At 41.0% G+C, this 125084-nt stretch overlaps 2 protein-coding genes across 2 annotated transcripts; both read right to left on the bottom strand.

Moving 5' to 3' along the window:
- Positions 1-6313: 6313 nt before the first annotated feature.
- On the bottom strand, positions 6314-48079 carry osbpl5 (oxysterol binding protein-like 5). The gene is made up of 24 exons (XM_084363526.1): positions 48011-48079; positions 37505-37566; positions 23221-23315; positions 21563-21718; positions 21264-21337; positions 19876-19956; positions 19447-19548; positions 18885-19088; positions 18160-18244; positions 17902-18064; positions 13416-13629; positions 12989-13173; positions 12801-12882; positions 11969-12067; positions 11697-11793; positions 11424-11522; positions 10278-10375; positions 10063-10152; positions 9573-9709; positions 9270-9449; positions 9016-9145; positions 8658-8772; positions 8470-8572; positions 6314-8184 (listed from the first exon to the last, which is right to left on the bottom strand). The coding sequence occupies exons 1-24, from the start codon at positions 48062-48064 to the stop codon at positions 8049-8051; spliced, it is 2841 nt and encodes a 946-aa protein (XP_084219652.1). The 5' UTR covers positions 48065-48079; the 3' UTR covers positions 6314-8048.
- A 3285-nt stretch (positions 48080-51364) lies between these two features.
- On the bottom strand, positions 51365-109791 carry LOC311264277 (receptor-type tyrosine-protein phosphatase eta-like). Its single transcript, XM_084365016.1, has 31 exons — positions 109584-109791; positions 93314-93338; positions 92988-93179; positions 92624-92875; positions 68000-68254; positions 67633-67893; positions 66370-66627; positions 65742-66014; positions 65304-65570; positions 64928-65191; positions 61865-62125; positions 61507-61761; positions 60992-61252; positions 60588-60848; positions 60241-60498; positions 59775-60041; positions 59413-59673; positions 58883-59146; positions 58360-58515; positions 58051-58249; positions 57687-57799; positions 57474-57561; positions 57081-57125; positions 56738-56825; positions 55846-55936; positions 55616-55692; positions 55269-55403; positions 53766-53882; positions 53316-53476; positions 53052-53187; positions 51365-52957 (listed from the first exon to the last, which is right to left on the bottom strand). Exons 1-31 carry the CDS (start codon positions 109638-109640, stop codon positions 52802-52804), a joined length of 5754 nt encoding a protein of 1917 aa, XP_084221142.1. The 5' UTR covers positions 109641-109791; the 3' UTR covers positions 51365-52801.
- Positions 109792-125084: the final 15293 nt, after the last annotated feature.

Genomic DNA, 125084 nt, shown 5'->3' with positions numbered 1-125084 from the left:
CAAAAAGTTGAAATTTTGAGACAAAATCCACAGACGAGGAGAACCAAACCAGCAACCTTCAATTACACCACGCTGGCTCTACCCCTGAGCCACAGCCACCACAAACTTGCATGAAGCATTTGCCAGCATAATCAGCTGCAAATGTCTTTATCAAAGATATAGGTTGCAGTATACACTCTTCTTCATAGACTGAGGATTTGGAAGAGCCCTGCACATGTTTGAATTGTGTAATAACATCTATTTAACAGATGACTAACACTGTCATATGGCAGTGGTGGGATTTGAACCCACGCCTCCTGAGAGACTGGAGCCTTAATCCAGCGCCTTAGACCACTCGGCCACACTACCTGCACGATTGTCTATAGAGTAGTCTGGTGGAGCAGCAGCCTCTGGGCAGCAGGTAGGAAGAGACTTGATAAACTTATCAAGAAGGCCAGCTCCATCCTGAGATGAGACAAAAAGTCAGAAATTTATAAGACAAAAAGTTGAAATTATGAGACAAAAAGTCAAAACATGAGACAAAAAGTTGAAATTATGAGACAAAAATTTGAAATTATTGGACAAAAAGTTGAAATTATGGGACAAAAAGTTGAAATTATGGGACAAAAAGTGAAAACATGAGACAAAAAGTTGAAATTAGGAGACAAAAAATTGAAATTATGGGACAGAAAGTTAAAATTATGAGACAAAAAGTTGAAATTGTGAGACAAAAAGTTAAAATTATGAGACAAAAAGTTGAAATTATGGGACAAAAAGTTGAAATTATGAGACAAAAAGTTGAAATTATGGGACAGAAAGTTGAAATTATGGGACAAAAAGTGAAAACATGAGACAAAAAGTTGAAATTAGGAGACAAAAAATTGAAATTATGGGACAAAAAGTTAAAATTATGAGACAAAAAGTTGAAATTGTGAGACAAGCATTTGCCAGCATAATCAGCTGCAAATGTCTTTATCAAAGATATAGGTTGCAGTATACACTCTTCTTCATAGACTGAGGATTTGGAAGAGCCCTGCACATGTTTGAATTGTGTAATAACATCTATTTAACAGATGACTAACACTGTCATATGGCAGTGGTGGGATTTGAACCCACGCCTCCTGAGAGACTGGAGCCTTAATCCAGCGCCTTAGACCACTCGGCCACACTACCTGCACTATTGTCTATAGAGTAGTCTGGTGGAGCAGCAGCCTCTGGGCAGCAGGTAGGAAGAGACTTGATAAACTTATCAAGAAGGCCAGCTCCATCCTGAGATGAGACAAAAAGTCAGAAATTTATAAGACAAAAAGTTGAAATTGTGAGACAAAAAGTTAAAATTATGAGACAAAAAGTTGAAATTATGGGACAAAAAGTTGAAATTATGGGACAAAAAGTTGAAATTGTGAGACAAAAAGTTGAAATTATGAGACAAAAAGTCAAAACATGAGACAAAAAGTTGAAATTATGAGACAAAAAATTGAAATTATTGGACAAAAAGTTGAAATTATGGGACAAAAAGTTGAAATTATGGGACAAAAAGTTGAAATTATGGGACAAAAAGTTGAAATTATGGGACAAAAAGTGAAAACATGAGACAAAAAGTTGAAATTAGGAGACAAAAAATTGAAATTATGGGACAAAAAGTTAAAATTATGAGACAAAAAGTTGAAATTGTGAGACAAAAAGTTAAAATTATGAGACAAAAAGTTGAAATTATGGGACAAAAAGTTGAAATTATGGGACAAAAAGTTGAAATTGTGAGACAAAAAGTTAAAATTATGAGACAAAAAGTTGAAATTATGAGACAAAAAGTTGAAATTATTGGACAAAAAGTTGAAATTATGGGACAAAAAGTTGAAATTTTGAGACAAAATCCACAGACGAGGAGAACCAAACCAGCAACCTTCAATAACACCACGCTGGCTCTACCCCTGAGCCACAGCCACCACAAACTTGCATGAAGCATTTGCCAGCATAATCAGCTGCAAATGTCTTTATCAAAAATAGAGGTTGCAGTATACACTCTTCTTCATAGACTGAGGACTTGGAAGAGCCCTGCACATGTTTGAATTGTGTAATAACATCTATTTAACAGATGACTAACACTGTCATATGGCAGTGGTGGGATTTGAACCCACGCCTCCCGAGAGACTGGAGCCTTAATCCAGCGCCTTAGACCACTCGGCCACACTACCTGCACTATTGTCTATTGAGTAGTCTGGTGGAGCAGCAGCCTCTGGGCAGCAGGTAGGAAGAGACTTGATAAACTTATCAAGAAGGTCAGCTCCATCCTGAGATGAGACAAAAAGTCAGAAATTTATAAGACAAAAAGTTGAAATTATGAGACAAAAAGTCAAAACATGAGACAAAAAGTTGAAATTATGAGACAAAAAATTGAAATTATTGGACAAAAAGTTGAAATTATGGGACAAAAAGTTGAAATTATGGGACAAAAAGTTGAAATTATGGGACAAAAAGTGAAAACATGAGACAAAAAGTTGAAATTAGGAGACAAAAAATTGAAATTATGGGACAAAAAGTTAAAATTATGAGACAAAAAGTTGAAATTGTGAGACAGAAAGTAAAAATTATGAGACAAAAAGTTGAAATTATGGGACAAAAAGTTGAAATTATGAGACAAAAAATTGAAATTATTGGACAAAAAGTTGAAATTATGGGACAAAAAGTTGAAATTATGGGACAAAAAGTTGAAATTATGGGACAAAAAGTGAAAACATGAGACAAAAAGTTGAAATTATGGGACAAAAAGTTGAAATTATGGGACAAAAAGTGAAAACATGAGACAAAAAATTGAAATTATGGGACAAAAAGTTAAAATTATGAGACAAAAAGTTGAAATTGTGAGACAAAAAGTTAAAATTATGAGACAAAAAGTTGAAATTATGGGACAAAAAGTTGAAATTATGGGACAAAAAGTTGAAATTGTGAGACAAAAAGTTAAAATTATGAGACAAAAAGTTGAAATTATGAGACAAAAAGTTGAAATTATTGGACAAAAAGTTGAAATTATGGGACAAAAAGTTGAAATTTTGAGACAAAATCCACAGACGAGGAGAACCAAACCAGCAACCTTCAATAACACCACGCTGGCTCTACCCCTGAGCCACAGCCACCACAAACTTGCATGAAGCATTTGCCAGCATAATCAGCTGCAAATGTCTTTATCAAAAATAGAGGTTGCAGTATACACTCTTCTTCATAGACTGAGGACTTGGAAGAGCCCTGCACATGTTTGAATTGTGTAATAACATCTATTTAACAGATGACTAACACTGTCATATGGCAGTGGTGGGATTTGAACCCACGCCTCCCGAGAGACTGGAGCCTTAATCCAGCGCCTTAGACCACTCGGCCACACTACCTGCACTATTGTCTATTGAGTAGTCTGGTGGAGCAGCAGCCTCTGGGCAGCAGGTAGGAAGAGACTTGATAAACTTATCAAGAAGGTCAGCTCCATCCTGAGATGAGACAAAAAGTCAGAAATTTATAAGACAAAAAGTTGAAATTATGAGACAAAAAGTCAAAACATGAGACAAAAAGTTGAAATTATGAGACAAAAAATTGAAATTATTGGACAAAAAGTTGAAATTATGGGACAAAAAGTTCAAATTATGAGACAAAAAGTTCAAATTAATTTTGAGATCCACAGACGAGGAGAACCAAACCAGCAACCTTCAATAACACCACGCTGGCTCTGCCCCTGAGCCACAGCCACCACAAACTCTTGACCCAGTGCAGGAGGTGGGAGAGAGCAGGATGATGGATAAACTCTCAGAATTATGAGACAACAAGTCGGAATTATTGTATAATAATTATTTTATATACATTTTCGACAGAAAGGGCCTTCTATACTTTCCTGCTGTTTTAGCCTGCAGTTTTTGTGCTCAGCTAAGCTAACCACTGCTAAGCTAACGATTCACTGAGCGAGAAAGCGAAAACAAATATTCTCATAATGTCAGAGAGAAACATTTTGACTCGACGTTGGAGAGAAGCAAAGTTTGAGCAGATCCATTTAGTCTGTTTGAGGTCACACTCCTCCACGTCCATGTGACTCAGTGTTGTTTGTACGCTCCCCTCAGTGTGTTCATTGATGCTGGCAGCGTGTGGGCATCTGACCAGAGAGCAGTTTACACTCATTGCTCGGCCAGTGCCAGGAGAAGTAAACACACACCGACACACACACGGAGACAAAGAGGGATCCAGAGCAGGGGAACTGTTACAAACACACACATTGACAGGAATCTCCTTTGATGGAGTTCTTACAGCCTGCAAAACAAACACACACACACTCTCCTCTGGCCTAATTTGGGCAGCCGCTCCTTCCGCCCCACACATACAGTCGGGCAACACAATGGCTCAGTGTGCAACCCACTCAAACATCCAGCTAACTGGAGCTAACTGGAGAACAGAAACACGCCACGGGGGAGGAGATTACCCTTTTGATCCCTACACTGCTACCAATCTACCCACTCTGCCGCTTCAGCCCGCAAACCCGGTCCACCTCACCAGAACACAGCATGTGACTATCTGGGTCAGAGATGGAAGAAATGTGGCTTTACAGGTTTTAGATCCATGGTCAGATCTGAGGTGCTTGTTGTATCTTCACGGTGGCAGCGAGGACATTTTGAGTTCAGTCGCCTTGTTTTTTTAAAGGAAATATCTGCCCTGCTGTAGCACCTTTGAGCAAGGCACCAGATCCCTACCACCTGCATCTAATTTTTCTGGTGCTTAAACTGTAAGCTACTCTCAGAAAGATATATAAGAGCTAGTTCAAACTCATTCATGGTGACAGCAGTAACAGTACAATGGGGCACAGCTGCAGGCCGTACTGCTCAGGTATCATTATAACCCTTTTGTATCACAGGGCTGACAGTTACTAGCAACTCAATGTTTTTAAGGTTTTATGCTCCGGGTAACTACAGTGACCACTAAGCCGCACACGCGTTCCACCTGCGCAGATAAATGCGTGTTTGGATAGACCTGCCACTTAAATACGACAGGTATTCACCTCAGCACACTTCAAAGGCTCTCTCTGTGAAGCTGGTGGGAACTAGACTCATCAGTGTCGTCATCCATCATCTCACGTATGGCGGGAGAAGACGCCACAGGCTGTCGACTGTGTACGTCGGCACAATTCATCCTATAATGAAGTATGAGTAATTTAAAGGTGCATTATGTAGTTTTTTAGAAATACATTTTAATCGGAAGAGAAAGATCTTCATGGATTGATGTTTTTAATGCCTCAATAAACAAACTCTTTGTTTTCATGACTGAATTAACTGAATAAACAAACTGATCTTAAAGAACAACACAATTTCATACTGTTTGAGTGTATATGTGGCGGACCCTGCCACCTTTCCAGCTTCAAACAGAGGTCTGGGGACCTCATCTTCCTCTGAGAACAACTTGTTTATTCAGTTATGGAAAAAAATATTGTAAATATTACAATTCTGAGTTTTAATTTCTTCTCTACAGCCACGTAATGCCCCTTTAAGAGTTTTGTTTGAGCGTGTTTAAGCCAGTAATGCTGTTCTTACTTTAGATTTATTGGAGCTTTACTAGTTTCTTAAACTAAAAATGGTGTCGGCTTCCTATTGAGCGCCGTAAAACTGGACAGCTGTAGGGTCACTCACAGAGTTTATGGGGAGTTTCTCTTTTCAACTCTGGGATCTCGACTGTGTCATGTGGTAAAGATTGTAAAGCTCCTTGTGGTTTGTGATATTGGACTGTTTAACACAACTGACTTGCTATAACTGACAGTATGTCAGCAGTGTTTGAATGTCAGTCGCTCTCGAGGCCTCCTGCGTTGTGTGAAGGCTCCTGAACACAATGCAGTTCCCCCTCACAGGGGCTTAGATCTGTGTGTGGCAGAGATGTTGATCCATGTGGTGTCTGCAAAGAGATTTACACCTGCTCAGGTTCAACTCTCAGGCCCGTGAGAGGGATCAGCAGTTTAGCATCAACCACACAACTCACACTTCATGTAGTTTGCAAAACAATGTTGCCACCAGCGTCGTTCAGTCTCGTGTGTGGGCCACTGTGAGGATCTGTCGCCTGTGGTTATCCTCTAGTTTTGTCTATTCATTTGTACCCAACGCCTCCAAGAGTTTCCAGCCTGACTGCAGCAGTGTAGTTTTGTAAAAGGACATTTGCTGTAGATACTTTGGTTTGGAGTTTAGCCACAGCAACATCTCCCTCTAGTGGACAATACGTAACCACACAGGAAACACATTTCTTATGTAAAAGTTAAATATTTCTTTCCTCTGGATGCAACTTTCCATTATAAACACATTAATGAGAGTCAAAGACAGAGTCAGGGTTAAAATGTTTTTACTGTAGTGCTACAGTACGCAACAGGTATGAATGAAAACATCGGGCAACATCATGTTTTCTGTAGTTTCGTTCCATATGACAAAAGTATCTGGCATGTAGAATCCCCACAACATGGCAGTAGAGTAGAAAAAAGGAAAATAATGAAAAAAAAAACATGAACAGATTAAAGTGTAAATAAAAGCATTCAAAGAGTCGACTTCCTTCTTTGTGCTCCCCGAGTCTCTCCCATTGGGTACCGACAATGGAGACTGAAGTGCAAGGGGTTTAAAAACCGGTAAAAGCCACGATCACAGACCTGGCTTTGTATAGCACAACCAGAATGGCTTACTCGCACACATGTGCTCCCTCACACAGACACACACACACACACATACACACATACACACACACATACATACGTACACAAATATGACGAACCCACACAACCCTGGGAGAGCGATTGTCGCCCCTGGTCTCCGTCCTCCAAGCTGAATTAGATTAGGAAAGTCAAGGTTAATCACCCAATAAATACATTCTGAAATCTCTTTGTGAAACAACAGACAAATATATACAAATTGATTAAAACGAAGAAAAAAATAAACAAAACAAACAACAACTTATTACTAAGTGTTTACATCTTAAAACAGTCACTTGAACATGGTGTGGACCGAGATGCACACACAGACTCACTCTATTAGGCCAAAGTTATTTAAGTATTTTCTTGTTTTTCCTTCCCACTCGCTCCTTCTGTCCCTTCCTCCACACGCTGCCTCTCTATGTAACTGATTGTACACACTAGTGTCATGGTCTAGACCAGAGCAGTGCTATGCTATTATCCCTTCTGTTACAGCACTACAGGCACACAAATACAAAGACACTCTGTTTGGCTCTCTGCCCCTGCCTCATCCCCATTATCCCTCCTTCCTTAAAAACACACACAGTGCTCCCTGTAAACAAGTAGGCTTTGTCCTTTTTCGGATTATAAATACTGTTTTGGTAAAATCGTCATCATTAAAAGATGAGACAGAGTGTATTTGAGCGCACACCGATACAAAACACACAGAATTGCACTGTTGGAAGATATTTCCTTCTTCGTTTGTATTTGTCGTGTTTTTCTTCTTCTTCTTCTGCTTTTTTTGGCTTCAGCGTTAAGGCCCAAGAATCTGGAGTGGAAGGAGAGTAGAAGTCCAAGCGGTGATCTGCCTGCGCCCATAGGGCCTACTGTACTGTAGGTACGAACAACACACATACAGTCACACGAACAGAATAGACGGTATTGCAGGGCGATATATAAAAAGACACTAAGGAATGGTGAAACATCCTCTCTGTCATTTCTTTTTGCAAAATCATTCTTCATCATACATTTCGTCTTGTTTTATTCAAAATCTTTTTTTTTTTTTTTTCTTTTTTTGTAGCCGTGCTCGTCTCTCATCCCTCCTTTTCCTGTCCAAAGTGCGTGGGTGCCGGTGCTGTTTCAGTCTGGCTACACTAGGGGGTGCCGTTCCTCTCTGCAGATGACTGACAGGCGGTGGCTGTGGCTGTGTTTATTGCTATAATGTCCGTGCTCCTCCCCTCTTAGAGGAAACAAAAAAAAGGGGGCAAAGTGTCCCGTCGTATCACTGATCTGAGGTCTCTGCCCTCGTCTGCTGATTAGAGTCTGTGCTTTTTTAGAGGGATCGAATGACAGATCAGTGCCGGAGGGAAACTCCTCCCAGCCCCCCACAGAGGAGCAGGGCTCAGGTGAAGACGTAGTTGAGGAGGAGCTGTGAGAGAAGCAGGACACAGATGATGAGACAGTGACGGCCTGTCAACGACACGCCGTCGTCTGTCGCCCTCTGACGAACCATCTGACGACTCAGAGCCACCAGGTTCCTACAGGGAGAGAGAAGGGTCAAGGTTAACAAGTGTTAATGAAGCTGACACTGAAGGAACTAATCATGGATATTATTTTTAATACATGTACTGACTCCATTTTGTTTTCGGCCAATAGTGGATATGAATGTGTGAGTGTAATTTTGGTCTTACCCTAAATCTAAACATGACTTTTCCCATTTGTTTCTTTCCACCAGTAAGAAACTGATTACAGTCAACATATTCACTATGAAGACATTAACCCTAATTCCCTCCAAAAATGTGGGAGTGAGAGTTATTTTTCACCTCTGGATGTCCTGCTGTGTCTTCTGTATAGATGTGATGGAGGCCTCTATCAGTGCGATGTCCTTCACCTCTTTATTGCACCGCGCACACTGGTTTGAAAATCCTGCGCACATGAACGAAGAACAACATTAGACTGAAGAGAGCATTTTGTGAAAGAAATTGAGCGTGTTTGTGTGTGTGTACCTCACCTTCATTGTCAGATGACTCATGTGTTGGCTCTGGGGTGGTGCTGCTGCTCTCAGTGTTCTGGCTGCAGCTGGACGGCTGGCTGCTGGCCTTCCTGCGTTTCCCGTTGACCTCAGCCTGCGAGGAGGCAGAAGAGTCACATTGACCACGAGCTGCTAGCTGCTATATTCAACATGCTAACACTTAAATCAAGACTGGTTTTAGCGTCACTGAATAACAAGTGAGACAGAACGGGGGTGATCTTGCTCGTCAGTGACGTTGGAGCAGGTGCAGTTTGCTTCTACAGGAAGCAGTGTGCCTTCATTTTGATTAAACAGATATATCAATATAACTTGGATGTGTCTGTTTTGACTGGCTGACCTTCTGTTGGCTGGCCCAGCTGTGACTGTAGGAGAGCCCGTTGTGCTGCCTCTGGCTTTTCTCGTGCGTCTGAATCACTCCGTCCTTCTCAAACTGAACCAGACAGCGCTCTGGGTCCCATGGCTGCACACTGTCAAACAGGACAACATATCACGTTGAGGATGCGGTGTAATTTAAATAGAACATGTCATCCTGACCTAAACTCTAAATCTCAATCTGTGTTTTATCTGCCCGGTGTGAGAGTGTGTTCATACTCCATGTGCCTGTAGCTCCACTCAGAGGAGACGGGGTCCTGATGGAAAAGTCGTGGGATCCAGGGTTTGTCTCCTCGCTCCCTGGCCTCTCTCCGCTGAGCCTCCTCCAGCACAAACTTCTCCTGGGTGGCCCGCACCTGGTCCCGATCCATGATGGCACTGGTCACGTGCTGCCACAGTCTGTCAGGAGTACATTAAACTTACGTGAACGTGAGGGGCAGACATGTTATTATTAAACTTCAAATTAAGTGTATGGACATATATAGATGACGTGTGAATTCATTTAGGACACAAGCGATTTACCTTTCAGACTCAAACTCCCCCTGCTGGTCTATTTGTACCACTTGTCTCTTGAGGCGGCTGCTGCGGATCTCCTGGCTCGGGTTCCACAACGTCTCCTGTATTCCTGAGCGCTTCTCGTGAATGAACACCTCGCTGTCCTGAATACGACAAAAAAAAAAAAGCAACAAAATATTCAGTCCAAACGATCAGACCTCTTGATTATTTTGCTCTGGAAGAACTGGACAATATTTGTGGTTTCGTCAAACAATTTTCAGAAGATAAAATTAGCTAAGCTTTAATCTTTTCCTTACTTTCGTGCTTTTTCAGACCCTCCCTGCTGCTCCTAAACCTCTAATCACCACTTCTGCCCCCGATTACTACAGAGAATTACTGAATATCAAGTCGCAGCGAGTAAGTAGCAGAGAGGGATGCTAACAGATGCATTTAAGAGGGAGATTGAGGCGGAGGGAAGGGATAAAAGGATTAAAAAAAGCTGGATAAAAGCTCTCACCCAGTGTCCATCAACAGTGGCCAGTAGCTCCTCTCCTACAGAGATCTTCCCGCTGATCTGATTCACAGAGCAAGAGCCTCCAAGGAAAGGCTGCAGCAAACAAAGACAGACTGTAACGCTTGTACTGAAACTGCTGTTACCTCAGATTAATGTAAGAAATCAGCACATTTACAAACTTTACTGATGTGCACAAAATCTTAAATTTAAAAATATACCTTTAGTTTGAACTCCAGCTCTGTGAAACATTTGGTTTTCTCACACTCGATGGTGACCTTCCCACCCAGCTCTAGTGTCATAGTGCCGTACAGGATACCTTTTGAGGGACAGACACAGTTTTACAACATCAGACCAACAGAACATCAATAAACAGAATGAAGATGATTCTGCTGGAAGTCTATAAATAAATCAAACCCTTCCCTAAGTTTTTTTTTGTATGGTTCGTTTTTAAATTTATGATTTAGGGACTCACAGTGACACATTCTTTGACTGGACTGTGAGACACGATAAAGGCGATAATTTACAATTCACTCAGAGAATAAAGAGAAACTCAGCCCGACTTAGATCATCCGTCTCTAATTTCTGCCATGTGAGTTGTCATGCTCAGAGCAGAGCGCCATTTGATTTACAGTAGCTCAGACATATTGGCTCCGACAGATGGCTGCAGAACTTCACGCCCACACATGATTTGTCACAATATTTGTATCCATGGTGGATGAGTTTGTGTGTTAAACTCCTTAAGTGTGATAATGAGACAGGAAGTAGAAAGAAAAAACAAGGGGGACCAAACATGTTTCTTAATCATACTTTGCTTTCAGGCACAATACAGACTGCAGTTCACCTGAATTTTTGGCAGCGCTCAGCACCCGACAAATAATCAGTGTAGTTATTTGAGGAAAAACAGAAGAAAACGCTTGATGCATTAAAAATGTGCTTCGAGCTGTTACGCAGCCTGTGGAGACAGACGGATTGAATAAAAGACGAGCACATCCTATTTTTACATGAACTACTAAAAAATGCGACTGGAACATTTCCTGTGTAGACAAACTAAAGCCATCTTTTTCTGTATTAAATGTGAGTTAATTCATTGTGTAAGAACTTTGATTGCTCCCTGCGATCGTCTTAAGTACGGTACTTTGGTTTGCCTTTAATATAACAGGCTCTGAGGAGGACAGCGACACCAAAGTCGACCTGTTATCCCCCCTGAGAGTATCAACAATGTGTGGCAATAAAAACCTCCTCACAAAATAGATGAGGCAGCGTTATGGAGATTAAGGGAAGCTACTGCCGATACCAACGTAGCAACATGGTACATGGACAGAATAATTAATAGTCATGGTCAATATTTACTGTGGATCTATTACCTTTGCAGTGAGCGTAGGGCATGGTGATGACATACTCCTCGTCCCTGCTCAGGAACAGCAGCCTGGCTTTGCCATCCAGAATAGCTGACAGAGAGTTACCTACAACAGCAGGACAGAGAAGCACCATATTCAAGAACACAACTATCAATTTCCCTTGTAGATCCTAATTAAAAAGCTTATGCTGACAGCCGTTTGTCATGCCTCAAAGCAAGGGTGAGGATTTCTCGAGACGTACATTGACAGCTTTGAAAAACAGATTACATATTGTTGTACCATAGAACTTGGACTTTGCCAGGATGCTCCCGCTGATAGAAAAACCGTCCTTCCTGTTGCAGACATAAAAGGCAGAGATGGGCGGATGGTGGGACACCTGGCAGAGGAAGAAGAGAGAGACATTTGAGCAGACTGCAGGGAGAGAGAGAAAGATGTGTAAGCCCACAGGCACGGATTCATTTTACACTCGCTGCATTTCACAGGTGTGTGGTCTATGCAAAATATTTCACACAAGGGATGAATCATGTCCTGTGCATCGAGTCTGGTCTAACCTGTTCAGCTATGTAGAAAGTGCAGCTGTCGGTTTGAGGATGGAGCCAGCAGCAGCGAAATCTTTCCCCCAGGATTGGGTTGTAAGGCTTCTTTAGACCCTGGAAAATACAACCACGTCGAGCAGCGTCAGTATCACTGTGAGCATCTTCTGACACACAAACTGTCTTGGGTCAAATGTGGAAATAGTTGGGCAAGATTACAGTTTCTGCACACTTTCTCAACAACCGCCACTGAGGAGCAGAACATGCATGCACAACATTGCAGGCTGACATTCCTGAACATGTCCTAATAATGAGAGGTTATCAAGTTTCTACCCATCCATCACCCGTGTCCCTCTGAGTGGTAGTCAGCCCAAAAAGTGCCGAATAAGCCCAGTGTAATCTGTAAGCATTATCTGCTGGCTCATGTGGGGTGTTTTGCTGCCACTGAGGAAATATATTCCTAACGGGAAGAAAACTAATGGCAAGAGTCTCATGACGTTTTTACTGCAGAAATAGATCCAAGGCAGAGTCATTCGTCAAGCTGGCCAAGAAATACAGCGTCAGAGACTGTCATGTTAGAAGATGGTGTGCCTCTCAGGGACAGTCTGAAATATGCTAACAGAAAATCTTCCTGCTATGGAGAGAAGACTAAGCTGTAGTTTACTTTATTTTATTAATAATACTAACTCATTCATATGATTTTTTCCCTCTGTATGCTGTGATTTTTTTAACAGTACCTTGAAATTTATCATCTTTAAAAAGTCTTTATCCAAAAACAGGTGAGGCATCCAATATTTGGGCCACTATGATGACAATGAGCCATCTGGTAAAGCAGTTAAAAAAATCTTACCTTGGGCTTCTTGTAGAAGCCAGACAAGTACCATCTCAGCACCTGCTTGATCCGACCATATGCGCTCTCCTCCAGCGCAGCTCTGTGGCAGGAAACACAGTGAAGGAGACAATTATGACAAGAGAAGAAGGCGGACAATATTTCCAGTCTTCATCAGACACAGATTACTGTGATTTTAAGGTACTGACTGTGAGAGCAGATCAGCGTGGTAGTAGTAGTCTGACAGCTTGTCCAGGAAAGAGCGCGGCTCCAGGATGAAGGTGGGCAGCACCACCTTGGACAGGTCCATGCCCGGCCGCAGCTGCTTCAGCAGGCCCCAAATCAGACCCTTGTTCTCCTCTGATACAGTCTCCACCTGGGACGCCTCCCCAGCCTGAATCAAATGAGTACATTATGAGTGAGGTCAGCAGAGAGGTGGCTTTACAGTTAGAGGCCTGGGTTGAGAAAATAGCATCCAGGTATGTTTTATTACTACTGGGACAGAGCAAGTAAGAGGAAATACTGACTGAACTATGGCAGATATGTTTTGAAGATTTAAGCATACTGTTGCTGAGGGAACTGTAACTCAAACAAAACAAGGTAGAGCTCCCTCATAAATGTAATCTGTAATCTCACCTCGGCCATCTCCTCTGTGCTCTGCTCTACATAGGCTGTGGCCTGTGGCCCGGGGGACAGCTCGTCCGATTGGTCCATGTCGCTCTCCTCCGTCAGCCTTCCACCGTTCTCATTGGCCGTAGTGTCCCAGTCATCGTGAGCCTCGCGCTCGGATTTGTCTGAAAAGCCGTCATGCTCCATGTGGTGGTTGCCCAGCAGCAGGGTGTCATTTAACCTAATATGAACAGAGGAGAAGTAAACAACAACATGAGATCTATATCGAGCAGATCTAATTTTCCAACCATTTTACTGCAACAACATGATGCAGATAATGAATAATCACATGATTTAATGAGATGCTTCCGCTGTAAAAATGTGCGTAATGATCTGGTCTTTGACTTATTGTTGTATCTTAATAGATTTGAACTGGTTTAATATGCGACTCTCATAATGTCACTAAAGTGATTAAAAGGGATAATCTAACTGAGTGTGGAAGCATAAGAACTTAATGACTATGATTAAGCATTAAAGATGAATAATGCCACACGACTTTGCAACCATCTTAATTTCACTTCAGTGCTGCCAGAGCTTTGATGAATCAAACATGACGCAGAGGAAAACAATAATTAACTGCTATGAACCGTCAAAGCTCTGGATGACCTTTGAATGTGCATATGTCATGTCGTCTTGTGTCCTCAGTAAGCCCACACCACATTACCTCATCCTTATCCTCCTTAAGTCCCCACCTCCCATTCACCTGGTCTGGATGTGAGTGGCTACTATCAAGGGACACGAGGTAAAAGTATGCAAATGCATGTACTTTAGATACACGCAAAGTTGAGAGATAATCAACTCAAACTGCATCCTCTGCTGATTTGTCATTGTCTTGATGAGGAATGTTCCAATATTGGACACACCAAACTCAGACAAGGATCTGTCAGCGCTCTAACAACCAGAACAAAGCCGGAAAAAATCAGAAACACAGAGAAGAAAGTCACGCATCAGCCTATAAATGAACAAAGAAAGGAGAAGCGAGAATGAGAGAGAAGGGAGGGTGAAATCGACACTTAAAAAGGAACATCATGGTTTCAATCCTACAGCCATTTTACAACTCAGACAGTGGACGTCTGTGTGGACAGACAGATATTAATACAGCTCTTAATCATATGATTACTCCAAGTTTCACCAAATCTCCAGCCAACAAACACATACAGACATTAGAGCAGAAGAAGATAATTGCAGTGTAGTCATATGCTTTCAAAACCCCATTCAGTGATGGGATTATGGTCCCAGCTAAAAAACAAGGAAATGGCTTATTTGCCCAACAACCATGGCAGGGAGCTCAATTTTCAAAAAGCCAGAGGGCTCGACAGACCAGTAGAGTCACATTCCTGCACACTCTGTGAATCACTAACCAACCACTAATGTTATCTATTGACCCAAACACGCCCTGGAACAGAGCTAGCCTTTCTTACCTCAGAGACATGCAGCATACACACAAACTCTTCCTCAGGAATCAAAACACCCTCGATGATGTTGCCAGTAAATCCAAACACAGACGCAGTCTGTCCTCGTCTCCTCTCCTGTCTGTGTGTGCGTGTGTTTCTTTTTAATCTAGTGACTAAAAAGGTGCAGTTTTGTTTCCTCGACTGGCACGCCTGCTTCCTGAGTGTGTGTTAGTATATTTCTGTCTGTGTGCCAGTGTTGTGTGTGCATGTGTGTGTGTTTGTGTGCGGGCTCGCAACGGCTGTGCTGCTGCCGTCTCTTTCTGGGCGGTGTATGGTTCACACACTATTCCATCTTCCTGCTCCTCTGTCAGTCACATGAGCGTACGGGCTGCTGTGATTGGCCGGGAGAGGAGCAGGAGAGGAGGGAGAGCTGGGATGGATGGCCAGAGGGAGGGTTCAGCCGTCGGGGGAGGTGAGGGGAGGAGGGGGATGGGGAGGAAGGGGATGTCTAATGTTGGACGTAAACAGAACTAAAAACAGCAACGCACACTTCAAGGAAGAAACCAGAAGAATAATTATAATGGATGAAAACCAGCACGCATAAAAAGATGTTACAGACAGACACGCATGCTAACTCACAAGCAGGAGCACGCTAACAGGTTGTTAAATATTTATGATATATAATAATAAAATCACTGCAGATGCAGAGGAGGGTAGGATGTTGCATATAGAGAGCTATTATCGGATGCTCTTCAAAACCCTGGGTGGTTTGGTGTTTTATAGCTCTGTTGTTACACAACAGTTAATGGATTGCCACACTGACGCATGCACACATTCAAACATCCACATTATTAGTTTCCCCTGTTCTGCTCCTCATCACATTCAGAGATCAACACATTCACAGTCTGCTTCTGTTCCCCATCTGACAGGGCTGCAAGGATTACTTTCACTGTCGATGAATATGTCGTCAGAAAAAGGTGAATAATGTCGATCAGTGTTGAATCCATTATCACCACAGTTGGTTATTAATTTAATAGTTGACAACTGATCAATTAATTGCTTCCTTGCTTAAGGGCACATTAAAAGCAGCTGCTGAGGAGTAATTATTTAAGCATTCACTATCTCCATCAGCAGTATCACGATTTAGGCATCTATGTTTCGATTCAAAACTCTGCTCATGAGGCCGAATTTTGAATATTTTTCCAGGCAAAGTAAATGTCAACACAATATATATAAACAATGCTTTAATAACCTTTTTTGCATAACTTCCTGTTTGGAAGACATTTCCACACTTTAATAATCCATCTACAATAAACACTCTGTCCAGTAAAGCAGACTTTCAACCACTCAACCACATTTATACACTCAATTAAACAAAAGGTGAATAGCAAGGTTAAGTGACTGTAATGTTCAAATGTAAAAAAATAAAAAAATAAAAAATAAAAAACAGGATTATACGAGAGGCTGAAACTAGGGCAACATCACACTACGAACACACTGTTCCAGCATTGGACAAATGCGTCATACTGCTGCTTTGCAATAATTTACCTCATTTCATCAATGAAAAATGACACACTGCAAAAAAAAAATGCAGATAATTTATCTCTAGATACCCCTCTCACCTCTGTCTGTGTGCCACACACATACAGTAAAGCCAACACATAACATGAATGACACATATGACTCAGCTAAACTAAAAATATAACAAAATAAAACCGTGACAGACAAGTTTTAGCACACTACATTTAGATTCAATCTGCAGGGTTATGGCTTCTCAATGGTTCATTAGCTCCAACAGGTAGAGAAGCAACAGCTGCTACATCCTACATGACAACAAGATCAGCTGCAGTCACAGCCGTGCAAAAGAGGTCAAGCTGAAAATAGCGTTTTGTTTATGAGAATGTAGCTAAGTGCTGTTAAAAAGTAATTTGGTTCAGTTCTATTTTGAAGTGAGGAGTCGTGTTGTGTTGTGTTGAGTCTCTTGTTCTTCACCTCAGGCCTGTTTCACCTCTCGCATTTGGAAAAGTTTCTGCTTAACTCACTCAACCAAAGGATACAACTAATCATTTTTAAGACAGGAAAATTGTTTTTCAAGTGGAACCACACAATGAAAAGAAATGTTCGACAATGGCCAAAGCTAGTTGCCGGGGGCAACCATTAACATCAAGGCTCAAATATGACTAACGGTTGCCGGATCACCTATTTTTTCATGCTGTCTGTCTTTGTGCTGACGTCTCAACGCAGCATAAAATCATGTCTGAGCAGTCATTACACTCCTATTGTTCATCTCCACAAGTACGTGTGTGTTGCTGATGAATACCTGCATCTGACTAGACGCTGGTATGGTTTCATATTACAGTCTCAGGACAACCAGACAGAGAAATGTGTGCACTTTTTAAACATTCTACTTATAAATTCATAGCATGTGAGTGTGTCTTGAGATATCGCTATGTGCGACTGTTCATTAAGTAAACAAACGACAGCTATTTTGCTCTAGACACCAGCTGTAATGATGATCAATTGAATGTATTTCTGTGTGAAACATATTCATTCTTCTTTCTTAAGCATTTCTAACGGTTACAGTTATGATCTCCCCACGATTTCCAGGCACAACACGACTTCAGATCAGAAGCTTGAGTAATCATTTGCCAAAGACATAAAAAAAAGACAAAAATGGTGCACCTTACCACACTAGCACAGCTTAGCTTGTCTGTTGCATTGGGGGACAGTGTTCTGCAATTAGCAGAGAATATCTCTGGGAGTTTGTGTTGCTTAAGCCGTTATGCCGAGTTAATGACCAGAAACTGTAGAGTCTATATTTTAGATCTACCATCTGGGATGTCTGACTACTGCACACATAAGACAGCAACAATATGTTCGGTAAAACTGCCAACAGTCTTGTGCCTAAATGGGCAAACACAACAACTTGTGATTGTGACTTGCGACGTGATTACAGGAAACACGGATCATCCAGTAACAACAACTAATAAATGTAAGATAGATTAAGATGATATCTGAGAGGCTCTCAGTGTGTGCAGCTGTACGAGTGTATTGCTTACTGTAGCAGCTCTGTATCACTGAGTGCGGTAGACTGCAGCAGGTGGAGTATATGCGAGGACTCTGAAGACGTGCTGATATCTGCTTCTCTCCCTGCTTTGGCTGTCAGCTTGTAGAGACTGGAGCAGCTGAGAGCCAGCTCCAAGGCATCCATCCAGCACCGGCCTGGAGAGACAGACACATTATTAGAGATGGGAAGGGGAGCCTTCATTAAATTCAGTTCACAAAAAAAAAAAACAGCAACCAAACATAAACCTCACCATCAGACTCAGATGCTGCTCTGAAGATCAGGTAGTTGCTGGGTAGCGGCTGCGTGATGGAGCCAACGTTCTCTCCTTTGGGACCCTGAGCATATGGATGAAACAGTGAGTCACGCTTCATGCCATTTTAGTCATGTTGTACCAACAAAAGCAAATGGCTCTCTCTCAAGGGCTATGAGCGTAATGGAGCACTGAGCAGGATAATTGTCACTCAAAACTGAGTGTCAATATGCACGACAAAATTTACTGAAATCAAACACAATTACAGATACTCGCTTTCGTTTTAATCAAGCAGCTCAAGTAAACCCTGCATTTTCATTCAGTGGCAAGAAAATGCCTTTTATTTAAAATCTGTTGAAACAAGCTTTTTTACAGCTCCTCAGACTATATGATGCATGGCCATTAATTTCTAATTTGTAATTAATTGTATTATATGTACATTACTGTCAGCCACAGCATCTTTTTTTGATACTACCACTAGGAGGCACTAAAGTGACACATTTCCAAACCTACACACAGGGGCATTATCAGCGTTTGTATAAGCATAAAGCAGCCTGTTGCTTGTTGCAAAAAATAAATCAGACTTAATTAATGCTAATCTGTAATTATATATAGAATCTTCGTGGAACTACGTGAATAGTTTTATTTAAATCTTAGTCTGAAGTCTTCCTGATCATCTGTTATTATTAGGTTTATAAAAATGCCTGCCTACAAACATGTCTGACCTTGACAGCCCAGATGGATTTTTCCAGTGGGTGGTAGAGCTTGAAGCAGAAGCCGTCCTTCTTAGAGGGTCTTTCAATCAGCTTGCATGCGCTGAGCAGGATGGTGCCCACCCAGTGGTCTGTTTTGGGTGTCTTATAGATCAAAAGAACTCCAGGCTTCAGAGCACACCACAGCTTGGTCCAACTCTTTAAAGAGCCACGGATCTAAAGAAAGAAGAGGGGTGATGAAATAAGAGGGACTTTGAGAATCACAAACAGTGGAAACACACGAAATATGATGGGATTCTACAATTACACATAACAAGAAACTACAGGAGTGACATGCACGGTGCAGAAAAGGTTAACTTTGTGTTCAGTAAACTGATTACGAAAACATTCTTAGCTGCAGCATTGTTCCATTGTTGCACAGCAAATGTGCAAACTACAACAAGGATGATAATTAGCAAAAGGTGTAAATGACAAACCGTACAAAGTCTGAAGCATGCTGTCAGTGCGACTACAGAGATATAATTATTCTGGGAGTCGATATAATGGCTCGGTTAAATACTAAACATCCACGCACCTTTAGCCAGTTGGACATGATGACGACACTGGGATCTTTTAGTGCGCTAAACAGTTCTTTAGCTGCCCGTTTCTTTTCTTGCCTGTAATTCTGCTTTTGTACCTGTGAAACAGAAAAAAAGAAAAACAATACACATGGATGAGTCATCAGTCTCACTGGCAAGAGGACTGGACCTGGAGCATCAACACTAGGTGGAAGCAGAGTCTAACAAAAGCTTGCAATCATGCTGTCATACTGTTGTCTTTGATAATCATTAACATGATTAACTGTTGATCATTAAAAACATGCACAAGGGTTCACAATTAGCACATGTACGTTTATGCCTCTGACTGAGACACAGGACAGCTAATTGATATGGACTATGATACATCTAATTTGATAATAATTAACATTTTGAATGACAGTCTCATGCAAGGATGTGATGTGTACCTTGAGAGACTCCTTCCGGGCCAGCTTCTCTGTTGGGGAGGGGCACTCCTTCTCAACACCATTAAACATCCTGGACTCAGACTGGAGGAGAGAGGAGAGAAGACTGTCAGTGAGGACGAACAGAAGAAATATAACAACTTCTGTAGAGATTATAGTTGTAAACAAGTATCTAAAAATAAACAAAACTTTTAACAGATTAACAATGAGGACATAGTTTTAAACAGACTTTTGAGATCATACTGTGGAAGATAACGGTGCGGCCTTATTTAACAAACAAAGCACGTGATGTATTGCCACAAGAGTTAACCAACTTAACTTTGTTGCATTATGAAAACCACATTGTTTAATGTTTCCCTTTGCCGTGTAGCACAACTGATCTACCACAAGTGTGCATGCAGCAGGTGGGTGGCCCTTTCTATCAGCGAGCTCTGGTGTTGTGACCACAAACCCACTTCCTCGGTTAGGCAGCAACGGGCCCTGACTGTTTGATGGTCCCCTCTGATCACTAAGTGAGGGTTTTGAGTCTCGGTTGTAAATTGTGCTGTAATGTGTAATTACATAACTCCTTGTTCTGAATGCACTAAACCAATATGAGTCAATAATATTTGGGGAGCCCACACAAGCGCTTAGTTTTATCAATTTCTGTTGAAAGAAGCTATTCTGAAAGCGTAGGACACTGCTGCAACCCTGAATAAATGACAACGTGCAAGGACGAGCCTGTGTTCAGACTCCTATTGTCCCATAAAGGGCTTTCAGGATGGAAGAAGGGCAAAAGGTCAGAGATGCAGCTGCGCCTGTGAATTATTCCACATATAAACAGGCGAGGCGAGGCGACAAGAGGAGAGGAGACAAGACAAGATGAGGTTGCCCAGTTGCCATTGGAAACATTTACTGACCACTCCTAATTAGTATTACTGAAGGATGCAGACAGATTGTTACGACTAATACATCTAAAGCAAGAGAGGCAGCTCCAGCACCATAAAGGTCTGGATTGCCAAATAAATGGCTTGTGGTGTTATAGACACAGTTCCCACCATGGCCCTGACATATAAAATCCCACAGCTTCTATAAAACCTTACCATACTGGTGCAGTGTTATGACTTAAACAAAGTTATTAATTTCCTGGCACGTTAGGGTTGATTGACCTGGTTTCCATTTTAAAAAGGGACTGAATGTTGAAATCTGAAATCTGCTGAAATCGTATTTTTCACAACGCATTTGTAAAATTCCCTGATATAAATTTTAGGTTTTTCTACTTCAAATGTTGATGTTTCAAGCAATCAGAGGAAAATGAATCATCACAGAATACAAAAAGGCAAGCAGCTCACCTAATGAGTCAGTTAGAGTGAGCTGCCGAAGAGCTGCCCAATCAGGTACCGTGTTCTTACCTTGCTGCCTGGTGATTGGGCAGGACTAAGTTCATTACTCAGCATGGAGAGACCGTCCCTGTCTGTCTCACTGCCTGGTGGGAACCCACAACACACAGTCACATACAAATGAACTCTGCGATTAAACCTGCTGACAGACAATCAAAGCATGGCAGCCCTACAAGCAGCTAATATGCAGCAGCTGAGGTTTGTTGATTTAAATGCAGTAAGTACAGCCATCATTTCACAGACACTGGCATATCATATTTTGTCATATTCACATTTCATTTGTCACATTTGACCTCTTGGCCTCTCTTTACCTGGGCTGAGGTTGTAGAGGTCGTTGTCTCCTCCATAAGACAGGTTCCGGGTGAGGGTGCTGGGGTCGATTTTGGGTGGGGAGGTGGCATTGGGGCACAGAGAAAACCTCCGATGGAACAAATTCTCCTCCTTCATCCTGACAGCCTGCTCGTCCTCTGCGGGGGGGGAGAAGCGCAGAGGGAAGAAAGGAGGGAAGGGAAGATTTGGAAACACAGGAAGAGAGAAAATCTCAGATTAGAACAAAATGTGACCGTCAAGATTTTTGCATTTATCCATTTATTCATCTAATATTAGGATTTAAAAACAAATGAAGTGACTCATTCTGTCTTTGTAGCTCTTATTCTGTTGAATAAAATCTTACTTGTTGTTTCTCCTTGCGACACTGACTCTGAGCTCTTAAACTCTGTGTGTATATCAATCCTGCTGTATGAACCCCCACCCTTTCTCTCCTCTCCAACACTGACAAAGACCTACTGTACCACGACATGTCAGCCTGTCCACATAACAGCACTGTGCATGGCAGTGACAGTGTATGCGACAGACAGCGAGATCCACTGTCCAAGACGACCCCCGCACACCATCACCACCACGCCTCCATCCTCTGCATCTGCCTGCATCAACAGGCTATAGTCCACAAATTGCTTCACCCTCAAAAATGCTGCTTCCTTAGTCATTCCCTTAATATCCACAAGGATCCCACCGACTAATGAGATGCACGTCTCTGCACACAAATGGGGACAAATTCAGCTACTGCAGATGTGTTACAGAATCAGGCTGCGGCTCTGCAGCCTCATGCTGTCATTGTTGCTTATTTACAGCTGTGAGTGGATTAGTCATATCTTCAGGAAACAATGCCCACATAGAGGAGACAAAAACAAGCACACACATAAGAAACCTTACAGGCATTTGCATACCATTCATAAGAACTGTGTCAGGACTTCAATTCTCCTGTGTATCTGTGCTCTGTTATGACATGTTTTGGTTTTCTTTGATACCCGGAGACTTAATGACGTAGCACTTCGCCTCACATTGCCTGTTTTGTCCTCTCTCTCTCCATTATGCTTTGTTTTCTCCTCTACTGAGCTCTATCGACAGGTTGTAAACTATTCATAGCATGTTAAACAACTGCTAAGGGCAGTGAGCTGATCATAGCAAATTCGAGCTGACGGTTGAACACTGAGGTAAATGGAGCGTAGCTGTTACCACCTGGGTCTGTTTGGACGGCCACACTGTGCTCCGCTCAGATCAATATAATCCCATTCATTTTCTTTCAGTGCACAAACACATACAGTAGACGAGACCCTCTGACTCCCAGCCTACAGAGCAGTCTCGCCTACAAAGTCCTCAATTATGACATCCAAGAGCAGAGTGTTACATAAAATTCATTCATAGAGCGTTTTTCTCAGCCTGATTCATCTTTCTCCCACATCATTCAACTGTGATTACACTGGTGCAGCATGTCACTGGGTACATAACTGGTAGGTGACAAGAGGAAAACCTGTAGGTTGAAAGTGGCTTAAATTGGAAACCACATGTAGAGCTGGAGGCGTGATTAACAAACTGTAACCTGTAAAAATACACGAGCACACTCACATCCGTATACTCATCACACCACTCCCTGCTTCCCTCTGCGTTCTACCCTGCTTCTGTGACTCACTCTCCTCCTGACTCCTTTCTCGGTTCTGATCTTGCAATCTCTTCTCTGCATTCCTTCCTACTGCCCTCTGCTCCTTTGTCCTTTCAAATAGGCAGCTGTGAAAGATATGAGTGAGAAAAGGTACATTTATTCTTCCAGAAAAGGAGCCTTACTCGTCCTTGTGGGGCAGGTCTATAAATAGCATTCGGTTGCTGCAGTGCATGTGTGCATGTGTAGTACAGTCCTAAGACCTGCAGGCTGCATGGAAAAGAGCATGAAGCTTTGGTACTACAGTAAACACAATAGGCTGTCAAACTGTCCCAGGCCAGTCACACACAGAGAATTAATACCACTTACAGTGCCGGCCCGAGGGCGGGTCAAGACGTGGGCGGGCATGCAGACGGACAATACAAACCAATCACCGCTGGTTCTCGCAGCTGCAGGGCGGGATTTGTTGGGAAAAAGTGTATGAGCATATTACGCAGTCTAGACCGAGTATGGGTGTGGAATCCATGCATGCTTAATGTGTTTGTGTTGTGTGTGGTGCCTTATAGAGGCCGGTCCAACAGTGTTCGTGTGTTCGTGAATGACGTAAGGGTACAAAATGAGTGTGTGGCTGTGCATACGTGACAGTGTGTGTGTGCCCGCCTTGTAGCTGCAGACTGAAGGGAGGATTACACATGCACATGTTGTAGTGCCAAAGAAAAGAGGAGACGCTGCTCTCCAACTACACAATCCACGCAACAGTGGTGGAGCAGGCCGCATTTAGTCATGCACACACACATGCACACACACACCAGCAGTTGTCTGTGGCACAATAAAAAAAAAAAAAGACATCACAGGTGGTCTATCCATAAATTCAAACAATAGCCAATATATATTGTATTATTAGGGATGTGCGCTTTAAGTCGACAAGTTGATCAATCGTTGCTACCCTCGCTAGTCAGCACCAGCAATACTAGTCAGTTAAACTTATTACTATTTTATTAATGCAACATTTGAATTACATATCGACATAATTTGCACTTACAATGTCATGTCTTCCTTTTTCCTTGGCTGTATTAAAATTGAGCACCTGTTTCTAATGTTAACAACGCCGGTTAACTGCTGTGACTAAGATGCAGCCACCTGCTGCTTGTAATGTTTTGTAGAATAATGTGCATTGTTGCATATTCACAGTACAGGGCACAAAGTGGCACACATTTCAGCGACATTTAAAATATGATTTTTTTTTTAATTAAAAGAATGTGATTAGCAATTTTTAAAAGTTTCTCATTATATACACAATATCAATTACGACTCTTTTCAGAGTGTTTTATTGTTTTAGACAAGTTAACTATTCCAAGTTTAAACTTCTGTTATAATCAAGGAAATTAGTTGATTACAGCAAATCTAAAACTAAATGGAAACACTGTGCAAAATGTAAGATCTGGCCACTTGTCCAACTTATACTCAAAACAACTCCAAACATGGACGCTAACTGCTGCTAAATGTAGCTGCCGTTTGCTAGTAAGCTCAGTTAACTGTGCAGCTAGCGGTCATATTAACTGACTCTGCCCAGACTGGGAGCTTGGAGCCCCCGGGGAGTGTTGCTGTTTTTAGCCACAATAAACTGACATCTGACATAAAATCAAAACTGTTATTTCTTTATACAGTAGTTTGTTGGTTTTCTAATTTTTCAAACTTTCAAACTAAAATTCTTACACATTGCACCTTTAAAGAAGTAAAAGACGGTGCAGTGTGTGTAACAGAAAAGGTGCCACGGTGAGACATCAACAGATAGAGGCATTAGTGGAAAATCACTTTGACAAATAATGTGAGAGGAATCTTTCCGATGAGAGTCTGGGGAGGAATTCAAGCACCATTCTGCTGCCCCTAGACAGTCATTCTACCCTTTGACTGACCTTCTATTAATACTGAAACACAAAATGCAATCGTGCCAAACCTCAACTCACATAACTCACTCTACACAGTACCTAAAGTTTGCCAAGCTAGGCTAGCGTTAACTTTATACACCACAGTTATGCTACACAGGTGCTAGGCTAATATTTACCCTGCGATAGCAACATCTTGTGCAAAAGATAACAGCAAGGTAGCAGCGCCAGTCCAGTCAATAGCCCACATTCATGTGTCAAACATTAACCTTGAACTTTGAGAAGGACAGACTAACAACAACAACAAAAGCATGTGACCCACAGTTACCTTGTCGAGGTGAAAACACTTGACTTGCTGTCACATGGGGCATGCTCGTTTTTAGTAATCATTACACCAACCGGGAGGAGGAGGTGGGAAAAACAGAGGGAGGCGTCTGGAAGGGAACATGTTGACATGTTCCAACCTGTACAGTTTATTGTTTACATGCTTGACTGATCTAACTAGCATAAATCTTCAGTCTCAGGGAGATACGAGCAGGCTGCCTGATAGTAACCTTGGCTGAGCTAGGAAAAAGTCAGTTTGCTTTTCGTTCCACAGGTCCAGGTTTAGTGGGTAGACCAGTTCTGCAAACAGCTCACAACCTAACTTCTACTCACAGACGCTGTATTAGAATCTGCTGAGAGACTGTTGACTCAATTAATTGAGCACACATACACACATGCATAGCACACTGAAGCAGCGGGGTGACATGGTCTCATGCTGGGTTTTGGCAGTTGCACAAAGGCCGTTTCTACATTAACGCAGCTAAATTTAAAAACCCTTCTCTTCCTGTTCATACTGGTCTTTACATCCACACGATTTGCATCATAATTTTCTCACATCAAACCTTTGCTTTTCAAACACAATCCCAGTCTCGAGCTTTATTCAAAACCTTGGCATGTGTGTTCACAGACTGTCTGTGTCTGTACGGACACTCCCTGTCATTTGCTAATTTGCAATAAAAATCCAAAAGCCACACATCACATGCATATACACACACACGTCAATACCTTTTAGTTATAATGGGGTTAACAGTGTTTTTAGCTGACATCAAATCATGTTTTTTTTACTGGGACTGTCTGACAACTGAAACTGAAAAATAAATATAACAGTATAAATAGCTTGTGAAACAGAGATTTACAGCAGAAGTCTATAGTCTAATATTTTTAGTCTCACAGCATCTGACAACACTGAAACCAAGCGGAGTAACATGTTTGTGTATATCCAAAATCTTAATTTATACAATGACACCCAATCTGTCAACACTACTGCTATTTAAGGAGGGATATGTCACATTGATTTTAGGTTCCCTGATTTAGCACTCGTGTTGGCCCTCCACCCTCCATCCCTGATATCATTCTCCCCATGTCTCTCTGCAGTCACACGCACCGAGTGTCAGAACATATTCTGTGATTTTCTGTTGCTTTACAAGTATCTCATAATCCAGCAGTCGGGTGGTCACGTTTTATTTGTAATTCAAACCTCAATTCAATTGTGAGAGAAAAAGTTTAACCTGTAATATTGATCATATTCAAAATTAACAGCGCAACAGACCATTTGAAGTAGGTTCTCTTGTGATTCATCCAGGTTGCTCTAAAAATGGTGCTTTTGCATGCTCTATTGACCTTATCAATAAACTAAGCTAGTAATGTTATTTTGTTTGTTATGAAATGTAGTAGCGAGCAAAACCAGCCTGAGCCACCAATCAATACACTTATGTGTGCACTAAAACGAATTGTGTGTCATTTCTAATGTGTTTGGAAACAATGACAGCGCTACCCTGCATCTCTCTAACTAGCAAAAAACAAATGGCCTGGTGGGAGACTCTTGTAAGTGAAGTTTGAAATTAAATTAAAAAAAGAACAAAATAAAAACCACACGCTATATCAACTCCAGATTGAATCGGAGCTACGACTGTCTACAATAAACCTGGTTAAACGTTCGTGGTTACCAGTGATCTACAGCACTTGTTCCCTACCACCGGGCCGTGAAGTGGAACGGACCACACAAGATTTGCTTCCTGGCAACAAGGATATGACATTATTATGCCAAAAAGGAACAGGAATCATATTACTCAATAGACAAATATGAACTATTTTGTGGTAATCATCGTGAATTTGGCATGTTTTGTAATGAAACAACAACAAGTAAAACATAGTCATCATTTCATCATCACCTACTTGCCTGCTCAAGCTGCATCTGCTGTGGCCCTATGAATGTTGGAACCAGCTGACATGAGGAAGCTTGACAGTTTCTTCAGAAGTTGACGGGAGATAAAAGACATGACGTGTGTTGACCTACTTTTAGACCTGACCCTTATTTCCGTCGTGACCCCCTTCATGCCAACAGGTCCACAATAATTCTGTCGTTATAAAAATGGCCTGCGATAGAAAAGAGGTTGGGAAGGGTTGGATACACATCTTGAGCTAAGACACTGCAATTTACTACAGCACTGCCAGGAGCTGTATGGGACGATTTAATATAAATAATTCAAAAAAGTGCTGCTCTGACTGATGCGGTTTGCCACATTTTAAAAATGCAAATGCATCTAAGAACATACCGACACACTTTTAGTCTCCAACACTAGGCAGTAAGAACAGATATATAATAAAAATATACCTAATTATGATTGGAAAACGTATATTCTTAACACCTACCTCAAATTTTCAACCTCACTTAAGACAGTTCAACTCACAAAAGCTCGAAATTATAAGAAAAGAAAGTGGGTATTGAAGAACACCAGGCTTGACACAAGAACAAAACCCACCATCAGAATCTCAATTCTGTCTCAAAATGACTCTTCATTGAGTGTGTACACATGTGCACACTGTAGTATGTGCTCAGCCTGTGTGTGAGAGAGTGACAGCATCGCACCACTGACAGCCAGCACCAAGCCAGCTGTTGCTAATATGATGGCTCAGATTAAGTCCAGACACTCCATCCATCCTTCCATCACTCCATCTGTCCTCCTTTCAACACCCCCAACCCTGTTAACCCCCCGTCTCCAGTGACGATGGGTCTAATGGATGGCCGTATGACCTAGATATACACCAATAGGCTGTGGCCAAGTACAGTAAGTGCATCAACAATGCACACTGCAACATACTGTAAATGGTGTAATGGAGAGAGTGGGCTTACAGATACACACAAGCAGCAGACATTTCATCTTCCATTTGCTCATTTCAACTACTGCTTCTTCTACTGCTGCTGCAGGACTGCTCACAGCCATTGTTTCTATCTTCACAACATCTACATTTTTAATTGCGTCCCATTATTCACGTACAAGAAGCACCAGAAACACCATGTAGTTATGCATCTACTGCCATATCCTGTAAAATACGCAACTATTGCCAAGAAATGCAATCATAAAATGTTCTTCCCAAACACAATTTTATATTTCCAACGACAAAAATGAGAAGGAAAATTAAAACTACTGGTGTAAAAACATGTGATGGTCACAGCTCCGAGTTGTTAAGCCGTTTCTCTGATTAAGAAATGAAAGAAATGGCCTCACACTTTCATTCACAAGCTCTTAAAATCTCTAGCTGAATACAAAGAAATGAAAAATCAAAAACTGTAACTACTGTGGAAGAGGACATGAAGAAGGCAAAACTAGGTCTGCTGTTAGACAGGAGGCGCACAGGAGGCTAATTTAGTGACACACGGTGGGAGGATGTGTGGTTTAGTTGTTCTATTCTGAGTCTGGCGGGGGTTGCAGGTGTATTTTAAGGAACTCACATGGAGAAAATGCCTTCCAGCCAGACTTCCCAATTGATCTTACTTAAAATAGGAAACCGCCTTTGTTGTGTGGGGACTGCGGTGGTTCATAGCCATGGCAGACCTTCCCTACACCACTGTAACCGCAATCTCCACCCTGTTCTACCCAGCATGGCCCTCCTTGATGCTGCTGTAATGTCAACAATTGTACATCTTGCGACTTGAGTTTAGACTTCTTGCCCAGCTCTGATGGGAGGGGAAGGAGAGGGGCTGATTAAGGATATGTCATTTGGGCAGAGTGCGTCCACTGTTCCCTGTGATTCAGGTTAGACTAGCAGGAGACACAACCTCCCTTCGTACACACAGCCGGTTCCTGAGAAACAGTGGTTTCTGTCAGGGAGAAGGGAAAATGCAAAGTAAACATAGCCTGAAAGTGAGACTGAAGTTTCCCTACAAGAGGGTGGGAAATGAGCTCAGATCCTGGCCCAGGCTGAAGGTGAAACGTCAGGGTGCCAGATTAACCAACAGAGCCAGAGATATGGCTACATCAAAACACAAGAACAGATCCAAAACAAATTGTGCCTCATCTCTGCCTCTAGTGTCCATGTGTTTGAGTGTGCAATTTTGTAATCTTGAATCTACTAGGGTTTCCACAATTACAACACTTTCACACCGACTCATAAGCAACATGACAACATCGGTATTACATGGTACACCATCCTTTGATAAGACGCTCACTATCTGTAGATCGGTGTGTTTACTGCTCTTCCAAACTGAACATTTCCTACAGCAGCAAATTCACATTAAATGCTGGTGAAACACCGGGTCACAGGAAATGCAATGTGTTCGGTAAGCAATGCTATCGTTTGTCTGAAGAGCAAAAGAACCAGTCATTTTTTGAAGCAAGTCAATTTTAAATATGTCAGGGAGTAGTTTTATTCAGTCTGTTAGAGTAATGGAGCAAGAAGGAATTGTAGATGGAGAGCTGGTATGACCAACCTCAGACCTCATCTCAAACTAGTTTTATTTTTTAAATAAGATCTTTAACTGGACACATATCTAATTAAAGTTATATGACAAACATGTCTGGTGAATAGTCAAGCTGAGTTAGCTCAACCTAGAAACATTTTCATTAACTATTTTGATGAATCAGTCATGTTCTCTTTCCTTAAACCTCCATGATTCACCAATCCTTTGCTCCAAGCACTGGAACCATGTTTGACCTGGTAGACAGACCAAGCCAGCTGGCTGTCTATATGGTTGGATGGAGGCCAGCGAGGGCTGTGTGTGAGAACCAGCCTTGGGCAGGCCTAGCCAGGCTGAGCTGATGAATGCAGCGGTGCCAAGCATGGCCCATTTGTTTACATACAAATGTGTCAAACGCAGACGCACATGTACAGGCAGAGAGAGAGCGAGACACTCCCTGAGCAATCATAAGTATCAGAAGACTTTAATAATGTTCGTTGAGAGGCTGCAGCCATGACTTTGACTTGCACCGACACATCCCTCCATTGCTTTCGTTTTCAGGCTGTTCTTTCTCTTAGTACATCATTGGCACTCATTGCACAGGGCCAGTTCAACACCATTAAAGATCATTACAGCGTCAGTGGAATGAACCCGACACAGAAACAAGTCTGACAGTACATGATGCATGAAAATCAGCATCTGCACACAGATTCCCACATGCAGAACATGCCAGAGGATTGGTGTTACATTTGGGTTGGTGTCAAGAAACATGGTGAGCTGCAGCTATCATTTAAGCCTTTTACTGATTTTTCTGGTGATAAATAAAGTCATCATCATCTAAGAATTCCTCTTTGTGGTGTTTAAGTTAATATGAAATAAATTAAGTAGGCCCGGTAGTTATAAAATAAAAATTGCTGGTTATCCAAAAACATGCCATAATATTTAATGATGTTATTAAGAATTGTGTAATAAAAAACACTAAGAGCCTTCGTAACCACACACATCAGTGTTTTTGCAAGTTTTAGCTCCTTGAGTACATATTCCTCCGCTGCATTTTGCAATGCTACCTGTTTAGTGTGCTGTGATGCCTACGAACGTCACGCTGGCACTTTTATTTATACGTATGTTTACTCAACCGTTATTATACAAAGTCTGTAGGACCGGCTCAAGCACCTTAAATTCTCTTCCTATCACATGTGAGATAGAACAAAAAAAGTAGTGGACGGTGAAGACAATACTTGAAAAGCAACATAGAAAATGATAGCTCAAAGAGGCAGGACTAACTAAGGAAATTGGGTCTGATAACATCAAAGCCGATGATCAGAATCTCCTGTCTGGCTGTGAAAATCTGATTGGGAGAGGTACAGAGGTAAAGTTCTCTCCGTCCAATTTATTTTAAAGTGCCCTTCAGCATGTCACTTCAGCCCAAACCGCAAAAAGGAAGAAGCAAGACTCAACAGCAATTTATTTTGTATTTACAAGGCCAACCTCTGTTTCCATTATGTGTATGAGAGCACAGCAGCATGTTGCTATAGGAGAAGAGGTGTCGTGAGAATGCTTTCCATGGTTACATAAACAGGAAAGTAGACTATATGTCCTTGTAACACAAGATTGCGCTCATTAGGGGTGTCATGATTACCCCATTCAATCTGACTGTCAATTTTAAGGTCACGATCTGATTATATTTTTTTAAACTTATTATTTTAGCACCGAGGGCTTACCATGTTATCACATCTGTGCAGATCATTGGTTTTATGCCCTGCACAACTGTCATTTATATTGAAGATGAAGAGGAAAATAAACCCAACATCTCCATCACTGTCAGAGTTACCTCTGGTACCAGTCACTTGATTATCTCCATGCACAGAAGAGATGTAGCTGTAACTGCCACCACAGGCTACTGGTAAACTACCTGTGTCACCTTTTAAGTGTCTTTCAGTTTTTTCTTTAGTACACGTGCAAGTAGGCGGGGATGGAGAGGAAAAAAATACAAGGAGAATCGCCAATCCTGCTTTTGATTTTGATGATCGAAATTGAGAGCTCATTTCATTCAATTTTCTATTTTAAATTGAAACTGCCCACAGCACTTATGCACCAAAATAGCAGTTTATTTATGAGAAAGCTTCTCTAAAAGTTTGACAGCATCAACAAATGCTAAGGCACCTTGGTGTCATATCTACCCTCCCCTCAGTTCTAAATGCCACGCTCACATTTTCATTCCCAACACTGAAAAAGTCAAGGCGTGAAAAAGCAATGCATCGACCACTTTTAATTATCACGCTGCACTTTGAATTATATATAAGGGCGATGCAAATTACATTGTTCCTTCTGCTCTACTTCAAGTCACTGCAGCGATTTAAAAGACCCCTGTTACATTATGACAAGGTCTTTTTATAGAGCAGAAAACCTCTGTGGCAGGAAAGGGAAATAATAGGCTGCGGAGGTTGTGTAGAAAGAGAAAAGAAGCAGTAAATGAGCCTGCGTCTAATTAAGCCAGCAGAGGCTAGAGGCAGGGCGAAGTGTGGTCCTCAGGGGAGTGAGTGTAGTGAGGGCAGGGGCTCTTCTGTCTGTCTGCAGGAGAGACAGGAGGTGTGAGGAGCTGGGAGGAAGATGTCTGGCAGCAGAGACCTGGAGGCTGCCTATCGTGACTGGACAGAAGGAGGGTCATTAGGCAAGGGATGGTAGATGACAAGGTGTCGGATAAATGACTATAATTAATGATGCTTAAGCAAAGAGCAGAGGGTAGGATCCCATTACAGACTCCTCAGACTGTAAAATACCATTTAATCAATGGCAAGTTGCCAAAGACGAATAAATTACTGCCAATATATTTCCTGAAGTAACATTTTATTAGAGCGTTTTAAATGGCAACGTTAAGAACATTTGTCAGATCGTCATTACTTCTGCAACAGCAACTCTGTTTGGGGAAAAACAAACCTGCTGCCTCTACCTCCCCGTCAGCTCATGAGCTGGTTGTTAGCCCAAATGCTGACTGCATATTTTTAAAAACTGAATAGAAAACGCTGTGGCTATAAATATAAAACTGCTTTGCCAGCGAAACTGTGGTGCAAAACCTATAAGAAGTATTAAGCTTGGGCAAAAACTTTGGCCTCTCCTGAAGCTATGGAACTATATGAATGAACTAAGTGGAGGAAAGACGAGAGGTCCCACTGAGCGTTGGAATGAGTCACAATCTGAGTAATCGTACACCTACACAGGCATATTAAGCACACAAGGTTGGTGAATGCTGGCTAGATACAGCTATTGTCTGTATTTTCAGTGCATTTTCAGTCTACAGAAAATAAACGTGGATGTCAAAAACACAAGAAGTAAAGCGATGAATCAGATTAAATTGTAGAGAATGTTTTGCAGCCAGTTGACAAGCAGCCATTTTAAATGAATCCAACCGCATCAGTTGGATCCATCTATAGAGAAACTGAGATAGTGGGTGAGGCGCTTGAGCTGCTACCCTCCTCTCCCACCTCTGATCTCAGCACGGGACTCTTCCAACTCTTCTTCTTCCCAGCAAGGGGCGGTGAAAGAGGTGGATCAAGCCAACTTCACACCACCTCTCACCAAACTCCAAGCCTCTCATATCTGGGAAAAAAATAAACTCTTACAAAAAAAAAAAAAAGAGGAAAGTTGGCTGACCACTCCTGGTCTTGGCCTGCTGGGTGCTCTCACACCAGAGATGAATGGATACTGCCACAACAAGACTTGCTCATGATTTGTAAAACACTGAATGGGAAGTAATTGGGTCAACCTGCTAATTGTGCAAATTCTACCCTCTGTCCAAACAGTCACTTGATAGTCGTGTCACAAGGCAGCCAATGAGCTAAATTAACATAATGTAAAGAGGCTAGACTTCTCCTATAGATCTAATGACTGAACAACAACCAGTGCTGCTCTGAAATTATTAATGAAAATGCGTGAACTGTTTCATCAACACTAGAACTGCCAGGATTAGTACCACATGCTAACATGTCATATTATGGTGTTCCTGATTACATATCGCCAACATGTCTAGCTAAGGTTTTCAGTTTTTCCTACAGAATGGCCACTAGTTAACCAATCGCAGATGGTGTCTTTCTCTCAGACCGATAAAAAAGTATGAAATGTTAAAATTGGTTGCCAAATACACTTGGGCGGCAGTTAATATACCTGGGCGATCTGCCCATGAACAGTCTATGTGGTGAAGACTGCTATGAGCTTGTCAACAAAGGGAGGAAAAACTGCAAAAACAGACAAGGTTCAAAAGGTTAGGGTTGCAGGTTTATTATTTTTTAAGTTATTTGATTTTTTGAGTGAAATTTACACAATTGATGCCATGATGGCTGATGCCTGTTTGAGCTTATCACCTTTCCCCACTTTCACTTCTTCCTTTCCTGTTTACCTGTACTGATGAAGGTTTAGGTCAACGGATCAACACTTCCCACAGCCTTTCCATCCTCCCTCTTTCTGGTCTACCACCTGCCCTCTTTCTGTCTCTTCGTCAATCCCACAATGATGGACAGTTTTATGCTTAAAGCTGGCAGCAGCTTGCAGGCTTTTCACTGGCAGATACACAGGCTTATCCGAGCTAGAGTGCTAATCATATACTCAAGTCACTGGAGTGCATGTGCATAAAAAAGGATGCCACTTATAGCTAAGGATCATTAGCTATACCCGCTCATCCTTTGAAGGGTTGTGGGGGCTGATCCCAGCTGAAAATGGGGGAGAGTTGGCGTCTACCCCGAATAGGTTATAGGTCAATCAAAGAGCTGACACATAGTGACAACTATTCATGCTCACATTCACACCTATGAGAGACTTGGAGATATCGAGATGGCTCTAAGACCCCTGAAAAACCCCAGGGCGCACAGGGAGAACATGTAAACTCTAGACTAAAAGGCCCCTGCTGGCTTGAGGGTTCAAACCCAGAACCTTCTCGATCCCCTTTAAGGTTCAGTTCAACATAATCACGTAAAATATTTTTTACACACTGTCCCTCAGTGGTATCCAGTCATGGAAAAGGTTTCAGTTTAATTTTCCAAGGTTTGAGCTCTCAACTACATACACTTTTATTGTGGCCATAATAAAAAGGAGATTTATACTTCAATAGTAGTTTGTTACTTTTGGTGTCTGTCTCAGAGAGAATCAGAAGTCCTGATTGGTTTCCACTGTCACTTACACACAGGGTTAAAATTTCACACTGGCTCCCTCAGTGTTGAACTCATTCAATGACACTTTGCTGATCAAAAGAGACTGCTGGGTACTCCATTTTCTGAAAATACCCAGTGCAGATGCTATTCAGCATTACTAGCACAGCAGTCCCCCTAATTTATTCTGCCTGAAAACCAATTTGGACCTACTTTTCCTTTAGATTCATTCTAACAAGGCCAGGCCCTGAATGTATGACTAGTCTTTCACTGGCTCCAGGCTAACGTTAGGTAAAATATATACACCTAAGATAATTTACGTTATAAGCATAGCATTGTCCCATCCTATTCCTCTCACTGAGTCTTAAAATCATAAATGTTATAGTATGCTACATCCAGTAATTTGTTATACTATACCTAGCAGTAGCTCTTCCATTCTAAAAAACACAGAGAACGCATACAAGTTTTAAGGTGAGTTGGTGGAGAGACATTTTTCCACTTGTGTAAACCAGTTTGTGTAAGCATTACTAACTTCAAACTGTTCGTATAGGCTCAATGAAATGAACAAAGCCAGAGGTTATGGAGACTACATTGTGCGCACAAGGCAAGCCTTACTGGTGGAACACAGAATAGATAAGAGTACTATGTAGTCAGTTAGTCAGCTGACAGAAACACAAACTGTAAGGTGAAGCCAGTGGAGTGGAAGCGCTGTTGGGTCTTTATAGTGATCACATACAGGTGCTCTTTGGAAACTTCAGGCACGCTCTCTTCATCTTGTAATCCACCTTGTGAGGGGCTCATTGCTTGGGTGAAATATTGTCTTGATAAAAAATATAAAATGCAAGTCTCCTTCAAAGATAATCCAAGGCACACTGTGGAATTGGTGCAAAAACTGTATTTAAAATGACCAATGTGTTGCAACCAACATATCAAATTTTATATTTTTTATCAAGACTATATTTCACCCATTCAGTGAGCCCTTCACAAGATGGAATAAGTTATAAATTATACGGTATCTATAACCAGTGTTTAATCTATAATTGTTTTGTAGCACTGGTGGCAGGGGGTAAATTTTGTTTTGGTTAAAGTGCTATAAATGATTGGAGCACTGTTGTTTGTATTTAGTTACCTGATCATAATTAAAGGGCTACTGCTATGCACTGGGCCTTATTTCTGTTTGTGTTTTTTGCTTTTCTTCTTTCCATTTCTGTGTTACCTAGACCACAATATTCATGTTGCCATTTTATCTACTGTAGCTGTGATGGTAATGTTCCTCCTGTGGTGGACCACCACTCTTCAATGCATGTGGAGGAAACACATTACCTTAACACTGTTGTAAATCTGAAAGTCTAATTTTGTGCGTGGCTTTTAAGGCAGATGAAAAAAAACGAGGCTACAGTAGCCTGGGTGTGACCTGCAGGATACGGGAGGTTGAGACATTTTTCCTGGTTAATGTGTAATTTGCTGTTAAATCTCGTGCGCTTCGTGCTGCGAACACATGCCAAGACAAACAGCTTGGGAACGGCTGAATCCAAACGCTTCCTGTCTGATATGAGCAGGCAAGTGGTGTTTTTTCACAACTGCCACTTCACAGTCTGCTACCATCTAAGGGCTGTATGGAAAAGCAAAGTAATATATCCAAGTGACGGATACCGAAAGCAGAGACAGCATCGATGTGATTTCACTACACCAAAAGAAACTTCTTTAGAGTAAGAGGACTAAATTCATTTGAGTAAGTGGAATCAGAACACCTGGTTTCCATCTTTAAACCCAATAGACAGATGTGCTGAACAGCTGACTTCCTGTAGTTACTGTTTATACATCTAACCAACATGCATAAAGACACTGGTTAACATATGTTTCCAGGAGAGCCCAAAATACACAGTGTACTAAGGATGGGAGGCTAAAAAAGAAGCTAGTCATTAAACCTCCTTTACCACTGTATGAAAGATCACCATGTACTCCAGGCAAACTGCCTGTTTTCGGGCTTTGTGTATCTCTCTGAAGTATTATTCTGTAGCCAACTGTCCTTGTGCAACCCCAAACATTTACTCCCTCTAACCCAAATGAATCTGACACACCCTGTAAGCTGCTGATCTCAGTTCTGTCAAACAGTTTCTTTTCCTTCAATGCTGCACTGTGCTCCAGCCTCGCTACTCTGACACACAACTGCTGACTCTGAAATGCAGAAGTCGCAAAAGTGATCGAACAGCTGCAGAAAGCAAGTAGACTTAAAATGTAATAAAAATCTGGCATTTAAACAGAAACTACATCTATTTCACACCTTAAGAGACATGCCCTAATTCTCCACTCTGCTCAAAACGTGAGCTCTCCCTCCCGGCAACACTGGGTAAAAATGTACTCGCATTTGTGTCAAATTTTGAAAGTAGACTGACGCCTGAGAGAAAACAGGTTCACAAATTAACCCTTATCCTTGGACTGTAACATATGAATGGCTCACACAAACCATTTGATTAAGTGAAGCTAAAACAAGATAGCCAGCCTCTTTAACCAACATATGCATTATTAAGACATTAAAGAGCGGACCAACAGGTGAGAGCTCAGCTTACCTTTCACCTGAGCCGCAGGAGACACAGCATCCAGATGCCTTTGTTGGAGCAGCCTGTCTCACCTGCAGAGATACAAAAGTAAGAGTAAGGTTTCACTTTAAATCACTCAGTACAAACTGACTAACTGGCTCACTCATGGTGTCTCTCCTTCCCATGCTCCTCCTGGTCGCACCACTGTGAGAGGAGGGCGGAGCCCCACTTCACCCAGTCCCAACCCTGAGGGAGCTGCCAACATCCCTCCAGGCCGAATGTACATGCCTGTTTGCCATCTGCACACGCACACCACTGTCATTCAGTTGCAGGTATAGTACTCTCCAGCTCAAGCAGTTTACTGCAGATCCAATCCAATAAAAAGGTAACTGAAAGAAACAGTATAGCTCAAAGCTTTTTCATGGAGAGAAACCGGATTCCATTCAGTGTACGTGTTAACTAAGTCAATAGACACACAGCAGCAGTTAACCATACTCAAACACATATAACACACACTCTCATAAAAATGGACGACTACTAGTCTTACACTTGACAAATACACACCCTAATCGGATATCAATCCAGGAAGACTGAAGGAATCTCACTCCTGCTTCGAAGAAACCCCACTTATCGTTTTTAATTTGAACTACGACCGTCATTCTAATTAGGTGTACTTGATATACTGTAATGTTAACAGCGTAAAATGTCATTTGCAACACCCCATTCTGGGTCCGACTTTTGTTTTTCCTTGAAATGCCTCTTAATCCTGCCCGCGCAAAGAACAATGCATTCTCCAACAGCTGGGATGTGTGATAAGCCACAAATCCAAAAACCAAAACAACACACACATCAATTTAAACAGCGGCAAGCATGCGCACACACATACCGCCTAATATACAACAAATACATTAATATGATTCTGTACAGATGCAGAGTCACATGCACCATTACTGTAATCGCTCAACCCCAAACAATTTCATGTCGCACCAGAAAACACACATTTGCTCAGAAGAGGTTTGTCTGTGAAATGTCCACTATATTTTCACCAGGATCATAATAACGTGGATATTTTTGTTGGATTGTTACTATTTCACAGGTAGGAGAACTTCACCAACTAAAAAAGACAGATATCCTGACTTCACCAAGGTTTTCAGTAACTTTATAAAAGCTGCAAAAAGTAATGAGAGCAGAATAACTTAGTAATCATCAGCTCAGAAAAAGGATTTGGCATGGATCTTGGTGGATAACCCCTCAGCTAATTACTGACACTCCAACAAGTGTCGAAAGTTGGGCAACAAAGGTGGAATCTATGCCTTTAAATGCCATCGCTGAGCAACGGAGGAAGCCATAACACTTGAGCACGGTCTAACCTAAATAAGAAGTGAACTGAGAGAGAATCCCTGAGCCGACAGCGCTTGAGGGGCAAAGACAAAGGGGGTAGGCAGTGCAGAGGAGATGGGAGCCAAACATAGACAGCAACTAGAGGAAAACAGAAAGACGTGAACAAGAAGGAGGGAAGGAGTCGCTTAAAGATCGTCTCAGAGGGACACGGCATCCTCAAAATAATCAAACATCGCTAATTTCTATTCATGTATCCATTTAATTGTACACAAAAGAGGGATTTGTGAGACATGCAAATATATGGCACAAGAATAACAAAATGTACAAGGAGTGAGATGTGAAGGAAGACACTGTGACCCAGAATGTGGCATGGTTTATATGGAAGGACTCCAGAACTACACCACGTTCTAATACACACTCCGAGCTGTCCTACATTTTCTCATTCAGACCAGAAGTTTAAGTATCTGTTCTCAAGACCGACTCACAGTGAAATAAAATAAGCTACTGCCACGTTGAAGTGGTGGCTGCAAGATTATGAGTTGCATTCACCACATGACATGCACTGTGTCCAACAACGTGTGCCCACAAAAATAACATTTGAAAAATTTATTTGATAACACACAGAACCAGACATGCAGAAGCTACTCGCCACTAGCTTGTGGCTTTGCAAAAGTCTTGCACTTCCTACTCGTCACTTCAAGCAACTGGGCCAAAACACAGCAGAGGGAATAATCAGGCATACTAGCCCTGCAATTGAAAACTATATAGTTATGAATTGGTGAAATATTGCCACATGCGTATTGTGTAACCGGCGCTCTGTAAGCATTACAACTTAGTAACATTTACATAAGAACGCTGTGAGCTCGCCAACTTTCCCAGCAGAGAGCCAAGACTGACTCAGAGGAGGGGTCCAGGCCAAATCCTGCCCACTTGATTTATAGTTGTGTCTCTGGTTTAATTAAGGGAAACAATAGGAAGGGAGTGAATAATTAGTTGAGGCTAGAATTAGGTGCTCTGACTGAAATAATTGTAGCTGCTAGAAAGTGAGGCAAAACTGATATGTGATAACAACTGGCTGATATTTCTTCTGGTATTAGATTTTATTGATCCCAGATTCCTTGCACATCATCGACATCTGACCATCTACACTGTTTGAAACTCAGCACATAACTATTCAGATTGCTCCTTTAGATCATTCAGCTCCTTCAGCAGGATTAGTCAAAATGTTATTTTTTTGTCCATGTTTTACCTGTCCAACATGTTCACAGTTTTGTTTTCTTTACCTATTTTCCTACAGGGTGTGTGGTCATCACTCCTCACTTGTACCTTTTATTTGTGTGCATTTCACTCATAATCTCTAAAAGCCAATGCTCAAACACAAAAGACCTCAAACAATGAAAGCTCAATAAATTCAGTGTGTGCAATGGAAAACAAACAAGCCTTGACAGTTTGTTTTTTTTCATCAAAAGCCCATCAAAAGTCAGGCATCTTATTAGCAGCCACCCCCTCTTCCATCTCTATTAATGCATGCCCACTTGGCTTAATGTTTTCTTCAGAAAGGCTGAAGCAGGGTACACAGGTCTCCGCTGTGATGGCAGACAGTTGTCAAAAGCAAATTATGAAGTCAGTGTCTGTCTGTCTATTTTCAGTTAACTGATTATCAGGCAAAGTCCTTCATCTGCTCCCAGATCTGAGATTCTAATCCGAGTGGATAATGGAGGCTGATATTTACAAGCGCCCCTAGGTACGCTCGGATTGTTTGTCATGGTAAGCCAGGGCAAACAGACAAACAGACCATAAACTTAATCATTTTCCCTGCGTGAAGGCAGAGAAATCAGAAGCATGAGACACAGTAACACAAAGTGAGCACTCGCTGTTCTTAGCAGATTAGACTTCACAGGAATGGTACTGGGTCTAAGGACGCTTACCCTCAAGTGCACTCAAATGCCTTACCGACCAATTAGTGCTCATCACATGGCCTCCTACTCTAGGGGCCCGTTGCCTGTGCCTTTGGGTTTAGCTCTGGGTTGTCAAAATAAAACTGATAAGCAACTGATCTACGGGATCCAACAACACAGGGGAACACATGGCTGCTTGTCATACTGATGATTAACTGCTAACTGCTTGATTAGCTTAAGCTGCAAACTGCACTGTAGAAGAAAACAGCTGTCCAGTAGTGTCTTCTACATTTAACTGTGTGTGTGTTTGCCCTGTGCAGCTTCACTTCCAGTGAAGTAAAAGACATCTTTATTGTCACTCTGGTAAAATGGCTTGCTTTGGAAATATGCTTCTGAAGGTGTATGTTAATTATAGATAATGCGCCGCTGTACGCTACTTTCATAACAGCTTTTATTAGAAACGTCTGTACCTTTTTGCTCTGACAAAGCCCAATTATTAGAAATGATGTTGCTTAACTTAAGGTCTACTGATGTTAAGACATCCACTTGATAAAGAGCCCAACATTCTTCATAATAATTACCAACATATTAACTGTGAAATGGCAATTTGTCTTCATAAGTGTGGTTCTGGGTGGCCGGATTTTTAAATTAGGTGGTGATTACCAGGTTTCTCATTAAATGTTACCGACCTAAAGCACAAGTGCAAAAGAGCCTGGTAAGAGTTATGTACTGCAAGGAGTGGAGAGGGTGTCTTAATCCCTGTTTTATACAGGACACATAGGAAAAATGGAGGATATACTAAACAGATTTTAGTTTTAATTATCTCCACTCACTTGCTCTCTCATGCCCTTTTCTCTTCTTCTCTCTCCTGGGAGTCAGTTAAATAAGATTTAACATCAGTATCATTAAATTAAGTTTCCATCCCTAATATAAATGCCTTTTTGCCAAAGTCTGGAAGTGTCTGACCTGCATCGAACCCGGGGTGGGAAAAAAGCTGTGAACCCAGTCAGATCAGCCACAAGTCCAGCCACATATGGTGAGCACAGCAATGTTAGCGTATAAAAACAAACAAATGCACAGCACATATTTGAATCGGTGCATCAAAATAGGATGTAGATGAAAAACCACTGAACCAACGCTCATCGTGTCCCTGGTTTACACAAATGTTAGTGGACCAGCCATTTTAAAAATAGCCAGCTGTGTTGTGTATGTGGGCTGTGTGTGGAAATTATCGGCATGATAAGAAGAGGACACTGATCAATTACTTAAAAAAAACTGCTTCAATGTCAAAACCAGTGGATAATGTAATCAGTGCTGCAACAACAAAACCATCATCACCTGGTATTAAAGGAATTCTCTGTCACTTTAGAAAAAAAATACACACTTGTTTGCTCCCATGCTGGGAGTCCGATGGGAAGATCGATGTCAATTTCATCTCTTTGAATTCAGTATAGAGATCAAACCAAGACGTGTTTATCTAAGCACAAAAGAGCGGAAGCAGGGAGGAAATGCTAGGAGCGGATAGAAACAAACACTGACGGGAAGGAGCACAGAGAAATGAATGCTGCAGCAGTGGTTAAAGAGGTTTCAATACTGGTTTCCTGTATGGTACCTGGACACTGCTGGAAACCACTGTAACCATGGCCACTATTATTGTTAAAAGTCGAAGCAAAAACAGTATTACGGTCACCTTTGTTATCCAGGGGGTGGTGTCTGTATATACCCACATAGATTTGAGGTAGGATATCACTTTAAGACCGAGATCCCATGTCACGGAAACCATCCACGCTCTGAAACCTGAGGTCTTTCAAAAAGGTTAAGGCAAAGCTTGCTTTCTTGGAGTGGCTTGGCAAAGACAGCTAGGCCTGACTGTCACAAGTTTCCTTTTAGTGTAATCCAACACAGTGTCACTTTCTCCCCTCACCTGACCACTCCATTAGGAACCCAGAGACAACAAACAGTACACAGCCTCATAAATACAATGATGAGTTGGGTTTTGTCTAAAGCAAATCAATAGTTACTATCTGATTTGTCTGTACTAAACCAAATGCCATTACATGAAAACATCAGAGGGCAGATGCCAAAAATTAGAGCCAATCTGACAGAGTCGGCACAGAGCATCATGATGACCCTCCAAAGAGGGCTTTAACAGGCTGACGTTAAAACCATGACGTAATCAAGCCTCTCAGCATCACATCTTTCATAATAAAACACTCAATGTAACAAAACGATGTAAACCTACAACAACCCAGCTTTAAACTCAACACAGACACCACAGCTTATCCCTTGAAACTGCAGATTATCAGCATTTGACATGGGGCGGTCACAGTGCCAATCATTTTTCAGGGACTGGACCAAGTCCTTGTGCTGGGCCTGCCTCTCAGATACAGCTTTACAAACAAATGTAGATTGTGGCAAGGACATATGCGCCACTGCCTCGTACATGTACTGCAAGTTATATGCAGCACATGCAGGCATGAATACACACACACAAGCCTTAAATCAATCTTTTCTTAACATTGTATTGTTTTGTGGTGTTTGCATCGGTGTGTGATTTTCTGTGATAAGTTTTGCAACAGTACCTACAATTTCCGCTCAAAGTACAAACACTGGGTTCGGAGTAGAGTTGGCAGCATATATGCAAGCAGCAGCTCCATACATTAAGCTGGAGATGAGAGAGAGGTGGATATCGATTGCAGAGGCGCTAGCTACTGTGAGAATGCTACGGCCGCTCCTACCTCTGTGAAAAGAAGTGCAGTGGATCTATGGTGTTAAACCTGCTCTATAAATACACGCACACACCAGCTACCCAGCAGCCTAGGAACAAACGTCAAGGGGTCAGGAGGTTGGTCGCAAACTCTAAATTTGTGCCCGTGTAAATAATGAGGAACTGTGTGGTGCTATTTTGTTTCTGTCTAAAGAATAGACATGCAAAAAAGGTTGCGAGAGGAAATTCAGTGAAATGAAGATCTTGAGATTTGCATGCATCGTGGAAATAGAAAAACATCTAACAAATTATCATCAGAATATGTCTTGTACTACTGCAATAAGAAGTAGAAACACAAGTTGTCAGTATACAACAAACAAGTTGAAGAGTATACAACAAAATAACACTAAGAATATGCTGTCAAGCTAGTACGCTGATGAAAAGGTTGCAGTTTTGGGTAATCAGTAAAGAAATTGCAATGAGAAAACTTTAGAGACATGGATAATTATAAGTACTCTGAGAAGCAATATGCAAATAACATTACCAGCACTCTGCAATCTGCATGAAAATCTCTTCATGGAAAAATCTAGTTTCCACTCATATGTTAATATGTTAATATGTTGCATCTGAGTCATAAATATGGTTTCAGACGTCTTAAAAAAGTAACTGTTTGTCTTTGTCTCAGTTTTGTAATGAGAAAAGGAAAAGCTGCTTCCCCAGATTAATGTGGTACTTACACCGTCCACAGACATTACAGGGTGTTATAATGCTAAAACGCTCTAAAAAGACCAGCTAACATTATAGCAGGGATTTGTGTCTTGCAGACAGGTTTTGTGCAAAATTCACAATGATGTAATGCAGCTTTAATAGTGTGACATTTGTACAGATAATGTGTCTATTTGGTTAAAAGTTTTAAACGTCTTTCAATGCATATATGGGACCATACAGTACTGTATGTGTGTCACCTTGTGTGCTCTCTTTTTTCCCCAATTTTAATGATGCAGCTATATCATAACCTTGAAAATGTCAGCACTGCTGTATTGTGTTCACACAGATGAGTTTTCTCTGGGAAAAAAGTGACATTCTCTAAGAAAAGGGACCCGTTTTAGCCATAAAGGCCAACGCACATCTGTAAAATAACTTTGGACAAAAAAAACTCTAAAAGACCATGGGAGGGGAGGGGAATCTTGGCACAATAGAGGCTGATAAAAGTGCGTTTGCTCTCCGGGGGCAGGGAGACAGATTCAATATGGAGCAGTATTAGCCTAGATTCCCCCACTAGATGTCGGGGAAAGCAGTTACATCTCAGGGGAAATGGAAGAGTGCTGAGCCACTTATCAAACCCTAGTGAAGGAAACCATTGTTAAGAGCAGTCAGACTCAAACTAATCAAATACACTTCATTACAACTTTGATACTAAACAGGAAGCGTGATAGTTTCTGTTGCAACAAAACAAAAGTTTTGTTTTACAGGAGCAAGGTGAAGGTATAGTCGTGAAATCACTGACTGCACACCAGCTTCCTCAAGGGACAGAACCGCTGCCCACAGCTACACCTGAAGATCCAATGGGTTCAGCGTTCTGGTGGTTGAAAGATTTAAGAGGTTTACCAAGAAACGTTCAGTGTGACGTTCCAGCATAATTCTAGTCGGCTAAGTCCCCTTTTCACTCGTCATCATCCCATCTGTCTCTACTGTCATACTTTCAAATGAAGGCAAACAGAGAAAGGATCTAACTGATCATTCAAAACAATGAGCAATCCAGGCTGTGTTTAACTGAAATACCACAAAAAGGTTATTCTGACACCCTGACACAGGGTGCCTGTATTCTTATAGCGGCTATTAGAGATTAAACTGGAAATGAGGGGAGAGAGATTAGAAAATGTGTGTAACAAAAGGTCCCCAGCTGGACTTAAACCAGTGGTACTGTAATTATACAGTCAGCCTCTTAAACCCGTAGGACAGCCTTGGGTAGCTTCTCATATAGAGTCAGATCTACAGTATGTGGTCAGACATGAGTATCCCTCGCAGCACAGCAGGGAAGTTGGGACATCTGTTGCTGTGTCTTCCTGCTAGAAAAAAAAGCACTAACCACCCACAGAAACAACTCCTCATATTCTCACCACCCTTTTCTCTGTCCTTCATCCACGACTACTCTCTCCCCGTTTGTCGTTCACGGCAGAGCAAAGCCACAGTTTGAGTTGATAGGCTTAAGGACCAACACCATTAAATATCCCCACCTGATTAGTGCAAGGTAGACTGTCCGTCACATGGTGTGACTAGACTTCGAGTGTTAACAGATCAGCACACAAAACCTCTCAACATAATAAAAGCTAAACTGGAAAAACTCAAACTGGAATAGACGTTGATCTGTTTGGTTACAGAGGATTAAAACTCACTCTAATGAAGGGCATTAGACACAGAGTACTTAAAGCAACACACTTAATATTAAAACAGATATAAAAATAGAAGTAGTGTCTGTTGCTATTGATCTCGTGACCCATTTCCAATGGCCAGGCACTATTAATGACCTTCAAATACCTATATGTTACCATCCCTGCTACTGAAACCACTTGCAGTCTGACATTTTGCGGTCATTCAATATGAGATCAATTTTTGTTCAGTGTCAGTCTGACACAGACTCCAAACAACTGCCTATCAGGCCTTCATTATTCTGTATAACCCACTCTGTAAGATGGAGTGGACTGAATGTGCAGACGGCTCACAGAGACACTGAGACAACAAAGCAAATAAAGACTTTGCAGAGCTTCAACAAAAAGAGAAAGTAAAGAACGAGAGGCAGACGGTTAAACTGTCTTCTCACTCAGCTGCAATTTCCCAAATATCACCTGACATTTTCACTTCTAGCACTCTGGTAATCATTTCCTCTTGTGCTTAGACTCTCACTCTCGTGAGATTATTTTTTTTTCCAGTATTGTGAGCAACACATTCCACTAACCCTTTTAACTATTAACTAAAGTGCACTTCTGCGCTATTCTCATCTCTAGTAAAGCCCAACTCCACATAATACCACACGATTAAAGATGATGAGCTCTTCTATCTTTGTCTACACTAGGAATAGACAGAGATGGATGAGGCGAAGTGGCACTGTACAATCTCCACATTTGGTCATTATCTCATCAAGATCTAAAATCACTATAGCTCAAACCATACTTGATTTAGAACAGAATAAATTGTCTTTATTCTCATTTGCACATAGCCGTGCAATGAAATCTGCTGTGCAGTGCCTAATGATGATTTAAGTATGTCAGTTTTTCTCTGAACCTGACCGAGTCCAAGAGAAAAGTAACCGAGCCCAGCCTAAATTTGAAAGGCGCTCTTTTTGATTTACATCCAAACCCAACTTGAGCCCGACACAGTAAATGTAAGCAAAAGCACTGAGTTTGTGACACTGTCACGCAGAGTCCTACATGAATGTCTGCCGCCTGGAAAGTATCAAATAACCTCTGCGTTGTCACATAAGTAAGAAACCCCAGCACTTAACAGAACACACAACCCCAACACAGACAGTAGGCCCATCACTTATTATAAATCAGAACTTTATATCACTTATTTTTACTAAAAGAACTTGTAAGCACAATGTCAATTTTGCCTATTTTTACACTACACTTCCACTAAAAGAAGCTGAAAGCATCATGTCAACTGCTGTGACTGAACCCAACCCGAACCCCGACATCATGTGTGAGCCTTTGTCCGAACCAGCCTGGTTCAACGGGTTCAGGTCTGGTACCGATGCTCTAGTGCTCTCTGGTCGACAAGCTATTTAACGAAGACACTGTTTTAAAAATGACCAAAAACCTATTTTGCCATTTCTGTTCTGCAATTTGTTGTTATGTGTCCAATGGGAAGATGACATCATCTCATATCGATCTCAGGCCCCTGTATCGAATCAAATCAAAATCACATCGTGGCAGACTTTGTGATATCGGCAAATATCATATCGTTGTCCAAAGCATCGATAAAATATCATATCGTGATGAACCGTGCGATTTACACCCCTAATTGCTGCTTATATATCTGGACTGAACCAATATTACCCATTTATCTGTCAAGAAAGTCACATTTCTATTATACAGGCTGTGCCACAAAAAGAAAAATGATGTATACTCTATTACAGAGCTTTAAATATGCATTGAGAGGGGGTATCTGCATAGAAAAGACTGCTGACAATCTTAATGTGCTGGTAAAGTAAAGACATGTCAAAAGGTTTACAGCTTTGACATTACAGGAGAGACACTGGAGCCACGCTGAAGATGTGTTAGCACTGCACTGTGTATACGTCTGACATTTAAATGTCCACCTAGCTTCTCCTTTAAATCATCTGTAGTGCCACCCTGCATTATACATGACCGTTACATGCTGCCACAGCCATGTATACGCTTTCCTTTTGAGTAATGGAGGTTGTTTAAGTGCCATTAAACCGCTGTGGTTATTCCTCTACATGACTGGGCTACCTTATCCATTTTTTTTTTTTTAAATCGGTGCTACCACCTCCACATGAAGCAGGTGGTGGCAGACAGGTAAAACGATTAAATGGGGGGGAAAAAAGGTAATCAACACGGATGTACTTGCCCTTCGCTTGTCACCGACACCCCCAGACCCATCGGCTAGGTTCACGGTTACCATGCAAACAAGTGACAGCCCAAAGCCGCAGCCGCATGGGTCTGCTAACGTGGTGATGAGGGTTTACTTTATGGAGCTAGCTTGTCACGTTAGCCACTACCCAGCCAGACGACACACACACACACACACACACACACACACACTGAGAGACAACGCTAATACCACCACTGACCACATTCCTCCAATATATTGCGACGTTGTGATGCTCAAAACTACCGTGTACATCCTGGGAAAAAAAGCAACAACAAAAAAAAAAATCCTCCTCCTCCTCCTTCTAGAAACCAGTGAATGCTATGTGAGCTCCGCTAGCTAGCGTAAGTTACCAGTTAGCGCATCAAACAGCCGTTAGTTGAAGAAAACCAGAAGAAAACGCTCGCTAAAAATAGCAAGTTGTGTTCACGGCGTGGTGGAGTAAAAAAGACACGTAAACTTACTGTGTGTCGACCGGCGTGGCGCTCGTACAGTTGTTTCTCTGCTTCCTTCCCAGGTCCAGCGTCATAGCACGGGGCTGGGTGAGACAGCTGGGTCGTGGGGGGAACAGCGGGCGGGCTGTGGCGGACGGTGGGAGTCGGCTGGAGGAGAAGTTGCTCCCTTTCAATATGGAGAGTGTGGAGCGGACTGGATCCTCCTGCTGCGGTTCATCTGGCTGCTGGCTGCTACAAGCACAGGGGCGCACCGGCGACACCTGTGGCCGCAGAGGCGAACGACACCTGCTGCTCGGTGCTGGACTGCAGGTTGTTCTGGCTTCAAGTGGAAAGTGCAGAAGCTTTCTGAGCTGGATGTACAAAACTAAATGTTTAAAGTACTAAGTAGGCAGCAAAATGGCCCCTGACTGTGCTGTGTATCGTTTTATTGATCGATGGAGGCATTCAAATGTAAGTAGGATTTTACAGTTGTAACAGCATTTTACAAAACATGACATCTCAGAAAACACAACATTAAACAAACAAAACACAACAACATTAAACAAAACAGAACAAAACACAACATTTCACAAAAACATTACATTTCGGAAACCCCACAACACACAATTTCTAAATACACAACGACATTTCACAAAACACAACAACATTTCGCAAAATACAACATTTAACAAAACACAACGACATTAAAGATAACGACATTTCACAAAACACAACATTTCACAAAAAACATTTAACAAAACACAGCATTTCACAAAAAACATTTAACAAAACACAACATTTCACAAAAAACATTTAACAAAACACAGCATTTCACAAAAAACATTTCACAATACACAACATTTCACAAAACACAACATTTCACAATACACAACATTTCACAAAAAACATTTAACAAAACACATTTCACAAAAACATTTAACAAAACACAACATTTCACAATACACAACATTTCACAAAACACAACGACATTTCACAAAACACATTTCACAAAAAACATTTAACAAAACACAACATTTCACAAAAAACATTTAACAAAACACAACATTTCACAATACACAACATTTCACAGAACACAACATTGCACAAAAAACATTTCACAATACACAACATTTCAAAAAAAACATTTCACAATACACAACATTTCACAAAAAACATTTAACAATACACAACATTTCACAAAACACAACATTTCACAATACACAACATTTAACACAAAACAAATCGATTTAGACACACAACATTTGAGAAAACACAACTTTTACAAAACACACAGACACTTCAGAAAACACGGCCCTCAAGATTGACCCTCAGGGCCACCGTAGTTTAACCTATAACAATGCATCTCGTGAATAAGATGATCACACAGCGTGTTTCATATGAAAGTGATTTGTGTTACGGTGGATTGAGAGGACAGTATTTTTTCTGAAGTGTAGAGAAACTGAAGTATAAGGTGGAAAAAAATGATATATTTCTAGAAGCGAGTGCCTCAAAATGATATTGTAATAACTGTACTCAGCTATTTCCCTCCACTGCCTACATGAGCAACTATGATCATACATTTGTCATCATCAGAAAATATATTCTGAAGTATTTCTCAGAAAGTATTAACAGAGCAAGAACCTCATAACTCTTCTAAAGAACAGTACATGAGTGAATCTACTTACCTCTGACCTCTGGTATTTCCTTGTTTTTGCTCGACTTCAGCACACTCCCTCTGTTGTTTGCAATTTATGAGTGTTCATCCTTATCTTTCTGTTACAATTTACTGGGTGAGTGTGCAGGTATTGTGTCTTGTTACGAGCTCAATGTCCATCATAGCTTCACTGACAATAAAAAACAAAGGTGAGAGGTCACAAGCATGTTAATATTACACCGCTGGCCAGACGTCAACAGCTACATGTGCAGTCGAGTGTAAACTTTGTGGGTTTTAACCTAACAAAGGTCAAGGCAAGACCCTTACATAGCTGTGTGTTTGTTTTTCCACTTCCTGTAATAGGGCACAAATCCACATTTGAGACTGTTTTTAATGCTTTTAAAGACAGAAAATAAAAAACCTATTATCGCCACAATCAGGAGCTGATAAACCCCGGTGTAATCCATTACGGTGGATTTACTGGCACATAAGCATCTGAGCTCATCATTAAATTTGGATCACCCAGTTATCTTTTGTCCTAGTTTACTTTAATGTTTGCAGGTTGGATTGCTGTCATTATGGCTCCAGCTCCCTGCACGCTCTTTATTTTCAAACTAACAGACACAGAAAAACTAGAAAGAGGCATTCAAATGCCAGATCTATATTTAGATCCAACGTTTGGCACTGAGAGACGTGGACCATGTGGAGGAGTGGAGGGGAGAGACGGGGAAAATGGGGGAGAAAAAGAGGGGCCTTACCGTCTAAGATATCAGGCTTATTGAAGTCGACATGCTGACAAAGTCTTATTATTACCACCATGCTGGGAGCGCCCTGCACTGTGTAAGTGTGACACCTCCATATTGTACAGAAGCTCCAGAGTGGAGGCCTGATGTAAGCTGTACAATTAGACATTTTGAAGTTTCAGCGTAAAAAAAAAAGCATTTTTCTCGTTGAGTACGAGACAGAACTGGTATTATTTATTCATTCTTCGAGGGTGCACTTAGATACTTGCGACCTGGAAGTTGCTCTGAATAATGCAGAGGTGTGGCAGCCCGGTCCTCCTCTGCAGCATGATTGTTTGTTTCTTTTCATCTTTCCACTTGAAACAATTTTATTAGCCTGTGAAATGTTACACAACACAAAAACTAGCTCTAAAATCCTGATTGTGCACAAAGGAGAGGATGGGCACTGCACTCACTCACACACTGATTCAAACACACCACATAGCCAAATACAAATGTGAGGTAAAATCTCATAACATCTTTAATCATATTTTGTTGTACAGATCGAAGGATACACAAATATTAAACGTTCCTCACTCCTTTTTTTACATCATGGCGTTGTACCAGCAAGCATCTCATAAAGCATTTTCAAAAACATCCTAAAACTGTGTGACTATGTGCTACTGTGGTTGTCATTACAACACAAGTGCTTTCAATCAATAAGTACATTATGATACAATAATAATAATAAAACATAGCCCTAAAAATATCTACAGCCGACTATGCACATGAATTGTCTTTTATAAACGTACCTGCCCTAATGGAAGATTGTGCCCTTTAAAAAGCTGAAAATAAAGGTGATTTTAACATCACAGGAAATATCCATATGTGCAGCAGGAAGGGACATAACATCCTTGTTTCTTTGAGGAATGTCAAGGTAGAGAAGAAAGACATTAACAATAAAATAAAACAATAGAAGTAACCTACACACTGGTGCCGTATGGGTTTTCTGACACCACACCGCCTGTTAAAATGTTCATTTTCATTATCTGAGTTCCTGAGCTTTTGTTTAACCTGGCCCATCTCTTTAACCCTAAGAAAAATAATCAAAGTAAAACTGCAACAATCAAATGTGGGGTGAGTAGCAAAAATGTCTTCAACAGTTTCACAAAGCACTGGCCAAAATAAAGTCAATGATACGGATAAAATAGTTTTATAAAATAAGGAGGACAGTGTAGAAAGACAAATGCATCCAGTGCATTATTCACTACAGTGCAATCAAATATAAAAGTCTCTACAACAAACCACAAAAATCCTTCATTAAAAGACATTGCACAGTTCAAACGGGCTTAAGAGGTGCAAAAAATAAAAGGACTGGCCGGAATATGTGCCGATAAAAGATGACGGACTGAGAAATTTCCTCTTAAGGTTCCTATAACAAGGTAATGTAAGGAGTGAGGAGTGCCACCTATTGGTATTAAAGCATATAGGTTTTGAAAAAAGGCACACAGTATTTATACCAGCATGTTGTTTTGTACAATAGCAATTTCAAGGGTTCAATTAATTACAGATTTATCTTCGTGTCTGTAATAATACCTATACAGCATCATCAACATATTACCTGAGAAAAACATGTATCATCAGTAAGTCAAATACAGTAGTAAACGAGCAGAAATATAAGCTGAGCAATACAAAAAAAATCTGCATTAATAAGAAAGAATCCAAATATTTTTGGTCAGTGATTACTAGTCTCCTGTTGTATTTCCATATACAGCCTCCTCCTTTAACAAACATTCATTTTTTTTAACAAATAAATACCACAAAATAGAAAAAGCTACAAGATTCTTAAGAAAAAGCGTGACAGGAATAAAAAAATAAATACAGCACAATCTGATAAAGGCGTTCCCTTTACGAGTGTCTGCGCAGTTTTCATGTTAAGAGTGAGGATGAAGAGGCCGGCCTATGCGTTGTTGTACCCGTTTTTGCCATAAGGCTTCGGTTCTACGTTGTCGTAAATAGAGAGCGCAGCTGTGTTCTGGTAGATTAGATCCACGTTGGTTCCAGTTCTTGATCTGATGATGTCCATGGCGCACTGGTTCAGGAACACGTACTGATCCTGCCGGGACGTAAAATAGAAAGAGTCCACTGAGCTGCATTTCAAATAACAATGTGCAGTAAAAAAAAAAACAGTGTGTGTGACTGTGTCCTACCTCTGTCTGCACCATGAGGGGCCGGTGCATGCGCAGATCGTGCACGATGCCGTACACGTCCACTATGTTTTCCCTTTCGATCTGGAAGAGCAAACGGTCGATGGCGATGAAGGTACCTGTACGTCCAACACCGGCACTGAGCGTAGACAACGTAGACACACAGACAGAGGAGGGAGCAGACAGAGGGACAGAATATCAGATGAAACAGCTCAGAACTGAAGGTGAAAGTGTGTGTTCCCGTTGTGTTTTCGTGTTTTGTCGGACCTGCAGTGGACCACAGTTGGAGAGTGTCTGGAGTACTGGTTCATGTGTTCTCTGACCAGATGCCTGAAGCTGATGAGGAGCTCGGTGGTCTCTGGTACCCCGTGATCCGGCCAGGCTGTGAAGTGGAAGTGACGCACCGAACGGGTCTCTGCTGTTTTCACCTGAAGGACGAACACGAACACACACATGAGCTCAAAATAGTTGCGACTGATGAGATCTTGTTTCGAGGACATTCAACGGTTTCAAGGATTCATATTTGAATGTCATTTCATCAGACTCTGACTCACAGCGCTGTGTGATTGCTGCACATTCATTAGACCGATGACAAATGTTGAGCAGGGTGTTGTTTGTTCACTCATTAAGATGATTTTGATGTAGGTCAAGTATTACACACTAAGGGTGTTAAATAAGCACTTGATTCTGACCCTCCTGCAGTGTCCGGCCACTTACATTTTTAATGTCAAAGTCCCTGATGGTCCAGTCTTCAAGTGGTATTTCAGAGGTCGTTGTCACAGTGATGTCTCCATAGATCTTAGTGCCAGAATCCCAGTATTGCTCACATTTTACCTGGAAAAAGAAAAGCAATCATTCTGCGAGTGTTCAGAATTCAAATTCAGGATACAGAAAAGATCCCTTTTCAACAATACGTAACATATAGAAACTCCAGCATCTCTACTCTTCTATTATTTATTTATTTTTGGGTACATTTTATGAGCTATTTTCAAACCAGCGACGCTACACCTCCTCCAGGTGAACAACACATAGCTGTAGAGTGCAGCAGGAAGCTGAGTAATAGATGAACCATACACTGTACATACATTCAGTTGGTTTGAACACACTCTGCAGAGTTGGCTGCCTTCAGACCACGGAGATGTTGAAAACTTAAATATAAATCGTGTACTGGGAAGTGGTTTATATGTAATATAAAGCAGCGTGGGTCAGCAGCTGCACTGTTTGTTTGGGTTTTTATTTAAAAGGTACAATATGTAAAAAGAAATGTGTTTAAAACATTCAAAAGTGAAATTAAATTATCAACAGAATTTTAATATGGAGTCTTGACGTCTATCTACTGTGTTACAAAGTTAGCACCTGATATTAGCATGCTAACCAATACCACTCTGAGCTCCCAGTCCTATCTGCGTGGCTAACTGAGCTAACTGAGCTAACTGAGCTGATGGCAGTGACAGTTAGCAGCTGTTAGCAGTTACTCCGGTGAGATGCTGCCCCCTGTTTGTTTTTGGAGTATGAATTCTTACATATTGCACCTTTAAAAGGACAAATTTTAATATTTTTCTGTGAATGTTTGCAGGCAAATTCTCCTTCTTAGGTATTGACTTGACTATTTTTTTGCCTCAACCCATATGAAATGTTTAAGAATACACTGTGTTATATGTGATCACTTGTCTCTCTTCTTATCTGGTTTAGATTTTCAGTGGTCTTCATGATTCTTACATGTTGTTTATTCCACAACGACACCACAACATCTGTTGTTTTATGGTGGAGGATCATGGATCAGGATCACTTTTAGAATGAGATATTCAATGTTCAGGCTGGGGATGTTGCATTACACCATGATATTGACAAATCAAATATTGATATGATGTTAATAAAACACATGCCCCTGATCATTTCCTTTTTTCCTCCCCGTCCTCGCATTGTCAAAGTAAGCAACAGTTGTGCTAACGCTGGTTACCACCCACCATAAAATGGAGTGTAATTGCTCTTTTTTGTACAGTCATGGTTACAGTCTCTCTCTCTCCACCTCCCTATACTTACATTTTGAGTGAAATTACCATAAAAAGAGACAAAACATACAATAAACAAAGTTAAAAGTAGTTTTTCTATTGATATTGCTAGTTCTGGTACAACAGTAGTGTGGCAAAGGACATAGTGTTCCCTTATATGCACCCACGTTGCTGCTAGGCGTGTGTGTGCGTGTGTGTTGTTACTCACCCGTCCCTGCTCATTACAGCGTGTCAGCATGACCAAAGTCTGTACATTCTTCTCCCAGACCATCCTCCAGAACTCGTCGACCGTGGTGGGCAAAGGACCCTGAGCTGCAATAAACTCCTTCCTGGAGTTGTAACCCTGCCGAATGAAGCGTCAGCACACAGCCACAGAAACACAAACATCCATCCTGTTCAGTTTTCCCGGAGATTCTCAAGTGTGTTTAAAACATGGTTGTGAATGACGTGGATCGTTGAAAATTACATTAAGGGAAAGAATGAGCAGTTAATGTTTACTGATACTGAAGCAATGACTGAGGCAGGGAGCCGCTTTTCAAGAGTGTCAGTACGCACCGGCATGTAGTTAGCATTGATGTAGTCATCATAAGGACTTCCATGGACAATAGAGAGTTTCACCCTAGAAGAGTCATCTAGGAGGCGAGAAAAGTATGATAATTTTGATTTAATGACCGATTAAAATGGGATATAGTAGAAGATACAGTATGAGAGGCGATGACAAAGTTTAAGGAGTGAGGAGGGTTACTGTTGAAAGCAGGAGAGGTGGATTTGTTAAGGTGACTCACAGGGAAGCACGTTGTTGTAGCGGTTCTTGGGCTTGTTCTCCAAAGTCAGGGCGTTTGTTTTCGCCTGACCTGTACCAACGAGCTTCAGGTCCTTCAGAAGAAAGGAAAAAAAAGTGTGATTGATGATTGGATGGCTCACTCTGTGCCCCAAATCTGGTGCAGTTCCTCTCTCTCAGTGTGTTATACAGGTTTGTGTGCATGTAAAAGGTCTTGAAAGTTAAAAATCCTAAGGTCTGCACCAACGGGAGCTTCTCTCTCCCACAGAAAACGCTGCTCCTGAAGTGCCTGAAACGCCTCGTCAGTAGTCTCGCTTTTAATTATGTGACTTCTTGTCTTTGCATCATTTTTGCCTATATTCACACTAGAAGTGACGCTAACTGGAAGCTGTAAACAGGAAAAAAAACGACCAGAGACACTGTGAGCGGTGCTGGGTCAGGCATGTGTGAGCTGACCAATCAGAGCAGACGAGAGGAGGGGCCTTGAAGAGACAGGAGCTAAAACAGAGCGTTTCATACAGAGGGGGAATACAGTGCTGCTGCACTGGACCGAGAGGACTGATGTGTTTTATTTTTATCATTAAAGTGTAAAAAACCTTTTCTAGGTGTAACTCAAAAATTAAAATTATGAACCTGAAAATGAGCATATGTCTCATTTCAGTATATCAGGAACACTGTAAAACTGATGTTTGCAGCAAATGTCTTCCTCATATTTTCCGGGGGTTTATTTCTTATCATTATATTACTGATATTTGATATGAGACATTTACATTGAATTATAGAAGTTTTGATGTTGGTCCTACCGTAAAGAGGATTAAATATTTATTTCGCATTAATTGCCTGCTATGAATAACTCATTTATCCACCAGCCCTTAAATATTAAGCTTATGTCTCACCTCAAACTCCTCAGCAAAGCCACAGTTGGAGTCAGCCTTCTGCCTCCTGTAGTAAGCCTCATAGTCCTCCACCCTCACAGCCACACTTCTGCTCAAATGGACACCAGAGGTCAGACAAGAGTCACGAGTTTTGTCGCTACAGTTCAGTCGGTTCATGTTGTGCAACATGTGATAGATCTGATTGAAGAATTATAATACTTACACTTTAGCTCTGGAAAAAGAAAGGGGGAAAAAAACAATGTTCAGCCACAGTTGCAAAAACAATTCTTCTCCATGTATTTTAAAATTAAAATAATGAAATTATTATTATTATTACTATTATTATTATTAATGAAAACCTCACCTTATGGCATTAATCTGGATGTCTGATGATTCTTTGTTGTTTAACCTGCAGTACATGAACAGTGAGTCTAGAGTTTAGTCCAAGGTGCAAATGTGTAAGAACTACCTGTCAAACTTATACTGTAGCTGCTAACAGTAGCTGCCTTAGCTAGTTAGCTCAGTTAGCTGTGCAGTTAGCGGTTCGGATTGGGAGCTGTTGCCCGGGACAGCCTAGGGCTACCTGGTTAGCATGCTAACTTCAGTAGATATATAATATAACATAGACGTCATTATGTCACAACTGCTATTTATTCACATTCTGTTGATAATTTAAGTAAATTTCTGAATGTTTCCGACTGAAATTCTTAAATCTTGCCCCTTTTAATCACAATCAATCACAATGACAACGACAAACCTTCTCCAGTAGATAATGAAGCCGATGAGGATGATGAAGAGAACACAGAAAATTCCCAATGTCACTCCAATAGCAATGGCAGTGACAGCTAAAGTGTGACAAAGATTAAGACAGGATCAGGACAACGAGAACGAGCATTTCCTCCCATTAGAGGAGCATTTTATTGCACCAAAACACACGTTAAAGAAACAGCTGTGGTTGTGAATGTGGTACCTGGGTTGCTGGGGAGTTCAACAGTAAAGAAGTGTGTTGCTGAGACCAGGGACTGTGTGCCATTTACGAGCATAGAGTTGTCTTGCAGATTGGTAAACAACACAATAGCATATCTGCAGGATTAAACAAATCAGATATTTAAAAAATCTTACTTCATATGAACACATCTCATATTTGATGGAGTAATAGTTAACTTTAGTTAGCAGTTAATTTACCAATGATTTTACATACTGCAGCTACAACCCATAAAGAAGATAATCTTAATATATTTCAGAATACAAGTTATTCTATCATTGAGAGGTTACTTATGCATATGATCTGCTGCAGCACACCTATTGCTACACAAACAGGTTTCTGTTCTTACTGGTATTTCCCGTTGGCAGACAGGGCACCATTAGTGTAGTCCAGGAATTTGGATCCATCTCCTATTTCTATGGTCAGGTGCGTCCCTACACTGCGTGAGAGGATGTTATCTGTGACTGTTGCCAAGTACACCGGAGTACTCCCTGCCTTCCACTGATTGTAAGTTTTCTCCAAATAGTTCCTCCAATTTGAAGTGTTGCCTGAAAAGACAGGGATTACAGAAAAACCATTACTGACAGTCCTGACAGCAACAATGGGATTTACGACAGCGCGACATCGTTTCAACACTGTCTAAAAGAAAAACACCTACCAGGGAGGTTATTTGTCACCAGCACCCCAATGTGTGTGACTGGCCCGCTGGTGTTTGTCAGCAGTTTGGTTTCAACCTGAATGGTGAACTTGTTGTATGACTTTTCTCTCTCCAGCACTAATTTATCAGCGTCAGATTCAGGAAGAATGGGTGGATCTAAGATAAAAATATTAACGAGAAAAGATCTTTGTAAGTTTTGTAACTCAAAAACAATAATTAAAAATAAATAAATAAATGTTAAAATGGGGGTTTTAAGCGTGCTACCTGAACCATTCTGCAAATGTATGTTTCTATGTTCTAAGCTGAATGAATAACACAGTAATACTAGCGATTCTGTCCTATCACAGATGTATTGGAGATTTTTTGGTATCTGTGCACAGGTTGTTAAATTCCCTGGGAATTTTACTGTTTAAGTGCACTGATGTCATTTCAGACATTAAAATATATTGTTAAATTGTAAAAATTGTTTAAACTGTATTTTCAAACACTTGAATTATAAAGTTCATAAAGCATAATGTCCTACTTGTGATGCCTGTCCTGCAGGAACGATTCATGGCAGTGCTCGGCTGTCCACAGCTCAGACTCTTCACGGTCAGGTGGTATTCAGTAAAGTGACTAAGATTGGACACAGTTTGAGCACAACAGCTGCTAATTGTGTTGATGATCTGGTTGTTAACAGCGACCTGGAAGCCAGAATATTCGCCTTCTGGGTTTTCCCAGGACAGGTTGACTTCTGCATTTGGTGTATTTGGACCGTTGCAAGTTAAGTCTTTAACTGGGCTGGCATCTGCAGCATCAAACAGAAATGAATGTCAGGAAACACAACATCAGTAAAACTGTCCATTATATAAAAATGTGTTATTTTCAGGTAATCTAAAACTTGGTTGTACAGACTGAAATATCTTCGCTTTATCATTTATCCCGACTTACTTCCGCTCTCTTCACCTCTTAAAAACTCATGCAACATTCTTTTTTACCTGAAATCGCTCCTAAAATAAGCTTTCACAATATTCATACGTCAATAGGAAAATAATCGATCTGTTATGACCATACTTGTGCATTCGGAAATCTGTGTTGGAGCACCCTTTGTTCCATCAGAGGTCTCAGTGGTGACTGTGATGTTGTAGGAGCTGCCAGGAACCAGGCCAAGGACTTCATACTTAGTTTCATTAACTACGACACTCCAGGGCCCGTTTGACTTTTGCCCGGTCACACTGAAGCGATAGCTGTCCTTGTATTGGTCAGGTCTATCCCACATGACTGTGATGCTCCTCTCTTCCGTTGAAGTACTGAGATTCCTCACAGTGAACGGTCCTGATTGTTTTAAAAGAGAGAGAGTTGTAAATGTCTTTCTAAAACATGAAGCAGGGCAGTGCGTGCCCTTTTTTTTTCAGATACAGAAATAAAACCCTTACTTGTGTTGACCTTGTGGATCTGAACCTTCTCACTCTCAAAGCCCATGGGGCCCACTGTGGACACAGAGATGTTGTAGGGAGTCCCAGACTGCAGGGAGGTGAAATTATGTGTGGTGCTGGTGCTGGGGATGTTTACTCCTCTCTGCAGTGGAATGATGCACCGGTACTGAAATGACGCACCGGCCATCAGAGGAGCTTCCTGCCACCGAATGTGAATGGAGCTGGTTGTCTTGCTCAGGACCTCAATCGGCCCGGGAGGATTGGGGACTTGGAGGGTGGAATTGCAGAAAGTGAACTTTAACAAGTGGAGTAACATCACTCTAAAAAATCTCAGTAATATAGGAATGCTTAAAGGGATTACTCAAGTGTTTTGTATTACATATATAAAACACAAACATTTTAGATTACTGCAGGCCATTTTTTTAAAAGCATAAAATCTAAAATCTAACAAATGTATCATACTTACATGTTGCATTAGTGATAAATCCAGATGGTGCATTGAAGGGTCCACTAAATGTTGTTATCATGACACTGTAAAGCCGTCCAGCAGACAGGCCATCAAACCGCAAGGAGGTAGCGGAAGAACTCAGGTTTTGCTCCTGTGAGGAACTGCCGTTCAGACGGACCATGTACTGCTCCACTCTGCCGGGAGGTGGTGTCCATGACACCAGGATCGAGCTATTGGTGCCCTGGCTGGAGGCGCTGGGTTGCACTGTCTCAGGCTCTGTTCGTGTGCGGAGGAGGACGGATTAAAGACGATTAACTTGACAATATGAAATAAAAGAAAAAGAAATGACTGTTGAGGAGTCTTACTGGTGTACTGAGAGATGCACTTTTCTTCCCCTTCGATGCCGTCGGCTGCCCGGACAAAAACACAGAAGGTGCACTCTGTCCCCGGGGTGAGCGCTGAGATCTCTGTGACTTCTTCTGGCAGGTTTTTATTCTTGGAGCCGCAGCCTGTGGTATTAACCTGGTACGTGTAGCCCAGCTTGTACTGTGGTGGTTTATTCCAAGACAGACGTACAGCAGTTGTGTTTAAGGTTTCAGCAGTCACCCATGTAACACTGAAGGGCCCTAAAAACAGAGCAGAAAGTGTTTCATATATTAATGAAATCGCAGCACATTCACTCAGTACAAAGGCTGCACAGAGTAATGACACTAAACTCCTTTCATTGTTATTTAATTTTTTTTTTTGCTTGGATAGCATGTATACATACGTGTAAAGTAGGAAACTGTCACAGGTTCTGACTTAGTGCCATCTGCTGTCAGTGTGGTGACAGTGAAGCTGTAGTTGCTCCCAGAGAGAAGTCCATCGATTGTGACTGTGGTGTTGGGGAGTGCCAATGGGGCAAAATTTGAGCCGTTGGAGGTCTGCACCAAATACGAGTAGTGAGGTTTGCTCTCCGGCTGCTCCCACACCAAGGTCACTGCATCTGTGGTGATTCCTGACTGTCTCAGCATGGTTACAGGATACGGTCCTATTAAAATGCAGTGGATACACAGTACAGGTGTCAGATTTGGACAAAATAGTATGAAAAGCACCTGTGGTTTGCCACGCAGGCAAGAGGGACTGAACTATAAAACTAGACTATTAGACTACTAGACTATTAAACTAGAAATCCTGACTGGAACGTGACTGAAATAAATACAAACTTCAGAAAAATAAGTAATAAAGAAATAATAGTCACAGTTATCACCACGGTGTGATCAATTGTGTGTTAATTCCACTCACTGGTATAATTTTCTGTCGTCACTGCTGTGCTCTCATAGCCCCTCACACCCACAGTAACAACAGAGATATTGTAGGGACTTCCAGACTGGAGATTGTCCAGCAGGAACGAGTTGTTTTCAATCAGAGAGGAGCCGTTAATATGAGACACGCTGAAGTTGTACTGACGATGGTCCATGCCGTCAGGGAGGGGCCAGGTAAAGGTGATGGAGTTCACAGTCTGAGACTGCACCGTGATGGAGCCAGGAGGGTTGGGAACTGAACAGGAGGAGGAATACATTAGCTAATAGTCAACACACATGCAGCACATACACACCACATTGTACAAATGCACAGGTATGTAAATCATGATGTAACTCACAGGTTGCATTGCACTCTGATCTATTATTCTCAAAGTTTCCACTGTGGGTGACCACCTCCACACAGTAATTCACTCCTGGTATCTGGTTCAGAAACTCTGTGTTTTGAGTATTATTGCTCAAATTGCTGTGGTTTTTCATCAACTGGTTATCTCTGTACAGATTGACAGTGTAGGAGTCCACACGCCCACCTGCCCGCATCCAGTTCACTGACAGGGTAGTTGTGCTTCCCAAGACTGTGATGTCAGAAACCACATCAGGTACTGTAGTAAAAAAAAAAAAAAAAAAGCAGAGGAAGATTTACATTCAGCCTGAGCTGATGAACACACATTACATTAACTTGAAGAAATATGCAGGGTTGAGTTGTAACAGAGCAGTTGTAATACAGTTATGTATTCTAATAGCGATCAAGATTTAAAGGCACAGTGTGTAATTTTTGCCACGAGGGGGTCCCTCAATCAAAACAGAACAAAAGTTGTAAGAGGTGTGGTATCATGGGAGTCCCTGTCTTCAAATATATCTACGTGTATCAGGCAGAAATGTTTTAACCCTCCTATTGACCTTGGGGTCAATATGACCCCAATGCATTTTGAGGGTCTCTAAAAAGATGGTTGTCATTAGTTTTTCTTCCTAATATTTCATGAGTTTTCCTAATCCATTAAGGAGACACAGAAAAATATAAAATCAACAGCATGATATGTTCTCAACTCTCTGTACACTTTTTGACCGCACCATCGTTCCTCAGGGGTCATATTGACCCCAGAAATGTAAAGCTCTATAAGTCTTTGTGTGTGGGAGGGAGACACATGATCCAATTGATTCTTTTGTGCTCCCAAGTCGTCTGAACACAGAGAAATAAACTGTGAGTCGATCTATCACACGCTGAATTATCGTTGTTTGAATACCGTTTGGCGGCCATTTTAGTGTTTTTTTTATTGATTTATTCGCACACTACGCCCCCCCGAGATAACCCCCCAGAAGGAAACCATTTATTTGTGCTCCTTAGTCCCCTGAACACAATGAAAAAAACAGTGAGTCGATCCAACCATCGTACACCGAGCTTTGAATACTGTTAATCGGCCATCTTGAATGTCACCGCAAATGGCGAAAAACAGATCTGATATAGAATTTGCGAACATCCAAGTACTATAAATGACATACAATATCCTTATAAGAAATGTTGTATGAAATGGGACACTTTCAGGGTTATTTCATATATGCCTTATATATTTTAAAGTAAATAGTTATTATATTTCATCTTTTATAAGATTTTTGTATTCTTTTCCACATGGTAAGATCCTTGTGATATTGGGCACCTCTCCCTCTACCCCAGACACCAGCTGCGGCTGGGGACAGTTCCCGCAGTCCGTTCCCGCAGTCAGGACAGATATAGAGAGAGCAAGGGGAGTGGCAGACTCCTCACAACCAAACATCCTAAAAGCAGGTTCATAGTCATCAAGATAATCTGATCTGATTGTAGGCTATATTGTAGGCTGATAGTTGCAAAAGTTGCATTGTAATGAGGTTGAAATGTGTTTTCCACCAATATAGAGGGGTTGTACGATGCCAGTGATCGTTTAATTTTATTGTTGGTGTCACAATTATATGAATAACTGAGTTTATATGTCTTTGTATTTGGTTCAGGAATTACGAAAATCACTGTTTCGGTCACATTCAAGATGGCCGCCTAACAGTATTCAAACTACGATTACTCGGTGTACGATGGTTGGATTGACTCACCATTTGTTTCTTTGTGTTCAGGGGACTTAGGAGCACACATAAGTGCTTTCCCACTGGGGGGCTATCTGGAGGGGGGGCGTAGTGTGCCAAAAAATCAATAAAAAATGGTCAAAATGGCCGCCAAACGGTATTAAAACAACAATAATTCAGTGTATGATGGTCAGATCGACTCACAGTTGAATTCTCTGTGTTCAGAAGACTTGGGAGAAAAGTCAATTGGATCATGTGTCCTACTCCTACACACAACTACTTATAGAGCTTTACATTTCTGGGGTCGATATGACCCCTGAGGAACGATGGTGCAGTCAAAATTTGAGGAAAATAGCAGGGAGTCTTAGTCACGTTACTTTTAGTCTTATTTACCGACTTCTCAAGGAAGTTATAGTGACAGGCAACCAAAGTAAACAAACCGTTAACTTAAACAAAACTAGGAATTCTCTGGGTTTGAACGTTATTGGATAAATTGGGGATAATCGAAGTACACAACTCAACCAAATATATAACAAAGGTCTTGTTGTTTTTAGACTTTCAATGCATGAGTGTTACGTATTATATCTTAATGTGTATTCTACTTAACTGCCACTGCCATGCTGCAGTTTTCTATCTTCTTAATGTCAGGTCTCTTGCAAACAAGTCCTTTTTGTGCCAAGATTTCATCATGTCTAACAATATTGACTTCTTCTTTATCACAGAGTCCTGGTTAAGCCCTGGTTACTCCATTCCACTTACTGAAACATGCCCCCCTAACTATTCATGTCTCAGCCAACCCAGACTGTCTGGTCGTGGAGGTGGGGTAGCTTTTATCTTTAATAACAACTATAAATGCTCCCCTGTCTCCCTCAATACTTTCTCCTCCTTTGAGTGTCTGGGTTTTTTGTTAAATGGCCAACATCCTATACTGTATGGTGTGTGTTAGTTTATAGGCCGCCTAAGACGAACACTGTTTTCATTCAAGAATTCTCTGAATTTCTTTCTTCAATTATGCCCAAATATGATTAAGTACTCATTGTAGGTGATTTTAATATCCACATCTGTTGTCCCTCCACGTCTTTTTTCACCACAGATTTTATTACCCTTTTGGAGTCATTTAATCTTGAGCAACTGGTTAAAAATCCAACTCACAATAAGAGGCATACTCTAGACCTTGTGTTGTCTCACTGTGTCTCCCTGGATAATTTTGAATTACTTGACTTTAATGTCTCCGATGACAAAGCTGTCATCTTCCTGTTTTGAAAGGTGCTATACAAATAAAGTTTTATTATTATTATTATTATTATTTACTTCTGGGAGTTAATGTCACAGCTACAGAAGCTTTGAAGACATACTTGTGAAACTGTCTTTGGTTGCCACACTGGAATCGACCCCTCCTACGACTGCAAACACTTGGAAAGTGTAAAATTCTCCAGGGGTCAGATTGGAGAAGGTGTAAGTCTCAGTCCCAGTTGAATCATTCTGGACCACCATGGCGTTGTGGAGCGCTACCACCCGGTAGGAGTAGGATGACTTATGATCAGTTTGTCTGGACCACGTCAGCTGGATGGCTGTTGTGTTCACAGCTGCCACTGTGAGGTTGGTCACTGCTTTGGGCACTGCAGCAAACACAGCAGAGGGTTATGTGAGACTAAAGACCACTGTAGAAAAAAGGGTATTACGTTTCTGAGGTGTCCTTAATCGTTCAAATGTCTCAATGTAAGACCTTACTTGTGTAACTGAATGTCTCTTCCACTGTGGATTCACTTCCTGGTGCCGCTATTGTTGTGACATTGACACTGTATCGAGTTCCTGGCTCCAGGCCTCCCACATTAGTGCTGTTTAGGCTAACTGTTGTGTTAGGCAGTATTCCCATATCATTGTAGGTTACAACCATGTATTTGTAATACTGCTGAGCTCCCTGCGGGTATGACCACTGCACTTTTATTGAGGTGGTGGATTCGTGGCTGGCTTCAAGGTTCAACACAGGGTTGGGCACTGGAAAAATCACAAAAGAGAAAAAAGTTGGCAGAAGTAGATATAAAGTGCAGTGTTTTCAATGATGGCCAGATTAACAATATGGTGTAATAGATACACATATTGCAAGAAGTCCTAACTAAATGTAATTACTCAAAGCAAAGGAGACACTTCTATGTGCTTTGTACTCACAAGTGAAAGAAGAGTCATGGACAACTGAGCTTCTTTGATTTTGTGGTCCGACGGTCAGTATAGTTATATTGTAAGATGTTCCAGAGGAAAGCATGGACAGCTCTGTGTAATAGTTTGCGTTGGTTTGATTTTGTAAAATGCCGTCCGTCGGCTGGTAGGTGACATGGTAGCTGATGTTTGGAGCACCATCCATCAAATCAGGAGTTGCCCACTGCAGGCGGAGCGAAGAGTTTGTCGGGTGACTGATGGTGAAGGAACGAGGAGGTGTGGGAACTAAGAGGAATGAATAACAGGTGTACGCACATTTATTACTTTATAATGTCTCATAACTGCAATATAAAAACAACAACAACAACAAAATATACACTCAGACTATGATTCAAGCAGACATTGTGACTTATTGTGAGGACATGCTAACACGTTAGTAAAAAAAACAAGTGGGGAGGTCAAACACACCCAAAGCTTTGTTGGCATTGCGTTTCCACAAAATATCCCATGAAGATTAAATCAAATTGCTACCAGTTATCATTTGAGGAGTACAATAAAGTTGGTTCAATCTTATATTGCGCTGCACAAGATCTGAAAACAAAGTCATGAAGTCAACGACAGTATAGTGTGATGAACTTACCGGTGGCAGCTAGGAGATAAGACGTGTTACTGAAGTCTCCAGCCAAGGCGCTCACTGTGATAATAAACAGTCTCCCAGGATGTAATCCAGCAAAGTTGGTTGTGTTGTCTGTGGTTGTTGTGCTAGTGACGAAATTCAAGTCCTGGTTTGAGATGTTCACCACATAGCGTTCAAACCCCCCTTGTTGCAAAGTCCAGCTGATGTCCAGGTAATTAGTTCCTCGTGCTGTAATGGTAATGTCTTCAGGCATGTCAGGCCCTAGACACAAGGGAAGTAAAGGGTGATAAAAAAAACAAAAAAACATTATATTCATGTCATCATGACATAATAGGATTAAAGTACAAACTGTATATTTGCAGTGAATTCCTATTAAAACATACCATAATACTGCAACATGGTGAATATATAAGTCAACATATTCCTGTATTTCTAAACAATAAGGTCCAAAGTTGAAATTAGTGCCAACACACAGACAGAGAAACACAATGTGTATAAAATGTCTCGTTACAGTATCTGCACCACCTGAGTTCAATAGCAAAATGACTCGAACAATAAACTGACCATCAAAAAAAAAAAGTAATTAAAACATTTACCAATTGCTGCAGCTCTACATGCATCGTGATTATTAAAGGGTAACTCCGACAATTAAATTATTAACATCAAAGTGTGCTTACAGGTCTTGTAAGGTCGACTACTGCATATTTCAAAAAAACACTCAGTGTGAAGCCTTTTGTGGCTCCAGATGAAGCTGTGGGTAATCTGATAAACTGCCTCCAGTGATGTCACTCAGTGGCTAAATTGCATTGTGGGTAATGTAGGAGGCCAAAAGACCAAAAGACCTGTAAACACACTGCAATGTATAAAATTGTTGGAGTTACCCTTTAATACTTCTATTTATAGCTGCCCTATATGAACACCATTTCCCACAAACCCAAAGCAATTATGGGTTTAGTATCACAGCAATGCTATTACTATAAGTCCTCCTATTTAGGATTTATAGATGGTGTATAAACAAGTAATAAGTGATATGTCATTGTAAATGAATAAGGGCTTATTAATGTAGTTATATGTCAACAGATACTGAATGTCAATACAGAACAAAAAAGTCTTATTAATATAAAATACGTCTTCACAATATGTGCTTAAACGAATCATCCAATGTTTATACACTGCTTATAAACATATTGAATGGACTGGAGGGATTTAAAGCAAAAAGTCATGCTACCAGCTTGATTGAGGGACTTTCTCAAAGTGTGGACTTACTTGTGAAGGTGGTTTTTAAGGTGTTTTTTCCTTCATTTGAGAGAATGACAGCAACAGCAGACACTGTTATGTTGTACCAGGATCCAGGGATCAAACCATTGATAGTAAAGGAGGTGTTTGTAGTGTTGTCATTGTAGGTGTCTTCTCCTAAGGTCCACTGAACTCTGTACCAGTTTGCATTGCCCTCTGGTTTATCCCAGTCCAGAGACACAGACGATGTTGTGACGTCAGTGATGGTGAGATTCCTGACCACAGCAGGTACTGCGCAACGCAAGACAGGATGAGTGGATTAAAAGAAGCATGTTGTTTACATTTTTCAAACAATTTCAAGCACCAGGAGATGTTACATGCAGAAAATGTGGCTTACCTGTCACTTGAGTGAATGTGTTAGCTTCTCCTGATTCATTGTCTCCAGCAATGGCAGTGATTGCAATTGTGTATTCGGTACCAGGTATCAGGTCTGATAGCTCAGCAGAGGTATTAGATGTTAACATGCTCATCGGAGCTCCACCATTATTCCACTCCACGCTGTACATGAACACCTCACCAGGAGGTTTTGTCCAGTTCAGAGAGATGGAGGTGGTGGTTGTGGATACAGTGGGTACCTCAATTTTATTAGGTCCTAAAGAGGAGAGGAGAGGAGAGGAGAGACAAACAGTCAAATTTTGGAGAAAATAGACATATTTAATCATCCATATCTAAAAGCAAAGCAGTATACGAACAATCATCCGCACAAATGTTATACTGCCAGTGGTTTGGAACAGGAGCGAAGGTCCAGCACATACAGTACACATCCCAGTGGCTACTTACTTGTGTATTGAGTAACAAAGGTACTCCGTCCTTCAGTGAGGTCATCACCTGCCACTGCAGTAACACTTATGCTATACTGGACACCAGCAGTCAGGTAAGTAATGTTTATATCTGTTTGATTCACATTTTCAGAGTCACTGATATTTCCATCAGTCCAGTTTACTCTATAGAAGGATCTATCTCCCTCTGGTTCAGTCCAGGTCAGATACAAAGAGGATGTCGTTATATTAGTGACAGTGAGATTCCTGACAGCTTCAGGCTCTGTGAGTGAGAGGGATGATATGGACAAAGATTTGTAATGTCTACTTGCAGTGCAATTTTCTCCGCCACAGTACATAACAAAGTTAGAGTAAAGATGAAGCACAAAGTAGACTATAAATACTTCCATGTGCAGAAATGTGACTCATCATCTTACTTGTATAGTGAGAAATCTGAGCCATTTCACTTTTTGTTGTATCATCTCCAGCCACTGCTATGACAGTAAAAGTGTACTGCACTCCAGCAGTCAGGCCAGTGACATTAATTTCAGTGTCAGTGACACTGTCATTCCAGTAAGTTGTCCCATCAGTCCACTGTACTCTATAGAAAGATCTATCTCCCTCTGGTTCAGTCCAGTTCAGAGATATAGAGGATGTTGTGATTTCAGTGACGTTGAGGTTTCTGACAGCTTCAGGTCCTGTGAAGGGAAAGGTGTTATATCGCAATCAAATTCACCAAAACAGTAACTTTGCAACCAGACCCATACTGTCCCAGCAAACATTGCAGTATCAAGCTGCTTCCATGCAGCTGGAAGTTCATCCAACATCGTTGTGTCATTGGATCCACTATCAGCTGGTCGGGTTGCCACACTTGTTAAGCCAGACACCCTGCACTGCGAGTTGCACAAAAGGCACTCTGAAGTCTGATATGAGTGACCAGAGCGTCCTGACTGAGAAACAGCTGGAGGAATCTGATTTGAATCGCATTTCAAACCACCTCCAGATGAGGTTTGGATCTGACTGGCAAAAATCACATTTCATGTGTATTTGTGATGTAGAGACTTCCTGAAGCAGATCTCGATTCATTCTGAGTATGCCAAAAAAAACATGTGATCTGGTAGTCTGGAGGTGGCCAAAGACTTCGATGGACCACTGAGCCTCACACCCTACAATGAATGTCGTGACAAGCCACACTGTGGAGAAACCTCATTGCAACTACCGTATCCATGACCCTGCTCATGGCGAAACAGAGCTTTGGTCCAAAGATGATTAGCCAAGAACAAACAAGCAAAAACATAAAAATAAACCCAGGCCTTTGCTTCACAGGTGAGCTTTTTGTCATCACAGCAGTCCAGTACAACAACAGCATCACTGCAGCTGATGCCCAAACCAGCAGTCAACACCTTCTCCTTGGAGGGCTTATTATCTGGACTTTTCTTACAGTGACTTCAGAGTTTCATCCTGCTTGGGATCAATGCAGACAGTCTTTAGCTGTCAAAGTACTCGGCTGCTTTGCCAACAGGTGTCTTCTGCACACTCCTGCTACCTGACAGTGTGAACCGCATCTAAATACTTACTTGTGTATTGGAAAACAGCTTTACTCTGTCCTTCAGTACGCTCATCATCTGCCACTGCAGTAACACTTATGTTATACTGGACACCAGCAGTCAGGTTAGTAATGTTTATATGTGTTTGATTCACATTTTCAGAGTCACTGAAATGTCCATCAGTCCAGTTTACTCTATAGAAGGAGATATTTCCCAATGGTTCAGTCCAGGTTACAAACACAGAGGATGTTGTGATATCATTGATATTCAGATTCCTGACAGCTTCAGGCTCTGTGAGTGCAGGATGAATGTAGGATGAGGGGAAAAAATTACAGCTGGTGAAAATATAATACTGACTGTAGCAAGTGCAAAATCTACAAGTGATCAGAGCAAAGTTGCCAATTCAAAAAGTGACAAATGACAAAAAGCTGCAATCTAAAATAAATTAAAGTTTTGTTACTTGTGACTGAGGTTAATGTTTGACCGTCTCCTTCTGTGTGATCGTCTCCAGCAACAGCAATGACTGTGATTGTGTAGGTAGTACCCGGGATCAGGCGTGATAGCTCAGCAGAGGTATCATTTGTTAACAAGCTCTTCAAAGCTCCACCATTATTCCACTCCACCCTGTACTTGAACACCTCACCAGGAGGTTTTGTCCAGGTCAGAGAGATGGAGGTGGTGGTTGTGGATACAGTGGGTACCCCAATTTTACCAGGTCCTAAAGAGGAGAGGAGAGGAGAGGACCGAACCAAGTGGTACAACCTCTGTGAGTGAAATCTGTACTACTTTGTGTTAATTGTGTTTGTTGATTTAAACAATCACAGATCAGTAACACTATGATATTAAATGTAGTTGTTTTTTTTATTATTTTTTTTATTTTCATCTATCATTTATTCTTGTGATAAAGCTGTTTCCACTTCCTTACATGGTGGAGTTTGAGAAAGGATGAGAAAATAGACTAAATACTTTCATGAGCAAAAATGTGACTCATCTTACTTGTATAGTGAGAAATCTGAGAAATTTCACTTTCTGTTGTGTCATCTCCAGCCACTGCTATGACAGTAAAATTGTACTGCACTCCAGCAGTCAGCCCAGTGACATTAATTTTAGTGTCAGTGACATTGTCAACCCAGTTTGTTGTTCCCTCAGTCCACTTTACACTATAGAAGGATCTATCTCCCTCTGGTTTAATCCACATCAGAGATATAGAGGATGTTGTGATGTTGGCAACAGTGAGGTTCCTGACTACTTCAGGTCCTGTGAGGGAAGAGATGTTATGTGTGGAAATATCTGAATCACTTCAATGTGCATCGCTTCTTGTGGCTGTGGAATTCTGTGCTTTCAGCTAAATGCTAATGTCATCGGCATAGAATATTTTCACAATGTCAATGCTAACATGCTGTAGTTAAGCAAGTATGGATGTTTTCCCATCATATCTTGGCATTTTTGCATACTAACATTTACTAATTAGTGCAAAACACAGATTTCAATCGGGGCTGATGGGAATGTTGAGTTAAATGCTAATGTTAAGCAGGGGACCCTGTTAAGCATCTTAGGTTATCATGTTCACATGCTAACATTTGCTAATTTGCACAAGACACAGAACAGTTGAGGTTGATGGGAATCTCTCATGCTGCAGGTATCTTCATAAACTGATCTATCGGAGAAATTAAAATTTTGACCTGATGGTGGCACTAGATAAAAGTCTGAGGATCACCAAAGTTTATGCTAAAGGGGGTATTATAAATTGTACCAAATTTCATGACAACCCATCCAAATGTTTTTGACAAATTTCACTCAAAATCAAACGACAACAACATAGTAACACTAGAGGAGAACTCCAGTGATCACCAACATCAGTTGGCTTCATCCTCTGGAGACCATGAGTGTCTATACAAAAATTGATGGTAACCCATTAAGTTGTTGTGGAGACTTTCAGTCTGGATCAAAGCGAAGGACAGACTGACAAATCGCCATTGCCACGCAGACAGCCGTACAGCTACAATAAGATATATCCAACCCGTCTGTCAACCACAACAAATGCTCCTGAAATCTGCACGACACTGAAGAGATGTGCCATCAACAACATCACAACAATGTACCAGAGCTACAACCTATATCCAGCACATTCAGTGCAGCTCTGAGGTAAAAGCTGAAATCAGTGCAGAGTCCTCTCCACCAGGGGTCCTCAGCAGACATCCTGACAGTATGAACCACATTTAAATGTTTACTTACTTGTGTATTGAGTCACAGATTTACTCTGTCCTTCAGTAAGGCCATCATCTGCCACTGCAGTAACAGTAATGGTATACTGGACACCAGCAGTCAGGCTAGGAATGTTTATATCTGTTTGAGTCACATTATCAGAGTTATGGACATTTCCATCAGTCCAGTTTACTCTATAGAAGGAGATATTTCCCAATGGTTCAGTCCAGGTCAGATACAAAGAGGATGTTGTGATATCATTGATATTCAGATTCCTGACAGCTTCAGGCTCTGTGAGTGCAGGATGAATGTAGGATGAGGGGAAAAAATTACAGCTGGTGAAAATATAATACTGACCGTAGCAAGTGCAAAATCTACCAGTGATCAGAGCAAAGTTGCCGATCCAAAAAGTTACAAATGACAAAAAGCTGCAATCTAAAATAAATTTAAGTTTTGTTACTTGTGACTGAGGTTAATGTTTGACCGTCTCCTTCTGTCTGATTGTCTCCAGCAACAGCAATGACTGTGATTGTGTAGGTAGTACCCGGGATCAGGCGTGATAGCACAGCAGAGGTATCAGATGTTAACACGCTCAACAAAGCTCCACCATTATTCCACTCCACCCTGTACTTGAACACCTCACCGGGAGGTTTTGTCCAGGTCAGAGAGATGGAGGTGGTGGTTGTGGATACAGTGGGTACCTCAATTTTACCAGGTCCTAAAGAGGAGAGGAGAGGAGAGGACCGAACCAAGTGGTACAACCTATGTGAGTGAAATCTGTACTACTTTGTGTAACTGTGTTTGTTGATTTAAACAATCACACGTCAGTAACACTATTTATATTAAATATAGGTTGTTTTCATTTTACTTTCATCAATCATTTGTTCTTGTGATACAATTGTTTCCACTTCCTTACATGGTGGAGTTCGAGACAGGATGAGAAAATAGACTATAAATACTTTCATGAGCAGAAATGTGACTCATCATCTTACTTGTATTGTGAGAAATCTGAGCCATTTCACTATCTGTTGTGTTATCTCCAGCCACTGCTATGACAGTAAAATTGTACTGCACTCCAGCAGTCAGCCCAGTGACATTAATTTTATTGTCAGTGACACTGTCAACCCAGGTATTTGTCCCATCAGTCCACTGTACTCTATAGAAGGATCTATCTCCCTCTGGTTTAATCCACATCAGAGATATAGAGGATGTTGTGATTTCAGTGACGTTGAGGTTTCTGACAGCTTCAGGTCCTGTGAAGGGAAAGGTGTTATATCGCAATCAAATTCACCAAAACAGTAACTTTGCAAACAGACGCATACTGTCCCAGCAAACATTGCAGTATCAAGCTGCTTCCATGCAGCTGGAAATTCATCCAACATCGTTGTGTCATTGGATCCACTATCAGCTGGTCGGGTTGCCACACTTGTTAAGCCAGACACCCTGCACTGCGAGTTGCACAAAAGGCACTCTGAAGTCTGATATGAGTGACCAGAGCGTCCTGACTGAGAAACAGCTGGAGGAATCTGATTTGAATCGCATTTCAAACCACCTCCAGATGAGGTTTGGATCTAATTGGCAAAAATCACATTTCATGTGTATTTGTGCTGTAGAGACTTCCTGAAGCCGATCTCGATACATTCTGAGTATGCCAAAGAAACATGTAAGCTGGTAGTCTTGGCCAAAGACTTCAATGGACCACTGAGCCTCACACCCTACAATGAATGTCGTGACAAGCCACACTGTGGAGAAATCTCATTGCAACTACCGTATCCATGACCCTGCTCATGGCGAAACAGAGCTTTGGTCCAAAGACGATTAGCCAAGAACAAACAAGCAAAAACATAAAAATAAACCCAGGCCTTTGCTTCACAGGTGAGCTTTATGTCATCACAGCAGTCCAGTACAACAACAGCATCACTGCAGCTGATGCCCAAACCAGCAGTCAACACCTTCTCCTTAGAGAGGACTTGTTATCTGGACTTTTCTTACAGTGACTTCAGAGTTTCATCCTGCTTGGGATCAATGCAGACAGTCTTTAGCTGTCAAAGTACTCGGCTGCTTTGCCAACAGGTGTCTTCTGCACACTCCTGCTACCTGACAGTGTGAACCGCATCTAAATACTTACTTGTGTATTGGAAAACAGCTTTACTCTGTCCTTCAGTACGCTCATCATCTGCCACTGCAGTAACACTTATGTTATACTGGACACCAGCAGTCAGGTTAGTAATGTTTATATGTGTTTGATTCACATTTTCAGAGTCACTGAAATGTCCATCAGTCCAGTTTACTCTATAGAAGGAGATATTTCCCAATGGTTTAGTCCAGGTCAGATACAAAGAGGATGTTGTGATATCATTGATATTCAGATTCCTGACAGCTTCAGGCTCTGTGAGTGCAGGATGAATGTAGGATGAGGGGAAAAAATTACAGCTGGTGAAAATATAATACTGACCGTAGCAAGTGCAAAATCTACCAGTGATCAGAGCAAAGTTGCCGATCCAAAAAGTTACAAATGACAAAAAGCTGCAATCTAAAATAAATTTAAGTTTTGTTACTTGTGACTGAGGTTAATGTTTGACCGTCTCCTTCTGTCTGATTGTCTCCAGCAACAGCAATGACTGTGATTGTGTAGGTAGTACCCGGGATCAGGCGTGATAGCACAGCAGAGGTATCATTTGTTAACAAGCTCTTCAAAGCTCCACCATTATTCCACTCCACCCTGTACTTGAACACCTCACCAGGAGGTTTTGTCCAGGTCAGAGAGATGGAGGTGGTGGTTGTGGATACAGTGGGTACCCCAATTTTACCAGGTCCTAAAGAGGAGAGGAGAGGAGAGGACCGAACCAAGTGGTACAACCTCTGTGAGTGAAATCTGTACTACTTTGTGTTAATTGTGTTTGTTGATTTAAACAATCACAGATCAGTAACACTATGATATTAAATGTAGTTGTTTTTTTAATTTTTTTTTTTATTTTCATCTATCATTTATTCTGATAAAGCTGTTTCCACTTCCTGACAAGGTGGAGTTTGAGAAAGGATGAGAAAATAGACTATAAAAACTTTCATGAGCAAAAATGTGACTCATCTTACTTGTATAGTGAGAAATCTGAGAAATTTCACTTTCTGTTGTGTCATCTCCAGCCACTGCTATGACAGAAAAATTGTACTGCACTCCAGCAGTCAGCCCAGTGACTTTAATTTCAGTGTCAGTGACATTGTCAACCCAGTTTGTTGTTCCATCAGTCCACTTTACACTATAGAAGGATCTATCTCCCTCTGGTTTAATCCACATCAGAGATATAGAGGATGTTGTGATGTTGGCAACAGTGAGGTTCCTGACTACTTCAGGTCCTGTGAGGGAAGAGATGTTATGTGTGGAAATATCTGAATCACTTCAATGTGCATCTCTTCTTGTGGCTGTGGAATTCTGTGCTTTCAGCTAAATGCTAATGTCATCGGCATAGAATATTTTCACAATGTCAATGCTAACATGCTGTAGTTAAGCAAGTATGGATGTTTTCCCATCATATCTTGGCATTTTTGCATACTAACATTTACTAATTAGTACAAAACACAGATTTCAATCGGGGCTGATGGGAATGTTGAGTAAAATGCTAATGTTAAGCAGGGGACCCTGTTAAGCATCTTAGTTTATCATGTTCACATGCTAACATTTACTAATTTGCACAAGACACAGAACAGTTGAGGTTGATGGGAATCTCTCATGCTGCAGGTATCTTCATAAACTGATCTATCGGACAAATTTAAATTTTGACCTGATGGTGGCACTAGAGAAAAGTCTGAGGATCACCAAAGTTTATGCTAAAGGGGGTATTAATAATTGTACCCAATTTCATGACAACCCATCCAAATGTTTTTGACAAATTTCACTCAAAATCAAACGACAACAACATAGTAACACTAGAGGAGAACTCCAGTGATCACCAACATCAGTTGGCTTCATCCTCTGGAGACCATGAGTGTCTATAAAAAAATTGATGGTAACCCATTAAGTTGTTCTGGAGACCTTTCAGTCTGGATCAAAGCGAAGGACAGACTGACAAATCGCCATTGCCACGCCGACAGCCGCACAGCTACAATAAGATATATCCAACCCGTCTGTCAACCACAACAAATGCTCCTGAAATCTGCACGACACTGAAGAGATGTGCCATCAACAACATCCCAACAATGTCCAGAGCTACAACCTACATCCAGCACATTCAGTGCAGCTCTGAGGTAAAAGCTGAAATCAGTGCAGAGTCCTCTCCACCAGGGGTCCTCAGCAGACATCCTGACAGTATGAACCCCATTTAAATGTTTACTTACTTGTGTATCGAGTAACAGATTTACTCTGTCCTTCAGTAAGGCCATCATCTGCCACTGCAGTAACAGTTATGGTATACTGGACACCAGCAGTCAGGTTAGTAATGTTTATATGTGTTCGAGTCACATTTTCAGAGTTATAGACATTTCCATCAGTCCAGTTTACTCTATAGAAGGAGACATTTCCCAATGGTTTAGTCCAGGTCAGAGACAAAGAAGATGTCGTTATATCAGTGACAGTGGGATTCCTGACAGCTTCAGGCTCTGTGAGTGCAGGATGAATGTAGGATGAGGGGAAAAAGTACAGCTGGTGAAAATATAATACTGACCGTAGCAAGTGCAAAATCTACCAGTGATCAGAGCAAAGTTGCCGATCCAAAAAGTGACAAATGACAAAAAGCTGCAATCTAAAATAAATTAAAGTTTTGTTACTTGTGACTGAGGTTAATGTTTGACCGTCTCCTTCTGTCTGATTGTCTCCAGCAACAGCAATGACTGTGATTGTGTAGGTAGTACCCGGGATCAGGCGTGATAGCACAGCAGAGGTATCAGATGTTAACAAGCTCTTCAAAGCTCCACCATTATTCCACTCCACCCTGTACTTGAACACCTCACCAGGAGGTTTTGTCCAGGTCAGAGAGATGGAGGTGGTGGTTGTGGATACAGTGGGTACCCCAATTTTACCAGGTCCTAAAGAGGAGAGGAGAGGAGAGGACCGAACCAAGTGGTACAACCTCTGTGAGTGAAATCTGTACTACTTTGTGTAACTGTGTTTGTTGATTTAAACAATCACACATCAGTAACACTATTTATATTAAATATAGGTTGTTTTCATTTTACTTTCATCCATCATTTGTTCTTGTGATGTAATTGTTTCCACTTCCTTACATGGTGGAGTTTGAGAAAGGATGAGAAAATAGACTATAGATACTTTCATGAGCAGAAATGTGACTCATCATCTTACTTGTATAGTGAGAAATCTGAGCCATTTCACTTTCTGTTGTGTCATCTCCAGCCACTGCTATGACAGTAAAATTGTACTGCACTCCAGCAGTCAGCCCAGTGACATCAATATTATTGTCAGTGACATCAGTATCCCAGTTATTTGTCCCATCAGTCCACTGTACTCTATAGAAGGACCTGTTTCCCTCTGGTTCAGTCCAGTTCAGAGATATAGAGGATGTTGTGATTTCAGAAACTCTGAGATTCAAGACAGCTTCAGGCTCTGTGAATGAGAGGGATGATATAGCCAAGAATTTTTCAAGCGACACCAGACAGACTTTCTCTAAAAAGTCTATTATTCAACTGCATATTATAGCACGTCCTGTACTGGCAGCACCTCCCACAGAATACTCAGAAGAACTGACTTACTTTTTGAAATGTACTAAAACTTATTGAAATCACAGATTTCTCATCACTGGAATGAAAACCTTTGAGGTTGGGAAACAAGTTGAATTCTTCCTTGTAGCAAATTGTTTTTGGTTCCCAAAGGAGGCTGAAGAGTGTAATTCCTTGACAGGAAGAACAAAACTTCTGGGTCATTTGATTTCAGACTAAAAGAGTCCAAAGCCATTCTTGTGGCTCTGTGAGTCCGTGCTTTTAGCAAAATGCTAATGCAAGCATGCAAATATTGTCACAATGTCAGTGCTAACATGCTGATGTTGAACAGGTGACCAGGCTCCCCATTTTAGTTTCGACCTTGCAAATCTACATTGCCACGCCGACAGCCGTACAGCTACAATAAGATATATCCAACCTGTCTGTCAACCAAAACAAATGCTCCTGAAATCTGCACAACACTAAAGAGATGTGCCATCAACAACATCCCAACAATGTCCAGAGCTACAACCTACATCCAGCACATTCAGTGCAGCTCTGAGGTAAAAGCTGAAATCAGTGCAGAGTCCTCTCCACCAGGGGTCCTCAGCAGACATCCTGACAGTATGAACCACATTTAAATATTTACTTACTTGTGTATCGAGTAACAGATTTACTCTGTCCTTCAGTAAGGCGATCATCTGCCACTGCAGTAACAGTTATGGTATACTGGACACCAGCAGTCAGGTTAGGAATGTTTATATCTGTTTGATTCACATTATCAGAGTTATGGACATTTCTATCAGTCCAGTTTACTCTATAGAAGGAGACATTTCCCAATGGTTTAGTCCAGGTCAGATACAAAGAAGATGTCGTTATATCAGTGACAGTGAGATTCCTGACAGCTTCAGGCTCTGTGAGTGCAGGATGAATGTAGGATGAGGGGAAAAAGTACAGCTGGTGAAAATATAATACTGACCGTAGCAAGTGCAAAATCTACCAGTGATCAGAGCAAAGTTGCCGATCCAAAAAGTGACAAATGACAAAAAGCTGCAATCTAAAATAAATTAAAGTTTTGTTACTTGTGACTGAGGTTAATGTTTGACCGTCTCCTTCTGTCTGATCGTCTCCAGCAACAGCAATGACTGTGATTGTGTAGGTAGTACCCGGGATCAGGCGTGATAGCTCAGCAGAGGTATCATTTGTTAACAAGCTCTTCAAAGCTCCACCATTATTCCACTCCACCCTGTACTTGAACACCTCACCAGGAGGTTTTGTCCAGGTCAGAGAGATGGAGGTGGTGGTTGTGGATACAGTGGGTACCCCAATTTTACCAGGTCCTAAAGAGGAGAGGAGAGGAGAGGACCGAACCAAGTGGTACAACCTCTGTGAGTGAAATCTGTACTACTTTGTGTTAATTGTGTTTGTTGATTTAAACAATCACAGATCAGTAACACTATGATATTAAATGTAGTTGTTTTTTTTATTATTTTTTTTATTTTCATCTATCATTTATTCTTGTGATAAAGCTGTTTCCACTTCCTTACATGGTGGAGTTTGAGAAAGGATGAGAAAATAGACTATAAATACTTTCATGAGCAAAAATGTGACTCATCTTACTTGTATAGTGAGAAATCTGAGAAATTTCACTTTCTGTTGTGTTATCTCCAGCCACTGCTATGACAGTAAAATTGTACTGCACTCCAGCAGTCAGCCCAGTGACTTTAATTTCAGTGTCAGTGACATTGTCAACCCAGTTTGTTGTTCCATCAGTCCACTGTACTCTATAGAAGGATCTATCTCCCTCTGGTTTAATCCACATCAGAGATATAGAGGATGTTGTGATGTTGGCAACAGTGAGGTTCCTGACTACTTCAGGTCCTGTGAGGGAAGAGATGTTATGTGTGGAAATATCTGAATCACTTCAATGTGCATCTCTTCTTGTGGCTGTGGAATTCTGTGCTTTCAGCTAAATGCTAATGTCATCGGCATAGAATATTTTCACAATGTCAATGCTAACATGCTGTAGTTAAGCAAGTATGGATGTTTTCCCATCATATCTTGGCATTTTTGCATACTAACATTTACTAATTAGTACAAAACACAGATTTCAATCGGGGCTGATGGGAATGTTGAGTTAAATGCTAATGTTAAGCAGGGGACCCTGTTAAGCATCTTAGTTTATCATGTTCACATGCTAACATTTACTAATTTGCACAAGACACAGAACAGTTGAGGTTGATGGGAATCTCTCATGCTGCAGGTATCTTCATAAACTGATCTATCGGACAAATTTAAATTTTGACCTGATGGTGGCACTAGAGAAAAGTCTGAGGATCACCAAAGTTTATGCTAAAGGGGGTATTAATAATTGTACCAAATTTCATGACAACCCATCCAAATGTTTTTGACAAATTTCACTCAAAATCAAACGACAACAACATAGCAACACTAGAGGAGAACTCCAGTGATCACCAACATCAGTTGGCTTCATCCTCTGGAGACCATGAGTGTCTATACAAAAATTGATGGTAACCCATTAAGTTGTTCTGGAGACCTTTCAGTCTGGATCAAAGCGAAGGACAGACTGACAAATCGCCATTGCCACGCCGACAGCTGTACAGCTACAATAAGATATATCCAACCCGTCTGTCAACCACAACACATGCTCCTGAAATCTGCACGACACTGAAGAGATGTGCCATCAACAACATCCCAACAATGTACCAGAGCTGCAACCTACATCCAGCACATTCAGTGCAGCTCTGAGGTAAAAGCTGAAATCAGTGCAGAGTCCTCTCCACCAGGGGTCCTCAGCAGACATCCTGACAGTATGAACCACATTTTAATGTTTACTTACTTGTGTATCGAGAAACAGATTTACTCTGTCCTTCAGTAAGGTGATCATCTGCCACTGCAGTAACAGTTATCGTATACTGGACACCAGCAGTCAGGTTAGTAATGTTTATATGTTTTTGATTCACATTATCAGAGTTATGGACATTTCTATCAGTCCAGTTTACTCTATAGAAGGAGACATTTCCCAATGGTTCAGTCCAGGTCAGATACAAAGAGGATGTCATTATATCAGTGACAGTGGCATTCCTGACAGCTTCAGGCTCTGTGAGTGCAGGATGAATGTAGGATGAGGGGAAAAATTAGAGCTGGTGAAAATATAATACTGACTGTAGCAAGTGCAAAATCTACAAGTGATCAGAGCAAAGTTGCCAATCCAAAAAGTGACTAATGACAAAAAGCTGCAATCTAAAATAAATTAAAGTTTTGTTACTTGTGACTGAGGTTAATGTTTGACCGTCTCCTTCTGTCTGATTGTCTCCAGCAACAGCAATGACTGTGATTGTGTAGGTAGTACCCGGGATCAGGCGTGATAGCTCAACAGAGGTATCAGATGTTAACACGCTCAACAAAGCTCCACCATTATTCCACTCCACCCTGTACTTGAACACCTCACCAGGAGGTTTTGTCCAGGTCAGAGAGATGGAGGTGGTGGTTGTGGATACAGTGGGTACCCCAACTTTACCAGGTCCTAAAGAGGAGAGGAGAGGAGAGGACCGAACCAAGTGGTACAACCTCTGTGAGTGAAATCTGTACTACTTTGTGTAACTGTGTTTGTTGATTTAAACAATCATACATCAGTAACACTATTTATATTAAATATAGGTTGTTTTCATTTTACTTTCATCCATCATTTGTTCTTGTGATGTAATTGTTTCCACTTCCTTACATGGTGGAGTTTGACAAAGGATGAGAAAATAGACTATAGATACTTTCATGAGCAGAAATGTGACTCATCATCTTACTTGTATAGTGAGAAATCTGAGCCATTTCACTTTCTGTTGTGTCATCTCCAGCCACTGCTATGACAGTAAAATTGTACTGCACTCCAGCAGTCAGCCCAGTGACATCAATATTATTGTCAGTGACATCAGTATCCCAGTTATTTGTCCCATCAGTCCACTGTACTCTATAGAAGGACCTGTTTCCCTCTGGTTCAGTCCAGTTCAGAGATATAGAGGATGTTGTGATTTCAGAAACTCTGAGATTCAAGACAGCTTCAGGCTCTGTGAATGAGAGGGATGATATAGCCAAGAATTTTTCAAGCGACACCAGACAGACTTTCTCTAAAAATGATGTCATTCAACTGCATATTATAGCACGTCCTGTACTGGCAGCACCTCCCACAGAATACTCAGAAGAACTGACTTACTTTTTGAAATGTACTAAAACTTATTGAAATCACAGATTTCTCATCACTGGAATGAAAACCTTTGAGGTTGGGAAACAAGTTGAATTCTTCCTTGTAGCAAATTGTTTTTGGTTCCAAAAGGAGGCTGAAGAGTGTAATTCCTTGACAGGAAGAACAAACCTTCTGGGTCATTTGATTTCAGACTAAAAGAGTCCAAAGCCATTCTTGTGGCTCTGTCAGTCCGTGCTTTTAGCAAAATGCTAATGCAAGCATGCAAATATTGTCACAATGTCAGTGCTAACATGCTGATGTTGAACAGGTGACCAGGCTCCCCATTTTAGTTTCGACCTTGCAAATCTACATTGCCACGCCGACAGCCGTACAGCTACAATAAGATATATCCAACCCGTCTGTCAACCACAACACATGCTCCTGAAATCTGCACAACACTAAAGAGATGTGCCATCAACAACATCCCAACAATGTCCAGAGCTGCAACCTACATCCAGCACATTCAGTGCAGCTCTGAGGTAAAAGCTGAAATCAGTGCAGAGTCCTCTCCACCAGGGGTCCTCAGCAGACATCCTGACAGTATGAACCACATTTAAATGTTTACTTACTTGTGTATCGAGTAACAGATTTACTCTGTCCTTCAGTAAGGCGATCATCTGCCACTGCAGTAACAGTTATGGTATACTGGACACCAGCAGTCAGGTTAGTAATGTTTATATCTGTTTGAGTCACATTATCAGAGTTATGGACATTTCCATCAGTCCAGTTTACTCTATAGAAGGAGACATTTCCCAATGGTTCAGTCCAGGTCAGAGACAAAGAGGATGTCGTTATATCAGTGACAGTGGGATTCCTGACAGCTTCAGGCTCTGTGAGTGCAGGATGAATGTAGGATGAGGGGAAAAATTAGAGCTGGTGAAAATATAATACTGACTGTAGCAAGTGCAAAATCTACAAGTGATCAGAGCAAAGTTGCCGATCCAAAAAGTGACTAATGACAAAAAGCTGCAATCTAAAATAAATTAAAGTTTTATTACTTGTGACTGAGGTTAATGTTTGACCGTCTCCTTCTGTCTGATTGTCTCCAGCAACAGCAATGACTGTGATTGTGTAGGTAGTACCCGGGATCAGGCGTGATAGCTCAACAGAGGTATCAGATGTTAACACGCTCAACAAAGCTCCACCATTATTCCACTCCACCCTGTACTTGAACACCTCACCAGGAGGTTTTGTCCAGGTCAGAGAGATGGAGGTGGTGGTTGTGGATACAGTGGGTACCCCAATTTTACCAGGTCCTAAAGAGGAGAGGAGAGGAGAGGACCGAACCAAGTGGTACAACCTCTGTGAGTGAAATCTGTACTACTTTGTGTAATTGTGTTTGTTGATTTAAACAATCACACATCAGTAACACTATTTATATTAAATATAGGTTGTTTTCATTTTACTTTCATCCATCATTTGTTCTTGTGATGTAATTGTTTCCACTTCCTTACATGGTGGAGTTTGAGAAAGGATGAGAAAATAGACTATAGATACTTTCATGAGCAGAAATGTGACTCATCATCTTACTTGTATAGTTAGAAATCTGAGCCATTTCACTTTTTGTTGTGTTATCTCCAGCCACTGCTATGACAGTAAAATTGTACTGCACTCCAGCAGTCAGCCCAGTGACATCAATATTATTGTCAGTGACATCAGTATCCCAGTTATTTGTCCCATCAGTCCACTGTACTCTATAGAAGGACCTGTTTCCCTCTGGTTCAGTCCAGTTCAGAGATATAGAGGATGTTGTGATTTCAGAAACTCTGAGATTCAAGACAGCTTCAGGCTCTGTGAATGAGAGGGATGATATAGCCAAGAATTTTTCAAGCGACACCAGACAGACTTTCTCTAAAAAGTCTATTATTCAACTGCATATTATAGCACATCCTGTACTGGCAGCACCTCCCACAGAATACTCAGAAGAACTGACTTACTTTTTGAAATGTACTAAAACTTATTGAAATCACAGATTCCTCATCACTGGAATGAAAACCTTTGAGGTTGGGAAACAAGTTGAATTCTTCCTTGTAGCAAATTGTTTTTGGTTCCCAAAGGAGGCTGAAGAGTGTAATTCCTTGACAGGAAGAACAAACCTTCTGGCTCATTTGATTTCAGACTAAAAGAGTCCAAAGCCATTCTTGTGGCTCTGTCAGTCCGTGCTTTTAGCAAAATGCTAATGCAAGCATGCAAATATTGTCACAATGTCTGTGCTAACATGCTGATGTTGAACAGGTGACCACGCTCCCCATTTTAGTTTCGACCTTGCAAATCTACATTGCCACGCCGACAGCCGTACAGCTACAATAAGATATATCCAACCCGTCTGTCAACCACAACACATGCTCCTGAAATCTGCACAACACTAAAGAGATGTGCCATCAACAACATCCCAACAATGTCCAGAGCTACAACCTACATCCAGCACATTCAGTGCAGCTCTGAGGTAAAAGCTGAAATCAGTGCAGAGTCCTCTCCACCAGGGGTCCTCAGCAGACATCCTGACAGTATGAACCACATTTAAATGTTTACTTACTTGTGTATCGAGTCACAGGAGTACTCTGTCCTTCAGTAAGGCGATCATCTGCCACTGCAGTAACAGTTATGGTATACTGGACACCAGCAGTCAGGTTAGTAATGTTTATATTTGTTTGATTCACATTATCAGAGTTATGGACATTTCCATCAGTCCAGTTTACTCTATAGAAGGAGATATTTCCCAATGGTTCAGTCCAGGTCAGAGACAAAGAGGATGTCGTTATATCAGTGACAGTGGGATTCCTGACAGCTTCAGGCTCTGTGAGTGCAGGATGAATGTAGGATGAGGGGAAAAAATTACAGCTGGTGAAAATATAATACTGACCGTAGCAAGTGCAAAATCTACCAGTGATCAGAGCAAAGTTGCCGATCCAAAAAGTTACAAATGACAAAAAGCTGCAATCTAAAATAAATTAAAGTTTTGTTACTTGTGACTGAGGTTAATGTTTGACCGTCTCCTTCTGTCTGATCGTCTCCAGCAACAGCAATGACTGTGATTGTGTAGGTAGTACCCGGGATCAGGCGTGATAGCTCAGCAGAGGTATCATTTGTTAACATGTTCATCAAAGCTCCACCATTATTCCACTCCACCCTGTACTTGAACACCTCACCAGGAGGTTTTGTCCAGGTCAGAGAGATGGAGGTGGTGGTTGTGGATACAGTGGGTACCCCAACTTTACCAGGTCCTAAAGAGGGGAGGAGAGGAGAGGACCGAACCAAGTGGTACAACCTCTGTGAGTGAAATCTGTACTACTTTGTGTAACTGTGTTTGTTCATTTAAACAATCACACATGAGTTGAACTTAATTGGTTTTAGGTTTTCATTCATCAGTCATTATTGTGATACAATTGTTTAAACCTCTGTATATAGAAGAGTTACAGAAAGGATGAGAAAATTAACTATAAGCACTGTCATCAGCAAAAAGGTCCAGCACATACAGTACACATCCAGTGGTTACTTACTTGTGTATTGAGTAACAAAGGTACTCCGTCCTTCAGTGAGGTCATCACCTGCCACTGCAGTAACACTTATGTTATACTGGACACCAGCAATCAGGTTAGTAATGTTTATATGTGTTCGAGTCACATTTTCAGAGTTATGGACATTTCCATCAGTCCAGTTTACTCTATAGAAGGATCTACGTCCCTGTGGTTCAGTCCAGGTCAGATACAAAGAGGATGTCATTATATTAGTGACAGTGAGATTCCTGACAGCTTCAGGCTCTGTGAGTGAGAGGGATGATATGGACAAGGATTTGTAATGTCTACTTGCAGTGCAATTTTCTCCGCCTCAGTATAAAACAAAGTTAGAGTAAAGATGAATCACAAAGTAGCTTATAGATACTTCCATGAGCAGAAATGTGACTCATCATCTTACTTGTATAGTGAGAAATCTGAGCCATTTCACTTTTTGTTGTGTCATCTCCAGCCACTGCTATGACAGTAAAATTGTACTGCACTCCAGCAGTCAGCCCAGTGACATACGTTTTATTGTCAGTGACACTGTCATTCCAGTTATTTGTCCCATCAGTCCACTGTACTCTATAGAAGGACCTGTTTCCCTCTGATTCAGTCCATGTCAGAGATATAGAGGATGTTGTGAATTCAGAAACTCTGAGATTCAAGACAGCTTCAGGCTCTGTGAATGAGAGGGATGATATAGCCAAGAATTTTTCAAGCGACACCAGACAGACTTTCTCTAAAAAATTATGTCATTCAACTGCATATTATAGCACGTCCTGTACTGGCAGCACCTCCCACAGAATACTCAGAAGAACTGACTTACTTTTTGAAATATACTAAAGCGTATTGAAATCACAGATTTCTCATCACTGGAATGAAAACCTTTGAGGTTGGGAAACAAGTTGAATTCTTCCTTGTAGCAAATTGTTTTTGGTTCCCAAAGGAGGCTGAAGAGTGTAATTCCTTGACAGGAAGAACAAACCTTCTGGGTCATTTGATTTCAGACTAAAAGAGTCCAAAGCCATTCTTGTGGCTCTGTGAGTCCGTGCTTTTAGCCAAATGCTAATGCAAGCATGCAAATATTGTCACAATGTCAGTGCTAACATGCTGATGTTGAACAGGTGACCAGGCTCCCCATTTTAGTTTCAACCTTGCAAATCTACATTGCCACGCCGACAGTCGTACAGCTACAATAAGATATATCCAACCCGTCTGTCAACCACAACACATGCTCCTGAAATCTGCACAACACTAAAGAGATGTGCCATCAACAACATCCCAACAATGTCCAGAGCTACAACCTATATCCAGCACATTCAGTGCAGCTCTGAGGTAAAAGCTGAAATCAGTGCAGAGTCCTCTCCACCAGGGGTCCTCAGCAGACATCCTGACAGTATGAACCACATTTAAATGTTTACTTACTTGTGTATCGAGTCACAGGAGTACTCTGTCCTTCAGTAAGGCCATCATCTGCCACTGCAGTAACAGTTATGTTATACTGGACACCAGCAGTCAGGTTAGGAATGTTTATATCTGTTTGAGTCACATTATCAGAGTTATGGACATTTCCATCAGTCCAGTTTACTCTATAGAAGGAGATATTTCCCAATGGTTTAGTCCAGGTCAGAGACAAAGAGGATGTCGTTATATCAGTGACAGTGGGATTCCTGACAGCTTCAGGCTCTGTGAGTGCAGGATGAATGTAGGATGAGGGGAAAAAATTACAGCTGGTGAAAATATACTGACTGTAGCAAGTGCAAAATCTACCAGTGATCAGAGCAAAGTTGCCGATCCAAAAAGTTACAAATGACAAAAAGCTGCAATCTAAAATAAATTAGAGTTTTGTTACTTGTGACTGAGGTTAATGTTTGACCGTCTCCTTTTGTCTGATCATCTCCAGCAACAGCAATGACTGTGATTGTGTAGGTAGTACCCGGGATCAGGCGTGATAGCTCAGCAGAGGTATCATTTGTTAACATTTTCATCAAAGCTCCACCATTATTCCACTCCACCCTGTACTTGAACACCTCACCAGGAGGTTTTATCCAGGTCAGAGAGATGGAGGTGGTGGTTGTGGATACAGTGGGTACCTCAATTTTACCAGGTCCTAAAGAGGAGAGGAGAGGAGAGGACCGAACCAAGTGGTACAACCTCTGTGAGTGAAATCTGTACTACTTTGTGTAACTGTGTTTGTTCATTTAAACAATCACACATGAGTTGAACTTAATTGGTTTTAGGTTTTCATTCATCAGTCATTATTGTGATACAATTGTTTAAACCTCTGTATATAGAAGAGTTACAGAAAGGATGAGAAAATTAACTATACGCACTGTCATCAGCAAAAAGGTCCAGCACATACAGTACACATCCCAGTGGCTACTTACTTGTGTATTGAGTAACAAAGGTACTCTGTCCTTCAGTAAGGTCATCACCTGCCACTGCAGTAACACTTATGTTATACTGGACACCAGCAATCAGGTTAGTAATGTTTATATGTGTTCGAGTCACATTTTCAGAGTTATGGACATTTCCATCAGTCCAGTTTACTCTATAGAAGGATCTACGTCCCTGTGGTTCAGTCCAGGTCAGATACAAAGAGGATGTCATTATATTAGTGACAGTGAGATTCCTGACAGCTTCAGGCTCTGTGAGTGAGAGGGATGATATGGACAAGGATTTGTAATGTCTACTTGCAGTGCAATTTTCTCCGCCTCAGTATAAAACAAAGTTAGAGTAAAGATGAAGCACAAAGTAGACTATAAATACTTCCATGAGCAGAAATGTGACTCATCATCTTACTTGTATAGTGAGAAATCTGAGCCATTTCACTTTTTGTTGTGTTATCTCCAGCCACTGCTATGACAGTAAAATTGTACTGCACTCCAGCAGTCAGCCCAGTGACATCAATTTTATTGTCAGTGACACTGTCATTCCAGTTATTTGTCCCATCAGTCCACTGTACTCTATAGAAGGATCTGTTTCCCTCTGGTTTAGCCCAGTTCAGAGATATAGAGGATGTTGTGATTTCAGAAACTCTGAGATTCAAGACAGCTTCAGGCTCTGTGAATGAGAGGGATGATATAGCCAAGAATTTCTAAGCGACACCAGACAGACTTTCTCTAAAAATGATGTCATTCAACTGCATATTATAGCACGTCCTGTACTGGCAGCACCTCCCACAGAATACTCAGATGAACTGACTTACTTTTTGAAATGTACTAAAACTTATTGAAATCACAGATTTCTCATCACTGGAATGAAAACCTTTGAGGTTGGGAAACAAGTTGAATTCTTCCTTGTAGCAAATTGTTTTTGGTTCCCAAAGGAGGCTGAAGAGTGTAATTCCTTGACAGGAAGAACAAAACTTCTGGGTCATTTGATTTAAGACTAAAAGAGTCCAAAGCCATTCTTGTGGCTCTGTCAGTCCGTGCTTTTAGCAAAATGCTAATGCAAGCATGCAAATATTGTCACAATGTCAGTGCTAACATGCTGATGTTGAACAGGTGACCACGCTCCCCATTTTAGTTTCGGCCTTGCAAATCTACATTGCCACGCCGACAGCTGTACAGCTACAATAAGATATATCCAACCCGTCTGTCAACCACAACAAATGCTCCTGAAATCTGCACAACACTAAAGAGATGTGCCATCAACAACATCCCAACAATGTCCAGAGCTACAACCTACATCCAGCACATTCAGTGCAGCTCTGAGGTAAAAGCTGAAATCAGTGCAGAGTCCTCTCCACCAGGGGTCCTCAGCAGACATCCTGACAGTATGAACCACATTTAAATGTTTACTTACTTGTGTATCGAGTCACAGATTTACTCCGTCCTTCAGTAAGGCCATCATCTGCCACTGCAGTAACAGTTATGGTATACTGGACACCAGCAGTCAGGTTAGTAATGTTTATATCTGTTTGAGTCACATTATCAGAGTTATGGACATTTCCATCAGTCCAGTTTACTCTATAGAAGGAGATATTTCCCAATGGTTCAATCCAGGTCAGAGACAAAGAGGATGTCGTTATATCAGTGACAGTGGGATTCCTGACAGCTTCAGGCTCTGTGAGTGCAGGATGAATGTAGGATGAGGAGAAAAAATTACAGCTGGTGAAAATATAATACTGACCGTAGCAAGTGCAAAATCTACAAGTGATCAGAGCAAAGTTGCCGATCCAAAAAGTTACAAATGACAAAAAGCTGCAATCTAAAATAAATTAAAGTTTTGTTACTTGTGACTGAGGCTAATGTTTGACGGTCTCCTTTTGTCTGATCGTCTCCAGCAACAGCAATGACTGTGATTGTGTAGGTAGTACCCGGGATCAGGAGTGATAGCTCAGCAGAGGTATCATTTGTTAACAAGCTCTTCAAAGCTCCACCATTATTCCACTCCACCCTGTACTTGAACACCTCACCAGGAGGTTTTATCCAGGTCAGAGAGATGGAGGTGGTGGTTGTGGATACAGTGGGTACCTCAATTTTACCAGGTCCTAAAGAGGAGAGGAGAGGAGAGGACCGAACCAAGTGGTACAACCTCTGTGAGTGAAATCTGTACAACTTTGTGTAACTGTGTTTGTTCATTTAAACAATCACACATGAGTTGAACTTAATTGGTTTTAGGTTTTCATTCATCAGTCATTCTTGTGATGCAATTGTTTAAACCTCTGTATATAGAAGAGTTACAGAAAGGATGAGAAAATTAACTATAAGCACTGTCATCAGCAAAAAGGTCCAGCACATACAGTACACATCCCAGTGGTTACTTACTTGTGTATTGAGTAACAAAGGTACTCCGTCCTTCAGTAAGGTCATCACCTGCCACTGCAGTAACACTGATGTTATACTGGACACCAGCAATCAGGTTAGTAATGTTTATATGTCTTCGAGTCACATTTTCAGAGTTATGGACATTTCCATCAGTCCAGTTTACTCTATAGAAGGATCTACGTCCCTCTGGTTCAGTCCAGGTCAGATACAAAGAGGATGTCGTTATATTAGTGACAGTGAGATTCCTGACAGCTTCAGGCTCTGTGAGTGAGAGGGATGATATGGACAAGGATTTGTAATGTCTACTTGCAGTGCAATTTTCTCCGCCTCAGTATAAAACAAAGTTAGAGTAAAGATGAATCACAAAGTAGCTTATAGATACTTCCATGAGCAGAAATGTGACTCATCATCTTACTTGTATAGTGAGAAATCTGAGCCATTTCACTTTCTGTTGTGTCATCTCCAGCCACTGCTATGACAGTAAAATTGTACTGCACTCCAGCAGTCAGCCCAGTGACATCAACTTTATTGTCAGTGACATCAGTATCCCAGTTATTTGTCCCCTCAGTCCACTGTACTCTATAGAAGGATCTGTTTCCCTCTGGTTTAATCCACATCAGACATATAGAGGATGTTGTGAATTCAGAAACTCTGAGATTCAAGACAGCTTCAGGCTCTGTGAATGAGAGGGATGATATAGCCAAGAATTTCTAAGCGACACCAGACAGACTTTCTCTAAAAATAATGTCATTCAACTGCATATTATAGCACGTCCTGTACTGGCAGCACCTCCCACAGAATACTCAGAAGAACTGACTTACTTTTTGAAATGTACTGAAACTTATTGAAATCACAGATTTCTCATCACTGGAATGAAAACCTTTGAGGTTGGGAAACAAGTTGAATTCTTCCTTGTAGCAAATTGTTTTTGGTTCCCAAAGGAGGCTGAAGAGTGTAATTCCTTGACAGGAAGAACAAACCTTCTGGGTCATTTGATTTCAGACTAAAAGAGTCCAAAGCCATTCTTGTGGCTCTGTGAGTCCGTGCTTTTAGCAAAATGCTAATGCAAGCATGCAAATATTGTCACAATGTCAGTGCTAACATGCTGATGTTGAACAGGTGACCACGCTCCCCATTTTAGTTTCGACCTTGCAAATCTACATTGCCACGCCGACAGCTGTACAGCTACAATAAGATATATCCAACCCGTCTGTCAACCACAACACATGCTCCTGAAATCTGCACAACACTAAAGAGATGTGCCATCAACAACATCCCAACAATGTCCAGAGCTACAACCTTCACCACATTCAGTGCAGCTCTGAGGTAAAAGCTGAAATCAGTGGAGAGTCCTCTCCACCAGGGGTCCTCAGCAGACATCCTGACAGTATGAACCACATTTAAATGTTTACTTACTTGTGTATCGAGTCACAGGAGTACTCTGTCCTTCAGTAAGGCCATCATCTGCCACTGCAGTAACACTTATGTTATACTGGACACCAGCAGTCAGGTTAGGAATGTTTATATCTGTTTGATTCAAATTTTCCGAGTCACTGACATTTCCATCAGTCCAGTTTACTCTATAGAAGGATCTACGTCCCTGTGGTTCAGTCCAGGTCAGATGCAAAGAGGATGTCATTATATTAGTGACAGTGAGATTCCTGACAGCTTCAGGCTCTGTGAGTGAGAGGGATGATATGGACAAGGATTTGTAATGTCTACTTGCAGTGCAATTTTCTCCGCCTCAGTATAAAACAAAGTTAGAGTAAAGATGCAGCACAAAGTAGACTATAGATACTTCCATGAGCAGAAATGTGACTCATCATCTTACTTGTATAGTGAGAAATCTGAGCCCTTTCACTTTTTGTTGTGTTATCTCCAGCCACTGCTATGACAGTAAAATTGTACTGCACTCCAGCAGTCAGCCCAGTGACTTTAATTTCAGTGTCAGTGACATCAGTATCCCAGTTATTTGTCCCATTAGTCGACTGTACTCTATAGAAGGACCTGTTTCCCTCTGGTTCAGTCCAGTTTAGATACACAGAGGATGTTGTGAATTCAGAAACTCTGAGATCCCTGACAGCTTCAGGCTCTGTGAGCGACAGACAGGTGGACGCAAAGAAGAAAAATATTGCAGCACAATGTACTTAATACATGATACAGTCAGGGACAACACTACAGAGGAAAAACACAATGTCTTCACACTTTCAACTCCATTGTCATATTCAGTTCGACATCTTACATCTTACAATGAAAGCCAAAAATTCGTCCTACTTACTTGTGTACTCTGAAACGGTTTCTGACGCTCCTTCAATACGCTCATCACCTGCCACTGCAGTAACAGTTATGGTATACTGGACACCAGGAGTCAGGCCAGTGATGTTTATAGATGTGTCATCTACAGTCCTGTTGTTTCCATTGTTCCATCGTACTATATAGGCAGAGCTATTTCCATTTGGTTTATCCCAGTTCAGAAACACAGAGGATGTTGTGACACTAGTGATGGAAAGATTCCTGACAACTTCAGGCTCTGTGGATGAAACAGAGGTTGTGGAGGAAAAGAAGAGACGAGCTCAGCATTATCATTTCACAGTCTGTGAAAGTCTGTAATAGAAGTGATTAAACAAAGTGGACGGACTTACTCGTTGTGACTTCTTTACAGCAGTTAAAACAACCAAAGACGATTGGATAGACTGCTCCAGGAATCAGATTACTTATCACACCATTTGAAGTGATACTGCCAGTGGATAAGGGGCAGGTTGAATTTGATACAAAGGTGACTGTCGTTGTTGTAACTGTTAAGTTTTCTGTACCAATGCTGGCACATGCACTGTCTAAAATATAGAAAAAGAAGCAGAAAAACAAGACAAACAATCACATATGAGCACAAACAGCAACACAAATTGAAGAACTCCTGCAATGACAAAATGTTGCACATAAAACACAATGAAGAAACAGCCGTTCTTACCACTGCTACATTGTGCTTGGCAGATCTGTGAAGACAGAGAAAAGCATAATGAAGGATTTTACACCAGCAGAGGTCAGCACTGAGTTTAAAACAGCTTCACAACAGCAACTAGAAACCCAGACACCGGCTCAGTGTCACAGCAGGGCATCAGCAACTGATAGTACAAGCCTGTTGAGTTAAAATGATTAAGAAGAGCTGCTGAAACAATTCTGTTGAGTCACTTTGATGTATATTAAGTCTAAAAATAGTGGATCCAGCCCGTAGAATAACCACCAAGACTAAGAGAAGTTCAACTTCTAGTAGATAAACTTGTGATTCGTGTAGCTCTAAAGAAACAAAACAAAATAAATAATAAAGATTGAATGCTGGTTCATTCATCAACATACTTCCTTGTCATTGGTGCAAACAAACACACAAAAGCTCAGTATTGTGGGATAAAGTCCCTTTGTACTTAACTGATGATAAGATCAGGTTTGAATGGCAGTCTGAACAAGGAAGTAAACCCTGGCAAAACCTGAGCGTCAGGTATTGACAGGGTATAATCATTATGTGGCCTCAGGTAACGTTATTTGAGGAACTAGTGTTTGAAAAAAACATTCTTCCCATTTGTAGCATTACATCCCAAACAACAACAAATGAAACGCTGCTCACAGCAAACACTCATATCACACAGTCACGCACGGCGACATCAGACTTCACGTCCAGCTCTGCATTTCCACTGTGGTTATTATCTGCATCCTGGTATCAGGCCTCTGATTCCACATTACTTATTAGCCAAAAACTTAACCAGCCCCGACTCACTGCTGACATGTCGCCTTTCAGTCTGTTTACCCCACAGCTAAACATTAAACACTCGGCATCATTGCTCAAACCTGCATCATTCTCTCACCCACAGGGTCAATCATTAACGCCCAACAATGACTTAACAGACCTCACAGCAGTCTTTCCATTGCACAAGATCAAATCAGGTTATACTTTTTATGTCGCGCCCTACGTGACGCGGTGAATCCTATATATTGCACAAGCATCAATCACTCAGTGTGCAGCATCTTGAGCTCGTCTTGGTTCTGTAAAGGAGAAATCTGAATTCAGATGATTGTATTTTTCTTTGTGGGGAAGAAAAAGGTGTAAAAGTATTTCCTTTCCTGACATTTTGTGGGTTTATTTTGTTCATTTATTACACTAAAGTAAAAAGAGCAAACATACCCTGGCTGGAACCACGGGGGGCGCTGTACTATCTGAATATTGCCTCGAGGTATTACAAGAGAGGACTGGCCAGCAGGGCTAGCAGGTTAGCATGCTAACTTCAGTAGACATCTCTGCATCAAAATACACGGACGATGTCTTACAAATTGCCCCTTTAAAATATCCAAATTATTGTATTCCCATTTTCTCTCAAAGCTCAATGTGACCCCCTTCAAGTGTCTTTATTTTGTTGTTTTGTTGGACCAGCAGTCCAAACCTTCCAAAGAGATTCATTATACGATGTAACGTAAGAAAGAAAAGCAGCTAATGATGAAAATGGAGAAGCAAATTCAAATATTTGAATAACGACTTAACGATCGGCTATTATTACGTCAGTATGTTTTACGGCTGTTAGGCCGGACTACATTAGTTTTAACTGCGTGTACCTCATAAACAAAACAAGCAGCTGACTCTATATTTGCAATTATTACAATCTATTGTATTATTTCTTATATTCACAGTTATATTTACCTGAATAAAACGGAAAAGAAAAGGTTCACACCTCGAAAAATACCAGAAAAAGAGAAAGAAAAGGTTCGTTCTGGATTAAACAGTTCACCCACCCATCCCCGGGGACCTGCTGTCCTCTCCTTCACTTTTTCTTTTCTATTCACCACAGTGACCCTTCCCTTCCTTCCACTCCTCTGGGACATCTTTCTGAAGAACAACAGTACCACACAGTGGTGACGGAGGAGTTCAAGGGTTCAGTTCTCTTTGAGGTTCTGGTGAAAGGTCTTTACATTGTGAGTAAGAGAAGCTCTCGACTATCAAATACACTGCGCGTTAAAACACATAATCATCAGTGTGACATACATTTAAATTAAATCTAATTCATATTTGTGTTTTATCTTTTTTAAAAAGTCAGTATTTAAGTCTTGAAAGTCCAGTCAAGACTTAATCTACTGTAGTAGTGTGACAAAAAACTCACTTTGGGTGTATTTTATGCATTTACAGGAAGAACAGCCTGTATGAGGAAGTACGTATCTACATCAGTGTACTTCTTCTGTTGGTGCAGAGTGTCAGCGCGGCTCGGCTTCACACTTACGCCCATCATGGAGAGTGTGAATGGGTGTTAGACTTTCTTATTTATTTCCTCCCTTTTTCTTTTAATAATTAGTTCTCAAAATTCTATTTATATCCAGCCTACATGTTTGTTCATTGACACCGATGTTGGGTTTTTTTTGCAGCATTTTCAACATTTTATATTAATTTGTGATTTACTTTCTCTGCAAATCCAATGTTAAAGAAGTACTGCTAACACACGCATCATCATAACATTGAAGGGAGTGAAGATGCTACATGAATAGAAGATGAATACACTTTTGAGTGAAGAGTGAGAACAATGCAGTTTGTGTTGAAATAAACTGTATTCAGTCACTCAAATCTGTCTTTACATGAAGAGTAAAGAGTGCTTGTGACTCTTATTTTTCTGATGGTCACATGGCACAATAAGTAAGGAAATTTGTGTTTGGCAGATTATTTCTTTGTTCTAACAATGCTTCTGGGCAATAAATCTTACACCGTTGGAAAGCCTGTTTATTTCCCTTTTAAATGGTGCCACATTTGTAAGGAACATGCATTAGTGGGATGAGCAGCAGAGCTGAGTATGTTGGTTGTGCCCATGAAAAATTTGCCAAATCCTCTCTGCCAAACAGCTTGTTCTGCTGTTGACTCTTGTTCGGTGATGTTTGGTGGCTTGGATGATTGAAGTCTGAAGAAACAAGACATATTGGCAATTTAACAATGTATTCATTTAACAAACAGGAGCTTCAGTAACATGTGGAAGAACCATACACAGCCACAACAGCCTGGCACCTCCTCTTCATGCTGCGGGATGGCATCCCATTCTTCGACCAGCATTTGTCGCAAGTCAGCCAACGTGGTTGTGTTGGTCACTCTGGCACGAACAGCAGGGCCAAGCTGATCTCACAATTGTTGAATGGGCTTGAGGTCAGGACCGCTGGCAGGCCATGCGATCCTCTGGAGGTAGTCTCTGAGAAACCCCACTCTGTGTGACGAGGCTGGTGACCAGCATGAGGAGGAGGTGCCAGGCTGTTGTGGCTGTGTATGGTTCTTCCACACACTACTGAGGCTCCTGTTTGTTAAAATGATAAACTGTTAAATTGCCAATATGTCTTGTTTCTTCAGACTTCAATCATCCAATCCACCAAACAACACCAAACAAGAGTCAATAGCAGAGTAAGCTGTTTGGCAGAGAAGATTTAGCAAATTTTTCATGGACGCAACCCACATAGTCAGCTCTGCTGCTCATCCCACAAATGCTTGATCCTAACAAATGTGACACCATTTAAAAGGGAAATAAACAGGCTTTCCAACGGTATAAGATTTATTGCCAAGAAGTATTGTTACAACAAAGAAATAATCTACCAAATATAAATTTCCTTACTTTTTGTGCTATGTTTAATTGAAAAGACCAAAACCAACAGTGAGCTGGTCCTTCTAACACGTAAGCACTTAGGTCAGCTGATCCCTCTGTGTTAGATCCACTGTCGTCGAAAAACTACTGAAAACATAACTGCTAAATTGTCATGGGATTCATTGACGATATTAGAAATATAGAAATTAGAATTAGAAGTATATTCAAGCCATTGACTGAAGTAGCGGCAGCATTAAATTCTTTGACAGCTAACTTTCTGTAGCCGTGCTAATTCCCTCCATCAGGGCTGGAGCCACACAAGCTAATAGTATCATTCATAATGTCAAGTCTTTAAACTACCTTGTCTCTACTGACTAGACTGGATCTTTCACCAGTGAAGCTCTGGAACAACAGGCTAGCTTTATATGCTAACGTAACAAGACTTTAAAAAAAAGACACATTCAAAACATGGTTGATTTAAAAAGGCTTAAATGAGTGTCTGTACAGTAATGTCAGAGGAACCCATGGAAATTTTCACCGCGCTCTGTAGCTCCAGTTTTTAGCTATCAAACTCTCAAACTCATAAGCTTAGTTTGGGTTTTATGGCTGCTAATTCTCAATCTCTTCAACCCCATTTCCAAACAGACTGCTAAAGGCCCAGATATCTTTCAGAGGAGCCGGTGTGGACCAGAACAGACCAAAGAGGTGAGTAAATATTGGACTTACATTCATCAGGTGTAAACATAACTCCAAATAAAAGCTCTCTGCGTTGGCTGGACGTGTGAATAGGTAATAACTGTTTGCTAATGTGTGAATTCAGCAAGACAAGCACAGGTGTAACCTATTATATCAACAATGGCTACGTTCCATTTCAGTGTGGCCGAACACGGAAGTCCTCAACATAAATTATATTCTTTGTGTTGTTTGTTTTGTTTATTTGCTATGAACAATGCAGTTTAATAAGTTCAGCCCTGTAGCTTTTGTTGTTGGTTGACTGAGGTTATTGTCATTATGACAATGTCTTTTCATTGGTAACCAGTCAACTACAGAAAAACAGACATTTACTTTTAATACTTGGCTTTGGATGGATAAGAAGTCCTTAAAGTAATGATGACTGGGCAAACTCCATCTGATGGAACCACCTTTTTAAAGACACATAAACACTTTACAATTCAGATATGGGGTATTAACTCATTTTACAAACAACCTACTTATCAAGACTTACTTCTGACTTCCAGGACTCACCCTGCAGCACTCTATAGGACCTTGTGGTGAGATTGTTTTCTCAACCGCTGTTTCCGAGGTCAACGACAACCTCAAAACCCTCGACCACAGATAATGTTTAGTATTTGGTAGGGGGTTCATATTTAGTAACCTCTATTTAAAAACTACTTCATGTGGCGTAAGACATTTTAATTTAGTGGTACATGAACTTGGTAAACACATTACAAAAGTTTGAACTTAAGAACAGCTGTTGCCGTCTCCAGATATAAAAAGCTGCTCGGAGCAGAATCTAACAAACGAAACCTCTTCGAGCTCCGCGAGAATAATGGTAAAAGGTCACATACCAGAATGTGGGAGCTAAATCTTGATACTATGACAATCTCATGTTCTCATACGAATGCATTCATGTTAAAATGACCTGTGGGGCTGTGACTTCTCAAATGTTTTATTTCCCTTGGCACTCTTCCTAAGTATCACTTATTTTCTCCTGACTAAATAAACAAAACAACGTCTCAGGCCATTATGCCTTGGCGCTGACTCAGAGTGCAGAAATAACCAAAGCTCAAATCCCATTTGGGAAATATTGCCCTAGAAGTGCTGTAGTTCAAATAATGGACGTCATTTTTTTTCAAGCATCCACTGGGACTCAGCTCCACCCATCTGTGCATCCTCCCACTATGCTTTAACCCTTAGCTTTAGTCTCAGTCCAGTGCTTCTCTTGCTTTTCTTATAGGATCACTTGGATTATTGGTGAAGTCATTTGTTTAAAATATTTTTTTTTCTTCTGTGGATAATAATTTAGCTGGTTGTTAGTTTACAAAGCTCATAGTCTGAAGATATATAGTTCTTAGAGGCCTATCAAGGGTTACTTCTTGTACCCGACTGTCACTCAACGAGCAATATTTAATGTTCATTGTGAAACATACTTGGCTAAGACTCAGCCAGTGACCCTTTTGCCCTGCGTACTGTATCCATGCCCTTTGACTGGCCCGTCTGCAGGACGAGGAGGAGGAAATGGCTGTACTGACCACTATATAAACATTACATCAACCCTAAAGGCAGCCTGCCTGCCATTCTCTGATCCCCCCCTTTCATTCCTAACAGTCTGCCTTCGCTGCTCGCCTCCTGATAACGCCCTGGTTCCTTCCTCCATAACAACACTCAGACCCAAAAACAATCAAGAAATCACCTTAAAAGCTGTTTGCTCAGGGATCGGCCCGTTTCACCTTAGTTCCTCACAATCTGATAAGTCGGAACAAAAACACAGAGTGGGAAGAAACGCACAATACTTCATTTCTGCTTCTTGAATTACGCAATGCTGCAGACGGGTCGAGGGAGTCGCTGGTGGTGCCCTTGTTGACTTGCTGAGTGGAGAAAGTGGATTCCTCTACAGCTGTGATTTCTGCAAAATCATGTTATCTGACTCAAACTGAAACATTTGTGTGTGTGTGTGTGTGTGTGTGTGTGTGTGTGTATGTGTGTGTGTGTGTGTGTGTGTGTGTGCAGTAGTACAGCAGCAGGAGACAAATCATTTCTTTGATCCCATGTGAATTGTGCCATTAATTACACATATGATGTTCATTACTTTAAAAGGTAATTCTCCAAGTCAAGAAAGTCGCAGTTTGTCATAAAAATAGTCCAATCCCGTTTATTTTTGTGTGCTTCGTTTCTCTTCTTGCACAATATAAGTCCCCAACACCGACGTGGCTATCGCCTTGGTACATTGTTCTTCAAGAATGAGAGAAAAGAAATGAAATCAACACAAGCCTGGCCACAGTGAGAACTGGATCCTGTGAAAGGAGAGCGAGCGTACAGGACGAGCTTTACCAGGTCTGATTGTCACCTGACTTTAGGGTGCGCAGTCTTTCTGATAACGCACTTTCACAATCTTATGATTCAAAATTCGGACTTTAGTGACTTACCAAAGATAGCTTTCAAACTCTCTCACCTTTAACTAATGTGCACATTTTTTCTAAAATCAGGTCCCATAGTGGTCTACCTGAAAGTAACAACCCCTGTAAACATTTGAATCCTGTTTAACTGTATCTATAAACATCTGTTCAACCAACTAAATGATCTGTATCTGTATCCGCGCTGAGAATCTACAGTGTTTTCCGGTTCTGAACCCGGAGGAGAGCAGGACCTTATAATTTAATCCTTAAATTGCTTTGCGTTGATCAGAAGTTTCTATATTTATTATTCATGAGAAAATTAGTCTCAGACGTAGTAACTTGTACTTGTATTAGTAGCTGTTTCATTATATAAGGAAAAATTAGGCAATGATTAATTCCCAAACATGCCGTTGTTTAGAAGCTGCATCTACATATTAGTATATGAGTTTTGTCGTGTATTCAGCTTTAAAGACTGCATGTGTGTGTCTGTGTCTTTGTGTTTGTGTTCCTTTACTAACTGCACTTCAAAATGCAGAAGTCCCTCCTCTCGATCCAAACATCACACATGATTGCGGTGAGATCTGCGAAAGTTGCTGTTCTCACTTTCTCCCGTCGGCCTCTAATGAATCGGCCGCTCGTTCTCTATTTAAAGTTCATTGCCTCAGTAGTTCATGAGCGACACACTCATTGTTTCTGTTCTAACATAACTTCCTGGCACTTCCTGAGCCCACCCAGAGACCCCTGATAACACATGTGAACAACATAAAGGGCTTTCATGTGAAGCATTACTCTGTACTTGGTACCTCCGGCTCATTAAGGTCAAATAAAGGAAGACAAGAGCCACACGACATTGGCTAATAAATCAACGCTTGTCCCTCTTAAACTGATCGAGGTTCACACAGAGCCGTCTGAGAGGAATGCTGCTGCCAGAACATCACTTGACAATCTGTACTGCTCCTTCCTGTGTCGTATCATCATAATGTCATTCTGGGTTCATCTTCCACTATCAAGCAACTTGTTTTTATAACTTGCTCTTTTACCGCTTGCCGTTTCCCTGAATAATGTGCATGACATCACACTTTTTGTATTGTTATTCACAAATTTCCCTGTTTGCGGGACTAATAAAGGAATTCTGATTCTGATGAATTCATATGACGGACTGATTGTGCCATTAAAACACTGAGATCTTTATCTGTGTATTTACAAGAACAGGGCCTACGACCTTTGACCTCTCCTAAAGGTCATATTGAGAACATTTTCATGTAGACAGATCTTTTTTTTTAATAATACGTCTACAAACTTGAAGAAAGGTGCAGATAACTGCATCTGTTTTCCTTAAGAACATGATTACGATTGAGAATCAATCATTTTAAAGTATTTGTCGGGTCAAAAATGATTGTTTTGTTCATCTTTCCAGCTTCTAACAAGGTTGGTGAACAGTATAACGCCGGCTGTATCACATGGCGTCTGTGTTTCGTCAGTGATCAAGAGTCTTGGTATTTGCCAGTTTATGGGGAGGAAATAAAATGCGTTTTTGTGTATTAATTGTTAAGAGTGTGTTAATTATCTGGTATCAGTTGCCAGGACGGATAGTGCAGCAAAATAGCGATTTATAGGTGTGAGTTAGTGAGAAAACCAATTTATCATATACAGAAACTTTTAAATTCTATTTTTTTCATTGGTATATGTGAACATGTGTCGCTGTTATGCTGCGACGTCCATGTTGTTTTTGGAAACAGTGATGTATGTTGTTCTGGTACACACTTACAAACAACCTACTCAGCTGTTTAGGTGAGTGGCTGTGTATTCTGTATAGTTTATATAGTTTGTGATAGCATATCAGTTCTGCATGAGAAATTCAATATGATCGCCCTCCTGTAGGATATCATAGGAGCACGAATCATAAGTGCAGATAGCCACGTCTAAAAATATCCACAGGCTCCAAACATTCCCAGCACATGATGGCTTTAGTTATGAGTGAGTGTTTGTCTCCAGGTACGGTATCAGCCACCCACACCTCAGTCCTGCCGCTCCTATCACGGGCCACATCAGCGACTATGGAAATGAGTGACGTAGTATTTACTGGGCCCGGCCCTGTGCTGCACTGTGCAGGGTGCTGAGCCACCGGCTGCAGATACCCATCTGAATACAATGTACTTGTACATGAGAGCTTCCTGTTAATCACTCTCACCGTGCACAGGAGGAAAAAAAATGTACGCGAATGCATATGTACCCACACCCACAGTGTCTGGATGCAGAGGGCTGGGCGATTACACCGATCAGAGAGGTGTGATCAGGGTGATGGCTGAAGGTGTTAAAGTGGAGCATGGGGTGTGATGTGTGCTTTTCTGCGGGGAAGGAAGAGCAGAAAAAAAGCACACTGTGGGTTTTATATCATGACTGACCTACTTGTGCTGTATTCAAGGGTGTAATTACTTAAGTTACCAAATAAACTATACCTTTACACGTCATTTCCACAAAAATCTAGACTCCAAAGGACAATGTATGCTGTGTCAAAGTTGCTAATCCAAGCTGTGGCATTCATTTCATTACAAAACCAGCATATAAAGAGGCTGTACGTCAGTGGTGCATTTTGGTGGCCACCTCAGGATTTTCACTGGCCCCCCCTATAAAAAATGTCTGGGGGCACCCCTGCTGTAAATAAGGTTAAGTAAAGAGTTGGTTAATTTAAATTTAGTTTGTTTAGGTATAAAAAAAAATGAAGTCAATAAAGATCTTCCTCCTCTTATTAAAAGTTCTTCCCCAAAAACTACATAGTGCACCTTTAAATTCATAGATTTACTCGTCAGACAGCAAGTAATCATCCGGCCATAATCTGGTCCGTCTAAAACAGTAACTGAACAGGCTGCACAGTTTACAACACCCTCCATCCCTGGACCTTTGATTCAAATAACTGAAACTCCCCCGTAAACAAACCTTTAACACACATTTTTTTTTTTTTGGGATGCAGTTGTTATATTATGACTACAGAATAGACCAACATAATAAAATGACACTTGGGAACAGACTCCAGTCACCTGACTTCCTCTCCACCAGGAAGAGCTTGGAGAGGACAGACTACACAAACTCACAAGATGCGAAGCTCAAGCACAAAATTCACACAGACTGAGAGAGAGAGAGAGACGAGAGGAGGCTGAATCTCCAGCCAGGGGCAGAGTGAGAGCGATCCCAGATGGCTCAGCGAGCGGTTTATACAGTTCAACGTGCTACTGTTTATGACCGAGTTATCACATTATGACTGTCTCTGTGGCTTTTGCGGCCTTTTGATATGCTTTCAACGAGGAAGTACCTCTTTGAATCGCAGCTGAGCAGACAACAGCGGTCTCCAGTGAGAGGTGGTTAGAAATCTAGTTAAGATTCATTCATACATGAAGTGAAGACCTCCACACTGTCGTCCTCAGAGCTACGCTTACAGTATTAGTCAAGTTGAGTCGAGCACCAGGTTGTCATCGATATAGAGAGCAACACCCCTCTCAAACGGTCACAGATCGCCTGTTAAATGGTCATCTTGTGCTAACGCGGCATTAAAAGTCTGGAAAGCCAGTCTGGAAAAGATGAGCGGTATGACCAAGTGATAGAGAGACAAGTGAATTAATAATTTTCAAGCTGCAGCCTGGCCATGTCTGGCTCAGAGGCCGCTGGTAAAAAGATAGCTATCTGCTGACAATAAGGCCTTTGAGGATGAGAGAGGAGCCTGTGTCTCATTTACATGGACTGGGGAACTGTGACTCTTTGTAATTCATCGTGTACATGCTGCGCTTCCAGACGCAACCGTGTTTGTGGAGGTTAATTTGAAGCCGGACCGTCTTTATGCAGACCGGTCGGGAGTGGGCGGAGGGTGAAGGAGGACTTGACTTGTGACTTTTGCACTTTAGCTCAGTAATGACATGCAAGACTCAACAAGCTTTTCTCATTTGTATACAGTGAACAGAGTACATTTCGGAGAAGCATACTGTTAGGATGCACATCACACGTCATCACACGTCACCCACATTTTAAAGCGGCGTAGAGCATTAAAATGGCAGCTATCCAGGAGGACTGTTCATCAGTCCACAGCCACAGACGGGACATTTCTTCTAAGTGTTAGCAAACGTCACATTTCCCTGTTCCAAGATGTTTCCCACTGATAGCAACGTCACCATTCTCTCATTTCTGCATGCCGTGAGGAGGCCGCAGACAGAGAATGAGACTGAAACACTGGATGGGAACAGAGGAAGGCGCCGTACCACAACTCATGCAAAGTGTTGAACTTTTTCCAGGATCATCAGCGTGTGAGTGTCAGCGTGTTACTTAACACTCATTCTCTCAAGACCGAGCGAAACAGACCGAGCTTTACTTTTTGGCGCCTTTTTAAGTCCAATTTCAGACAGAAAAACGTCTCTACAAGCTGCTCAGTATGAGAAAAAGACGTATATTATATTAACTACTGATTGGACTACAGACAGACAGGAATCATTGAAGGAGATTATGCATGAAGATGTTAAGATAAACACTTATATCAAACTTTAATGGACCCCATGGGGACACTAAGTTTAGCAGGGAACAGACAAATATATGAAATATATTGAATCAAACTCAAACTCAGAATTTTAATAATTATATTACTAATGACGTAAAACTCAGAAATATACATTTTTTCCATAATTGAATAAACAAGCTGTTATCAGAGGAAAATAAGGTCCCAGAACTCTGTTTGAAACTAGAAAGGTGGCAGGGTCCGCCACATATAAAGAAACAAAAGAGAGTTTGATTATTTATTGTACAGAAAAAAAAGTATCAAGTATTACATTTTCTTCCCTAAAACTACATAGTGCACCTTTAAATGTGAGACTAAACAGAAACAGAAAAAATAATTACATTTTTTAAAAAAACAACTCGAACTGTGTTTGATGCAAAGCTACATTAGGGGTTAAAAGAACAGCTAAAGTAAACAACAAGTTACTTAAATGTAAAACTTAATAACACAAAATAATGACGTCATATTAACTGAGGAGCTCCCGTCTGCAGCTATTCACAACTGGGCCGACAGAGTCCATCCCAGAATGAGGCTATTAAATGGCTAAACTGTAAAATCAGTTTTTACAGAACGTCTTTTTGTGTTTTTTCTACACACACATATATACACATAACTGATAAGCAAGTACTTATCGTTTGTAACTTAACTTAGCGTATGAACTTAAGTCTGTGTGTCAAAAACAAAAAGAAAAAAAACTATTATAAGTTGTTACAATCAGTTCCAGTGAAGGCTTCAAGGCGCTACCACCGATTCCACCGCAAGGAAACTGACTAACACTAAATAATTCAGTTTAATTTCATGTCAGCAGTGAGAAGGTGAGACTGTCACTGTCTGAAGCACCGGATGTGACCACAACAGGTGTTGTTTTTCAGCCACCTTAATATGGCTGTTTTTTCACCAATGCATCCCTGTATTATTCACTGAGAAATTAGGAGAAATATTGAAAAATATCCCATCTCGCAATATTAAAGAAAGTGACAAAAAAATTCCTGGATCCGTCATTTTTTTATGGATCCGCACCAAAAGTTAATGGGGTTTATTCTGGGCCGAGACCCATCCTCCATCTAAGTTTCATGTAAATGCGTTCTGTAGTTTTTGTGTAATCCTGGTGACAAACCAACAAACAGTTCGTAAAAACGTAACAATCTGAACTGAAATATAAGATATTAAAGGAAACTGAAGATAGCACCTCACCAGAAAGATTCACTTTAAAGGGTCCGTTAACACACAGTCTGTAGCGTGCACAGTGTTCATCATTGACATTTTTAACAGTGGAAATGTTGCATTTACAGGAAAGAAAATGTCAATATGCAAAAGATATTGTCCTTCAGGGAAGCAGAATATTTCCCCTTTTTCTACTGAAACTTCCCTTCGGCTCTAAGCCAGACTTTGTTTCCAAATTTACATAGTTTCTTATCTGACGGTAAGATCGAAAACCTGTGATGCATTCTGAGGATTACCCAAAAATAATCCACAACATGATACTGTTTTTGCAAAGCAAATTCTGCTGTGGTATTAAGTATCATTTATTAACAAGATGATTGAGATGGTCTGCACGCATCCTCTCTGACTTGTTTCCATGACCTGTGAGTGGCACAAAGTGATTTCTTTGGTGAATAATCATCAGTAACTGGGATATAATAGGTTAGCGAGTAAAGGGAAGTATTTGAACAAGTAGAACAGTTACTGTAATGTGGCCTTTTAGACCAGGAAAAGACAACACTTATTTACTTATTACATATTACAATATCCAAATCCATAACTCAAATCATGGCATATGGTTATAATATTGAAATACTGCCCAGCTCTGACCACAACAATGACTTCCAAGGTTGTACACAGACGTGCAGGATGCTCGTGTCCCCGAGGAACCCCGTGCCAGTGTGGGACTGACCCTGAGTGTCACAGTCACCAGACTCCCTTAAAAAATTGCTCCGTTTTGTGAGTTGATGAGTTGTAAGAAACTTTAGAAACAATGTAAAATGCTGTCCATGACAAATTCTTGACTATATGGTCCGTCTTGTAAATTCGGCAACTGCTGTAAAGTTTTCTCTGTCTTTGTGTAGAAGACATCGTGTGTCTTTGTCCCTGTGGTGTACGTGTTTATGAGCACGAACAAAGCGGTCACTCGACATGCACGGAGAGACGTATGTAAACGCCAGGTGTACGCTTGTCTACTCAGATCACTCAGGTAGGCGGTTATACCAGGTCTGAACAGACCGGGCGAGAACTGCTACTGTACCAGACAAGTGTGATATAAAGGAGGAAAATCAATACAGGATAAAAAATAAGAAAAAGGGAAAGAAAAATCTGAACGTGTTTTGTCTCTTTGAACCTTGTTGTGTTGGTCACAGTCTACATCATTTGACTAGAAGATCTTATCTCAAAATGTCTCTCTCTGTCTCTCACGAGCACATTGAATACATTTGTTTCTAAACTCTCTAACGTGCATTTGTTTTTATTTTTCTGTTTTATTCTTTGACACGTTTAAATATGAAGATAACACCAGAAACAGACAGACCACTCTTATATATAATTTCCTGGAGGGCAGATTTCAGGCGTCCAAAAGCTGCACAGGAGACAATCAGAGACTCTGATCTCTCAGTCAGAAGACAAGATGCTGGAAGCAGAAGCAGGTTTTTGTCTCTGAACGAGAAAGTCCTGACTGTCACGTCTCCTAACTTTAGTTTAATTAATAATAATTACGCAGCTTCAGGGTCACTGATCTTTAGGATTTATTTTCTTACATTTACATTTATTAACAATCTCTTGTTTTACAATCTGAAGCTGTGACCTTTGTCTTTACGGTATTAAAACCATCTGTGTTGGTGGCAGCTTCAACATTTGCATGTGTATAATGCGGCCTCTGTTCACCTCTGCCCAACATCTGTCCTCTTCAGAGGAACTGACCACACACACGTGTCAAGATTATCATTGTCATCTGGACACAGAACATCTGAGTGTCACCACAGCACAATTAATCACAACATTAAAGAACTAATAAGACAAAATGATCTTGACTGAGGTCTCGTCTCCTGATGTTTGATGCCAAATAAGAAATAAAAATCTCCGTCTTTCAAATTGGACAACTGAACATAATACAACCAAACAGGCCAAACCACTTTCACCTTGCAAAGCATGTGTTCAACCAAGAAAGCTCTTCTGAATGACTGCAGGAGTGGTCGAGGCTCGAATTAACCTGATTATTCGCCAATTTCATCACTTATTGTTCGACTAAATTCAACTTTGAGCTCTAAATCTGCTCTACGTGATCAAGATCCAGTGTCGGACAGGAAGAGGAATGTAGCGTGGGATAATAATTTGCCTGAAAGGAAGAACACCTGGGAGTTACATAACCACGATCATAACAAGATTTAATTACGAAAGATCTTAAAGGATGTACGCAGGTACCAGGTGAGAAAATTCATATTGCGTGTATTTAAATATTGAATGATGGAAGAGTTTCTCTGCTCGATGTGAAGACTTTAAAATTATCAGTAAATCCTCATATCTGAAAGTTATAAATGTGCATCACAGTGTTTTTTAATCTGACACCTCGATGGTGAAGTTCTCATTAAGGTGTGGCAGATATTTTAAAGGAAGCCATCGCTGGCCGTTGAGAGGAGAAGTTGCTCGAAGCGCAAAACTCTGGTGTCAAAGTCAAACGTTTTACATTTCCACCCTAAAAAACATCACCTCCGCCACTTCTGCCTGCGCTTTACAGAAATGACAAGTCCTGGCAGCAAGAACCTGCTTTCATTTGTGCAACAAAAAAAGAAAATGTTTAACTCTGCATATTAATGCCACTGGATCAGAATCCCCAGATTGATATCGGTGCCAATATTGATCTTATTTAGCAGATCGGGCCGTGATGTGACTACAGATTAGATTAGATGTCTTTGTCAATATAAGACTGTCCTGTTTCCACGCAGTTTTAAATGTGGGGGGAAAAAAGCTAACATAGGTGTCGTATTGGGAGAAAAAAGTTTAATGTTTTACACTTTGGCTGCAGCAAATAAAAAAAGTGGTTCAGCCCAGCGGCCAGTCGGCAGCACCAGGCCTCATAAGCAAAACCCTCGATTATTAGAAAGATCTTTACATTCGGCCTTTTGTGAGAACGTTTCACTGTTATTATACAGTCACTCAACACAACCCTCCAACTAATATGGTCTTTACAACTACCAGAGGTCACGACACACACCTCTCTCTGCGCTGGATGCCACCGGACCGCAGTCAATAAACTGTCAGGTGGGTTCGAGGTTGTGTCTTCAGGAGTGACAGGGACACTGAGCTGCACCTCATTCCAATCCTGACCCCTTTGTGTTTGGCCACACACACATCCTCACATGCCATTCTCAACCTCTCTCACCCTCTCTCTCTCTCTCTCTCTCTCCAGAAAGACCAGTGGGGCGAGGACAGGTGGATGTGCTGTTATGCAAGCTTTGTACAGGTCAGGTCAGCTGAGATATATTGATCTGTGCTGTCCTGAATAAATAACTGACCAATAAAAAGAGATTCCAGATATGAAGGATCTCATTCTTGTAAAAAAAAAAAAAGTATGAAGTAGAGAAAAATGCATTTTATCTCCATAACCTGTTACATATTCTCTCCACGTCTCCAAATAAACAGAGCAGCATTGTTAAAGCTCTCTCCAACTGAAGGTCGGCCTATTAATTACTTGCTGACATAAATTTGAATCCAATTAAAACTCTCAAAGGGCCATCATTCATCTTATAGGAAGCCACGACATTTCTCTCTCTGCCACCAAGCCTTCACTGTCCGCTGACACGAGAAATGAAACTTTGTCTCGTGCGTCTGCAGCTCCAACAGAGGAGCGACCGAGCTGAGCGCGCAGCGGCTACCTGCGCCAACAGGTGCAGTCACACCCCGCGCGTAAAAAGCCTGACCTTCATCATCCGCACACCGTCGTTTTTCCCCCTCTCAACAAAACATCTGGTTTTAATATGAATGTAAAAATAAGTGAAGTGTTGTTACCTTGAGCAGAGCGCCGAGGACCAGCAGGGAGACGCTGAAGCGCAGCAGTGGCTTCATGATGCCGGGGGGGGGAAACACTCTGGACACTTTCTCTACCAGCTGAGCGCTCTCATGTCCAAACTTCTCTCTTGAATAAAAAAAAAACACGTAAAACACTCTCGGTTGTATATTTTCACTCGTAACGCTGCTCACACCGACTGTCGCTACATCAGGAGGATTCAAAGTCAAAGAGGGAGAAACTTTTTCTCGTTAACGGGGGAGGAGCGGCGGAGGCGCGCGTCACTCGGGGAAGTTTTTTGGTGAAGCGTGCCACTCCTCTCATCTCATCATCACTTCTCTCTCTCTCTCTCCCCCCTCCTCTGTTTCACTAACTCCAGCGCTGTGTCACTGCTTCCACAAGACTGATCCGAGCAGTGTGAGGGGAAAAAAGAAGGAGGCTGCCCGGTCATGCAGAAATGAGAAAGGAGTCATCCCACATTCTTGCCATAACTTGGATGGAGGGTGGAGGAATGCGTCCGCGGAGGTCCCTTCACTGACAGCGCAGCAAAGACGAGCTGCCAAAGCAAATGCTTTTTTGGAAACTTCCCTTTAGCCTGAGTTACTTGGACTGTGTTGTCACTGTCACAAACTGAGGCCAGGGATGAGCAGAGGTGTAGCAAGGGATTATGGGTTCTTAAGGAGAAGAGGGGGCACATGGGTGGCTCAGGGTTTGTCATGTGACCACAGAGACTCGTGCCAAAAAGTACCCGAAAGTCACATTTGAGTAAAATTAACATTGTGTTAAAATATTAATTAGCTTAGTCATAAGAATAGTACTTGAGTAAATGTCTAAAAGTACAAGATATGTACTACTGATTGTACGTTTAAGTGTTTATGAAACAGTCTCATGATTCCTCTGATGATTATAAATGAGCTGTAACAGCAAACGAGACCATCAGCCAACAGACTGCTATTTTTATAGTTATTATTAAATTATTAGCCCATGCTTGGGTCCGATCACATGTATCAGTCACATATAACCTCATTATTTATATGTTACATTCACCAGAACCACAGCCCACTTCACCTGCTGAGCCACCTGCCTGAGCTCGAGCCTGAGCCTCTGTCCACTGCCTTCAACAAGAGCGTTTATAATAAAGGGCTGATATCAGTTTGGTCTTTGTGTTCAGCAAATAGATTTCCTGGTACATGTTAGATTAGCTCAGAGGCTCAGAGGTGTGAGAAGGCCTTTAACTCAAATGTTGTTGTATTTGTACTTTGGATCTAATGAGCTAGCTTGCTAACGTTCCCCATGGAAAGCTACCGTTTGAGAATCAGCTTTCAGCTATTACGAAGTGTGATGACTTCAACAAACTCAGCGTGGCTCCACCCAGCTTCATCATCAGCTGCGTTAAGTGAGAACACCTGTTTTCAGGACCTAAATTAGAGCAGCAGCTTGAGAGAATAATCATAATTACTCTTTTCTTGTGCATTTATGAGGATTGTTTCCATTGAACTCCGTATGAACTTCCTGATTTTTATTCCCTCTCGTTGGCTGGTTTCACATAATTCAACAGTCAACACCTCCACACCCAGATGGCACCTGAACACAGGACATATAAAAGGATACTGGATACTGAATATTGTCATTTTGTCAGAGGTCGGGCTGTCAAACATCGGCGTTGGAGCTGGTAAAAGATCGGAGTCTGAAGAGATGTTTAATTTCTTGCCCTCTTCTCTGTTCATTAAGAATGAGAAGTCAAATAAAAAGCCTGTATCGGAGAGGGAAAGTTATGGGGCTCATCGTGTTAAAGTTTATTTATAGAGCATTTTTTTATCAGCTTCGTCACAGAGCGCTGCACAGGAAGCAGCAAAACACACACAGCTGTTGTGCATGGTGTTTAAAATGAATATGTGAACATGAAACGCTCTTTAGGTGCAAGTATGTCGTTAAAGTGTGTAGACTGTTGAACAGTTGATCCTTCAGGTCTTAATATGATGTATACGTAGCTCATGGGGACGGTTACAGTGAACTTGTGCGACGCAGAACTGAACTGAAGTTTCAGATATTACATCTGCAGCCACAGTCTGGTCTGAAGGCCTCTGAGCAGCTGGTGATTAAAGTGTTAACTATGCTTTAAATAAACTACTTTGTAAGCGCCATTCCAACTAAAGGCCAAAAGTATGTATGTCTGTTCTGGAGGCAGGGCCGAGGACTGCTGTCATTGATAAGGGACAAGACTCAACATTGACGGAAACCATAGTGTGAAGACTATAAAAATGGAGTTAACGAGGTCAAACCCTGGTTACTTTCTCACCTCGGCCCACCCTGCCGAACACAATGTGAGGCAGGCGTGAAAGCCGGATTCTCGGTTTCGGAAAGTTACAGAAATTTGTCAGACGCAGTCCCACATGTCCGTTGTTGGTGAGGTGGTGGTTATTAGCTTGGGCAATAACCGCTTTCACTTCTCCCTCCGGAGAGTCTTCTGGTCCACCGTCCAGCTCAGGGTTGAGGGTTCGATTCTCCAGCTCCTCCTATCTATATGTCAGAGTGTCTGTGGTTTGCCTTTGGGGGAAAAACGCTGATCCGCTTGAAGCCCGGTGCTGTATTGTTTGCATATCAACAACAACTACTTGCAACCCTTAAAATCATTAAGCCATGTTTTATCAAAAGCATTTTGACATACTACAACGTTCTTACTCCCGACTCATCAGATATGTCAGCTTGGTCAGCAGCCGTTTGCTTCAGACTGACGGTCTTACCACCCTATTGCCGTCAGTTTTGCATGTGGATGGCGTCTGCAGTCAAAATAGCAGTAATAACTTATATGCAAAGTTTGTTTACACATTGAAAGTAAAGCATCCTGACAAACAGTTTGCATATTGTGACAGATTATGACTTTTAGATAGTAAATAATGCTGTCAAATTGCAGTTTGGTTAGCTTTACACACAAAAAAATTGCTACTTGGTTAGGCTTAGGAAAAGATGATGCTATGGGTTAAAATGATTACATTTAGTCTTGTAACTTTAGGAGCCACGTACTTATTTGTGCTGCACTAGAGCTACGCTTTAAACAAGTGACACTTGAGGGGAACCTACAGCCTCACATTAAGAAGCGTGTACAGAAATACAGAAGAGATATTTCAAGTTTTGTCGATATTTTGATCGTGTTTTTCACATTACACTTTCCGACAGACTGAAGTGAACCCTTTCTTGTTCACTTTTTGGTCTCTGGTGGAATATTACTTTAAGTTTCATCAACTGAAAAACCAATGTATTGAGCAGGACCGCTTATCTAGCTGTGAATCGCTCTGGGGTGTTAATGCAACATCAACACCTCTTAATGCTTGTGTTGCACAGCTGAAGTTGTGGGTGATTTTCTGACCTTTAAAATAGTACCGCGTTGTGAAGGACAGCTTTACATAATGGCTGCTGTAAGAGGCCCGCTGATGGTGACTAATGGAGGAGATAGAGACTCAGTCGAGGGTCGTTTGTTAGTCCCAGTCCATCCTTGGATAGAGACGATTTGAACTGGTCACTGTGACCGGCCATTTCCAAGGAAATGTTATGTAACCCTCTGGGGATTGTTGCAGCATGTTTGTATGTTTTTTCTCTCCATTTGTGCTGTTGTGTCCATATACATACTTTTTTTTTTTTCTGTGTTTGTATCATGTTTGTCTCCTGCTATCTCCCCACCTTCCTCTGTCAAGAGATAAAAGAGTCGTAGAGTTTAATGGGTGAGATGACGCTGATAATGTGCAGGCTGAGGGACTCAAAGGAGATGTTGTGTTATCTGCATGATTTTATAAACATGCACACATCATTTAAACTCAGCTGCACCAGTTTCTGAGTCTTCTTAGCTCACATTCCACATAACACGGTCAGTATCATACATTACATCCTGATGATTTATATGACTACACTTTAAAATACTGGCATGTTGGGGAAGTGGATGTGTTTCTCAAAGACGAGGGTTTCTTTCTCACTTTAAGGAGCTATTTCTAGTCTGTTCTAGCTCTTCACAACTTCCCTTTACACCAATGCTCTCTTTCGTCCCTACACTATACACACTATATGATTGAGTATGAGTATGATTACAACTAGATGACAAGGCACATCAGTTATGAACTTTCCCTGGAGGCTGTCAGAATTGGTTTTGCAGCTTTTTTTTGTACAAGAACTTACCGTAAACATTCACGCTTCATATTCACCTGGTTTCGCTTTTGTTGGCCTTTCGAACATTTGCAGAAATACAACCAGCAGCGTAGCTCCGACCACTCGTGTTCCCAGAGTACTCTCAAAAATGTCAGCGGTGTAGTTCAAGTAGCGGGAGAGCATCATTTGTAACCGTCCCATAAGAGGCTCCACTCATCCTGGTGGCATTTTAGCCTCACTTACATCCCTCTCGTCCGTCTAATTTTTTTGTCCTCCTCGTCATTTATTCATGCATCGATCAATGTACTCCAATAACTAATATAGCCTCACAGTCATGAAATAACACTTTTCTGCCATACATTGCTATGTATATAAAAACACTGGAATAAAGTTTTATTCCTTCCAATATATTCCTCCAATATATTGTTGGGCTTGTAGCATCATATGGTTTAGCAGTGATGTAGATCAGGGGTCTTGGGTCAATCAGCACCGGGCTGCAACCGCCATATATGCACTGCATTGAGTTGTTGTTATCTATTTTCCTGGAAATGCCAACCTTTTTATTACATATGACACAGGCAAATTTTTTCCATTGAACTTTAAAATGTTCAGCAGACTTATTATTTGCAAAAAAAGTTTAAATACGACATTGGAAACATTTTACTGTTTACGTTACGTGTTTGGGTCAAAGTAAAATAATTCTATCCAACCGAAAATATGACACGGCTGCACACAAGGATACCAGTGTGTCCTTAATAGATGGTTTAAGGATGTTAGGTGGGACAAAATGAAGAGAGATTCAAATGAGGCAAAACCAGAATACTGTGAATTTACGCTTTGATTATTCAAAACACTGAGCCTGAAAGACAAGAACAGTAAACAACACGGTAAGCTGAAATAAGGGAACTGTCTTTCCCGATGTTTATGTGGAACTATCCCTTTAGTGCTCAGTAAGCCTTTATTACAACAAGGCTATCAAGTTATAAAGTTTGCATGATGCTTTTTTTGGACTGGCTGAACATTCAGAATTGCCCAGTTTACAGACATAAAGCAAACCCAATGCAAATGTGTGTTGTCTGTTCTTTTCCCTTACAAAGGTAAATAAAGGTGAGCGCAAGATCCAGTTTTTATCCCACACAAATGTGATACATATATAAAATTCCCATATATGAAGTATATAGCATTTACATAATACTAGAAACCTGTTAGAAATTGAAATAGTGTATATAACAATATATGTTTATAACTTAAATTACATATTTCCGGCATATATGTCACATTTATTATGTATAAATGTGTACTGTAATGTACAAACTATACATATGTGCACAGAATATTACGTAAATATAAATGAAAAATATATATACGCATTTTACTATGGGTATTTCATATATGTTATAAACCCATACGTATATCTACACATATAAGTTACATATAAATTGTTAACATGTATGGTTGCAGTATATAATTCCATATAAAATTCAACACATACACATTTTTAATAGATTTTACTATAGGTAGTTTACATACAGTTTGTTATAAACCTATATCTCCATATACCCAAGGATGTATGCATGTATGTAAGGCATATATCGCCTTATAGGTATAGATTATAGGGGCATATGCATCATATATCTATATGGGATGTCAATAGTGTTTACAGATGACTTATAAGCATCACATCATGTGTGATTGTTTGGCACAGTGTCTTAACAGAACCACTTCCTGTTGATGGTTTTCCATATTCCAGTCCGTGTGAGACACAGATGTTATTCTGTATTGTAATAAAGAACAAACACAAAGAAAAGAAGGAAAATGAGAAAAGAAAAAGGGGCCTGATTGCGTTACACAATGTCTTTAAGATGAATGTCTGTATATTTTTATAAAAAAAAATTTTATCAGAGGAGCTGGAATGAGCTTCAAAGAGCCGAACAAGCAGACAAAAGTTTACCCGGTTCGAGTTCAAACATCAGTCTGAAGAAGGTGATCCTCAGAGTGTTTGCTCTCCTTGAAAGAAGTTCAAATCAGGAAAGGAACCAAAGCATTTCTAGTTCCAGACCAAATACTGAAGACAATGAAGGAATTTCCTAATTAAGGCAAAATGGCCACATGTATATACGTTGGCCGTCAGCCACAGACTCAAACCGGAGGTGATTATCCGAGATAAAGAAACGTTCCAGCTGAAGATGATGAGTAGAGGTGGTTGGTTGTATGGGATGTAAAAGCACATAACAATCAATATGAAGCCATATCTTTCACACACCTCACTGTTTGCTGACCCAATAGACATTTTAGGCACATTAAAACTACCACAGTTTATTAATAAGGGCTATCCAAGACATGTGACATATAATTCAATGTCTAAAGGTGCTGTAAAACAGGATTTAATTGACTTCACAGTTTGGGATGACTGTGTGGATGTTGTTAAACGGCTGCAATCTAAGTGAACTCCACCTTTTCCTCAGCTATCTGTGTGATAAAAATGATTATTCTCTTACACAAATGATCACCGCCTTTTGTAAATTGGCCTGAAACTTGCCGGGGGAAAAAAAGTGTTTGAAGTTGCTCAAACAATCTGCTGCCAATTGAGATAAGTTTTCTCTTTGGTTCCAAAGGAAACACCCAGGGAAAATACCCAATTAATCCTTTATATAGACAACGTACTAGACTGTTGTTATTCGATGACAAGGCCCTGAGATGTTTTTGGCTTTGGTAACAGCATTGAATAGAAAAACCTTTCAAAGTTTGTTGAATAATGTTGTGATATAACAGATACAGATACAAAATGGCTGTAAAAGAGTACCATGAGGTGGACTGGGCAAATAGTGAGCACCACAGCTGACTGAGACACCTGTCGACTAAGTAAATATGCTGTAAAGTATACAGTACAGCACTTCCTTTTAGGTCAAGTACTTCCTCTAAGCATTAGTATTTCCTTAAATGAACAATAATGTTCAATATACACACATTAAAACATGGAAAATAATAATAGAGCAACAACTTCCTGCTTTAAAGATTACTCAAACTTACTAACACTTGGTTGGGTGTTAGTTTCATTTAAAGTTTTCATTTATTTCCCCGAGACGAACTGTTTTTAATCTTTTCTCATCTTCCTCTTTTCCTTTTCTTGGCGTTGTAAACTCATTATGATTCATGCATCTCTATATATAAAGGTAGACATGAACAAACACTTTCCCCCCTATCTGTCTGCTTCTTCTGTTTATTTTACGTCGTATTTCACAGGGTTTGAATATTTTTTAATTCGGCTGACTTGAAAGACGTTTAATAAATCTAAAGGCTGTATGTACAACCCAAACAGGCAACTCCCAACTTCATAACTCTCCCCCTCTGGCTGGCAGCCAGGGAGGATGGAGGAAGCTGCGCTCTAGTTGTATTTTAATCAAGGGGGTCGTGACCCACAGGACAGGATCCATACTGTGAGTTTTATGGAGAGTTGTGAGGGAGCTTCCATGGAGACGAAAACCCCGGCGTGCAGAATGCTTGTCAATGAAATTCAGACCTTTTTTTCGACGCATGAACATCACAGCACAGACATTAACCCCAATAGTGACTCCAGACCACGGGATGGAGAGAGGCACTGAGACGAGGCACTCAAAGACGTGCATACTATCACATCTTTTGGACTTTTGGACATCTTTTCCTTTATTGTGTTATGTTGCATGTAAGGTGATACAAAATGAAGAGACATTCAAATGAGGCTAAACCAGAATACTGTGAATTTACGCTTTGATTATTCAAAACGCTGAACAGTAAACAACACAGCCAGCTGATATAAGAGAACTGTATTACCCTGTATTTATGTGGAACTATCCCTTTATTGTTTGATAAGGCTTAAAAAAGAAGAAGCTATCAAGTTATTAAGTTTGCATGATGCTTTTTTTGGACTGGCTGAACATTCAGAATTGTCCAGTTTACAGACATAATGCAAATCAAATGCAAATGTGTGTCGTCTTTGTTTTTTTCCTGTACAAAGGTAAATAAAGGGAAGAGCAAGATCCAGTTTTTATCCCACACACAAATGAAACACATATATATAAAATTCCCATATATGCATACATGTGCACAGACCATCTATGAAACCTGTTAGAAATTGAAACATTTTTGTCAGTCAGCAGACATACAGTTGCTTCTGCTGTAGCAGCGTTATTTTGGATCACACTACCTTGCTCGGCTTGACCCGCCCTACTCTGCCTCTGATTGGCTACATCCTGCCCGTTAAGTAATGCGCGTGTGCAACTCTCATCAAAGATTGAACAGAGGCGAGATGTCTCACTCCGTAGCTAAAACGGAGCATTCAAGACAAAGTGTGATAATGGATGCTGCAGCAATGCGAGAAATAATGTGTTTTTTGAAAATTAAAGTACGTAAACCTGTTCTACTAGGACCCCCAAATAAAAGTATGAACCTGCAAATTAGCATAATATGACCTCTTTAACAACAAAGATGTAATCTTAAGGCTTGTGTAGGCAACTGAGAGAGACACAAAACAATAAAAAAGTGATTAATACATGTAAATTGCTACAAATCGCTACATAGAGCCACTTTAAACAGCTAAAAGTCATGGATTAATAGTGGAAATACACTTTGAAGTCAACCAGACTGACCTTAACATTTGCATAGCATCCAGTTTAAAAATCTATTATAATGGACACATCTGGAACATGATGGGTGGCACAATAAAGGCATCTTAAGTTTATCTGACAGTGCTGTGAAGGTTTATCAGACTATAAAAGCTGGGAAGCACAACAATGTTGATGTTACTGCCCCCCCACTCACCCCTCCTGATGCTTCAAACTCTGAACTACTGAGGATCTCACAACAAAGGGAGCACCAGAGATGTTTCCCTTTAAAGCAGAGTTTAGATTCTGGAAAAGACTTAAACTTTCTAATTATGCTTGTACAACAAACGATCGGCGCAGGATGTTCCTGCTGTGGCTCTGCTCGCCATCACTCCATCAGCATGACTGTCTCTTGTTTCTTTGTTTATGCTGAGCAAATGGTCATAATTGCTGCTGTGACCCATCCACACGTGTGTTTACATCTTCGCTGTCGGAGCTTGTTGTTTAGATTTGAACTTTGGAGTAAACAGACACTCCTAATCTAGAGTTTGAAACTGTCCGATATGAAGTCTAACGTACTGTGTTGAAAAGAGGTCACTGACAACAGTGGTGGTGGAGATGCACTGAAAAGATGTTATGTCTGCACACTGCATTAACCCTTAACCCAGAAACTTGTTTTTCATGTCATGCCATTTACATTTTTAACTTGTCTTTTACACATTTTAAGAATTTTTTGTTTTTGTATTACTGCCCCAGGCTTCCATAAGTGGGTCAAAAATGACCCGCATGCATTTCCTATGAAATCTCATGAGAACCTTTGATTCTTACCAACTGTGGCTGGAATATATTTATATTGGACCAAACACTTTACATGTAAGTGTTATCTTCATCTTTTACTGCAGAAAATATTTCATATGTTACATACAACATACTTGCACATTCAGGTGTGGGTGTGTTTTATCCATATTGTGTAGAAAAGTAACCTTATGTACTGTATTATAATGTAGCAACAAATTAGCCTACTTTATAGTTAGCTTACCATAGCTAGCTACCTAAGCGTGTGTGTGTGTGTGTGTGTGTGTGTGTGTGTGTGTGATTCATGACTATTGTGTTAAAGAGTATGTGTGGGAGTATGTATTTGTGCAAGACTACGCCAATTTTATGGTAAGTTGACACTAGCTAGCCACGACCGGCCAGTTACACACACAAACACACACACACACAAAATAAAAAGAACTCAAAATTGATGATTGAATCATTCTTGTGTGGACCAAAATACAAAGCAAAATATAATATAAAGGATTATTCTCAACATAACTCACAAAAATGGCATAAAAACACACTGATTCTGTCATTTTTGAGTGTCGGGTCCAATCACTCGCGCATCCAAGGGTTAAAAACTCTGTGAAACACTCTAGGAGCTGTATCGTAGGCAACTGGACGTGTTTCAGTTTCTTGCAGACGTTTCACCTCTCATCCAAGAGGCTTCTTCACTTCTAACTAACTGTCTGCGTCTGTGAAAGACATGAGTAACTCAGTTTTTTATGCTTCGGATCGACTCGTGCTCTTCTTTCTCTGTCACAAACATGAACACACACACAATCCGGCGCACACAGACTCACCCTCATTCAATCAGAGATGAAGACACACACTATTGTGTCGCTTCCAATACAACATCACATAAACAAAGGCAAACTGAAACCCTGTGATTAATCCACTCATGGCATCACGCACACTCTCATGCAACCACCATTTGTTCTGGTTACTGTACATAACACAATAGTATTTAGTCACACAATTCATGATGTTGTATTTTCTTCCCTTCACAACTGTTGCACATTTACAAATTGCATTAAACTATTAGGTTAAAGTAGCTGTATATCACTTTTTAACCACCAGAGTCAAGTTCTCGTCTCTGGTCCTCAGGCGACAGAGACGTGACAAAATATTTTTACATAACAGCACGGGAACTGGGAGTAGGTGTTTTTGACTACTTACTGTCACTCTAGTGAGAACAGAACCCAAAAAGTCATGAGAATGATTTCATTTCACTGGTTACATTTTACCATGAAGCTCACATCATCCGCAGCGGATACCAAGAAATGAGCAGCAAAATACGGAACAAACTAACAAAGAGAAAACAAGTGCCAGAGTTACTGAATGACTTTAAATCAAGGACTAAGAGATAAATGATAAGCTGAAAGCAGATGTCTCACACAGTAATGATTACTCAGATGTGCACCATTAACACTCCCTTTTAGATGTGGATTTGCACCGTTAACACTAACTTTTAACAAATAACTACATGAGTTATTACTGTAATTGTAAAAAACAGTAGTAGAAAAAGCAATAATTAATAGTTTGTGTCCACTCAAGGATATCATTCAAGAAGCAGAAGATTACATCATTACAGTAATTATTCAGGACGTACCTGTCAGTCATTTGTTGGACCCCACCTGTCCAGCAGAAGCCCACATTTTTTTATCACAGGCGTTCTGTTTTTTTAAATTTTGAAACCCAATCGGCACAATGTTGGCAATGTAAGTTTCTTTATGTTGCATGAACATGTAACGTTAACGTGGTACGATGGTACATAGGCCTGCGACACGTACAACAATGTGGTTTAAAGAAACATTAACTGCCAACTTTTTTTTTTGCAGCTGGGTTAAATGTATACTTTTTTTGTATTCAAACTTAGATACACATCAGGGGTTACCATCCAGTGCAACTGGACCACAAATGTGCTCTCAGTAGAACTTCCCACGACCAGATGAGCAAAATGATGACATGAAAATTCCTCTTTGATTAGTTCACAACTTCTTTCTTTTTAGTCAGCAGATACTGCAACTATATTTGTTTGCCTTCAGTCACGTGGTACCGTTCTATCAGTTTGTTTTTGATGCCTGATGTGTGTTTTGCTTGAACCTGTGACTGAACATATTTTCACCATATTTCATTTAGCCTTCCGGTACATACCGTTTCCCCGCAGATCTAACACCATGTAGTATCGCAGTGTGACTATAGGAAACAAGCGGACTGTGGCAGCCTGCAGTCATCAGATGAGCACTTAACAGCTCCCTGATTCCCGCCGATGCAAATGTGCTGCGAGATTAGCCTGCCTGTCTGTGTTAGGCTGTGTTTTATGGCTCCAGATAGGCCTGCTGGAAGCTGACACCTTCATCTGGAAGTGATATGATGAGTCACAGTCAAATCTGAGATTGGCATCAATTAAGTAACAGGAAAAAGCTCAAGTCCAATTGGCCTGTTAGAACGCCACACTGAATATCACTTGGCTTAACACTTCAGAGGCACGTAGTAATGAGACAAACTCAGCTGGCCTCCAGTCGATTATGGAGGAAGCAGCAGTGAGCCGTCAGGGCCACTAGATGCCTCCATTTGTTTCCAGTAGAAAGCTGCTGCTCCATCGTCTCACTGACAAACACTGAGAAATGTTATCTTGTTTGTATTATCAGTCTGATTTAGACAAATTACAGCGATGGTGGTTTTGATACTATTATAATTGTTGCATGCACATACTCAGATTTCTGTCGCCTCCACCTAGACTCACAAATTCAAAACCCACGTTACAGTTAAAAGGCATCCAAAAAATGTCAAAGTGATCGCAGTGAGAAGAAAGTGAGGAAGTGATGTAACAGTTCGATGTTTCAGTGTAGCAGACAACTGAAGGCCACCAGATATCAATCTCCTTTTCCCGTATAGTTAATTATTTTAAATGATGCTTACACACTCACCGTTTACACGTTGACCTTGTGTGTGTGTGTGAGGTGAGATGAGGTGAGGTCATTTTAAAAAGGGGTGAGGAGGAGAGGACAAAGAAGGGGAGAGGAGTTCATTTAGTTGATTGGTGCTGGGGGAAGGCGAGCATGTGTGGGAGAGATATATGGACGGAGAGGAGAGGGCTCTGAAGTGGGTCATAAATAGTGACGAAAGGAGGAAGGCAGAGGGAGAGTGTGTTCGATAAGAGGAGATTTTATTACTTGACTTTGGTCTAAGAAATAAAAAAGAGATCAATTAAAAAGTATAAAAATAGGATATTTTAAAGGATTTTCATGATATGTGTGCATACAAATAAATCAACATGAATACAAATGTTACCTACCCACACTATTTTATTTGCAATGTCTTGATAAGATAAATCTTCCTGGGTATTTGCCTGTTGGGACCTTGCTAATAAAATCTCAGAGGAATAGTTGCTTATTTGCTGAGATTGAAATGACAGGATCAATACTTCTCTCCCGCTTGAACTCTAGCTCTAAATATGACACTAGCACCAGCAGCGTTTTACCTTAGTTCAACATTAAAAACTTAAAGAGGTCATATCATGCTAATTTTCAGGTTCATACTTTTATTTGGCGGTCCTAGTAGAATAGGTTTACATACTTTAATTTTCAAAAAACGCATTATTTTTCTCAGATGGTTCATTGCTGCAGCATCCATTTTCACACTGTGTCTGGGACACTCCGTTTTAGCTACGGAGTGAGACATCTCGCCTCTGTTCAATCTTTGATGAGAGTTGCGCATGTGCATTACTTAATGGGCAGGATGTAGCCAATCAGAGGCAGAGTAGGGCGGGTCATGCCGAGCAAGGTAGTGCGATCTAAAATTACGCTGCTACAGTATTAGCAATTGTTCGTCTGCTGACTGACTGGAGTGTATATATTTTATAACAATTATTCAAGAATATATATTTATATAACACCTGTTACATAGTGACTCACATAAGTTACGGAAGTAAAGGCTCGACTCCCATTGGCGTGGACTTTGTAGACCTTTTACATGCACAAAAATGATTCATAACACAATAAAGGAAAGGCAAAAACCCTAAAAAGCATCATATGACATCTTTAAAACAAGGGTTTCCCACCTGTTTCTGTGTTAAGCTAAGCTAGCTTCATATTCACCACACATAACCAGAAAAGGAAGCTATTCCCCAAAATATGGAACTATTCCTTTAGGCCGGCTCTGATTCCAGTGTGTGGGTACTTCAGTAAATGTTGAATTGTGAGTTGGTCAGTGTGTCAAACCTGGTAAAATAACCTTGGTATCTCTGTTATATTTTAATAAGGAACTTGGCTCTTCGACGGGCTGCTCCGTCTGTTGTTAGCAGAACTGACACAATCTGTTTTGCCAGGTTTGTGGTCACAGAGTGTATTTATTTCATTTCTTTCTCAGTTTCTGGTCACTCGCGGTGGCCAGATTATCTCCCACCTCGCATTGTCTGCTCAGTGCTAAACTCCATTAAAGTTTCACTCGAGTTGCTCGTGCGACAAGCCCACAGAGAATTATCACCCAACTCGTGCTTCCTCTTAGTAACTTCCAGCTCTTTTACTTTGGGTTTCAAATGTTGAAACTTAAAGTAGTTGGTTCACTCCTACTGCTCTGATCGGCCTTGTTTTGACACAGCAGGCACCAAAAAAGCTCTACAACCCTGCCGTAGGCTACCTGCCCTCCACAGCACAACAGCACACAACTAACAGGTGAATACTGTGGAGCATTTCGAAGGTAAAGAGACAGATATTTCTCTCTTGGTTTGATGTAAACAACTGTTTGCTAATAAGGCAGCTAAAAAGGTGATAAACTGTCAGTGTTAAACTGTCAGCTTGTTTCCACTTCCTCCCAAGTGGCCAAAATAATCTGTTATTTCAGCTTTTAAGTGATTTGTTTGCAAAGATGTCTTTCTTAAACTAAAGTCTACTATACAATATGCATACCTGTTGTTGCTTTTTTACATTCAGCATCACTACACTCACATTGTAAACCTTTCCACGACATTGCAATGCCAATAAAGCAAATTCAAATTTGAGAAAAAAAAAAAATATGACATTAGCATTTGTGTTCCCTCTTTTATTTGTGTTGATCAGATAGTGGCTGTTTCCTGCTGGTCAGTTCAGAGAGCTGACAGGGACAGGCTGCCATATGGCAACGCAGGAAGGAGGGAGAGCTAGAGAGAGAGAGAGACAGCACAACACACTGAAGGGGGGAGAGAGAGACGAGAAATGACAGGAGGTTGTAAGGGAAGATAGGGAGCAGCAGCAGAGGGGGAGGGCGGGAGAGCGTAGGAAGCAAGAAGGGACTGCGCGAGAGGATAAGCAAGAGCAGCGAGAGCATGGGGGACGTCAGGAGCGATGGAGACCGGAGAAAGAGTAAAAGACCTGGGTGGTGATGTGTTTCTTTACTCAGGATGAGTAGACAAAGGGTGAGAGAGTGGGTGGCAGAGCCTACAACTTGGAAGCAGAGGAGGTGACGGTGGGGGGTGTTCGCTGCTCGCTGATGTGTGATGATCCAACCCATCGCCCCGACACACACACACACACACACAAATCAGTTAGGAAGCATCATATTGTTTCGTATTCATTAATGAAGACATATCTGAAATGATAAGACTGGAAATATTCTATATATTTCTTATTGTCAAATTATATGAAAAGACCAAAACCACAAATGTGCTACTCTCTTAATATTTTCCAACTTCATTATGAACATAATCCCCTAAAAACAAGTAAGAAATACATTTTTTAAAAGCTGGGCACTGTAGTTTCTAGCAAACAGTACTTAAAAGTGCATTTGTTGGGGACTATTTTCAGCTGCGGATTAATACACATTTGTTGCTTCATTTTTAAGAAAAGGCTTAATCATTTCTGAGAACAGCTGGGCACTGTAGTTTCTATCAAACGTTTCTCGAGCAGGAGTAAATGGTGCATTTGTTGGGGACTATTTTAAGATGTGGATTAATACACATTTGATGCTTCATTTTACAAAGTATAT

This window comes from Pagrus pagrus (genome assembly GCF_965226575.1).
Source record: "Pagrus pagrus genome assembly, chromosome: 10".
NCBI lineage: Eukaryota > Metazoa > Chordata > Actinopteri > Spariformes > Sparidae > Pagrus > Pagrus pagrus.
This window is presented reverse-complemented; position numbering and strand designations above follow the sequence as displayed.

Coding starts and splice junctions, on each gene's coding strand:
- osbpl5 (XM_084363526.1), bottom strand. CDS start 48,064: ATGGTAACCGTGAACCTAGCCGATGGGTCTGGGGGTGTCGGTGACAAG. Junction 19,089..19,446: donor TCATGTCCAACTGGCTAAAG/GTGCGTGGATGT, acceptor TTCTTTCTTTAG/ATCCGTGGCTCTTTAAAGAG. Junction 9,450..9,572: donor GGGGAGTTTGAGTCTGAAAG/GTAAATCGCTTG, acceptor TACTCCTGACAG/ACTGTGGCAGCACGTGACCA.
- LOC311264277 (XM_084365016.1), bottom strand. CDS start 109,640: ATGAAGCCACTGCTGCGCTTCAGCGTCTCCCTGCTGGTCCTCGGCGCT. Junction 68,255..92,623: donor AACCGTTTCAGAGTACACAA/GTAAGTAGGACG, acceptor TCTCCTCTTTAG/GACCTAATAAAATTGAGGTA. Junction 59,674..59,774: donor GATCCACAAGGTCAACACAA/GTAAGGGTTTTA, acceptor TAAAACAATCAG/GACCGTTCACTGTGAGGAAT.